This window comes from Ruditapes philippinarum, unplaced genomic scaffold (assembly GCF_026571515.1).
Source record: "Ruditapes philippinarum isolate M1 unplaced genomic scaffold, ASM2657151v2 ctg8078_1_1_1_1, whole genome shotgun sequence".
Taxonomy (NCBI): domain Eukaryota; kingdom Metazoa; phylum Mollusca; class Bivalvia; order Venerida; family Veneridae; genus Ruditapes; species Ruditapes philippinarum.
The window spans coordinates 1-124,311 of NW_026867041.1; the positions used below are offsets into that span (position 1 = coordinate 1).

At 35.2% G+C, this 124,311-nt stretch overlaps 5 protein-coding genes and 2 long non-coding RNA genes across 7 annotated transcripts; 5 read left to right on the plus strand and 2 right to left on the minus strand.

Moving 5' to 3' along the window:
• The first annotated feature begins 1,734 nt into the window (after positions 1–1,734).
• On the plus strand, positions 1,735–3,195 carry LOC132734612 (tigger transposable element-derived protein 4-like). The gene has a single exon (XM_060721406.1). The coding sequence runs from the start codon at positions 1,735–1,737 to the stop codon at positions 3,193–3,195; it is 1,461 nt and encodes a 486-aa protein (XP_060577389.1).
• Positions 3,196–8,547: 5,352 nt separating this feature from the next.
• LOC132734611 (uncharacterized) lies at positions 8,548–31,507 on the minus strand (the record flags this gene model as incomplete). Its single annotated transcript, XM_060721405.1, is given in 5 exon segments — positions 8,548–8,735; positions 16,061–16,161; positions 24,295–24,361; positions 27,159–27,371; positions 31,285–31,507. Coding segments are annotated over 5 exon segments (741 nt in total), but the record flags the coding sequence as incomplete, so codon positions are not given.
• Positions 31,508–36,909: 5,402 nt separating this feature from the next.
• Positions 36,910–112,608, plus strand: LOC132734608 (signal recognition particle subunit SRP72-like). Its single transcript, XM_060721402.1, has 16 exons — positions 36,910–36,928; positions 50,119–50,258; positions 51,300–51,417; positions 57,871–57,994; positions 64,470–64,535; positions 67,209–67,286; positions 68,233–68,344; positions 71,194–71,350; positions 73,676–73,733; positions 80,361–80,492; positions 81,873–82,001; positions 83,005–83,145; positions 93,801–93,896; positions 95,653–95,756; positions 98,056–98,265; positions 112,455–112,608. Exons 2-16 carry the CDS (start codon positions 50,165–50,167, stop codon positions 112,591–112,593), a joined length of 1,758 nt encoding a protein of 585 aa, XP_060577385.1. The 5' UTR covers positions 36,910–36,928; positions 50,119–50,164; the 3' UTR covers positions 112,594–112,608.
• Positions 37,028–41,659, plus strand: LOC132734606 (uncharacterized). Its single transcript, XR_009626344.1, has 4 exons — positions 37,028–37,105; positions 37,764–37,852; positions 40,868–40,927; positions 41,607–41,659. It is a non-coding gene; the product is annotated as an uncharacterized LOC132734606 (long non-coding RNA).
• On the plus strand, positions 41,904–47,558 carry LOC132734605 (uncharacterized). The gene is made up of 4 exons (XM_060721401.1): positions 41,904–41,915; positions 42,141–42,217; positions 42,465–42,564; positions 43,569–47,558. Exons 1-4 carry the CDS (start codon positions 41,904–41,906, stop codon positions 44,271–44,273), a joined length of 894 nt encoding a protein of 297 aa, XP_060577384.1. The 3' UTR covers positions 44,274–47,558.
• On the minus strand, positions 47,904–50,103 carry LOC132734609 (uncharacterized). Its single transcript, XM_060721403.1, has 3 exons — positions 49,540–50,103; positions 49,031–49,207; positions 47,904–48,640 (listed from the first exon to the last, which is right to left on the minus strand). Exons 1-3 carry the CDS (start codon positions 49,999–50,001, stop codon positions 48,122–48,124), a joined length of 1,158 nt encoding a protein of 385 aa, XP_060577386.1. The 5' UTR covers positions 50,002–50,103; the 3' UTR covers positions 47,904–48,121.
• LOC132734610 (uncharacterized) lies at positions 106,467–110,008 on the plus strand. The gene is made up of 2 exons (XR_009626345.1): positions 106,467–109,209; positions 109,255–110,008. It is a non-coding gene; the product is annotated as an uncharacterized LOC132734610 (long non-coding RNA).
• Positions 112,609–124,311: the final 11,703 nt, after the last annotated feature.

Here is a 124,311-nt window from a genome sequence, read left to right on the forward strand (position 1 = left end):
CCCCGCCATTGTGACGAATTTTGTTCAACAACGCCACCACTTTATTGAAACATCATGACAGAAACTTTACGGGAGAAATAGACTGAGATACGTTGATAGTGTTTGTTTGCGCAATGACTTTTCATATATAATCATTTTTCATTTATAAATATTCATTTATTGTAAATAAATTTGTATATATTTTCTGTTCCGAGTTGTTGGTTGTTTTAGATAGCAATTGTGGTCGGCCTGGTATCCCATCGTAGTCCCTATTGTGACAACTTGGTAGACATGTTTCACCTTAATATCTAAGCTCTAGCTCCTTGGGTTTTTAAAGTATACATATACGGAAAATCGATGACCTCCCCCCCCCCCCGGGGCCAATTTTGACCCCAGGGCTTTAAATTGAACAAACTTGGTAGCCACTCACCAGAAGATGTTTCATGCTTAATATCTTAGCTCTAACTATGTGGGGTTTTTAAAAGAATTTTTTTAAAAGTTTTTATTATATACATATAAGGATAATCAATGACCCATGGGGGGGGGGTCAATTTTGACCCTGGGGCTTTTATTTGAACAATCTTGGTAGAAACTTACAAATAAATATTTTATGCCAAGTATCCAAGCTCTGGCTCTTTGGGTTTTTAAAAAGTTTTTAAAGTTTTTAGTATAAATATACAGTAAACTCCAACTGTATCGATATCGCTTGTAATGATATATCGGTTATATCGATACGTTTGTCTTGGTCCCTGCCAACTTCCATTATAACCTAACGGAAGCATCCTCGCATATATCGATTATTTCGGATATATCGATGTGGATTTTCAACCCCAACGCACATATATTACATCTTAAAACGATAATTTGCTGCACAAGTTTGTTGTGGAAGAACGGTCTCGGTCCCCTTGTTTTAATGCATAAATATCTGCTCGATTAAATACAATGACGCGGAACATGTTCTGTGCGTACGTAACTACCGTTTTGTTCTCAATACAGGTGAATTCATCTCAAAAAATAAAAGCATGGTTTTGTCCTTTTATTGTTTCCTTTCAATAACAATTTTTGTTGTAAATAAGTTATACATGTACATGTAGCTAAAACAGTGAACATGTCAGAAAAACGAAAAAGAAAAATTTTGGATATTGAAACTAAATATAAATTAATTCAAGAGATTAATCTTGGTAAACGTAAAAAACAGGACAATGCAAACGATTTTGGAATTAAACAAAACACATTAAAGGGATACTCAGGCAAAATAATGGCAAAAATATAAAAATGATCATCTGTACTCAAATCACCCTAAAATGACATTTCTTAAAGTCCCAGCATGAATTTCTGTATAAAGTCTGTATATTTTGGGTTTGAAGCTTAAATATATCTATATATGTTGAACGAAATTTAGACGCCAACAGAATCACCGAATAGTTTAAAAACAAGTCGTGTGATTTGAACAAACCCTAGAAGTTACAATAACAGGTATTGTGGATATTGTATGATTGAAACAAGTCTAAGTAGTTGATTTGACATGTTCTTTAACGTTTCCAGAATACACAGTGACAACTTTTGTGAAATCTTAGCGTTCTAACCTGACCCACGCGGGTCAAGTTAGGAAAACACCATTTTATTCTTTATATGGAGAAAAGTTTTGTTCTTTTGACTGTTTAGTGTATTCATTTTGAGGACATTTACAGAATAATGAAAGAAAAATCCATAACTAAGAAATTAAAATTTTGCCTGTGTCTCCCTTTAAGTTCAATGTGGAAAAATAAAGATTCTGTCATCAATGCATACGAGACTACGTCGATCAGCCCAGCCCGTAAACGAATGCGTCATGCCAGTAATAGAGACATTGAAATGGCGCTGTTTGAGTGGTTTAAGACTGTACGATCCCAAAATGTGCCTATTGATGGACCTATGCTTGCACGAAAGGCTAATTCTCTGGCATGTGAGCTGGGCATGGAAAATTTTCAGGCAACAAACGGATTTATTGAAAGATTCAAAAATCGTCATGGCATATCGAGCAAAACATTATCCGGTGAAGGTGCTTCCGTCGATAATTCACAAACTGAAAATTGGATGCAGTCAAAACTTCCAAGTTTGATCAAGGACTATGAACCAAAAAATGTCTACAATATCGATGAAACTGGCGTTTTTTATAAAATGACCCCAAATAAAACACTAGAGGTAAAAGGAACAAAATGTTTTGGAGGCAAACAAAGCAAGGACAGAATCACAGTGCTTATCGGCGCAAATATGGACGGTTCTGATAAACTTAAACTTTTGATAATCGGAAAATTCAAAAATCCTAGATGTTTTAAAAATGTTAAAAGTTTGCCGGTAGATTACGAAGCTAATCGTCGTGCTTGGATGAACTCAGAAATATTTATCAGTTGGGTGAAAAAACTTGACAAACGTATGACACGTGAGAAAAGATCTATTCTATTGTTTGTTGATAATTGCCCGGCCCATCCGAAAATCGAGGGATTAAAAGCTGTAAAACTGTTGTTTTTCCCACCTAACACTACATCTAAGTTACAGCCCTGTGATCAAGGGATTATCTTTTCATTCAAAAGGCATTACAGGTCACGTGTCCTTGACCATATTATTTCATGTCTAGACAAACATATCGATAAACAGATTAACATTCTAAAAGCCATACAATGGTTTTATGCGGCATGGAAAGATGTAACACCGACGTGTATCCAGAATTGTTTTAGAAAGGCTGGATTTATGAATCAAGCACAGCATGAAATTAATGCGACCCCGCAGGGGCATGTTTCCGATTCGTCTGACACAGACGAGTTCGAGGACGATGACATTCCGCTGGCTGAATTGGCATCGAAATGGAATCGCCTTAGAGTATTCAGTGACATAGACAAAAACATTTCTTTTGATGATTACATAAATGCCGATGAGAATGTTGTCTCTGTTGAGCAGAAGTCCGATAGCGATATAATAGCGGAGGTACAGCAAAAATTGAAACCCGCTGAAACCCTGTCGCAGAGTGACGAAGAGAGTGTCTCTGAGACTGTTGATGACCCCCCACCCACCATGAATGAGTTTCTTAATGCTATAGACACTTGCAGACGCTTTGTTCTTTCTAAGTCTGATTCGTGTGATTCTGTTTTCGGATGTTTACATGAACTTGAGAAATTTTCAGTTGAAATAGGGAAAGCCAAAAAGCAGACAAAATTAACTGATTTTTTCCGACAGTGAATGTCTTTATACATGAACAAAACTTAAACAAGATTTACCCATGAGTGTAAATAGTTAAAAAAGCAATTTAATTTTGACGTTTTTTTTTTTCCAGTGTATAAATTTAAGCCAATGTAAGGTTACCAGTACCTGTGTACATATTACTTTCGGTTTATGTCAGTTTTGTGTTTATTTTGATGTGCAACTGATTTTTTATGCATTCAACATTGATATGCATAAAAAGAATAAAGTTTTGTCACATGTCTAGTATATAATTTTACTGCTTATACATGTTGAACGATGCAGTGCATCGTCAGTAAGCTACACACCGTACAGAAATTCGGTTGTAACGATATTCGGATATATCAATATAGTTTTGTATGTCCCCTGAATATCGTTATAAGCGGAGTTTACTGTATAGGGAAAATCAATGTTACACCCCCGGGGCAAGACCAATTTTGATCCAAGGGCTTATATTTGAACAAATTTAGTAGAAACTCACTAGAAGATTTCCATGCTTAATATCAAAGCTCTAGCTATTTGGATTTTTAAAAGAAATTTTTTTAAGTTTTTACTATATACATATAAGGAAAATGAATGCCCCCCCCACCGGGCGGGGCTAATTTTGACGTCAGGGCTTTTATTAAAACAAACTTAAAAGACACTCACTAGAGATGTTTCATGCTTAATATCTAAGCTCTAGCTATACGGATTTTTTAAAAGAAGATATTTAAGTTTTTACTATATACATATATGGAAAATCAAAAACCCCTCGTGACGGGCCCAATTTTGACCCCAGGGCTTTTATTTGAACTAGAAATGTGTTCATAGGACACGGGTGCCCCCACACGTCACTGTTCTAGGTCAAATATTTTTTGAACTACATGTGCCACAAGTTGAAAACTAAAAATCTTTTACTAAGTAAAGGGCAAGAACTTTACAAATACTGAATAAATCCACAAGCAAACTCCAAGGTGCATAAGTACACATGCTGACCAACATTCTTGTAAACTTTCAGGCCTACAAGTCAAATATTTTTGAGCTATGCATGAACAAGTTGAAATTTGCAAATTTATACTACTGTAAATCAAGGGCAATAACAAAATTGAAAAAAAAATCCACATGCAAAGTCCCAGGTGCATAGCTTCGCAGTGATGTTGATCATTATTCCTGAAATTTAGTGATGTTGATCATTTTTCCTGTAAAGTTGGTTAATTCTAACTCAAGGAACATTGAATAACACAACATAATGAAACGGTTTTTACTAAGTCAAGGGCAATAACTCTACAAATACAGGATAAATCCACAAGCAAAACCCAAGGTGCACAACTACATATGCTGAGCAACATTCCCATAAGGTTTCATGACTCTATGTCAAATCCTTTTTGAGTTACATGTGACACAAGTTGAAAATTGCAAAAATTTTCTTACTCAAAGGCAATAACTCTAACAATACTGAATAAATCCACATGAAAATACCCTGATGTACAACTACACATGCTGATCAAGATTCCTGTAAAGTTTCATGACTCTATGTCAAATCCTTTTTGAGTTACATGTGACACAAGTTGAAAATTGCAAATTTTTCCTAAGTCAAGGGCAATAACTCTAAAAATACTGAATAAATCCACACGAACATACCCAGGTGCACAACTGCACATGCTGATCAACATTCCTGGTAAGTTTCATGACTCTAGGTCAAATACTTTTTGATTTACATGCGACACAAAAGAGAATGGACAAACGGATGGAGGTTCCAACATTTTGGCTTTAGGGGCTATTTTCTTTGTTATTTTCTTTGTTTTCTTAAGGGCTACTAGCCTCTAAACCCTTTGATCACGAATGAACCTATTGTTCTCTTTTGTTCTCTTTACTGTTATATAGCCCCTAAACCCAAAATGTTTGCGCGGACGGACAGACAAGGGTAAATCTAAATGCCCCCCCCCAAAGTGGGGGCACAACAAACTTGGTAGACACTTACTAAAAGATGTTTGTTATTTTCTTTGTTTTCTTAAGGGCTACTAGCCTCTAAACCCTTTGATCACGAATGAACCTATTGTTCTCTTTTGTTCTCTTTACTGTTATATAGCCCCTAAACCCAAAATGTTTGCTCGGACGGACAGACAAGGGTAAATCTAAATGCCCCCCCCCCCCCAAAGTGGGGGCACAACAAACTTGGTAGACACTTACTAAAAGATGTTTCATGCCGAATATCTAAGCCCTAGATCTTTGGGTTTTTTAAAAGAAAATTTTTTAAGTTTTTTCTTTCAGGTTGACATGTCAACCAGAGTTCTGCGAGGAACTAAATTCTTTGAACAATTTTTAAAAGTGACCACAAAAGAAACATTCCTGTGAAGTTTGGATGACATTGGCTAAGTGGTTTATGAGGAGATGTTGTTTAAAGTAAAATTTTACGGACGGCCTGACTAATTGTGATCACAAAAGCTCACCTTGTCACTTTGTGACAGGTGAGCTAATAAAAACTTGAAATGTGTCCATAGGACATGGATGCCAACACACTTCTCTGTCAGTCTACTGACATACAGCAGGACAGTATGACAAACAAAGGAAATTCTACAGTCATGACTTCCCCTACTAGGCATTAAGTGGTTGAGGCATAACAACAACATCCAATTTTTCCATCTTGATTTTTCCCAATATTTAGAATTTCAAATCTAAACTTTAAACCTAAAATGTGCTAATAAAAACAAGCACAACCACAGATGCACAACTACACATTCTTACCGACATTCCTGTAGATTTTCATGACTCTGGGACAAATACTTTTCGAGTAACAAGTTGAAAATTGCAAATGTTTACTATTTAGTCAAGGGCAGGAACACTACAAATACCGAATAAATATGCAAGCAAACCACATGTGCACAACTACACATGCTGACTAACAATTATGTTAAGTTTCATGACTCTAGGTCAAATACTTTTTAGGCTATTTTCGACACAAAATGAAAATTGCAAATTTTACTATGTTAACCCTTTCCCTCATGAGCATATTGTGAAAAATGGCCATTTTCATTGAAAAGCCTCCTGTTACAAGTTTAAACTGCTATGAAACTATGACAAATGCTTCAATACTAATCAAACTTGGCACAAATGTTGACTGGACTATTGCCTTTGTAACAGCATGCTCAGTCTTAAGTTTCCTGTTACCATGACAACGAGGGGACGTCTCAAAATTGCCAAAAATCACTATTTTGCCTCGATTTTTTCCATCAAAATTTATTTCAAAGTGCTGCAACTTCTCAAGGGATTGAGATAGAGTCAAAGGCTTTTCAGCGTTGGTTACACATTACCTTATGATCGATCTGGGGTCATTTTTAGCCTCTCACAAGTCCAAAGTTTTCTTGGCGATGAGGGGGACTACCGCCCCCCTTCAAACCCCAAAACATCCCCCTTCTGGCAACCACCTGATGTATCTTTTGGATGGGGGGGGGGGGGGAAGGGGGGTGGGGGCGGCGCCGAAAAAGTGCTTAATTTTTTTAGCAACAATTCTCAAACGAAAACATGTATTTGGGGCCCAAATAGGACATTTGTTCACTTTTTGAGGCCTAAAAAAGAGGGGGGGGGGGGGGGGGCGAAAGTGCGTTGTTTCGCGTATATATGAGGTAAAGGGTTAAAGATTCATTTTTAAAATCTATTTTTAGCCCTTCTGACCCAGATGAAATTTAAACAAGTTCAATGGAGCAGAACCATGTAGAGCTTCAAGCTAGGAACATCAAAAGGAAAATTTTATCAAATTTGACCCAGTGGTTTCAGAGGAAAAAGTCGTTTGAAAAAATTTGACGACAGATGCACTGGATGGATGATGGACAAATTGTGATCACTTGAACACTTTGTGATGAGGTGATCTAAAACTAAAATGACAGTCTCACTTATATTGATTTTTTTTTTCAAATCAAAAGAAAGTTTAGTTAAATCTTTACATCATAACTAATATCTCAACAAACATTTTCATTGTCTGTGTCAGTCTGAAACGATCTGAGCAATTTATAGCAAGGACTACCTATTAACCATTACTATAAACTTCATCTAAAGGTATTCACTTGTGATTTAAATGGGTTTTTTGGGGTTTTTTTTAGCTCTGATTGCCATCTTGTTCAGCAGACCAGAACCATTTGAGCATAAACTGTAGAGGACCATCTAAGGATCGTTCAAGTATAGGTTCATCAAAATACACCAAACAGTAAAGGAAGAGAGGCAGTTTAAAGGTTTTTTCTATTTTTAGCTCTGGTGGCCATCTTGGTGGCCAAGAGATCATTTCTGTAAAGTTTCATCAAAATCATTGGGTGATTGCGGACAATATGTTATTTTTACATTTTTTTCTGTTTTTAGCTCTGATGACCATCTTGTCCAATAGACCACATTAGTAGGAGCAGTAGTCCAGTGGTAGGACGCGCGCTTAGGGATTGAGAGGTCCTGAGAGGGGCACTGCTAATTTCCTTGAGCAAGAAATTTACCTGCGATTGCTTCACTTCACCCAGGTGTAAATGGGTACCTGCGAGGGTGGTATAATTCCGTTGCGCCAAAGTGTCAGCTGCACTAAGCAGGGTTAAAAGACTCCCCAGGGAGATTGATAGATAGATACCAGAAGCCCGATGACCAGGGGTAATAGCTGTAAAGTCGGTGAACGTGCGTAAGCATGAAACTTAGACTATAAAATGCAATTACTATATGAGCAATTTTTGTAAAGGAGAACCTATTGATCATTCCTGCTGTTTCACAGTTTGGGTTATTGTTGTCCCGAGTGCTACATGTAGACGCCAGTGTACCTTGAAATGAAGTATACTTGATATACCTCGACACTCTTGAAATACGGACAACAAAATTATGTCTAAAGTGAAGCAGACTGACTTGTATTTGGCCCTAGGGCTTAAGCCCAAGCAACAATGCTAAGAAAGGGGAAGGAAGTCCGACTGCAGTCCTGTAGGTTAAGATATGTAAATTATTTTATGACATCAATTTATGGAATATTTAATTCTCAATGGCGGTTCAGTATTTTTGGGGTACCAATGGATGGGTACTGTCTTAAATGTTATCCATAAGGGCCTACAAGTAGTACAGCAATGACCCAAACAGCATCATTCCTGTACAGATTCACCAAAATCTACCAAATAGTTAAGGGAGGTTGTTTTAATGGTTTTACTATTTTTAGCTTTGGCAGTAGAAGCCTGAATTGCTGCATCTTTTGCATTTTGCCTAAGCATTTACTAATCATTAAGAACAATGCATTAATGTCAATTCATAGTTAACATTTGTTTTCTTTACTGAACATTAATAATTCAAACACTATTCCAACTGATATTTAATTAACTTCTGAGAATCAATGACAAATCAATATGAATAGAATTATCCTACCTTAGGTTGACTATCCTCCGCAGTATTACTATCAGCCACTGAGATACTCGGCTGGAGTTCAGAGGTTGAATCAGCATCTTGGAATATGTTGGCAGGAATCAGAACATTTCCCTCTCCAACAGTTCCGTACATTGTGACCTGACTGTCATCCCCAGCACCAACAAATGTTGAAAATACTGGTATTGTTGCTGTCAAAGAAAACATGAAAAACAGAATCAAATTATCTGCCTCAAATACCAGTGTATTAACCTTAATTAAACTTTATCTCACAACAAAGTGTCTGCGTCAAACTGCAAACCTTTCAGTGTCGTTATATTTTTCTGGTCCTTTGGCACAGTGATTCCAGAAATTTTAAGTATTGAAAATTGAGTACAGCTCAGGCCAGTGCTAGGGGGCCTGAGGGATGTTGCACATTTTCATTATCCTTTATGTACAGACTCAATGAAACTGAGCCTGCAATTTTTGTGTAATTTTGATGTGAATAATGCTTCCTAGGGATCACTCTTTCTCTAGATTTGTTTTTCATAAGCTAACTGGACAGCTTCCACTAAAGAGACAGATCAAAGTCCCAAGTGGAATTTCTAGCCCTTGCAGTTTTGCAGAAGAAGATTTTTATAGATTTTTTTTTTCGCAATAAAAAATGGTCACAATAGATTACCATCCGCTGAGCTAAAAATTTGACTGCTGAAAATGTTTCAAAAGTCCTTGATGCATGACACTGCTTTGGGCCTGCCAAGGTTTTCCAACAAATGCATGCACACATCCACGCATGGACGGACAGGTGTAACACTATATGCCCCTTGCCATTATCATGTGTCAATAGAAATACATTTTAAGCAGGTTTTTCTATTACTGCAAATAATTACATAAAGGGGGATCATTTGAAAATCATTTAAGATGGAGTTATGGTTCTCTTGCAGTGCACTTCCTCTTATTGTAATCTTTTAAAGTTTCACTTGAACCTCTATTAATATTGGATTTATTCCCATGAAATGGTAAGGGAAATGTCATGTCAAAACTTTGACCTTAAAATGCGACACTCACCTTTGGTAGAGGTCTAGGCATTGTGCATGACTTGTCTTTATATGGTGAATATTTCTTCAAACTTATTTCAAAATCCTTTGGTGTACAGAAAAGTTGTTGACAATTGACACAAAACAAACCCTATAACAGACCATCTAAAGATTTGACCTTCAAGTCTGACCTTGACCTTGAAGGTAGGTTTCTCATGGTGCTCATGAACTGTCATTTTATTTTTATTAGGATGAGTGTTCTTCATTTCATAATGACTTACAACCTTATTGAATAGTAAAAAAGAGGGCCAAGACCTCATCCGAGCAATGTCTTAGACAAGCATCCTGATAAGGTTTGACGACAATTGAGTAAAAAATATGACCTCTAGAGTGTTTACAAGGTTTATCCATATTTGGGCAGTGTGACCTAGCTTTTGACCCCAGGTGGCCCATATTCAAACTTGACCTAGAAATCACTGAGTCAAAAATGTTACCATTAGAGTATTAACAAGGTTTTTCCATATTTGGGCAGAATGACCTAGTTTTTGACCCCAGGTGAACCATATTCAAACTTGATTTCAGAAATCATAAAAACAACCTTCGTGACAAATTTCCAGAATATTTGGATCAACACTGCAGCCAATAAAATGTTAACAAGATTTTTCTATTTTTAGCTCCTGTGACCTACTTTTAGACCAGAGATGACCCATATTAAAAGCTGACCTAGAAATCATCAATACAGCCTACCTGATCAATTTCCTGGATATTTGGATCAAAATGCAGCCACTAGAGTGTTAACAAGATTTTTCTATTTTTAGCTCCTGTGACATAGTTTTTGACAAGAGACAATACATATTCAAACTTGACCTAGATATCATCAAAACAACAATCCTGACAAATTTCCAGAATATTTAAATCAAAACTGCAGCCACTAGAGTGTTAACAAGATTATTCTATTTTTAGCTCCTGTGACCACATTGACCAGAGACGACCCATATTCGAACTTGACCTAGATATTATCAAAACAACCTTCCTGAAGAAATCTTCAAAACAATTTTCCTCACCAATTTCCAAAATATTTGGATCAAAACTGAAGCCACTAGAGTGTTAACAATATTTCTTTATATTTAGCTCCTGTGACCTTGCTTTGATCAGAGATGACCCATATTCAAACTTGACCTAGAAATCACCAAAACAACCTTCCTGATCCATTTCCAAGACATTTGAATAAAAAATGCAGCCACTAGAGTGTTAACAAGATTTTTCTATTTTTAGCTCCTGTGATCTAGTTTTTGACTGGAGACGACCCATATTAGAACTTGACCTAGATATTATCAAAACAACCTTCCTGACAAATTTCCAGAATATTTGAAACAAAACTGCAGCCACTAGAGTGTTAACAAAATTTTTCTATTTTTAGCTCCTGTGACCTACTATTTGACAGGAAATGACCCATCTTCGAACTTGACCTAGAAATCATCATAAACAACCTTTCTGACCAATTTTCAGGATATTTGGATCAAAACTGAAGCCTCGGAACAAGCTTTTCTATTTTTAGCTCCTGTGACCTATTTTTTAACCCGAGATGACCCATATTCGAACTTGGCCTGTATTTCATTGAGACAAACATTCTGACAAAGTTTGATTATGATCCAATCAAAACTGTGACTGCTAGAGTGTAAACAACATAATTGTTGACGATGCACAACGCTGACGCACTCTGGACATTACCCCATCAATATACCTCACCTTGACCACTTTGTGGTCAGGTGAGCTAAAAACCCTTAAATGTGCTGTGATTTAGCGCAAGATACACACTGGCAGTAACAATGGTTGTCACAAGAGCCCTAGGACATCTTCAAAGTTATCACAAGAACTCCAGGACATTTGAAAAATCGCTTATAAATTTGTAAGCCGGGGCTTTATGTTTGTAATTTTTGCATTATAATTAGGTAATTATGAATGGCAAGTGTGAAGACCAGAAATAAACAGGTCAATAGTGCAAATTAGCAAATAAATTGGACATTTTACTTAAAACTACCAGATTTTAACCAAGAGGCCATGAATAATGGACTATGAATTAGTGTTTGACACATAATGCAAGATGTAAGACAAGCTGAATCATTGAAGTTTAATTTAGCACCTAAAAGATGAATTTTACCATTTTTGATGAATGTTTTTGTAGTATACACAAAACTTTTCCAACGAACACCGTTATCACAAGAACACCTGACAAGTTATCATAAGAACTCCATCCTTCATGTAACAGTTCCTCCCCCGTGAAAAGATAACATTCTTGTGTAATAGAAAAATATTGCAAGAACATCCCTTGTGAAAGGTTGTACTGTATACATTATGTAACAGAAATATATTGAAATAATATCCCCTGTGAATAATACATATCGCGGCACAACCACAATTCGGCAACAACACGTTTCCGACGTCCCTCGAAAGTTGTAGTTTTTTTATCTTCCATACATCACATCTGGGTCAAGTGCGCGCGATTTGTTTACAAACATCACAGAAATGTCACGCAAATTTATCTGACGCAAAATGGAGATAAGAACCGTAAGTATACGTAAAAATAAGTATGCACATACTTTTTTTTGTATATTTTCACTATTCCCAAAATTTTAGCTTTTAAATGTTCATATTTTTTACATAAAGACTGAATGTTTGTAAAAAGGAATTGGCTCGTCTGCAGAAGTAGGTCACTATCTAAGCTCCGCCCCTGTCAATGATTCATAAAGTATACTTCACAGAAAAAATAATGTGACAACATAACCATAGTTCCTTATTAATAGATATGTTCATTGTTTACTATTTGAATTTTAATTGAATAAATGCTAATAGATGATGTTTTGGTTTTTCAGCATCATGTGCCAGACAGGGGGGTCTTATAGAACCTATGATCTTGACAACTTGACTAAAGCTTATTTTGCTGTCAAAGAAGACAAAATGTCAACAAATAAAGCATCAAAAGTCTTTAATGTACCTAGAACAACCCTACAGGATATACTTTATGGCAAAGTTGATATTGAGCCTCTGTTTTACCAGGAGCAAGAAGCACTTCCAGTTGGTAATTTGAAGACAATGGATGACATGGGTTATGGCTATAGCCGCCAGGAAACTTTAAATTTAGCATCTGACTATGCAGTTCATTTAGGCCTTAGAGATAAAGATCACCCACTCACTGATAGATGGTTGTATAAGTTTTTAAGCAGGTGGCCTGAAATTGGTGTAAAGAAGCCACACAGTTTAGAAATTGCAAGGGCAAAGTCTGCCACAAGGGGGGCTGTTGAAGCATATTTTGAGGAACTTGGTCATATTCTTACAAAGTACAACCTTCTTAACAAACCTCATAGGATTCATAACATTGATGAAAAGGGTCTTAGCAGAGAACATAAGCCACCTTAAGTGATCGGGGGAAAATATTCAAAATCTCAAGCTGTAACATCTGGCAGAGGCAAAACAGTTACTTTGATTGGATGTGCCAATGGTGTTGGCCAAGTAATACCCCCCTACTTTGTTTTCCCTGGAGCCAGGATGCTTGATTCCTTGCTGGATGGAGCAACTGCTGGGACAGATGGAGATGTTTCTGAGTCTGGATGGTCTAACTCCCAGATATTTTGCAATTACAATAAGGAGCATCTTATCAAGTTTTTGCCTCCAAGAGATGATGATGATATTCTTTTACTCTATGATGGACATAAGAGTCACATAACCATACCGATTATTGAGTGGGCCAAATCTCATCATATTCATTTGTTTGTGTTACCACCACATTGTAGCCATCTCCTCCAACCACTAGCACATTTGGGGTTGCATGGAATTCAGCATGTCACAGTTTTATTTGTTAATCTAGTGTAAATGTAATAACACGATATGAAGTCTGTAAAATAGCCTGCAAAGTGTATGTCAGCACTTTAAATCCTGGAAACATCCAGTCTGCATTCAGGAAAAGTGGAATTTATCCCTTTGACAAGTCTGTAATTGAAGATGGCAAAGTTGCTCCAGCCATATCTCTTGATAGGGTCGAAAAATAGGCAAAGCCCGAGCCCCAATCTAGTAAAATTCTGTTCAGGCTAGCATTACTGCAGGGAGCATAGTCCAACAGTCTAGTAATGTTTTAAGATATGAAAGAAATACATACTCTATGACTGAGGGAAATATTGCATTTTTTTTCAAGGTGTAGGCACAAAAATTTCAAGAGTAATTTAAATAGAATCATTTACGCCAGTTGTATTTATAATGACCGAAAGGGATATACATATTGATAAAACCCTTGGCACAACTTTTGTTAGAATTTTTTGGGCTAGTTAAAATTTGTTTGGGCTATATGATACTTTGATGGACAAAGCCCGAATGTCTTTTACCATAAAAAGTTTTTCGTGCAGACTGCTTAGGAATACTATATCTGCAACTGATGTCCCTGATCCTACATCACATACACCAGTTTGTGAAACATCTAAGTCTGCTGAGTCATTCTTATTGAACAGAAAAATTCTGCAAAATGTTAAGAAAGCAAAAATAAGAAATACTTTGAGTAAAATAGTTGGTGGTAAATGCATCACAGAAAATGAAGTACATGTATTTGGAAAAATTATTGATCATGACACAAAACAGATCTCAAAGAACAAACAAACAAAACAAGAGCTGTCGGTAGGACAGCATGCTCGACTATTCTTAGTGCTTGATAGTAAAAAAAATGCCTGATACAGTTACCTCCTCCTGTTTACAGGTTGGGGTCATGATGGTGAACAAGTGTGCAAAGTTTCAAAGCCATATGTCAATGGACTTTGAAAATATTTGAACTATTACAAAAACTTTAACGTAAATTCTAAGTCGAAAAAGGGGCATAATTCTGTCAAAATGCTTGATAGAGTTACCTCCTCCTGTTTACAGGTTGGGGTCATGATGTTGAACAAGTGTGCAAAGTTTCAAAGCCATATGTCAATGGACTTTGAAAATATTTGAACTATTACAAAAACTTTAACGTAAATTCTAAGTCGAAAAAGGGGCATAATTCTGTCAAAATGCTTAATAGAGTTACCTCCTGCTGTCTACAGGTTAGGGTCATGATGTTGAACAAGTGTGCAAAGTTTCAAAGCCATATGTCTATGGACTTTGAAAATATTTGAACTATTACAAAAACTTTAACGGAAATTCTAAGTCGAAAAAGGGGCATAATTCTGTCAAAATGCTTGATAGAGTTACCTCCTCCTGTCTACAGGTTGGGGTCATGATGGTGAACAAGTGTGCAAAGTTTCAAAGCCATATGTCAATGGACTTTGAAAATATTTGAACTATTACAAAAACTTTAACGTAAATTCTAAGTCGAAAAAGGGGCATAATTCTGTCAAAATACTTGATAGAGTTACCTCCTCCTGTCTACAGGTTGGGGTCATGATGGTGAACAAGTGTGCAAAGTTTCAAAGCCATATGTCAATGGACTTTGAAAATATTTGAACTATTACAAAAACTTTAACGTAAATTCTAAGTCGAAAAAGGGGCATAATTCTGTCAAAATGCTTGATAGAGTTACCTCCTCCTGTCTACAGGTTGGGGTCATGATGGTGAACAAGTGTGCAAAGTTTCAAAGCCATATGTCAATGGACTTTGAAAATATTTGAACTATTACAAAAACTTTAACATAAGTGGTTACGCCGACGCCGACGCCGACGCTCGGGTGACTGCAATAGCTCTACTTATTCTTATCGAATAGTCGAGCTAAAAATTGATTAAAGCGAATCCAGTTAAAGGTAAAAGAACAAAAAATATAGAACCCTCTACATCTGGAATTCAAACAAAAAACTAACACTTAACCAGTATTTCTCAAGCTCTGAATCTGAAATTGATGCAGAAGAAACAGACAAATGTATAGTTTGTAAGAGTTTTTACCCAGATTCATCAAAGAAACCACAACTCCTAATTGTCAACTGGGGACAATGTGATAAATATAAGGGCTGGGTGCACTTGTCATTTTGTTCAACAGTAAGGGTTATAAGAAGAGGTGGCAAATTCCTCTGCCCTTTCTGTAGTGACACCAGCAACTAAACGTTTGATGAAAAAAACCAAACAATTGTAAATATGTTTCTAACAGTTGAAAGTGTTATAACAGTTAAAATATTACTTACAGTTAAAGATGTGAAGGTTATATAACTTATGTGACGCATACTTTTTAGTGAAGTATACTTTTACTACAATTACCGAAAACAGGTTATACTACTTCCGTATTTGGGAAATTAGATCGGCCATATTGAATATGGATAACTAAAACAAAAAATGCAGTAAGTAGATTTTATTTGTTTCATAAAACAGCGGGAAGATTATTTTATAATATTCAGGACAAATATTTATTTTCTTCAACATAAATATTAGTTAACGCTCCGATATATTGTAAAGGTGCCGGAAACGGGTTGTACCGGGATACAACTACAACATACCTAATGTGTAAACAAGACATACTGCAACATCATTTGTGTAATAGAGATACTTACTTGGAAGACTTGACGATATGACTGTCTGGCATCGGTTATCTGTCCCTGAGCTTACAAAGCTGTTACTAAAATTGCTATTGTCTAGGTTTGTCAATAATAACCTGAAATAAATATCATATATTATTATATGATCTAAATATAGCTGCAAACTCATTGGCTCATATAGTAGTCAACAGAACTTTTTATAAAATCATATTCACTAGGTGTAGTTCCCCAGTCTAAAAATAGATTGAGACTCATATTCAATAAACATTTATCGTAGACTGTTAATTATGCATGGCACATTAAAATTTAATTGTTATGTTTTGTTCTTTATAGCATATTTCTAGATTAAAATAACATTACTTTACTATTACAGTTAAAGGTTACACCACAATGATGTGCATAGACTTGAACTAGAAGCGTTTTTGTCACAAAAACATGTCACCCAAAACTATGTATGGTTACTCATGTGAAGTTTCATTGAAACCCCACCAGGAGCTTGACCTGTAAAGGCCGAACAAGATTTTTCTATTCTTAGCTCTGGCGGCCATTTTGTGCAGCGAAGTGGAACGTGCCGCTGATGTGCACAACTAAGGATGGTACTGATCACTCCTGTAAAGTTTGGTTGAAATCCCACCAGTAGTTTGACCTGTGAAGGTTGGACAAGATTTTTCTATTTTTAGCGCTGGCAGCCATTTTGTGCAGCGAAGCGAAACATGCCAGTAATGTGCACAACTAGGAATGGTACTCACTCACTGATCACTCCTGTAAAGTTTGGTTGAATCCCACCAATAGTTTGACCTGTGAAGGGCGGACAAGCTAAATGTGGATGGATGGACAACGAACGGACAACCAACAGACGGATGTTCTAACAGGAGAGTAATAATGTGGCTACTCTATTGTTCTCTCTATTGTTCTTTTTAGCCACATAAAAGAAAATAGCCACATAAAAGCATTCTGGAATGAATGATATCAAAGTAAAAGAACAGTTACCTATTGTCCCTCTAGTATGGAACGCCATAGCTGCCTCATGTTGTTACATTCGTTTTATTTTTCCCTAAAAGAGTCTTATTATATATAATAGAAGTGTTGGCTTGCAAACGTTTTATAAGACCTGTCTTAACAAAGTCTAATTAGGTCAAATATTCATTTTCTCTTGTCAAAACGTGGTGCTGACTTGTCTAAACACTGTCTTATTATTTCAAAACGTCATGTTATCATGTGCAAATCCGGTGTTAACATGCCGAATGGAAGTCTTAATATGTCTAACATGCACGCCATCTTTTCGAATTAAGATTTCAATATGTCTGAACACAGACTTGTTTCAAGTGGTGTTGAATTGTCTCGAAATTGTCTAATCATGTGAAACAGTAGTGTTATCTTGTTGGAAGTTAGTGTCATCTTGTCCAAATGTGATCCTGGTATGTTATGACACTGTTGTATTATGTTACACTGTCGTTTTGTCTTGTCCAAATGTGGTATTGACTTGTCTAAACACCGTCACATTTTGTCAGACTGCCATGTCATTGTGTTCAAATTTGGTGTTAATTTGCTTAGAGAATGTCTTCTATGTCAAAATAGCATGCTGTTCTGTCCAACTATGGTGGTAATTTGTCTAGAAATTGTCTTATCATGTGAAACAGTAGTGTTCTCTTGTCGGAACATAATGTCAACTTGTCAAACTCATGTCGTATTATGTCGGGTAGTAGTGATATCTTGTTCAACCATTACATTGACCTGGCTGAGTGCTGTCCTGTTTTGTCAAACTATTATGTTGCTTTGTATGAGGTGGTGTTATTCTGTCTTATTGTGCCAAAACAGCATGCTTTCTTGTCTAAAACTGTTGTTATCTTGTCTAAAAATATACTTATTATGTGAAATACTAATGTTGACTTGCCAATAAATTTTGTTTGTTTATGAAAACGTTATTTTATTATGTCAAATAGTATTGTTGACTTGTCGAAAGATGGTATTGACATGTCTAAACACTGCCTTATTTTCTCATATCGCCATGCCTAAACACCGTCTTATTATGTGAAATAATGGTGGTATCTTTACAAAATATGGTTTTGAACTGTTGAAACGCCATTTTGATTTGTCAAACTGTCATGCTATTGTGTCCAAATGCAGATTCAACTTGTCTATATTCGTCTTATTATGTCAAATAGTCATTTCATCTTGTCGAAACGTGATGATGACTTGTCTAAAATTACTATCTCTTTCTCAAAGTTTCATTTTATTTTGTCAAGGTTCAGTGTTTATTTTACTAAACATCGTCCTAATTTATGGTGAAGTATCATTTTTCCTTTTCAAATGTTGTGTTTACTTGTTGAAACACAGTATCATTATGTAGTACAGTGGCGTTAAACTTGCCAGTTTATGACGTTAACATGTCTACATACCGTCTCATTATGTTAGATAATCGTGTTATCCTGTCCAGATGGGATGTTGTCAAAATTTAGTATAACGTGACCAGAGCCCGCGCGGAGCGTGAATAGATAGAGCAAAAAAGATAACGGGACAGTTGAGCAAAATCAGACAGCGCTTTCTCAAGACATAACTAAATTTGAACAAATTTACACAAATATCAGACAGAATAAGACTATTTCTATGTTTTACAAGAAAACATCAAATTTCGACCATTTAACACTTTTGTTTTACATTATAGGAAAGAGTTAAGATAAGTCATTACCACATTTCAACAAAAGTCATTACCACATTTCAACAAGATACCGCAATTTTTTGACTTTATAAGACTGAGTTTTAACCAGTCAAAATCCCTTTTTGACAAAATAGCATACAATTTATCATAATTAGGCATGATTTAGCCCAGTCAACACCCCATTTCGGCAAGATACTTCGAATATTTGATATAAAAAGACAACTCAGTGTGTACGTTGGCAAATTAACACAGTTGTTTGACACAATAAGACAATGTTAAGGCAATTAACCACCGTATTTTGACAAATTATCATGGCAGTTTGATAAAATAAAGCTGTGCTTTTACAAGTCAACACCAAATTACCACATTAGAACACTACTCAGTTTCAAATGACCAGACAGTCTTTAGACAAATCAGCTCCACAATTTGACCAAATAGCGCGACTAGTTGACATAATATGACACATTTCAGACAAGCCAAAACCACATTTTGACATGATAAATCTTCTGTTAGAAAAAATTAAACAATGTTAACACAAGTCAACATCACATTTTAAAGAGATAAGACTACTGTTACGCATAATAAGGCAATGTTTAGACAAGTCGACAAATTACAATGGCATTACAACGCTTATATTTGACATAATAAGACGCTTTCTGGGCAAGATAAAAAGAAATGTAATAACATGAGGCAGCTATGGCGTTCCATACTCTAGCCACATGATTACTGTCCTGTGAGTGAGGACAGACAGACAGATGGCGAAGGCAAAATGTCTCCCAAAATTACTTTTGTATGCTACTGTTTTGCCTCGGTCAATTATGTCATCTGCCAGTGAATATCATATCATATTTAATGGCACACTAGTCAATAATTGTATAATAATCAATCTAACACTCTTTGTGATTTTGTAACTATATACAAAGAAGAGAAAAAAAACTGTGTAAAACTGCCAAAAATACTGGTTAGGAACTATTTGTATATGTGGCTGTTATGTTTTCTCCCTCGATTATATATTTTACAAAGCCTTTATAAGCAACAATAAAAAACTTGTTTAACTTTTATTTTCAGTTCTTATGTTTTCTTTTCATACAATACCGAAATAATATCTCACATGATACACTAACACCACAGATTTGATCCATATCAGTTAATAAATATTTTGACAAATCGGCGCCAATCCGTAAGCAGTGTAATGACATCATCCTATGTATACAACTCATTCATAAATGATGGCGTCATTTCAAAAATGAATACATGATAAATTGGGCACTGATGTAAACACAATATAACCCATTCCAAGACGTAAGTTTTTATTGTTGAAAACTTGATAAAATACAGTCAAACATGTATTAAGCATGTGTTAAAAGTCAAAAATGATACATGACATCTTTCTTTTGCGGTGGGAATGTTTTTCAACTTCATTTATATAAATGTTTGATAATAAGAACGCTCCGATAATCTAAAAGGATGATAAATGTAAAACACGATTGCATTTGTGAAAAATGCTATGCCACCACATTAATACAACACTAAATGGACGTGTAGGAACAGATTTTTTTTTGTTTCTATACAATTGAAGATTGTCATTAAGCATAAATCCCTGACCTATCTAATTCTTATTATCAGATTAGTGGTTAAATCTATTGTTATTCAAATAAATGATCAGAGTAGGAATATATCAATGCAGTTGAGTCTAGTGAATATGGTGGTGAAGGTCATATTTCACACAGCCTAAATTTCATGACTACATCAAAGGACAACACAGTAAGACACTTTGTCAAAATCTAGGTCAGCTGATATCAAAGTTCAATTTTACAACTAAAACTGTGCACATGGTCAAAATTCCATTGCTGACCTTCAACAGACAAGAAAGTAGGTCACTGTCCTCTTGGGCAAGGCAAAATTTTGACCCAAGGGTTTAATTCAAAACAATCCTGATACAGGTCCACCAAACAACATTTCATGTCAAATATCTAAGCTGTAGCTTTCTCCAATTCAGAAAACATTTGTTTTAATTTCTGTTTTTACTATGTGTACATAATGAGAATCAATGCCCCCGAGCAGGGCCAACTTTGACACCAGGGGAAAAATTTGAACAACTTCGGTAGAGGACCTATAGATGATATTATATAGCAAACATCAAAGCTCTAAGACAAGAAGATTTTTTAATTTTTTACTATATGTACATAGTGAAAATCAATGACCCCCGGGGGTGGGGCCAATTTTGACCCCAGGGCTATTATTTGTACAATCTTGCTAGAGGTTCACTACACAATGCCTTAGGCAAAATAATTGTCAATTTAGAGAAGACGATTTTTTAAGATTTTACTATATACATATAAGGAAAACCTTAGAATGACCCCCGGGACGGGGCTAATTTTGACACTAGAGGCAAAATTTGAACAACTTTGGTAGAGTACCTATAGATGAAACATATAACAAATATTGAAGCTCTAAGCCGTGTACCTTCAGACAATAAGATTTTTTGATTTTTTACTATATGTACATAGTGAATTTGAACAATCTTGCTAGAGGTTCACTACACAATGTTTCATGCAAAATATCTAACCTATAGCATTTTTTACTATATACATATAAGGAAAACCTATGACCCCCGGGGCGGGGCTGATTCTGACACTAGAGGCAATTTTTTAATTTGAACAACTTTGGTAGAGTACCTATAGATGATATCACATACCAAATATCAAACCTCTAAGCCTTGTACCTTCAGACAAGAATGTATTTTAAGTTTTTACTATATGTACATATAGTGAAAATCAATGACCCCCGGGGCCGGCCAATTTTGACCCCAGGGCTATAATTTGAAAAATTTTGGTAGAGGTCTACAAGACAATGCCTTATGCAAAATATCTAAGCTCAAGGCCTTTTGGGTCTTTACAAGATTTTTTTAATTTATTCTTGAATTTATTCTTATAATGCTTTTGGTTACCATGGCAACCAGATTTCTGCATGGAATGAAATTCTTTGAACAATTTTGGACCCCCTTCACCCAAGGATCAATCTTGCCAAGTTTGGTTGAAATTGGACTAGTGGTTTTTCACAAGAAGATTTTTTAAGTTCACTATATAATCTATAGAACACACATACATACAAACACACACACAGGTGAATCGCTATATGCCACCGCATTGCAGATGCTGCGGTGGCATAAAAATAACTTTCTGATATTTATTGACAAAACAGTTTTGATGCTTTACATACATGTTTGACATTTTTCCAGAATTATTAAACTTCTCCATTGTATTTCCTTGTCTCCAACAAGAACACCCTAATAAGTAAAGCCTTTTTCTCTTGTGCATTTTTCATTTGATATAAACAAACTACATCTAATTGTAACGATTAATTAAATTGCTTATCAAGTTCAAGGTCAATTCAATGCAGTCTTAATATCAACAACTAAGTGTACCATCTCAGCAGGGGCTGAGCGTTGCATTATTTTATCGATATTATTGGATAATACACGTCACGAGTATACTTAACTTCATTTGCATACGCTAAAACAGTTTGGGATACACATTTATATATATTGTGTTTTGATTCTTGACACTTGTGACACGAGGCAGCATGCTCAAAAAACACAAATACTTGACAGGTAAAAGTGGTCGTAAATGAAAAGATTGATCTCAATTAGCTGACTTATTAGCGGAAGTTGGTCGCGTTGAGCAAATGTCGCTTAATACATAAAAGATATAGAGTGAAAATGATCGGGGGGAATTTAAAGTGGCAGCGTAAGACAGAAGTCGCTTAATACACGTGGTCGCATGGGCAAGTTAGACTGTAACTTTTTTTCTTATTATTTCTTTTGTTTAATAATTTCTATATCTTAGAAACAGTAGGGTGTGAAATCAAACAGTGTTATACGAAAATCGGCACCAGAAGTTATTTCCGCTTGAAAAAAAATAACATTAGTAATTTTCCTTATTTTATCTTCTTAGAATCGAAATGATATCGGTCTGAGCGGTGTTTCTCGGCTATTTAACACCGGTTTTGTCATTTTAATGCAAACAAGAGCTGTCGGTAGGACAGCATGCTCGACTATTCTTAGTGCTTGATAGTAAAAAAAATGCCTGATACAGTTACCTCCTCCCGTTTACAGGTTGGGGTCATGATGGTGAACAAGTGTGCAAAGTTTCAAAGCCATATGTCAATGGACTTTGAAAATATTTGAACTATTACAAAAACTTTAACGTAAATTCTAAGTCGAAAAAGGGGCATAATTCTGTCAAAATGCTTGATAGAGTTACCTCCTCCTGTTTACAGGTTGGGGTCATGATGTTGAACAAGTGTGCAAAGTTTCAAAGCCATATGTCAATGGACTTTGAAAATATTTGAACTATTACAAAAACTTTAACGTAAATTCTAAGTCGAAAAAGGGGCATAATTCTGTCAAAATGCTTAATAGAGTTACCTCCTGCTGTCTATAGGTTGGGGTCATGATGTTGAACAAGTGTGCAAAGTTTCAAAGCCATATGTCTATTGACTTTGAAAATATTTGAACTATTACAAAAACTTTAACGTAAATTCTAAGTCGAAAAAGGGGCATAATTCTGTCAAAATGCTTGATAGAGTTACCTCCTCCTGTCTACAGGTTGGGGTCATGATGGTGAACAAGTGTGCAAAGTTTCAAAGCCATATGTCAATGGACTTTGAAAATATTTGAACTATTACAAAAACTTTAACGTAAATTCTAAGTCGAAAAAGGGGCATAATTCTGTCAAAATACTTGATAGAGGTTACCTCCTCCTGTCTACAGGTTGGGTCATGATGGTGAACAAGTGTGCAAAGTTTCAAAGCCATATGTCAATGGACTTTGAAAATATTTGAACTATTACAAAAACTTTAACGTAAATTCTAAGTCGAAAAAGGGGCATAATTCTGTCAAAATGCTTGATAGAGTTACCTCCTCCTGTCTACAGGTTGGGGTCATGATGGTGAACAAGTGTGCAAAGTTTCAAAGCCATATGTCAATGGACTTTGAAAATATTTGAACTATTACAAAAACTTTAACATAAGTGGTTACGCCGACGCCGACGCTCGGGTGACTGCAATAGCTCTACTTATTCTTATCGAATAGTCGAGCTAAAAATTAACCACTCCAAACCGGTGCTAAATAGCCGATAAAACCGATATTATTTCTTAATTAATAATCAAGAGGGGCATGGAAGCCATTAATCATTCCCTAGAATTACAAGAGCCAACGCTGGATAGGGCCAAGCTCGACTTTTTTTACTTTTTCTAAAAGCAAACAAATAAACGGTTTAAACAAATCTTAAAATCTGTGATTCAAACTAAATGCAGTGCAATTTTTTATCCAACTGATATGATTTATTAAATTATATAAGTTTGTAGAGCTGCATATAAGGCAATATGCTACATGTATGCAAAATATTTAATTTTTATTGCATCTTAATAGACTTCTTTTTTTAAGCCTATTTTATCTACATGACCAATTTTGGCCCTAGGGGCATGATATATTCTACTAACTTTTGTTAAGGGCCAGAATATATAAAGACAATTTCAAATTCCCAAGCACATGTATCAAAGATGGTCAATAAATTATAAAACATACCCTTTAGATGTTTCCACAAGCACTAAATTTTCTTGGAAAAGTGTTGTTGGTGTACTTGATAAAATCCCTTCAATAAAATCATATAAATACCTCAATTAAGATCAAAACTTCAGCTTTTTTACATATATATACATTTATATGAATTTCAAAAATAGGAAAAATAAAAAAAACTGAAAAATGCTGACAATATGCACAATAGACTTGATACTGATCATTTCTGTAAAGTTTGGTTGAAATTGCACTAGCAATTTCTGAGGAGGCCTGACAAGTTTTCCGACAGACAAACAGATGGCCAGACACACGACAGAAAAGTGATCCGTACTCTGTAGCAGGCAACACAAAAAGGAATGGCCATTTTATAACTTTATTTAAAAGAAAAAGAAAAGGATTTCAGGATTCTGACACAATCCCAGTGTATTTTTATCTTTTTTCAAAAACTGATTGGGGACCAACAGAACCAGACAACCCGTATGGCTTAGAAAATGCTTGATTTCACTGTTTGCTTACCTGACCTCTGACACTAGCTATAATCGTTGGCAGAGTAAACATTAGAATACTCAAAATTTCAGCATATGCTGAAATATTGTATGTTATAACAAAGCTGTCACACAAGTGACGAATGCCCCCGAAAAGGTTTCTTAAGCATGCAGGTATTATGAAAGGAAAAGTGAGTGAAAGCACTAATTAATTGCTTAACCTTTTCCCTCATATAGACGTGTTTTGACGGCTTTTCGTCCCCCTCCTCCCCTTTTAGAGACCTGAAACAGTGAAAAAATGCCCTATTGTTTTTCTTTTGAGAAATCTTGTTAAAAAAAGATACCACTTTTTCGGCACCGCCCCCATCAAAATGTCACAGGGGGTTGCCAGATGTGCCCCCTTCTGTTTGGGGGTTTAAAGGGGGGGCGGTAGGCAGCCCCTCATCGCCAAGAAAATTTTGGACATGTGACATGCTAAAAATGGCCTCAGGTCGATCTTAGGGTAACTAGTAACCGACGCTGAAAAGCCTTTTTCTCTATTTCAATTCATTGAGAAGTTGCAGCACTTTGAAATCAGTTTTGATGGAAAAAACAATGCAAAATAGTGATTTTTGGCAATTTTGAGATGTTCCCCCTTTGCCATGGTAACATGAAATTTACGATTGAGCATGCTGTTACAGAGGCTATGGTCTAATCAACATTTGTGCCAAGTTTCATCAGTACTGAAGCATTTTTCATAGTTTCTGATGATAGCAGTTCAAACTTGTTACAGGAGGCTTTTCAATGAAAATGGCAATTTTTCGCAATATGCTCAGCGGGTAAAAGGTTAATATTGTTCTTGCGAAATGAAGTGCTTGTTATAGCAAACTTAACACCTTGGGACATTGAAACCTTAGTGGTGGCGTGGCTGAGTGGTTAACGCGTCTTACTAGTAATCTAAGGATTGCTGACCGCGTGGGTTCAAACCCTGTCAGGGGCAAGCTGTTGTTTGCAAGAATTACTTTACTACATTCATTGCTTAGTACTGGTTGGTTCAAGAAACTAATTCGAGAGTGTTTCAATAAGCTTACAGCTTCCAACACAATCAAACTAAAATAAATGTGTATAAACAAAACTAACACCTTGGGACAAGGATCTTGGACGTGACACATCATTTTGATGTGGTAGACAGTTATGCCAATCTATTTTAAAATCTTTCAATGCATGACAATATTACAGTTTGGAAACTAATCTGTGCCAGCATTAGTACCTTCAAACTATTAGAGTGACCTTGACCTTGAAAGTAGGGACATGGATCTTTGACGCGACATGTTTTCTTGATGTGGTAGACATTTGTGCCAAGTTATTTTAAAACTCTTCAATGCATGACAAAGTTATAGATCAGACATGAGTGTTTGCTCCTATAATCTCTAATTGTGATAATGTGAACCTTCAAAATATAAGTGTGACCTTGACCTTTGAAGAAGATTGTTGTCTTGATAGACATTTATGCCAAGTTATTCTAAAATCCTTCTATGCATGACAAAGGTACAGCTCGGACACGATTATGTGTACCTATTAACTCTAATTGTGATAATGTGAAACATTTCTGCCCAGCTATTTCAAAATCACTCAATGTTACAGTACGGACACGAATGAAGTGGGGATGAACAGACGGTGCGATTTTAATATGCCTCCCTTCGGGGGGCATAATAAAAATATAAAACACCCAAACCAAGGGTTTAATTAAAGTCCTACATGGTATTCTAGTGAGGACAATTTGTGACCTTGACTTCAGAAAAGTCTGCAAATAACATTTAGTAGTTTCAATTTCCTTCCACTGATTCAAAAGATACAGACTGGACACAAAAACTGCTAACAGACGGACAGCCAGCTGGCCAGGTGAATAAAATTATAAGTCAAAACCTTTTGGGCAATAAAAACTTTTGGACAGACATCCAAGTCAGGTTAAATTTTATTTAAAGATAATGTACCAAGAAATCTTTTTGTTGTTGGTTGAATTGATGGCACGTTCTTACTGGTTTGAAAATGGGATCATTTTTAATCAAATTCATATTCTTAAAGAAAACATAAATTCAGTTGGTGTCTTTTTAGTCTTTAAAAATAGGATGGTTGACATATTTTTTCCAAAGAAATATTTAGTTATCTTATTATTGAAAAAGATTGACAACAGTATTATCTTTTAGAGACATGCTACATTAACAGAATAAATTATGTAAAGAGCAATTATAAGTTCAACAAAATATACAACAATGTAAGAAAACACAAACATAAAGCAAAATGAAACATTTTAATACACTCATTGTGTACATGTATTAAAAGACCTCTGTTATAAGTGACCATTTTAGATATCAGTTCACAAGTTTGACAGTACAACATTGAAATTACCATCTACTTTAATCTGATGATCAGTGGAATCCTCTGTCACAGTATGAACATCTGTAGCATTCAGCGTGTCAGCCATGTCACTAAGGGAACCAAGGTTAATATCCGCTGCAACATCAGTAGCTACTGTTGCTGTCAACAAAGTCAGTGATGTATCAGTTTCTGAATTACAACTGTTGTCTAATGGCTTTAGATAATCTTTGCCTTCTTCCATATCTATTAAATAATTATAATGAATTTACAAAAATTTAAAGAACTCTAAAATTAGTTCAGGCAGAATTTATGGATAACTGTTTGTTTGTTTGTTTGAGTGGGTTTTACTTCACATTGTCACAGTATAGATCATATCGCCACGTTCTAGCTTTACTGGTGGAGGAGGAACTCAGGTGCCCTTCTGTGCATTATTTCAGGCACGAACGGGCACCTGAGTAGAACCACCAACGTTCCGAAAGCTAGCTGGATAGCTTCCTCATATGAAAGAACCCAAAGTCCCTGTCGGGACAAGTCGTTTTAAGTCAACAACCTTATGGATAACTGAGCATGACTGTTAGACATAAACCTTAAGCATCATTACAGAAAAAAGTATTTTATATAAAATGACAGCAATAAAACTTTAAATATTGCCTTTGTTATTCTAAAATGAATGTTGTATCATTTTTGGCAGGAAAAAATTAAAAAAATTCCCTTCACTTATTGCATATAAAACAGTTTGTGAAAATTGAAAAGTCAGTTTCATTCAGTCTTTTAAGTGAGTCTGTGTAAAGTGCCATATTGATATTTAATCTCCATCAAAGGGCTTTCGTTAATGGAAGTTTGGGAGTCATTTACTCCTTGAAGGCCTGATGTGGGATTGTGACTTCCAAAATCTAATACCTTTTCTTCTTTACTTATATAATGTGACTTCCAATATCAGATATTTTGCAGTCTCTGACTTTCAAACTTTGAAACTTAATGGAAGCCCTGCATCATATACAAATAAAATAGATTCAATGATATATAAAAGTACCAGAAAATCACAACAACATTGATTTAAGTCAATAAGTGAAGGGAATTTTTTTAATCCAGCCACATGGTATAATATACACCTGTAAATAACATTTTTACCAGTGCACCGGTAGCATGAATTCTGTTTAACTACGTCATACAAAATGGTCGACCACCGTTTACATAAGTATCCTGTTTTCTCGTATTCTCGGGGGGTTAAGGACTAAACTTAGTTGCATAATATTTATAAAACATTTTGTTACAGTATTTTTTGCCTGATACACAGAGAAATACCTTATAAACAAAATACAAAGAAAGAAAGAACGTAACTGTTAGCAAAACAAAAGATATTTCTGCTTGTATATACTGACCTTCACCCTCTATGTGAAGCAGGTGCTTTCTAGTATTCTCGTGGAATTTGATTGGTTGTTAAGGCTGGTCGCTATGTGATGATTTTATTCTACATACCAGTTCAAATCATTAGTGCCACTCCTAATTAAGTGTTAAATGGCTTAAATCTGCAATTTGATTGTGTTTTAATAACAGCTTGGCATGCCATATCAAACTTTTAGGATCATATTGAGGCCTCTTTGGTACCAAATGATTTTGATTGTTCCAAAAATAGTTTAAACTCAATTAAGTGCTGTTATTTACATAATCTCTTTAATATATAACTAAGTTTACGTTTATTTATTAGTTACTTATTGGTTATATGAGCATTAAGCAACGAATACTACTGTTTTTCATTGCAGTTCTCAAAAATGAAATGTGTTTAGGATAAACAATGTTTCATTATTGGTTTTTAATTGGAGTTCATATCTTTTTTATACTATGTATTCGTGGAACAAATATTTTGAGCTGTATTGTATAAATAGTAGTGTGAGACCGTCATTTGAAGTGTCTTGCGTCAGAGACCCGCTACAGGTTTCTGATACATGGAAAAAACTAGAAAATTGATTATTATTTGGGAAATAGGTAAATTTAATGTTTATTCTCTGGATTTTACGATTATTTCCACAGTTATTTTTGTTTTTTATCTACTTTTGTCGCATTTCTTTATTTTTTTAATGGAAATGAAAATGCCCTGCTAAATAGACATGTTTTCGGATATCGATGGAAGTCGCGAGCGTCGCTTCCATCCGTTTTTTATATTGCTAAGTGGCGACATAAGTTCGCCAAACTTTATTATTTTTTAGTTATCTTATTTTTTCCTGTGCCTTTCTTTCTGTGATAATGCAAAACTACTGTGATTGAATAATTTGAAGGTTATCTCATTGTCTATTTTTATTTGAGGAATGAATGTCTCTCTGGTTTCATCTTGTTTCCATCTATTTGGTTAACAGGACCCCATTGGAAATAAGCACACCAGCTTAAGGGCTATTCTTGTAACCATAGATCACTTTTAAACAAAACATTTGTATTGAAATTTTATTGAAATTCTTTTATTTCTTTTATATCATGTTTATCAGTAACTTTAAACAATATTCTGTGATAATTATAATTCTGACTGTTGTAGTCTTAATCTGAACTGTGATTTTATTAATTAATTTATTTACTTTTTTTTTTTTTTTTTTTAAATACATTTATCCAATGCCTCATCTGATCTCAGTCATTAACTAAATTTGTTTTATTTATTATTAATATGAAATGATATTTTAATTTGGATAAACTGTTATTTTATATATATTTATTTATATATATATATATTAGTCCTTCGTTGAAAGACATCGCATTTTCTTTTTTTTACAGTTTGACGTTTATCGGAAAATGCGAAGTCTTTCCATAACTGGCTAACTTCCCATAGCACAAATCAACACGCTTCTCGAGTCGATTTGAATTTACCGGTAAATCACAACTTAAATGCTATTTATCACAAAAAGCAATTGATTGCATGAAAGACGGAAGCATATTTTCCCAAAACCTGTAAAAATATGCAAAAATTACTCACGGTAAGTAGTTTATTTATCCATATATTTAAGAAGACACATTAAAAATATTTTGTGTTGACCCCCATATTGGAAATTCCCGGTCATGCTGTGACGTCACTCAAAAAACAATAGTACGAAATTTGTCTGAACGAAAACTTTTTCTGTTGTGATTTAAGACGCTGACAGGACTGGTGCACGCAGTAAAAATTTCGTCTAAAAAATTTGGTTCCAGTAATCACCGCATTGCGTAGTACACACAATATGGAGGCTGTTTACACAATTTTTACACAGGATTTGTTTTAAATTGTTTAAAATTTGAATAAGTTGAATTTGATAAGGAAAATACACATTTGTGGTAGGATTATGATTATTTGTAACATTTTGCATCGGAAGTTTGAATGATTGTGCATGTTTATTGTTTTTCATTTTGCTATGGATTTTTAAATAGATATCTTTAGACGTTAAAGCGGATTTGACCCATGTAAAAAATAGCTTCAAATCCGCGGTTACGTCTAAATATTTGGACTAATATATATATATGTCTTATTATGTAACTGTGATCTATGTTGTTGCTAAAAATAAAATAAATAAAAAAAAAATAAATAAATAATTTTAATTATTCCCCGAGAATACGAGAAGCCCCGAGAACACGAGAAACAGGGATAGTGAGCAGAAATATATTCAGAGTAACAAAACCCTGTAATGTATTTTAAAGAGGATTAACTGTTAATGAAGTTGTTTATTCCTTCTTTTTTTCAAGTCAGTAAAACTTTATCTGAAAAACACCATGTATAAAATATGTGCACCGGTATTGTGGAGACCAGGGCTACTCTGAAAACCTTTTAAAGCTATCAATAAAACTCATCGCTGCGGATTTTAGTGTAAGACTAAAACCAGCAAATTTGACATTGAATATCTGTAAATTTATGGATTGAAAAATCATTAAATTTCAAGACTATCTATAAATTTACGGACAGTCCATAAATATCATGAAATCCTAGACCTGTTTAAATGTATCCAAGTTCCAACAACTTTTGCTAAAAAGTTTTAAAAACCCAAATTATAAAGTTTTAAATCACAGAATTAGCCGTACAGGACACACCCTACTGTATATTAGCTGCTAGCTGCATGGCACTTTTCAAAATCATATTAAGTCGAAAACGCAAATAACGCATTGTCTTCAAGATTTAAGAATCGTTTATTTATTGAATACTTACTTTTAGAGATGTTCGGCCATCTTGTTAAACTAAATACGAAGAAGGAAACAAAATCGTTGTCATCTTGAAGACCTGGTTCCCGGCGTTTTTTGTATACACATACTTCTGAAGTTCTCGGGCCTAATAGCTGATCTTTCCGATTGGTAAGAGGAGAAATTCGCAATACAAACATATTCAAATGAAATTATCTTATCTGTCAATTAAAATCGCGCTCTTCGTTTTTTTATTAATCATGTGGGTTTTTATGGGTAGTCAGACTATTCTCTCCCTTACCAGTTCCTGCCCTGACGTTTCCTCCCCTATTTTGGGGGAGAACTGTCTGCATATTTGCAAATAAGCAGACAGTTCCTCCCCATCTTTATTTTTTTTATTAATACATTATTATTGAAGTATTAAGATGTTTAATAAATGGATAAGTTCACAGGTAAATATGCACCACATGTTTGCTGTATGTTTGGTACCCCATATGTTTTCCATATGTAGAACATATGTGTTCCATGTGTTTTGAAAAACATGTGTTTGTTTGTTTGTTTGTTTCATTTTACGCCTTTTTCAACAGTATTTCAGTCATATAGGCGGGTAGTTTCCTAACCATCGTTCCTGGAGAGTTACACCAGTACTAGAATACCTTCCTCCGAAAACATGTGTTTAAGAACATGTGTTTTTCATATGTAAGATTAACATATGTAAACAGGACCATATGAAAAACATGTGTCAACAAACATATGTTAAACTCATGGTTATCACATGTTTTTCATATGAATAAGTTTTCATATGTAAAATATATGTGAACTTTCATGTGTTTTTCATATGAAAAATTATGATCATATATTCTGCAATATTTACACTTTGAACAGTCTAAATTAGATTCTACATGATAGTACATAAATTCTTAAAAGATTCTTGGTTAACGAAGTGTCCCCTAGGGAGTGACCTTGTTAAAATGTTCACATAGTTCATAAAAATAATATTACTATAGCGACATTTTCTAAATGTAACAGAGGTGTAAGACATGTCCTTCTTTAGTTAAAACAAAGTATGAATTGTGTTCAGAACTAGAAATGTGTCCATAGGTGCCCCCACACTCCACCGATTTGTCGTCAATCTTATGTCTCTAGGTCAAAAGTTTTTTTTTATAGCTACAAGTTGAAAACTAAAAATCTTTTATTAAGTAAAGGGCAAATACTACAAATACCGAATAAATCCACAAGAATACCCCAAGGTGCATAAGTACACATGCTGACCAACATTCTTGTAAACTTTCAGGCCTACAGGTCATAAACTTTTTGAGTTACGTGCAACACAAGTTTACTAAGTCAAGGGCAGTAACTCTAAAAATACTCAAATATCCACATTAAAATACCCTGGTGCACAACTACACATTCTGGGCAACATTCCTGTAAAGTTTCATGACTCTAGGTCAAATCCTTTTTGAGTTACGTGCGACACACAAGTTGAAAATTGGAAATTTTTACTAATTCAAGGGAAATAACTCTAAAAATACTAAATATATCCACACAAAAATACCCAGGTGCACAACTACACATGCTGATCATCGTTCCTGTAAGGTTTCATGACTCTAGGTCAAATATTTTTGAGTGACGTGCAACACAAGTTAAATATTGTAAATTTTACTAAGTATTATAAAGGGCAATATAACTCTAAAAATACTAAAAATATCCACACGTAAATACCCAGGTGCACAACTACACATGCAGATCAACATTCCTGTAAGGTTTCATGATTCTAGGTCAATTATACTTTTTGACACAAAAGGGAACGGACGGACGGACGGACAAGGGTAAATCTTTTCATTTTTATTATTATATAAGAAGTGCTTTCAAGAGTTTTTATACAGTCATGTTGTTGTTTATTAACCAATATTTATTCAATAAAAGTTGTTTACACAATTGGTGGCCATATAATAATTAACATGTGAATTTTATTACCCCCTGTAACATTTATGTTTGGATGGCTTACTAGCACACAAATTAAACAAGACCCGAATGATGGTTTAGATATTGCATCCAAGTATACACTCACAAACTCCCAAACGTCAAGTAAACATATATATATGTTCTAATCGGTTTACTGGGCATCTGCTTCAGTAATGTCACATAATATCAAACAAATTACATTATTATCACAAAATTTGTAAAAACAACTAGCATTGTACCAATTATAATCAAAACGCTGCAAGCACTGAGGTATACATTGCTTGACAATACGGTCTCTATTTGTGTTATCAAGATCATGTGATTTTAATCTACTGACCTCAATAGAAGTCATTGACTGGTTACAGTCAATCCCGAATACAAACCTAGGCTTATTTCTTCTCAAGTTATAAATAGGACAAGAAAGAGGTGTTGTTCCTACATACTAGGGTTGTGTTTTTCCAAGCAAGACTATAATGGTTTGCGAAACTGAAGAGCAATACAGAAATCAGTTTGCAAAGACCTGTTTATTATCTGCAGTAAACAATACTGAAATAGTAAAATAGAGTCTTCAGTGTTGTTATCTATTACTATAAAAACAAGACCATCATGCAGGTTTGTAGTCTATAAAAATGTGGAATTGAATCATTCAGCAAGACTTAAAGTTACATAAAGTTAGGTGAAAATTTTCGTTTACATTCAAAATACATTAACTGGAAAAAAATGCACGCCATAGTGCAATAATTGATTCAAAATAAAAGTATTTGTACTTGACAAAATTTAGGCATCAAAGCCCTAAGCTCTAGCCTTGTACATTCTTAAATTTTTACTATAAGTACATAACGAAAATTAATGACTCCCTCCCCCAACCCTCGCACAAGGCAAATTTTATCCCAGGGCTAAAATTTAAACAATCTTGGTAGAGGTCTACTATACACAATGTTTCATGCCAAATATCTTACCTCTAGTCTTTGTCAATTCAGAGGAGAATATTTTTAAAGTTTTTTTCTATACATGTATATACATTTAAGGAAAACCTATGACACCCTGGTGCCTGGTAAACCTTGTACGACCAGACAAGATTTTTTTTAAGTTTTTACTATATACAAACCGTATAAGGAAAACCTACGAAGACTCCCTGGCAGAGCAAATTTTGACCCCAGGGCTATAATTTGAACAATAGTGATAGATGCCTACTACACAGGTAAAGGCTTCACATCTAGCCTTTGTCAATCCAGAGGAGAATATTTTTTTAAGTTTTTTTCTATACATGTTTATACATTTAAGGGACATCTATGACACCCTGAGGCCATTTCACTAGGGGCAACATTTGAACAACTTTGATAAAGGACGTACTGATGATATTATACAATGTATACCAAGTATCTAAGCTCTAACCCTTAAGCCTCCTGATAAGAAGATTTTTAAAAAAAAATTTGCTACATACAACACATTGTATAAGGAAAACCTTAATATATGACCCCAGGTGTGAGGCTAATTTTGACCCTAGGGCTGGAACGTGAATAATCTTGGTAGAGGTTCACTACCCAATGTTTCATGACAAATATCTAACCTCTAGCCTTTGTCAATTCAGAGGAGAAGATTTTAAGTTTTAACTACATACATATAAAGGAAAATCTATGAACCCAAGGGCAGGGCTAATTTGACCCCTGGGGTATAATGTGAACAATCTGGTGAATGTCTACCAGACAATACCTTATGCAAAATATCTATGCTCTAGGCCTAATATTAAAGTCTTTGAACAACTTTGGAAGCCCTTCACTCATGGAACAACCCTGCCAAGTTTGGTTGAAATTTGACAAGATGTTTTTCAAAATATGTTTACTATAATATGTATAAAACACACGCACGCACACACGCACACACACACACACACACGCACGCACGCACACACACAGAGGGGAATCGCTATATGCCAACGCAGCATCTACATGCATCAGACCGGCAGTCCAACACATTTCAAAAAATAAAATGACAATTACATTGTTGATGTGTCCACTCAAGCCTTGTGAAATTTAATAAAAGCTTTATAATATTTAGAATAAACTTTCATTTTTTCAATAAACAATATGAAGTAAGGTACATTAGGTATGGTCAACCTAGTGGATCTCATTGGAGCTAGGTGGGGAGGAGTGTGGGAATCCAAAGATTAGTAAATGATAATTAAAGCATGTGGATTTACTGAGTGCATCGCACTAAGTTGAAATTTATATGGCATAATGTACTTTATATGTGTTAATATGCTATATATCAAAATTAAATACCCAATATCTTTATTTTTGTTTACTATAAAGAATTAATAAATTTCTTTGATATAATCTATGAATTCAGTTTATAGTATCTTTTTTGGATTGACTTTTATTACAGTCTGTGCTTTTTGTGATACCATACACTGTGTCCTCGGTTGTTGTTTCCGGCACTTTTACTACAAGTAAGCAAATGAAGTAATTGAAGACCAGGACCTTGAGTTTACTTCCTTTCTGACTGAGGGATCTGAACATGACTGCCTGCCCTGTTCACCCTGTCTCGATCTCGGGTCTGTTTTAGTACACATCACCCTGTCTCATGGTCTGCAAGTTCCTACATGTATGGCCAGCTGGGACTGTTGAATGTCACGAGGGGGACTCCATATAGTTTTTTTGACAATCCATAAATATTTTACAATCCAATAGGAAAAAAAAAGATCCATGTGGTATTTTATTAATCTAAATCCTTTCAAGCTATCATCATCATCATGCAAAATAAAACTTACTGGTGGGCTTCTCCCCCTCATACAAAAAAGGTCAAATTAAGAAGTAGTACTGTTACAATGCCTTATCAAAAATAAAGTCACATATAAAGACAATAATTAAATATTTAACAATATTGATTTAATACAAATAAATCATTAATATATGCAGTCCAGCCAATATTGAGCTGAAAATATTTATCAATATCAAAGTGTGAGAAAATAAAATGCAGCCGGACTAAAACTCAAACCAGAGACACTCAGAATACCATACCTCAGCACTACCAAAAAACCCAGAACCTTTGGAATACCATACAGAAGCTCTACAGCTTAAACATTTTCAGTCTCATAGTTCTATGCATTGACATAACCCCCAGCATATTGAAATTTGTCCTTTTTCATTGGAACACTTATTAATTATTTTCATCGTTTGTTCGTTTCAGTTTTGTGTTGTAAATTAAACTTGTTTATTATCGTTAATTGTGGTTTGTTGTTTATTCTTATATATTCATACATATTTAATCTCATTACAAAATACAATTAATGCGCGAATTTGAACAATAAACCTGATAGTTTCACACCTTATCCCTTATTATCACTTTATTATATATTTCTATAGTGGTACGTAACCTCCAAAAATGGTACATTTATGCAATGGTACGTACCCTCCATTACGGGGGCCCACACAGTGTTTGGATGGTATAAACTGCTTGATAGTGACCTTAAAATGAGATTTTAGTCATAACCTTATAATATATATAACTATATTTATACACATATTATAAGGTTATGACTAAAATCTCATTTTAAGGTCACTATCAAGCATTATATACCACCAAACACTGTGTGGGCCCCCTGTGACCTCCATGGTACGTCACCTCCAAATTCCGCTTCTTCTAGCTCCCTTTCGTCCAAAATAGTCATTTTCGTAATTTAGTCATACTGCGTATCAAGCGAACATAAAGGCTGCCTTCGATTGCTAACGCGGGTTTAACACTTTCGACACGGGTAACAATCGAACAAGGTAGAGTTGAGTAATACGTCATCAGTTTTGCGTAAACCGAGTAACGCGGGTTGGACACTGCCTATCAGCTGGGTCAGAAGTGTTAAAAATGGCGGCCAACAACGTTGGAAAGGAGTAAGTGAGAGGATTTTTTATATGTTTTTCTGCTTTTGTTTGTTTATAGAATCTAATATAGCCTTTGAATTTATCTTTACTTTATTTATATAAATAGTTAAAGTAATTCAGCATTATTTCCTCCGCCCAAAGGTATTGAATGCCAACCGCATGTTAAGTAAATTAAGAAACAGTTCGTCATCAAAATTATTCGTACTAAATAATATGAATTTAGGTAAAGCCAATGGAATGGGGAAGTCATACAATAACAAAAATATGAGTTTTCTTGTATTTTTAGTACAAATAATTGACGATAGAAATGCATATTATATTTTTTTTCAAAGCTAGAATTTAAAAACTTGATCACTGAATATTGTTTGACTTTGTGTCAGAGATTTCAATCCAATATGGCGCCCCCCATGAAATGGCAAAATGAACATTGAAAAATTTTCTGATGGGTATATACAGTATATTTTTTCATTAAATTTATGTTTCTTTTAAAATACACTTAGTCTATGTCTATACCCGGGCAAGTCAGTCCAGGATGCCCGGTCTTTGACTTCCCTGTTTAATTAATTCGCTATATTTTTCAAAGCAATTTGATCAAATGTTGCGACAGACTTACATAAATAAGTAGATATGATTTAAAGTAATATTTCCTTGATGTTAATTTTATTAGGTACAAGAGGGTGTTCATGGTGATGGAAAATGGGAAGCAAGACTGTGTAGCTTTAGAGGAACCACTTGTTCAGCAAATTTCAAATGGAGGTAAGGCCTAAAAATGTTGTGGTTAGGGTAACTTGACACTACTGTAATATTATGTGGTTTTGTATATGAGTTTTAACAAGTATATAACATATAACTCTAGTGAGAAATAAGAGACACAAGTGTGTTCTATGACTTCAAGTTAAATACAGGAGATTAACTCCTAACAAGACCTGTTGTACTACTTTCTAAGCATGCGCATGTACACATTGATATAATCAGTATCATGTTACAACTAGTCTACCTGGCAAAACCTTCCGACCCTAAATTTTTTATGTTTATTTTTCATCTGTAGACATGCATTTGAAATGATGCAACATATACTATATATAAAAATTTTATTGATATAAAGATACATTGCTGTATATCATCATGGAAATAAAGTACTATAACTGGTAGTGATTATTCTAGCGCGGAATGACAGGGCGCTCCGCCCTGCCCCTTTTTAGGTCCGCCCTTTTGCCTCTAAAAACACCGCCCGTAATACTGAAATGCGCCCCGCTGCCCTCTTTTACCTGTACCCATCAATATGTATAAGATAGATCTACGTAAAAAACCTGTCAATCACTTATCTATAAAGATAAGATTACGATGTTGACACGTTCCAATATACAAAACCTGGTGCCCCACGGCGATAACAATTGACTGACCGATGTGAAGTGGGCCGTGTGAAGCGGCCCCGTGTGAAGTGGTTTCGATCAAATTAGCTATGTTTGCAACAGTTTGAAATGATTTGTAAGGAACATTACCGACTGATTGATAATCCGTGGTCATTAACTGATTAAAATGGCAATGATTTACGGAGACAATCGAATTGTAATGCATTCGCTTATTTGTTTGTTCACCAATGTCGCGTATGTCGGTAAAAATTCGTATACTGTACAACTTACAAGTACAGGTAATTACAATTAATTATTTACACATATTAATCTCTATAATTGCGTAAAGAATCTTTAAAGTCATAAGGATGGGTTATATGGTTTCATTAATTAGTTGTTCATTTGAGAAAACAAATTGCCGTCTGCGAAAAAGGAAATTTGCAGAAATTGAAAAAGAGCGTGCGAAAATTCGCAAAAACAAACCACAGTATTTCCTCTTTTTGGAGCTAAAGAAAGGTACGATAAAAGTTATTTACATTTGCTAAGAATCGATTTAAATGTGTTTCTCCCTTGCAATTCAACATTTATATAAAAAGGAGGTGAATGAAATAATTTGTGTACGAAGCCACTACACTAGCAGTACGGCCCTGGACTGAAGTACGGTCCCTGTACTGCCGTACTGCAAAGCCGTTCGTTACATAGACTATTTAGACTAATCGTTTACGGTAATTTTACAGAAAATAAACAAAGACAATTATGAGTAAGCGAATATTTGTCTCTAGCTGTAAGACATTTTAATGAATTGAATGAATTATTAATCTACAGATTAAACCGTTTTTCTGCGGTTGAAAGTCGGGAGATTTTTTTTTATGAAATAGTACAGTAACAACTACAGTTAGAATCTATTAGTTACCTGTGAAATCATATGTGAAATATAATTATAAATTGCAAGATAATGACAATTTGTAATCAATTTCAATCAATTCGAAATTAGATTTACTTTATAAAGATAAAATCGTTGGTTTTTCTTTGAACATCTCTGTACAGAGTACAGTACATGGTAATTTTTTTTAGCTAAATGTGACTGTTATTGTGAAAATATAAAGATGACTGAAGTAATTTCAAAAACTTGAAATTGATTTATAACCCAAATTTAATTAGAAAATTAACCAGTCTTTCTATATTTTACAGAGTGACCTAAAGTAACGAACCAATTATCACTGCTCAAAGTACAGATTCAAATAATGAAACAAATTCCAAGTTATGAAAGTTTTTAACATGAAACCTTAAAATTTACATAAAATGTGACAATGTAAATGTAGCCCTGCAATAAAGTCATTGATACAAATATATACAGACAGTGCAATTCTTTCATTCAAATATAATTTCCATGCGCTTTAAATCTATAAAAATAGGACAGAGGACAGTCATGAGAAAATCACTTTTTTGCCAGGGGTGGCATACAGAACTATTCACCTTCTTGAGGTACATGCAGCTTTTATTTCAGTCACAAAACAGTTCTTTAGTTTATCTGTCTTGGTTTTAAGCTGTGCCACTTTTTAACAGTTCTCTCTCAATGTCTAGGTATTTATCATTTCTGTGAATCATAAGAAGCTGATGCACACTATTGACACTATCACCATTAATATAGAAAATAAACACCACACTGAACCAAGTAACCAGAAAGTGTTGAGATAAAGGGAGGTAATTAATCTACTGATAAGATATGAGTTATCTGACCATGATTATCATAACGGTCATAAACTATCTGTATTGACACATGTTCCACCCTGCCCCTTTTTGATGCCTCCCTGCCCCTTTTTCAAGTCTAGAATAATCACTATAACTGGGTTAAATTATGGCATTTAGATATGTCAGTATGAATACCTTTGTAAGCATCTTGAATGATTTAAAAAAAAACCTACCTACCCTACCTATTTCAAATGGGCATGTAACCCTAACCACAAGATGTTTTTTTCTTGTCCTAATTAATACATGTTTGTAATACTAGTAATCACCAATCTGTACTACATAGGAAAATCAAATGTTGTACATACATATAGTGTGTGCAAAACAGGAAAGTAATTCTATTACTTTGAAATGAATACGTCTGGTTGCCAAGTTTGATCCCTGGTTACATCTGATGTAAATTGATTATCATAAAGTATACATTCTACTGTATGTAAGTCGTATTCCCTACATGACTTGTAATACCGAACTAAGGCGGTGATATATGTAACTGAAACTATCGGGGGTCTGCTTTACCTGAAGACTTAAAATGACACTTGTTCAAATTTGAATGTTACTTTTATTCATCATTTGATCATTAAAACTATTAGAATAAGCATAATGACCAAATTTTTAAACACGGGTTGAAGTAAATTGTGTAAAAAAATGCCTGTCAAATGCTTTGTTTCAGATCAAGAGCTGGCTTTGAAAATCATGAAGGCCTACAATGAAAACGCACGACCTGCTGGAGGTAAAATTTTAATAAGCTTACAGTTATGGACATTATTTGGCATATTTACTTGTTAAATGTGTTTTTGTTAAAAATACACAAAAATTGATGTGTAACAGGAAAGGAAAATGTATCCCAACCTCTTGCTTGCAGGTAAGGGGCTAACCGGACATGTATCACAGACATTATTTGCACATAAATGTGCCACTATTACATTTCTCCCTTCAGGTTTTTAGTGTTTTTTTTTAATTATGTTATTTACAGGTAATTAAACAAGGGTAATTGTACCACCAAAGACACCCTTAGGCTAATCAGCCATTGCTTCATCAATGCGGATTTCAAAGCCAGGTACTAATCACTCGTATGGCACCAATGTAACAGGAGAAAGAAAATGTGTCGCCTAGCAAGGCACTCGAACTGGCAACCTTCTGCTTGCAAGTTTTATTCTCTATTATTTTAAACCAACTGAGCTAACTGGGCATATATCACAGACATCATTAGATAGACTGTTATGTGACAATAGAGTTGTAAATGAATATTACTGTGTAAAAACTGACATGTTTTAAGAGAACTCCCTGTCTATTCCTGAATGTGAAAAAAAGTTCAACTGACTTTTGACACTTGTACCATAGTATAATCTAAGTTCCTCACATCACAAGACAAACATGCTTCTACTTAATTATTATTTTTCATTTTTCAGAGAGTTTGGTTGTGTCAATTATTGTGCCAGAAGTAGGGCCACTACCAGCCAGTTAGTCCCACTCCCACACTCTCAGGTATTGCAGAATAAATATTATATATTTTGTACAACTTTCTGGGAATTATACCTTTACAATTCATATTTTACTGCCATCCATGATGGAGTGATTAAGACTATTGATTGATCTTTTAAGGGTCATATGTTCAAGGAGTTCCACAGACCAACTTTTCATGCATGAAATGTACACAGTTTTAAGGGATTGTGTTGCCTGGTTCTGGTTTAATTCTAGGAATAGTAATGAGTAGCCAAGTAATATGCTGGCCTTTTCACAACTATTATATTTTCAAAGTAGATGCTAGACCCTCCAGGATTTTTTTTATTTTTGTTACTTGTCTGTTCCACTACAGACTGGTGTGTAGGCCTAGAAGCCGCAGAGTAAATTGGGTATGGTAATAGGCCAGTATTTTAAATGGCTGTTAAGTTACTGTTAAATACAATTGACAAAATGATAAATGATAAATAACTTATTTTCAGCTACAGTCTGTGACACCAGCAGTGAAGAAAGCCAATGTAAAAAGCAACCAGAGTCAAGTCCATCAGTGGAAAAGAAAGTGAGGAAAGGGTTACTAATAGATAAAAGAGCATCAACTTGATGACAATTCAACCAAACCAAGTCTCATAATGTTTCTTTGGAACCAGATTCAGACAGAAATGGAAAAAGGAAGGAGTGCAGGTTTCTGCACAGCAAATAAAGGATAAATGGAAAAAACTTAAAAGAAAGTACATGGAAAATTGTAGATTTAAATGGTAAAACTGGAAATTGTAGAAACACCTGTAAATATTTTTTGACATTTTCAGTCAATTGTATGGCACTAAAGCTTCAAAACAAAACCCAGTTTTTGTGCTCGACACATCAAACACAGAGAGTGCAGCTTCAGAAGTGAATGTTGAAAATGAGGTAAATTGTGTTCCTTGTAATTCAAATGGGTCTGTACCAAAAGTAGTTCAAAGCAAGGAAAATGTCAATAAACGAAAAGTGACATCAAAAAACTGTCAACTCTCCACGAAACAAAGTTGTCAAGCTTTTGGAATGTATTGAAAAGAAAAATGAGGATTTCAATGAATTTGTGAAAAAAACAAGAGGAACAGAAAATGAAAAGATTTGACAGATTTTTGGACTTATTTGAAAAGTCACTTGACTCAAAGTAGACATAACTTAATCATGTTATGGTCACTAAGGCCATTCTCAGATATTTTTAGGTTACTTTTAAAGATTTTTGTAAACAGTATTGGCAAGAAGAGATTACTTTTTCTGGCAATTTGATTTTTTTTTTCAACATAGGGTTTTTTTTATGCCCCCACAGAGTGGGAGCATATAGCGTTGCACTTGTCCGTCCGTCCGTACGTCCCGAATTCTTGTGAACGCAACTCCTCTTAAACCGGATGGCAGATTTTGCTTAAACTTCTAGGGATGAACAACCTTAATGTGTAGATGGTAGTAAAGGAAGGAATTTTTTGCTGCGACCAAATTTAACAGAATGATGGCCCTTTGTTGATTTTTAGTTTTCAACTTGTGGCACATGTAGTCCAAAAAATATTTGACCTAGAGTCATAAGATTGGACAGAACAGTGGCGTGTGGGGGCATCCGTGTCCTATGGACACATTTCTAGTTATAAATTGTATCAATTAAAATATTTAACCTTAATAGCTATTGCTTAGATGCATATAGTGTTTAGACATTCTTAGTTGAAAATAATTACTGCAGAAAGATTTCCAATTTTTATTCTGAGAAGAAAAAAAAACAGTGTTTTCATATGTAAGGTAATGCTCTTGTATTTGTTCAGTGTAGTTAAAGGAATTTCAGGAGAAAAGCAGTTCTGGACTGAATTGAGAGAGTTAAAATTTCCTTGGTAGTCTGTAGTGAAACCCAATAACCTGTCACAAGCCTATTTCTTTTTCAGGTGCAGTTGTCAGGGTGCTACTTGGATACACTTCCAAATGACATTTTATTGCACATTCTTGTATTTTTGAATGTGACAGACTTGATAAGGTTGCAGTTTGTAAGCAAACGATTTTATCATCTGTGTGTAACAAAGTATATCTGGCAATTTTTCACAAATATTTCACTAAATTTAAGTAGCAGGTTAAGAAATGCTGAAAGATATCTTCAGCTTGCTACCAATTTACAAGCTCTGTACTTGCAAGGTGCATTATGTAGTAGTTTGGTCTTCATTTCTAGGTTGACAAAACTTAAAATTTTAGTCATTCATGGCTATTACACTAGATTTGATGGTTTTGATTTGTTAAAAGTTTTATATCACACAAATCTTATAGGACTTGACATTAGTGGATTCAAGGTAAATTTAGTCTGTTTGTTTGAAATAAGCAGGAAACTGCCACAACTACAAGCTTTACGGGCAGTTGACTTAGGCCAGTCTGTTGAACCATACATACTGGAAGCAGTTTTACTAAACTGCTCTTTACTTAAGTCTGTAGATCTGGAACCATGTGGTAGTTCTCTTATGTGGGCAGATATTGTAGACAGATACAGTGACATTAACTTTAGTCATTTAATACTGGACTATATCCCCGCGCTCTACCTTAAGTTTGCAAGATGCTTTTATGTTTTTCCTAGAGTTGGTGCTCCAGATCTTAAGTGGAAATAACTGAGAAGCATCTAAGAAATGGGATACGTTGCTGACATATAGGCCTGTTTTTAATACCTGAAATGTATTTTTTGTGTCATTCCATTTTGGTGATTCCAATAAAAGATAAATGCGACTGTAAACCAGATGTTGGAAGTCTGTTTGATATTTGTTTCGTTTTATTTTTTTGTATAAAATGTTTTTGCTGTGATTAAATTTAGAATATACTTTTGTTAGCTCACCTGTCACAAAGTGACAGGGTGAGCTTTTGTGATCGCTTTTCGTCCGGCGTCCGTCCGTCGTCCGTCCGTTAACTTTTGCTTTAAATGACATCTCCTCATAAACCACTGAGCCAATTTCATCCAAACTTCACAGGAATGTTTCTTTGGTGGTCACCTTTAAAAATTGTTCAAAGAATTTAATTCCTTGCAGAACTCTGGTTGCCATGGCAACCGAAAGAAAAATCTTTAAATATCTTCTTTTAAACAACCCTAAGAGCTAGAGCTTAGATATTTGGCATGAAACATCTTCTAGTGAGTGTCTACCAAGTTTGTTCAAATAAAAGCCCTGGGGTCAAAATTGGCCCCGCCCCAGGGGGTCATTGATTTTCCCTATATGCATATAGTAAAAACTTAAAAAATCTTCTTTTAAAGAACCCAAAGAGCTAGAGCTTAGATATTTGGCATGAAACATCTTCTAGTGAGTGTCTACCAAGTTTGTTCAAATAAAAGTCCTGGGGTCAAAATTGGCCCCGCCTGGGGGGTCATTGATTTTCCCAATATGCATATAGTAAAAACTTAAAAAATCTTCTTTTAAAGAACCGTAAGAGCTAGAGCTTAGATATTTGGCATGAAACATCTTCTAGTGAGTGTCTACCAAGTTTGTTCAAATAAAAGCCCTGGGGTCAAAATTGGCCCCCCCTAAGGGGGTCATTGATTTTCCCTATATGCATATAGTAAAAACTTAAAAAATCTTCTTTTAAAGAACCCAAAGAGCTAGAGCTAAGATATTTAGCATGAAACATCTTGTAATGAGTGTCTACCAAGTTTGTTCAAATAAAAGCCCTGGGGTCAAAATTGGCCCCGCCCCAGGGGGTCATTGATTTTCCCTATATGCATAAAGTAAAAACTTAAAAATTCTTCTTTTAAAGAACTCAATAAGCTAGAGCTAAGATATTTAGCATGAAACATGTTCTAATGGGTGTCTACCAAGTATGTTCAAATAAAAGCCCTGGGGTCAAAACTGGCCCCGCCCGGGGGGGGGGGGGGCAGTCATTGATTTTCCTTATATGTGTATAGCAAAAACTTAAAAATCTTCTTTGAAAAAACCCAAATAGCTAGAGTTTAGATATTAAGCATGAAACATCTTTAAGTAAATATCTACAAAGTTTGTTCAAATAAAAGCCCGCGGGTCAAAACTGGCCCTGCCCCAGGGCTGTCATTGTTTTTAGCTCTATGTATCTTTTAAAAAACCCAATGAGCTAGAACTTAGATGTTTAGCATGAAACATCCTCTTATGGGTGTCTACCAAGTCTGTTCAAATAAACAAATAAAAGCCCTTGGGTAAAAATTGGCCCGGGGGGGGGGGGGGGGGCTATATACAGGTGAGCGACCTCAGGGCCATCATGGCCCTCTTGTTTTTTTTAGCTCACCTGTGCATTAAAATAAGTGTCAAGTTGACACCCATAAAATTGCATCATGTTTGATAAGTTTCATGTTTTGCTTTCATATGTAATGTACCCGTATATATGTAAGAATTGTAATTACCAGTGTTCCAAGACTAGTTTATGTACTTTCACATTATGCAATGGCAAAACAAATGTTTGTGTTGTTCACATTGCCTTACTGATAAGGTCAGCTGAAACTATACATTTTGTACAATCAAGTTTTTTTCTTAAAAGCTTGTACCCGCTTCCAGCAAACAAACTTTGGTTCACATGTAACTTAAATTACACTTTTTGATTAGGCATAGCCAACCTAATTGTATTGCTGTCAGTGTTATACTGTCAGTGTTTCTATGGTGCTAGTTTGATTAATAGACCTTGGCCTGTACGTGCTCACAGATTTTTTAGAAATTACATGCACTTTTTGTTGTGTGAATGTGATCTAATTGAGATATTTTTTTAGAAATGTTGGGTCATTTTTAGCTCTATTTTTCAAAGAAAAAGTCTAGATATCATAGGTTGGTGGTCGTCTGCATCAGTGTATGCGTTGGTTAAATTTTTCTATGGTGTCCATTACTCAAAAACTATCAAAGGTATTTACTTGGAATAAATGTTCAAAGAGGAACACATACTCCTTTTTCGACTTAGAAAATTCACTGAATTTCAAGAATTTGTCTCTTATAGAACTATTATGAGAGATATTCTCTTCAGACTCGGAATACTTCTTCACTATGAACATGGGAACACATACCAGCAAGGGAGATAATCCTAAAAATATTTTGATTTAAAGAGTTCTCTGGGTGATGTGATGTTGATTTATTTTATCCGGAGTAACAATATCAGTCTCAATGATTGTGTAAAATTAAAGCAGATGTTGCAAATTCTTGATACTGCAATAGGGTAAATGAAATTTGATGGTGTTGTATATGAAACATAGGGGCAATTACACAAACTAGAAACAAAATTGAGTGAAAAGGTATAATAATACTATTCCAAATTGAATCAAGGTAGCACCAGTAGGGGACGTGTGTTGTGAACAACACCAGTTACTTGTTTATTTTGTGTATAATTTATTTTATTGCACAAGTAAAGACTTGTTTATTTTGTGTATAATTTATTTTATTGCACAAGTAAAGACTTGTTCATTTTGTGTATTATTTATTTTATTGCACAAGTAAAGATTTGTTCATTTTGTGTATTATTTATTTTATTGCAGATCTAGTCAAGATTTATTCATTTTTTGTATAATTAATTTTATTGCAGATCTAGTCAAGATTTGTTCATTTTGTGTATTATTTATTTTATTGCAGATCTAGTCAAGATTTGTTCATTTTGAGTATTATTTATTTTATTGCACAAGTAAAGATTTGTTCATTTTGTGTATTATTTATTTATTGCAGATCTAGTCAAGATTTGTTCATTTTGTGTATTATTTATTTTATTGCACAAGTAAAGATTTGTTCATTTTGTGTATTATTTATTTTATTGCAGATCTAGTCAAGATTTATTCATTTTGAGTATTACATGTATTAATTTTGTTGTGTATCGAGTAAAAGTTGCTCATTTTAGTTAAGTGTTATACTATCACACTGCAGTAGCAGTTGACATTTTATAATTTATGTTGATTAAAATCATTAAACTTTCTTATTGTTTATCTCTTCTCCTTAATTAGTTCAGCTTTTGAGATGAATATCAGTTTTGCCCCCTTACAACATAGAACTTTCTTTTCAATATGAAATTTATATGTTACTGTCGAGGTGTTTAATTTTGGAAACAATCAACAGAACTCTGATTATATATTCGATTGTATAATGCCTGTTCTATACTTTTCTACAAAGCTTTCAATTAGACTTGAGCATTGAGAAAAGTCTTACGGATAGTTTTTTATGTGATTCTAGAACGTTTGAGCACTTTCAAGTCATAGGAAAGATATCTTGAATGGGAAGCATCACAATTTTATTGTGGTGAGGAAAAATTTAAATACTTAGTAATAAACTTCAGGAAATTTAATGAGTAGAACCTTTAAGTTGAGAATTAATATAAAACAAATTCATATAACAAGTGAAAGTTATACAAGATGGAACATTCAACTGTTTCCATCCTCTGCATTTATTCTACAGTAGTCTTGAAGAATAGGTTACTGTTCAGTGGGAGCACTTTTCAAATTAATTGCACAAGAGTGACTTCCGTCAAACACTAATTACGTTTAAGGTATCAACTGAAGAAGTCTTTGTCGTTTAGCATCACCTCCAATTGCATTTCTGAAAACATTAGGATACCGATTGGGGTTTCCATTCAAATCGTTCGCATTGTCTAGAAACTGATCAATGTCATCATGATTTATGATACAAAGATTATGAAGTGCGCAGGCAGCCATTATAAAGTAACAAACACCTTCCATGGTATATAATGATATTTCTCGTAATCGGCGAAAACGTCCTTTTAAATGACCAATGGCTCTTTCCACATTTTGTCTACAGGAGGAGAGCATTCGATTGAATCTTTTCTGTCTGCCAGTTAAATGACCATTGTCTCGGTAAGGTGTCACCAGCCATGTGCGTAAAGGATATGCAGAATCTCCAATTATATGCCTCTCAGGATTTACAAGGTTGCCAGCATTTGCTTTGTCATAGATACCTGAATTACGTAGTACCCTTGCATCGTGCGTGCATCCTGGCCAACCGGTTTGAGCACTTGTGATGAGCATTTCATGATCAACAACCAACTGAAAGGAAATAAATGAGACAAATATTTGCCAAAATGAAAAATATAAACTAAAACTTATAAAGACTTCTCAAAATCATCCCATAAGGTATGATTGGCCTGTGTAGTATATATTTTTGATGTTAATTTATTGTTCAGAACATTGATGATTATTTTGATTCTACACTTAAGTTACCTTATCTGTGTACCAACTAACATATGGTATTCAGTACAACAAAAAAAGTTTAGCAATCAGTATAAAGCGAGACATGCATGCACATGTATGCACACAATGTACTATGTAATAGATTTTGATATGCTCCTAACCGTCACAATAACAAAGGAAAAATTAATAAATAGTCCATTTACAAAATTCAGCATAATAAGGGTAACTATTGCAGCAGATTCTCACCTGCAACTGAACTGAAGGATATGACTTTCTATTGACATAATCCTGATCCCCATTTGGAACATGTGAAAGCTGAATGTGGGTACCATCAATGATGCCAACAATATGTGGTATTCCACTTTGAAGTTGGAATTCTCTTTCGATTTCCACTTGTCTGTTCTCGTCAGGCCATTGTATAACCTTAAATATAATTTCATGAGATAAAGTTGTAAAATATATCACTGTAAATTGAGTCTCAAGTTAGCAAGTATTAACTACAACTCCTTGAAAGAAAGGAATATAATTTACTTGATTATTATAAATCGTCTTATAATAGAAGGGATTCTCATACAGCTTTTAGTATCAACAACATAATAAAGATCTTTCAACAATTACAGTATTTTTTTTCATATAATTGCCAACAGAGACAGATAACATCATCTATGTCTCTGGTGCCAATGACAAGGAAATGATTGCTAATGCCTTGATTTTTACTATGATATAAAAACTATCTAGCAAAAAAAGTTGTTTACCGTTTTAAGCACCCTGTAGATAATTTTGCTGACTCTAGTTATTATTGCATGGACGGTAGATATTGAAACCTTGAACAGCACACACAATTCTCTCATTGATTCCTGATTGGCCATGTACCACAGAAATAACAAAAGCTGTTTTTCTGGGGTTACTGGAGCCTTTCCTCCAATGTGATTAAAGACCAGATGTGGACGGATCCTTTCCAAAATAATCTCATAAGTCATTCTTTCAATTCTAAAATGGCTTTTAAAGTCAAATGCAGACATAGCTGGAACAATATCCTCTGCAAAAAAATCCACCTTAGGCACGGCATCCCTTGGAGAACAAAGATAAACAGATATACAGGCATGTAGCATTGTTAGCGTCCGATTTCTTTGAATAACCAGTTCTTTTTGTCCAGATTCAACAAAGTACTGCCTTAGAAATTCTAATAACGCAAATAATTCCCTGGGCGCAGCCATATTTGTTTACAACCCGATCAACTCGTGCTTGTTCGATTGCTATTAAAGGTACGCATGCGCATATGAGCTTTTCCGGTATCGACACTACTTACACGGGTTAGGCAATCGAAGGCAGCCAAAATTATGTTCTACTCCTATCAATCAAGCAAACCAAATAGCCAACATGTCAGCTGTTTCTAAAACGAGCTTATATGCCGATTTAAACCGTTTTGGTCAGAACCAGGAGTACGAAAGAGCTTTGAAATGTGCAAATAGAAGTAAGCAATATGTCATGTGTGATAAATTATTTAACATTTAAAATTATTTTACAGTAAAGAAACGGAAATCACTTTATACTGTACAGTTCAGGACTTAACCTGTTAACCATATGGTAGTGAAGCATTCAATTCGAAAACTTAAGCATTTTTTTTATCAATCACCTGATTGGATTGAGTAGCCTATCACATTATTCAGCAGGCTGGTGAAAATGCCTGATCGGGCTTTTGACACAGGCACGTGACGAGTATCGGACGTGGGAAGAAAAAATATGACCAGATTGATAATAAAACCTGTGTTCATCTTAAAAGTGTCAAAGACCAAAAAAAATGTAAATAATGACACCCTTTAAAATTATACTATAAGTTAAGAGAAGGCCGGAAACTCCAGATTCGAACCTATGAGCAAGGGATTCATTTCCCGGGCCTTTGTGAAAACAATTGGCCAGATAATTTAAAAAAAAGGAATCTAAAGACCGTGGAAAGGTTTGAAATTCGAATTTTGCGTGTATCAGATGCTACTGACGGTTGTGAGTGGTCCATAATGTGGTGAGTGGTACTTAATGTATTTAGTAATATTATTTAGTAAATTCAAGTGATTTTGACCCGTACTCAGCTGACAAACATGTATTAGTCTATGTTTACGTACCGAATGGTTGTGCCGCAATTCTGTCTACCAAGGATTTCTAGCACGAATTTGCTCGTTTCCTGATAGATATTTCATGAATGGGAAGGGCTAGAGACTTGGGTTCGGTCTCATTTGAAAGTTTAATACAAACGTGAAATAGTGATAAAAGTTTTTTTTAATTGTCTGGCCAATTGTTTTCACAACAGCCCGGGAAATGAATCCATTGCTCGTAGGCGCGAATCTGAGGGTGAGTTTGAGTGAGGCGAGGTACAATGAGTGATCAGGGTTCAAGACTTACTTGTAGTGAATGAAGGTTTGATAAATGTATATACATTGTATGTACAAATACATCCCAACTTCACAGGACATTTTCTTGATACACTAACATAAACACGTAACGTAATTTTGTAAAACAGTTTTACAGGAAGATGCAAGTGAGGTGGCAGCTTTCCAATGCAAGATTGTCTGCTTTATTAACCTAGAGAAGTTTTCAGAAGCTCTTAATGCTATCAACAAGGACAAATCCATGCAGAAGTAAGTCAAATAAAAGAATTTTAATCTCTCAGAAGGCAATGTAAATATGAGTATCGATTGTACAGTATCATTAATGTCTGAGAAATTTTAGTTCATAATTAAAACTGCATGCCTCCAGATGAACCAAAATATTTAAAGAAATCAAACTTGAGAAAAAAGTACTGAGATTTTAACGAAAGTAAAATGATTCACGATAAAAGTAAAATTTTTCATGTTATGTGAGATTTATGACCAATTTAACAGTTTTTTTCAGCATATTTCTACAGCGTTAGTTTATCTACTGCGTTACTAATGCAGTACGGGCTATTTTTACATATTTTGACCTGTTTTGGTAATTTACATGGATTGTAAGTGCTGTTTGCAATGCAAAAAATATTTTCTTTTTTCACTTCACAATATTTTACTTTTTAATACATTATCAAATTTTTCATGAAAATTAGCATGAATCTGGAGGCGTGCTGCTCTAAAGACAGTGACACCAGTTAAAGTATTGCATATTGGCTTTTTTGGAATATACAAATTTGATAGTAGTCAAAACTTTGCATACTATTGATTTTCATGCCCCCACTCAAGGGTTTGGGGCGAGGGGCAATTTAGATTTACTGTTGTCCATGTGTTGCATCTGTCCATCCATTCCAAAATGTTGTCACATGTAGCTCTAAGTAAGGGTTAGAGTCTACAAACTTTACTGGAATGTTGGATCAGCATGTGAAGTTGTGCACCTTAGAATTTGCCTGTGGATAAATTTAGTTTTGTTAGAGTTATTGCTCTTGACTTGGTAAAAATTTCAATTTGTGTTGAGCGTAGCTGAAACAGTATTTGAGCTACAGTCAAGAACCTTTCCAGGAATGTTGGTAAGCATGTGTGGTTATGCACCTGGGGGTTTGCTTGTGAATTAAGCCTAGGTCACAAATAAGAAAATGCCGCCGGGCGGCGTCTGTTTCTCCAAAAAATCGCAATATCGGCCAGCGTCCATCCGGCGGCAGTGAGTATCGGATGGCAGCAGCTGAAAATTTTGCTCATCGGGCGGGCGCCTTCGAGTTTTAAGTAATACTTAAAAGCTAACGGCGGCCGGGCGATAATTTTTGGGGTCATTGAGTATAAATATCATCGTTCGGTCGCCGCCCGGGCGATAATTTTTTTTGATCGGGCGATTTTTTGTTCTACTAAAACAGCGTCCAATTTAAAAAGCGTCCGGGCGGACATCGGCCGGGCCCCGCCCTGTGCCAGAATAGAGACAAGTAGTCAAACGATTATCGCCCGGTACCCGGACAATTCATGCACAGGCACCGGGCGGTCATCGTTTTGTCATCCGGCGACCGGGCTGCTTGTATCTGTTGTAATTTCAGCTTGAAGAAGTTGTAATTACCTCAAAAATATATTTGTGAATTTCTTTTGAATACTAGTAAACATGAATTTTTTCTTCAATGTTTATGCGAATGTCTGATTAATTTTCGCCTTCTACGGCCTCGATACTGGTCGTTGGTGACTCGTTGTCAACAACACGGACCAACTCCTTGGCCTTTCCCTTAGATTTGGCAGCTGACTTCTTTGCTGGCATAATTACAACTAGCTGATTCATCGAAGATGTCATTAAATGTAAAGTCATTGTCGCCCGGCGCCCGCGCGGCAACCTTTCGATTCACTTTTAAATCGCACAGGCTCCGTACGGACATCGGGCAGCGACCGCCTGATTCGTTCATTCTTTCTGTAAAATCTACTCGGCAAAAATCGCCCGAGGACTGTTTCATTCATGACCACGCAAGGTATCAGATTTAAAATCGCCCGGCGTCCACGACATCAAAAAATCTGCCGATTTTATAAAAATCTTTTAATCGGACGGCGCCCATTTTATTTGTGACCTAGGCATTAATTCAGTATTCTTAGAGATATTGCCTTTGACTTAGTAAAGCTTTAGAATTTTTAGCTTGTGTCATACGTAGCCCAAAAAGTATTTGACCTGTAGTTTGAAAAATTTACAAAAATCTTGGTCAACATGTGTAGTTGTGTATCTGAGGTTAACCTTGTTTTTGTTATTATGCCCCCTTTTGAAAAAAAGGGGGTATATTGCTTTGCACTTGTCGGTCCGTCGGTCCGTCGGTCTGTCGGTCCGTCGGTCCGTAGACCAAATGGTTTCCGAGTGATAACTAAAGAACCCTTAGGCCTAGGAACTTCAAACTTGGTATGGTGATTGGTCATGACAAGTAGATGACCCCTATTGATTTTGGGGTCAAGGGGTCAAAGGTCAAGGTCACATTGACCTTGTAAGCAAAAACGGTTTCCGATCAATAACTAAAGAACCTTAAGGCCTAGGAACTTCAAACTTGGTATGGTGATTTGTCATGATCAGTAGATGACCCCTATTGATTTTGGGGTCAAGGGATCAAAGGTCAAGGTCACATTGACCTTGTAAGCAAAAACGGTTTCCGATCAATAACTAAAGAACCTTAAGGCCTAGGAACTTCAAACTTGGTATGGTGATTTGTCATGATCAGTAGATGACCCCTATTGATTTTGGGGTCAAGGGGTCAAAGGTCAAGGTCACATTGACCTTGTAAGCAAAAACGGTTTCCGATCAATAAGTAAAGAACCCTAAGGCCTAGGAACTTCAAACTTGGTATGGTGATTTGTCATGATCAGTAGATGACCCCTAACGATTTTGGGGTCAAGGGGTCAAAGGTCAAGGTCACATTGACCTCTTGGGTAAAAACGGTTTCCGATCAATAACAAAAGAACCCTTAGGCCTAGGAACTTCAAACTTGGTATGGTGATTGGTCATGATCAGTAGATGACCCCTATTGATTTTGGAGTTAAGGGTTAAAGGTCAAGGTCACATTGACCTTGTAGGTAAAAACGGTTTCCGATCAATAACGAAAGAACCCTTAGGCCTAAGGACTACAAACTTGATATGGTGATTGGTCATGATCAGTAGATGACCCCTATTGATTTTGGGGTCAAGGGGTCAAAGGTCAAGGTCACATTGACCTCTTAGGTAAAAGCAGTTTCCGATCAATAACTAAAGAACCCTTAGGCCTAGGAACTTCAAACTTGGTATGGTGATTGGTCATGACCAGCAGATGACCCCTACTGATTTTGGGGTTAAGGGGTCAAAGGGAAAGGTCACATTGACCTTGTAGGTAAAAATGCTTTCCGATCAATAACTTAAGAACCCTTAGGCCTAGGAACTTCAAACTTGGTATGGTGATTGGTCATGACCAGCAGATGACCTATTGTTTTTAGGGTCAAGGGGTCAAAGGTCATGTAACATTGACCTTGTAGGTAAAAACGGTTTCTGATCAATTAACTAAAAACGCTTAGGCCTAGGAACTTCAAACTTTGTATGATGATTGGTTGTGACCAGCAGATGACCCCTATTGAGTTTTGGGTCAAGGGGTCAAAGGTCAAGGTCACATCGACCTTGTAAGTAAAAACGGTTTCTGATCAATAACTTAAGAACGCTTAGGCCTAGGAACTTCAAACTTGGTATGGTGATTTTTCATGACCAGCAGATTACCCCTTTCGATTTTGGGATCAAGGGGTCAAAGGTCAAGGTCCCATTGACCTTGTAAGTAAAAACGGTTCCTGATCAATAACTAAAGAACACTTGGGCCTAGGAACTTCAAACTTGGCATAGTGATTGGTCATGATCAGCAGATGACCCCTATTGATTTTGGGGTCAAAGGTCAAGGTCACATTGACCTTGTATGTTAAAAAGGTTTCAGATCATTAATAAAAGAACCCTTAGGCCTAGGAACTTCAAACTTGGCATGGTGATTAGTCATGACCAGCAAATGACCCCTATTGATTTTGGGGTCAAGGGGTCAAAGGTCAAGGTCACATTGACCTTGTAAGTAAAAACGGTTTCTGATCAATTAAGTAAAAACGCTTAGGCCTAGGAACTTCAAACTTTGTATGATGATTTGTCTTGACCAGCAGATGACCCCTATTGAGTTTTGGGTCAAGGGGTCAAAGGTCAAGGTCATGACCAGTAGATACTTGATAACCCTTATTAATTGTTTGATCACTGGGTCAGAAGTCATGCATAATTACCTTATCACATGAATAATTGGCTGCTGATAGGGGGCATACATGTTTTACAAACATATCTTGTTTTTTAAGCATTATACCTTAAGAATATAAAATTGAGATTTGGAAGTCTTGCAGCTCAATATAGGGAACAATCAAGATGTCAAGCATTGGAAAAGTTTGTTGTTATTTCATTACATGCTCTAACCTCTTAGGGGTAGTTGAAGTCATGTAGAATTTTCTTTGTCTGTCCATCCGTCATACTGGCCTGCTGTACGTTTGTAGAATAACAAATTGGTGGAGTGTAGGGGCATCTGTGTCCTATGAACACAATTCTAGTGTCCGGTCCATAACTTTGTCATTTATCAAAGGAATTTAAAATAACTTGGCACAAATGTTTGTTATAATAAGATGCATCATGTGTCATGCGCAAAAACCAGACCCCTACCTAAAGGGTCAAGGTCGCACTTGCTCATTCAAAGTCAACATTGTCTATTTGAGGGTATATGTTGTGTCTGGTCCATAACTTTCTTATCTATGAAGGGATTTTGTAAATACTTGTCACAATTGTTCACTATAATAAGACGATGTGTCATGCGCAACACCTGCATAACTACCTCCAAGGTCAAGGTCCTACTAAGAGGTCAAAAATTAACTTAGTCTGTTAATTAGGGTATATTTTGTGTCCGATCTAGAACTTCTAAATAGTTCATGGGATTTTGAAATAACTTGGCACAAATAGTCATAATAATAAGACGATATGTCATGCACAACACCTGCACCCCTACCTCCAAGGTCAAGGTTACACTTAAAGGTCAAAGCTTAAAATGATAGATGTTTAAATTCCGTGTTTCGTTTTATTTCTTTGATAAATTTATTGTTGCATTTGCAGATCTAGCATTGATCATGACTGAAAGTCCTGAGATCCATACCTCAATCTTATGAAATAGCACATTTTAATGCTTCATATAAAATTTCTTGAGTACCAGTACTTTTATATATTCATCATATTTTGAATATTAATACACACTCGTCAAACAAAAATAACATATTATGTATATTTACATATTTTAATGATGCATTATTTTTAAATAAGTATTTCCATTTCACATGTGTACACTTCAAATTAAGAAAATGCAAACATTATTCAGCAAAATAACGGAATTATAATTTACTTTAAAAATTTAACATTACATTTTTACTACTTTAATGATATAACATACTTTTTCCAAACAATATTAACAACCGGTACCGTTGGCCTAGTGGTTAAGGCGTCCGCCTTCGGATTGGGAGGTCGAAGGTTCGAGCCCCACGGGGAGCGTTAATTGAAGGATGAATGTTTCTCGTGGGACTCGTTCCGAAATGGCCGCTTCGTGAGCCGCGAGGTAGTTAAAATGAATGGTTACCGATTTCTATCCGCCTGGCGCCTGGCATAGTGGTAGGAATTGGGAGGTACATGGTATGCAACCAAAAGGTGTCTCATAAGCCAAAATGGCTGGCCCTTTCAGTAGGGGTGACACTATAATAAACAAGACCTTTACCTTTTTAACAACATATATTCATGTCATATCTTATTGTTTAGTAACCAGTCAACTGTAATGCAAAGCAATCATCTCTCATTTAAAACACAACAGTCTTTTGTTTCCTTTCACACCTTCACACCTCTGTTCAATTTATAAATAATAAGTAAATAACAACTTTTTATCATGTTAACAATATCACTTGAAATAGAATTATTTAGAATAGAAGCAATTAATTAGTGCTTATCTTGCCTATTCTTTACTAGTTAACTGGTGACATTTTTATCAAAACCAAAGTACCGCCTGGTAATGCAGTAGCAGTACCACTTTTTAAGACAGTAATGCATTACCAGTACCAGTAGTGGCAACATTTTGTAAGAGTAATTCAGTATCAGTACCAGTATTTGCAAAATCACTGCAGTAAGAACTGCAGTACCAGTACCAGTATCAGTAATGCAGCTCTGTTAACCATATCTTCAAAGAGATCCCTTCAGCAGTAACTGTTGCAAATTATGATTCAGTATCAATATTGAAATCCCCCCAATTATAGGTTAGGATAAGTTCATTATACATTTATTACACAAAATTAATTTTGAATTCCTTGAATGAATTTGTCAAACTTCAATTGATGATACTTTCCATTATCAATAATTTTGGGTACAATGTATATCAAAATTTAAATGTTAATAATCAGCCAATAGTATAGAAGAACTAGTGTAGCCTGATCTGGCTCTTTACTGTTGACAAACGCTAATCACTGTCAGCTCCAGCAGGTTATGGATTAAAATCCATCAAGTTCAAACCAGGACAAGTTCATTACATTAACCAAATATAGCAGTTAAGTACTATATGAATAATATAGATTTTGTATTCTATTCTGTTATTGTTGTCAATGTTTTCATTCCAGTGCTGTACGTTTTGAGAAAGCCTATTGTGAGTATAGATTAAATCGAACACAGGAAGCTGTAGCAACTCTTCGTGCAGGTGGGGACAACTTGGATAATAGATGCAAGGAGCTCCTGGCTCAAGTAGTAAGTATTAATTTATCTATACCATCAGTTTAATCAGGCCTGTTTACATGTATAGGTAATCTGACTAGATTTTTGTTTAAGACTTTATTTAACTTTATTTTAAGTACTTGATCATGGGAATTGTTCAATTACTATTGGTCTGGTCCAAGTTCAAAAGCAGGAAAGTTCATGACAAAAATTTTCCATTTTAAACATGTATACATTTTGGTAAAACGCAAATCAAATCAAATAAATAAGTGTTTTTACAGCTTTTTTTAGCTCACCTGTCACAAAGTGACATGGTGAGCTTTTGTGATCGCTTTTCATCCGGAGTCCATCCATCCATGCTAACAAACCCAGAGGTACTTGTGTGACTTGGAGAACAATGGGTTACAGTAAATTCTCTTTGATCCTATTCAATCCGTTTTTACTTGTGTGTCTTTTTTTAAGCCTTGTGTGACTAAAAATGGCTAAAAAGATCAAAGGAAAAGTCACATAAGTACCATTTCGTAAGTACGCACATCCATCCGTCAGTACGTCCGTCCGTGCTCTTGTGTCACACGTAACTCAAAAAGTATTTGACCTAGAGTCATGAAACTTTACAGAAATGTTGATCAGCATGTGTAGTTGTGCATGAGTTATTGCCCTTAACCTAGTAAAATTTTGCAATTTTCAACTTGTGTTGTATGTAACTCAAAAAAGATTTGACAGAGTCATGAAACTTTACAGGAATGTTGATCAGCATGTGTAGTTGTGCACCTGGGTATTTTCGTCTGGATTTATTTAGTATTTTTAGAGTTATTGCCCTTGACTTAAAATTTTTATGCCCCCGCCATATAATGGCTGGGGGCATATAGTGTTACCCTGTTCCGTCAATCCGTCATTCTGTCATTCCGTCATCATCAGTTTCCATTCATTATCTCAGTATTGGTTGCACACATTCAACTCAAATTTAGTATATGGACATGTCATGAGTAAATACAGGTCAAGTTCGAATTTGGACTTGGTTCGATGATTTTTAGCTCGACTTTTTTTTTTGAAAAAAAAAGTAGAGGTATTGTTATAGTCGGGTTGCCGTTGCCGTTCCCGTCCGCAAACTTGTACCTGGATCTAACTTTTTTATTTCTTGGTGTATTGTCTTCATACTTGGCCACAACAACCCTTGGGACAAGACCTTTCAGTAGACCACACTAACCTTGACCTTCATCCATAAATGACCTTGACCTTCAAGGTTTAAAGTCCAATTTTTGCTTGTTCATGCTGTTATTGGCTGTTACTTTGTTATTTTTGAATGGATTGTCTTCAAACTTGAACATAATAATCTTCAAGGATATCCCTTAAAAATAACCAGCCAGACCTTGACCTTCACTCATAAATGACCTTGACTTTGAAGGTCAAATTATTGAAATTTTAATTTTTTTGGCTATTATTGGCTGTAACTTTGTTATTTTTGAATGGATTGTCTTCAAACTTGAACATTATTATCTTCAGGGATATCCCTTAAAAATAACTAGACAGACCTTGACCTTCACTCATAAATGACCTTGACTTTGAAGGTCAAATTATTGAAATATTCATTTTTTTGACTATTATTGGCTGTAACTTTGTTATTTTTGAATGGATTGTCTTGAAACTTGAACATAATAATCTTCAAAGATAACTGTTAAAAATATACTGAAAGACCTTGACCTTCACTCATTAATGACATTGTCTTTGAAGGTCAAATTATTGAAATTTTCATTGTTTTGGTGGTAACTGACTGTAACTTTGCTATTATTGAAGGGATCAACTTCATATTATAACAGAATATTCTTAAGGACCAGACCTTGTTGTTTATCAAACCCAAATTTGCTTGGGCTCTTTAATGACCTTGACCTTGAAGGTTAAATTACTGAATTTTCTCAGATTTGTGCATTAAATGACCATAATTATATATTTATTGGTGTGTGTGTGTGTGTGTGTGTGTGTGTGTGTATATATATATATATATATATATATATACATATCTATCATCATCATCGACAACAACAACAACAACGTGTTTCTATTTATAGAATTGCGTAATGTTTCTATTTATAGAATTGCGTAATGTAATGTTTCTATTTATAGAATTGCGTAATGTTTCTATTTATAGAATTGCGTAATGTTTCTATTTATAGGGTTTCTATTTATAGAATTGCGTAATGTTTCTATTTATAGAAATTGCGTAATGTTTCTATTTTTAGAAATTGCGTAATGTTTCTATTTTTAGAAATTGCGTAATGTTTCTATTTTTAGAAATTGCGTAATGTTTCTATTTTTAGAATTGCGTGTTTCTATTCATATATATATACAAAATAGATAAACAAAACTAATGTGACAAGACAGACCAACTAAATTTATAAAAAGGAAATGTTAAGATATGTTCAAACCTTTCTATGTTTGCGTTTAGAAAAAGTAAAAAGTCGAGCGTTGCCCCCGCCCGGCGGTGGCTCTTGTTGGCAGAGTTATGCCCCTTTTACTTTGAAAATAAACTTAAATTTTCAGTTTTCGTTCATTATCTCTCCAACGGTATTACACATTCAACTCAAACTTGACATATGGATATGTCATGAGAAAATACAGGTCAAGTTTGAATTTGGTCATGGTTCAATTTTTTTTTTGCAGAGTTATGCCCCTTTTACTTTGAAAATAATATGAAATTTTCAGTTTCCGTTCATTATCTCCCCAACTGTATTACACATTCAACTCGAATTTGACATATGGATAAGTCAAAGGAATGCACAGGTCAAGTTCGAATTTGGTCATGGTTCTATGATTTTTGGCAGAGTTATGTCCCTTTCACTTTGAAAATAATATGAAATTTCAGTTTCCGTTCATTATCTTCTCTAGGGTATTACACATTCAACTCAAAGTTAACATATGGGTACGTCAAGGAAATACACAGGACAAGTTCGAATTTTGTCATGGTTCGATGATTTTTGGCAGAGTTATGCCCCTTTAACTTTGAAAAAAGGAAATTTTCAGTTCCCATTCATTATCTCCCCAACAGTTGTACATATTCAACTCAAATTAAAGATATGGATATGTCATAAGAATGCATGGGTCAATTTCGAATTTGGTCATGGTTTGATGATAGCTGACAGAGTTATCCCTCTTGAACTTTGAAAAAAAATCAGAAATTTTAAGTTTCCGTTCATTATCTCACCAATGGTTGTACACATTCAACTCAAATTTGACATATAGATACATCTTAGGAATAAGCAGTTCAAGTTTGAATTTGGTCGTGGTTCAGTTATTTTGGACAAAGTTATCTTTCTTGAATGTTGGAAAAATTTTCAGTTTCAGCACTCATACTTTTGTGGAAATGTATGTACATGTAGCCATTATTTTGGCTACAAATATGCAATATGCAATTTACAAATAATACTGAATAGTTTCAGTGCATTGAACTTTGTTTAAAAATGGTTTGTGTTAACATTGAATAGTTTTAAGGGCTTTGAACTTAAAATGAAAAAAATAATTTGTGCAAACAAATTTGGAACTAAATATTATAACATCTGAAATTTTGGCTGCATGCGGGGGCATCTGTGGACACATTTCTAGTTTTTGCAATTTTCAACTTGTTTCGCATATAACTCAAAAAGGATTGTACATAGAGTCATGAAACCTTACGGGAATGTTGCTCAGCATATGTAGTTGTGCACCTTGGGTTTCGCTTGTGGATTTATCCAGTATTTGTAGAGTTATTGCCCTTGACTTAGTAAAAACTGTTTCATTATGTTGTGTTATTTGTTCCTTGAGTGCTTGAGTTAGAATCAACCAACTTTACAGGAATAATGATCAACATCACTGTGAAGCTATGCACCTGGGACTTTGCATGTGGATTTTTATGCCCCCGCCATGTAATGGCCGGGGCATATAGTGTTACCCTGTTCCGTCCTTCCGTCATTCCGTCCTTCCGTCATTCCGTCCTTCCGTCATTCTGTCATTCCGTCATCATCAGTTTCCGTTCATTATCTTAGTAACGGTTGCACATATTCAACTCAAATTTGGCATATGGATATGTCAAGAGAAAATACAGGTAAAGTTCGAATTTGGTCATGGTTCGATGATTTTTGGCAGAGTTATGCCCCTTTTACTTTGAAAATAATATGAAATTTTCAGTTTCCGTTCATCATCTCCCCAACGGTACAACACATTCAAATCAAATTTGACATATGGATATGTCATGAGAAAATACAGGTCAAGTTTGAATTTGGTCATGGTTCGATGATTTTTGGCAGAGTTATGCCCCTTTTACTTTGAAAATAATATGAAATTTTCAGTTTCCGTTCATTATCTCCCCAACGGTACAACACATTCAAATCAAATTTGACATATGGATATGTCATGAGAAAATACAGGTCAAGTTCGAATTTGGTCATGGTTCGATGATTTTTGGCAGAGTTATGCCCCTTTTACTTTGAAAATAATATGAAATTTTCAGTTTCCGTTCATTATCTCCCCAACGGTACAACACATTCAACTCAAATTTGACATATGGATATGTCATGAGAAAATACAGGTCAAGTTTGAATTTGGTCATGGTTCGATGATTTTTGGCAGAGTTATGCTCCTTTTACTTTGAAAATAATATGAAATTTTCAGTTTCTGTTTATTATCTCCCCAACAGTACAACACATTCAACTCAAATTTCACATATGGATATGTCATGAGAAAATACAGGCCAAGTTCGAATTTGGTCATGGTTCAATGATTTTTGGCAGAGTAATGCCCCTTTCACTTTGAAAATAATATGAAATTTACAGTTTCTGTTCATTATCTACCCAACAGTGTTACATATTCAACTCAAATTTGATATATGGATATGTCAAAGGAATGGGCAGGTCAAGTTGGAATTTGGTCATGGTTCGATGATTTTTTGGCAGAGTTATGTCCCTTTCACTTTGAAAATAATATAGATACATCTTAGGAATAAGCAGTTTAAGTTTGAATTTGGTCATGGTTCAATGATTTTGGACAAACTTATCTTTCTTGAATATTGGAAAAAATTTGAACTTTCAGTTTCAGCACTCATACTTTTGTGGAAATGTATGTAGCCATTATTTTGGCTACAAATATGAAATATGCTATTTTCAAAAGGTTAAGACTGAATAATTTCAGTGCCTTGAACATTGTATGAAAATGGTTTGTGTAAACGTTGAAAAGTTTTAAGGGCTTTGAACTTAAAATGAAAACAATAATTTGTGCAAACAAATTTGGAACTAAATATTATAACATCTGAAATTTTGGCTGCATGCGGGGGCATCCGTGGCATGATGACACATTTCTAGTTTTCAGTTTTGTTAAGACCTCAACAGACGGTAGGATTTTGAAGTACAACACCAATTAAAACTAAGATGTACAGACAAATCTTAATGTGTGAAGGCTACTATTTCTTGATTTCGGAAACCTTATGTCTAGATGTAAGGGATAGGACATGTTCTATTTTGAAAATCTTGTCGTACCGATTTTTATAGACCTCCCACAATGACAAGTAACAGATAATCAAATTAACTCCTGATAATGGGTGTAATGAATGAAATTCCAGAACAATTAGGGCTAAAAGGTAAACATAGTAGTAAGATGGGGTAAAAATGATGTTGAAAAACTCTTCACAGGAGACCCAAAGTTGTGTTATGTTCGAATCCCAAATTATTCCGAAAATAATCATGTCAAGGTATTGAATTGTTCTCTAATAAGGGGAGGGGAAGAAGTTTGTAGGCGGCCAGATAGCTTAGTCAGCAGAACCGCAGTACGCGGTATTCCTAGGGTCCCAGGTTTGAGTCTCGGTCAGGCTTCACATTAAAAATATATATATATATATATATATATATATATAAATGGAGGTGTTTCAATCATTACTCATGGCGAAAAATGTATTTAGTGAGTAAAAGTATGTAAAGGATCAATGTAAAGGGGTCCTTTTTAGGGGAAACCTCAGATGATTCTTACAGTGTAGAATAAGCGTCTGAATGCAAGTGTTGTATAGCTTTGAAAATTGTACATCTTTTCTCTAATTAGTGCTGTACAACTAAATCCTACCGTCTGTTGAGGCCTTTAGAGTGATTGCCCTTGACTTACAGTAGTATAAATTTGCAATTTTCAACTTGTTCATGCATAGCTCAAAAAGTATTTGACTTGTAGGCCTGAAAGTTTACAAGAATGTTGGTCAGCATGTGTATTTATGCACCTTTGGTTTTGCTTGTGGATTTATTCAGTATTTGTAAAATTCTTGCCCTTTACTTAGTTAAAGATTTTTCAACTTGTGGCACATGTAGTCCAAAAAATATTTGACCTAGAGTCATAAGATTGACAGAACAGTTGCACCCGTGTCCTATGGACACATTTCTAGTTTTACCATTTATTGTTTCAGGAATACATTTGCATGAAGTACCATATTTTAAACTACTAGTAGATTATTCTGTCACCCTATAGGTGTTGTTGATTTACTTACTGTGACATTTACTTTCAGTTGTACAGATTAGAGGAGTATGATGAGTGTTACAAGTTGTATAGGGATCTTATCAAGAACTCACAGGTAATTTATTTTAGTCCTGTTTTTTATGCCCCTGAAGGGAGTCAAATTAGAATCGCACCATCCGTCTGTCTGTTTGTCCGTTTGTGCATCCCCACTTCATTCTTGTCTGCACTGTAACTGTGATATACATTGAGGGATTTTGAAATGTCTACCACATCAAGACGATGTGTCGTGTCCAAAAACCATGTCCCTACCTCAAAGGTCAAGGAATTATCATCAAACTTGGTCAGGATGTTTGTCTAGGTAATTGCTTGAATGAGTTTGAACATGGGCCATTTCACATGAAAAGCTATGTCAACGGAGCTAAAAATAGAAAAATCTTGTTAACACTCTAGTGGCTACTGTTTTGATCCAAGTATCCTGGAAATTGGTCTGAAAGTTTGTTTTGATGATTTCTAGGTCAAGTTTGATTATGGGTCACCTGGGTAAAAACTAGGTCACACTGCCCAAATATGAAAAAACTTTTTAGCTCACCTGTCACAAAGTGACACATGGTGAGCTTTTGTAATCGTTTTACGTCAGACGTCCGTCCGTAAACTTTTACTTTAAACGACATCTCCTCATAAACGGCTAAGCCAATTTCACCCAACTTCACAGGAATGTTCCTTTGGTAGTCAACTTTAAAAATTGTTCAAAGAATTTAATTCCAAGCAGAACTCTAGTTGCCATGGCAACCAAAAGAAAAAACTTAAAATGTCTTCTTTTAAAAAACCGAAAGAGCTAGATATTAAATATTTGGCATGAAACATCATCTAGTCAGATGTATATAGTAAAAACTAAAAAAATCTTCTTTTAAAAACTATAAGAGCTAGAGCTAATATATTTAGCATGAAACATCTTCTAATTGGTGTCTACCATTTTTGTTCAAATAAGGGCCCTGGGGTTAAAATTGGCCGTGCACCGAGAACAATGGATTTTCCTTATATGTATATATAGTAAAAACTTAAAAAATCTTCTTTTAAAAAACCCAAAGAGCTAGAGTTTAGATATTAAGCATGAACTATCTTCTGGTGAGTGACTACCAAGTTCGTTCATATAAAAGCCCTGGGGACAAAATTGGCCCCGCCTTAAAGGGGGGGGGGGGGAGTCATTGTTTTTCCCTATATGTGTATAGTAAAAACTTAAAAAATCTTCTTACAGCTAAAGCTTAGATATTTATCATGAAACATCTTAAAATGGGTGTCTACCAAGTTTGTTCAAATAAAAGCCCCTGGGTTAAAATTGGCCCGCCCCAGGGGCCTATATACAGGTGAGCGGTTTTAGGGCCATCATGGCCCTCTTGTTAACACACTAGAGGTCACATTTTTGACTCAATTGTCATCAAACTTGGCCAGGATGCTTGTCTAAGACATTGCTTGGATGTGGTTGATGGGTCAAGGGAGCGATTTAGGGCCATCATGTCCCTCTTGTTCCTTATATGAAATATATAGTGAACAATTCCTTTTGTGCGGAACTTCTCTTAATTCTAAAGGGAATAAGATATTTCAATTAAACTTGGTGTATAGCAAGCATATGGAAAGACCTTACTTGGGATTACTTTTGGGCCTCTGAGGGTCCAGGTCATTGTTTCTAAAAAGAAAAAATCAGTTTCCGGTCAATAACTTGAGTTTGGGATGAGATATTTCAATGAAACTTGGTGTATAGCAAGGTTATTTAAAGACCTCACTTACCATCGCTTCTGGGCCTCCTGGGTCAAGGTCACTGTTACGTAAAAAATAGAAAATAAGTTTCTGGTCAATAACTTTGACGTTTGGAATGAGATATTTCAATGAAACTTGGGTGTATAGAAAGCTTAGGTAAATATATCTCTAATGATTGCTTTTGGATCCCATTGGGTCAAGGTCACTGTTACTAAAAATAGGAAATCAGTTTCCAGTCAGTAACTAGAGTTTGGAATGAGATATTTCAATGAAACTGCCATGGTGTAAAGAAATCTTATGTGAAGATTTTGTTTGGAATTGCTTTTGGGTATCCTAGAATCAATAAAAGGTCACATGGTTTCAGGCCTATAACTTGATTTAGGAATGAGATTTTAATTGAACTTGTATATTATTCCTAAAGTATTTGAAAGCTTCAATAAAGATTGCTTTTGAAACCCATAGGGTAATTCTTTTTGTTTTAATGCACAAAAGTATACATACATTGCATACAGTGATGATAATTAAGAACCTGGTTCCGTGGCATTGCCATGTTTCTTATTTACTATCCAACCTGACAAAAGATGAGTTCTCTATCCAGAAACAGGTCTTTTTAAAGTGCAGAATAGAACAGCCCAATACTAAAATTGGCAGAGGAAATAATCCCAGCTTGAGAAAAGGGCATTAGTGATCTTTATTTTGTTTTGTTTCATTGGAAATAATACAGGGCTGAGCAATGTATTTCTTAAATAAATCATCACAATGAATTAATGAATGAATGCCTGGGTGGATGTAAATCACATTAATATTATGAGATTTATAGCTTTCACTGTATGATAAGATGCATACAGACTATACATTTCATTCAAAACAATCCATTCATCCATTGCTGTAACAGCACTTGATGAATCAAACTATTGCCCTTGCATGTAGCTAATAATCTCGATATACAAGTATTTCTTAAATGACACCTTGTGGCAGTTGTTACTATTAAAGATAGTCAATAACATAATTTTTATATATATATTTCATACAGGATGAATTTGACGAGGAAAGGGAGACAAACTTGTCAGCAGTGCTTGCATCACTACAAATGTGGGATGGAACAGATGTGGTATTTTTCACATTATATTTTCCAAGCCCCTTGCATTATATAAATATTTCATTTAGCTAAAATGATCTGTTCTCATTGTCATTTACATTGATCATGGAAGGGCACCAGAGGTCTTCCTCCACCAGTAAAGCTGGAACGTCGCGATGTGACCTATACTGTGTCGATGTGACGTAAAACCCAAAACAAAACAAAACAAACAAACATCGATCATTGTTCTAAAGTTATCCTGCTTTACTGCAACTCCAGCGGGCATTAAAAAAACTAACTGAATTAGTGATATATAGTATAAATCTGTACAAAAGCATTATTTCCATATTCTGATGGTCACATCCATCACCAATGTAGAGGAAGCAATCCAACTAGCTTGCAGAATATTGGTGCTTGTACTTGGGTTGAAATTAAATGGGCTTTACCAGTAAAGTCACAATATAACCGTTACAGTGTTGGTGGGACAATTGATGGATTTAGAAATAACTATGCACCAATGTGTTGGACATAATGACATGCTAATGTTTCTTTATTCTTGTAGCACTCTTTTTATAGTATCCATGCATTCGTTTTAAGCATTGTTTGAATTTGTTATTTACTTGTTGACTGTATATAATTATTTTATGTATATGCTGAAGTCCACATGACAAAACCAAAGGTGTAAGACTCCTTGAATTAAGTTGTTACTCACTAACTTACTTAAAGTTCACTGTTAACAAAATATACAACACCTGTCTTTGTAGAACTAGCCACCCAACTGAAAGTTACAGGAAAATCTTTTGCTGATAGGTGATAGTCTCTATGCATTACTTTTACCTTCTTCCTCTCAGAAAGATAAAATCTTATAAGTATCATTAAAATTAAAAAATAATTGCTTCCTAATAAAATAAGGTGATAATAAAACAATACATAATTTTTTACTAATTAATGTGTCAAACTGATAAGGTATTGTTTGTAGGAAGAGTCGAGTTCAAGAGATAGTACCTATGAGTTATGTTATAACCATGCCTGTTACCTGATAGGGAAAGGGGACCTAAAAGGTGCTGAGCAGAAACTTAGACAAGCTGAAGGTATGAACATTTTGAAGTTTCTCATCATACATTATAGAGGTGTTGCCTGTAAACAGTCACCAATTAATTAACTATATTTTTTTTTAGCTCACCTGTCACAAAGTGACAGGGTGAGCTTTTGTGATCGCTTTTCGTCCGGCGTCCATCCATCTGGCGTCCGTCCGTAAACTTTTACTTTAAATGACATCTCCTCATAAACCGCTGAGCCAATTTCATCCAAACTTCACAGGAATGTTTCTTTGGTGGTCACCTTTAAAAATTGTTCAAAGAATTTAATTCCATGCAGAAAAAACTTAAAATATCTTCTTTTAAAAAACCCATAGAGGTAGAGCTTAGATATTTGGCATAAAACATCTTCTAGTGAGTGTCTATCAAGTTTGTTCAAATAAAAGCCCTGGGGTCAAAATTGGCCTTGCCCCGGGGGTCATTGATTTTCCCTATATGCATATAGTAAAAACTTAAAAAATCTTCTTTTAAAGAACCCAAAGAGCTAGAGCTAATATATTTAGCATGAAACATCTTCTAATGGGTGTCTACCAAGTTTGTTCAAATAAAAGCCCTGGGGTCAAAATTGGCCCCGCCCCAGGGGGTCATTGATTTTCCCTATATGCATATAGTTAAAACTTATAAAATCTTCTTTTAAAGAACCCAAAGAGCTAGAGCTAAGATATTTAGCATGAAACATGTTCTAATGAGTGTCTACCAAGTTTGTTCAAATAAAAGCCCTAGGGTCAAAATTGGCCCCGCCCCAGGGGGTCATTGATTTTCCCTATATGCATATAGTAAAAACTTAAAAAATCTTTTTTTAAAGAACCCAAAGAGCTAGAGCTAAGATATTTAGCATGAAACATCTTCTAATAGGTGTCTATCAAGTTTGTTCAAATAAAAGCCCTGGGGTCAAAATTGGCCCCGCCCCAGGGGGGCATTGATTTTCCCTATATGCATATAGTAAAAACTTATAAAATCTTCTTTTAAAGAACCCAAAGAGCTAGAGCTAAGATATTTAGCATGAACCATGATTAATGGGTGTCTACCAAATTTGTTCAAATAAGAGCCCTGGGGTCAAAATTTGCCCTGCCCCGGGGGTCATTGATTTTCCATATATGTGTAAAGCAAAAACTTTAAATTAAAAATTCTTTGAAAAAAACCAAATTGCTAGAGTTTAGATACTAAGCATGAAACATCTTCTAGTGAGTGTCTACAAAGTTTTTTCAAATAAAAGCCCTTGGGTCAAAATTGGCCCTGCCCTGGGGGTCATTGATTTTATTTATGTGTATAGCAAAAACTTATAAAATCTTCTTTGAAAAAACCCAAATAGCTAGAGTTAAGATATTAAGCATGAAACATCTTCCACTTAGATGTCTTCAAAGTTTGTTCAAATAAAACCCTAGGGTCAAAATTGGCCCTGCCCCGGGGGACATTGATTTTCCTTATATATGTGTATAGCAAAAACTTAAAAATCTTCTTTAAAAAAAAAACAGAATAGCTAGAGTTTAGATATCAAGCATGAAACATCTTCTAGTGAGTGTCTCCAAAGTTTGTTCAAATAAGAGCCCTGGGGTCAAAACTGGCCCCGCCCTAGGGGTGTCATTGCTTTTAACTATATGTGTCTACATGTGTTTATGTTAAAACTTAAAAAATCTTTTTTTAAAAAACTCAACGAGCTAGTCCTTAGATGTTTAGCGTGAAATATCTTCTAATGGGTGTCTACCAAGTTTGTTCAAATAAAAGCCCTGGGGTTTAAACTGGCCCTGCCCTGGGGGCCTATATACAGGTGAGCGACTTCAGGGCCATCATGGCCCTCTTGTTTTGTAAACCTGTTTCAATTAATTAAGTTAATGAGCTAAATCTGGCATGTCATGCAAACCAATATCAAGATTGTTACACAAGAAAGACAAGTGTCCTGAAAATGGAAATAATTCTATATAATTCTATGCTAAGAATTTTACATAGGCCAAACAGGCGACAAATTAGAAACAGAAAACTGTTCATGCTCAGCAGATCAGAGACCCATCAACAAGACAATTACCTTTAAGTGAACATTTAGATAAATGCTCTAAAAAAGACCCGAAATTTTGTATTTTCCCATTTTATAAATTCCACAGTAAAAACGTTTCAGCTAGGTTACCTAAAGAACGCTATTTTATTGATGTTTTTAATCCAAAACTTAATACTATATGATGACATTACTATTTTTAGATTATGCGTACACATGTGTACACACAAACGTCGCCGTTACTATGCGACGACGTCACATTTGTCCTGATGATCATAAGAGAAACCGGTTGGCAAATAATTAAATAAGTTAACTCATGGACTGTGTTTTTTGTTTTATTTATATGTGACTTTTTTCCGGCACTTGTTTTCATTTTTTGTATATATATTTATATATATATATATAAAAAGAAGTTCGATTCCCAAAACATACTTTATATATATATATATATATATATATATATATATATATATATATATATATATATATATATATATATATATATATATATTAATATTCATTTAAAAGGTAGATACAAGGGCATGGTCTATACATCAATATTTATATGTTTGGATCCCAGATGAAGTCTCCAGAAGACATTTTTACTGAGGCAACATATCTAATGTCTTTGCTATCTTTGTGTTTTTTAATAGCCTATTCAAAGTTTAAGGGATTTAAATACAAGAAATAAACTACCATAGTATAGAGCCAGGTGAGACAACATGGATGCGCAGGCTGGCATAGCTCTATAATGTTAACAAATGCTGATCACTTTGTAAGGGGTTAATCTGGGGCTGTTTGAAATTTAGAAAAACTTCTATAAATAGATAAATGAATAATTCATTTACTACAGAAATGTGTAAGGAAAGTTTTGCTGATGATCCTGATGTGACAGAGGAGGAGATTGCTGAAGAATTAGCTATCATTCGGGTGCAACTAGCATACATACTTCAGAAGTTTGGCAGGAATAATGAGGCTATAACCTTGTATAATCAAGTTCAGAAATACAGGTAGGTGTTCAGGGTCTAAGGTCATAATCATAATATAATAATTCAGGAATAGTTTTGAGAAGAAAAGTTACAATTGTTTTATTTGATTATCCTCCGCTTAAAAGGCGGCAGGGGATATAGAAATAGTCTCTGTCCGTCTGTCCGCTCTCACAGGACAGTAATAATGTGGCTAGAGGGACAATAAGTTACTCTTCTTTCTCTTTGATGTCATTCATTCCATAATGCTTTTATGCGTCTGTCCTTCAGTCCGTACAAACCCAGAGGTACTTGTGTGACTTGAAGTACAATAGGTAACAGTAAATTCTCTTTGATCCTATTCATTCTGTTTTTACTTTTGTGTGTCTTTTTTTAAGCCTTGTGTGACTAAAAATGGCTAAAAAGATCAAAGGAAAAGTCACATAAGTACCATTTGGTAAGTACGTCCATCTGTCCGTCCGTGATCTTGTCCGGAGCATAACTTGAAAACCCTTGGAGATAGTTTGTTTAAACTTCACAAAGTGGTCATCGAGGCGAAGTGCAGTTTCAAAGAACCATAACTCTGTTTTGCCCCATTTTTAGCTCGACTATTCGATAAGAATAAGTAGAGCTATTGCAGTCACCCGAGCGTCGGCGTCGGCGTAACCACTTATGTTAAAGTTTTTGTAATAGTTCAAATATTTTCAAAGTCCATTGACATATGGCTTTGAAACTTTTCACACTTGTTCACCATCATGACCCCAACCTGTAGACAGGAGGAGGTAACTCTATCAAGCATTTTGACAGAATTATGCCCCTTTTTCGACTTAGAATTTACGTTAAAGTTTTTGTAATAGTTCAAATATTTTCAAAGTCCATTGACATATGGCTTTAAAACTTTGCACACTTGTTCAACGTTATGACCCCAACATGTAAACAGGAGGAGGTAAGTCTATCAAGCATTTTGACAGAATTATGCCCCTTTTTCGACTTAGAATTTACGTTAAAGTTTTTGTAATAGTTCAAATATTTTCAAAGTCCATTGACATATGGCTTTGAAACTTTGCACACTTGTTCACCATCATGACCCCAACCTGTAAACAGGAGGAGGTAACTGTATTAAGCATTTTTTTTACTATCAAGCACTAAGAATAGTCGAGCGTTGCTGTCCTACCAGCAGCTCTTGTTGAATTATCTCCCCTTTTAGAAAAATCTTGTCCGGGACATAACTCTAAATCTATAAGAGATATCAACATGAAAATTTGTAGGTAGATTTCATTGGGTGGAAGTTCAATGCAAAAGAACTATAACTCTGCTCAGCCCTGTTTATGAATTATCTTCCCTTTTAGAAAAATCTTGTCCACTAAATGAGATATCAACATGAAACTTTGAAGGTAGATAGATCTCAATGGGTAGCTGTGCAGTGCACAAGAACCGTAACTCTGCCATGCCTAATTTTGGAGTTATTGCCCTTTGTTCATTTTTATGCTCCCCGAAGGGAGAGCATATAGTCGCCACCTTGTCCGTCTGTCGGGACGTCCATCCGTCCGTCGGCACTCGCAGGACAGTAGTTATGTGGCTAGAGGGGCAATAGGTAACTGTTCTTTCTCTTTGATGTCATTCATTCCTTAATGCTTTTATGTGGCTATTTTCTTTTATGTGGCTAAAAAGAACAATAGAGAAAACAATAGAGTAGCCACATTATTACTCTCATTATTACTCTCATTAAACTTCATAAAAATAAATATATTCAAATATAAAGTAGGAATATTTCAACATTGAAATGCTTTTTTGTACCCGGCCCTACTTTATACTCTTTTATTTCTTATAAAGTATTTAATGATGTGTTTTATATTAAACGAGAAAGTATCTTGATTTTTTATTGTTTAAATCTGTAAGCTTTTAGCTGTAACTTCTGTCTACCTTATAACTGTATGTAAATCTCAGACTGAGTCTGTTAAAATATTTCTGTAATCCTCTGCAACCATGCTGTTTTATTGTGTCCAGAACTTGTCCAAATTAAAAAATTCTTATTGTATATGTTTTCTGTTGCAATTAAAGGAACTCTTAACATGAAATTATTTGGCAAATTTTTATGAATAAAGTTTATAAATTCATGCGCTTCTATAAAAAAAGTGTTAATTTAAAATATTTATTTGGTTATTTCTTTCCGAAATATCATTTATATGTAATAGACAACTAGAATGATTATACACGAGCATTCATCTCAGGTGTAAATATCTAGATCTCGGGGTTACTGTTTAGTGGAGCCTTGTTACTATGGTAAACAGTTAGCTAGATATTTTGGTCTGTACAGTTAGCCAGTGTAAGATCCTTGTGAAACAACGCTTTTGCATACATTTTTTTCAGGCCATCTGATGTGGGATTGATGGCAGTTTTGTCGAACAATGTAGTGGCTGTTAATAAAGTAAGTTGGCTCATAGTCTTTTGCTTGTTCTATATCAACCATGTAAACAAAGAGAAATATGTTCATTCTTTACATAAAAAGTAATTGATTGTTGCTCTCTTATTATGGAAAACTGCGTAAAAATTATACTTTTTAGCTTGGCTTTTATATTGATTATATAATAGGGAGAGTTATCCTACTCTGTCTGCATCAGGTTTTCGTACCACTACTCTTATTTCCTATACCCTTTGAGGTATTACTTTGTATACTTGTTAATGATCATCATCCCAACTTCATGGCCCCTTTTTCAACTTAGAATTTTGGTTAACTTTTTTGTGACGCTCCACTTATTTCACTCTTTGAGGTATTGCTGTGAAACTGTTTTCTTGGTAGTAACCATCCATCCCACTTCTAGGCAAAAAGACATAAATCTGTCATGGATTTTGATAAAATTGTGCCCCATTTTTGACTTAAAATTTCCGTTAAATTATTTGTACTACACTATGTATTTCCTATACCCTTTGAGATATTGCTGTGACACTTTGTATACATGTTAATGACCACCAACCCCACTTCCAGGCAATAAGACATGACTATGTCTAGAATAATTACAAAATTTTGCTCCTTTACCACTTAGTATTTCAGTTAAATTTTTTGTACCATCCCATTTATTTTCTATACCCTTTAGGCAAATGCTTTGAAACTTTGTATACTTGTTAGTAATGGCTACATTATTTACAATACAAAGTACATAATAGTGCCATTCATTTTTAGCTCATTGTTGTGGTCAAATCTTCTTTTAAAAAACCCAAAGAGCTAGAGTTTAGATATTTAGCTTGAAACATCTTCTAGTAGATGTCTACCAGTTTTGTTCAAATAAAAGCCCTGGGGTCAAAATTGGCTCCGCCACAGGGGATTATTGATTTTTCTTATATGTATATAGTAAAAACTTAAAAAAAATCTTCTCCAAAAATACAAGTGCTAAAGCTTAGTTTTCACAGCAACCAGTGACTTCATAGCAGCAATTATTGCCTGTTCACAGCAAACTTTAACTTTCATAGCAACCAGCAAACTTTAACTTTCCATATTAATGATTGAATCTACCATTGAATTTAAAAGCAACTCACTTCCAAGGAAACTATAGCAAACAGTGACATCTTATGGAACTGTTGTTTTCCCTTTACAATAGCAACTACTTAAAGGGTGTAAATCAATATCTTATGAAATATTTTAATAAATTTTATCAATAGTAAAATTATATTGGTTCCATTATGGTATAGTTGATTCCCGAAAAAGTTGTAACATAGAATGCCTCTGATATATAATACGCATGAATAATGTACGTAAACAGAATAAAATGTTAAGAACAAAATATTATTTTGCCATTTTAAGTAGGGTTTATTCTGTTTAGCAATGATTTTGTGTATGTGCCATTCACTTTTTAGGCAATAAATCACCATATTTAAAAGCATTTTGGAAGTATACTTTTAAGCTCGACTTTTCGATAGGAATAAGTAGAGCTAACCTAGTCACCCAAGCGTCTGCATAACCACTTATGTTAAAGTTTTTAGCTTGACTATTCGATAAGAAAAAGTAGAGCTATTGTAGTCACCCGAGCCTCGGTGCCGCGTCGGCGTCTGCGTAACCACTTATGTTAAAGTTTTTGTAATAGTTTAAATATTTTCAAAGTCCATTGACATATGGCTTTGAAACTTTGCACACTTGTTCACCATCATTACCCCAACCTGTAAACAGGAGGAGGTAACTGTATCAAGCATTTTGACAGAATTATGCCCCTTTTTCGACTTAGAATTTACGTTAAAGTTTTTGTAATAGTTTAAATATTTTCAAAGTCCATTGACATATGGCTTTGAAACTTTGCACACTTGTTCACCATCATTACCCCAACCCATAAACAGGAGGAGGTAACTGTATCAATCATTTTGACACAATTATGCCCCTTTTTTCGACTAAGAATTTATGTTAAAGTTTTTGTAATACCTCAAATATTTTCAAAGTCCATTGACATATGGCTTTGAAACTTTGCACACTTGTTCACCATCATAACCCCAACCTGTAAACAGGAGGAGGTAACTGTATCAAGCATTTTGACAGAATTATGCCCCTTTTTTGACTTAGAATTTACGTTAAAGTTTTTGTAATACCTCAAATATTTTCAAAGTCCATTGACATATGGCTTTGAAACTTTGCACACTTGTTTACCATCATTACCCCAACCTGTAAACAGGAGGAGGTAACTGTATCAAGCATTTTTTTTTACAATCAAGCACTAAGAATAGTTGAGCGTTGCTGTCCTACCGACAGCTCTTGTAATACCCCAAATATTTTCAAAGTCCATTGACATATGGCTTTGAAACTTTGCACATTTGTTCACTATCATGACCCCAACCTGTAGACAGTAGGAGGTAACTATGTCAAGCATTTTGACGTAATTATGCCCCTTTTTCGACTTAGAATTTACATTAAAGGTTTTGTAATACCTAAAATATTTTCAAAGTCCATTGACATATGGCTTTGAAACTTTGCACACTTATTCACCTACATGACCACAACCTGTAGCCAGGAAGAGGTAACTCTGTGAAGCATTTGGCAGAATAATGCCCCTTTTTCAACTTAGAATTTACATTTAAGTTTGCATACCACCTCAGATATATTCATATTCTATTGACATCTGGCTTTGAAACAAGTTGAAATTTTATACTCTTCTTTGAGAGCATAATGGGACTCTCTTCAAGGCCTGTAACTGTAACATGGATTTAAAGAAAAAATTTTCCTTTTGTTAACTTAGAAAATTTTACATTATCAAGTCTCTTTTACTATCAGAATAGTCAGAATAGTGGATAGTTGCTGTCCTACCGACAGCTCTTGTTGTATTTCATTGACATCTAGCTTTGAAACAAGTTGAAATTTTATACACTTCTTTGACAGCATAATAGGACTCTCTCCAAGGCCTATAACATGGATTTGTAAAAAATTAGCCCTTTTGTAAACTTAGAAAATTTTACATTATCAAGGCTTTTTTATTATCACGCACTTAGAATAGTCGATCATGATGTCTTACAGACAGCTCTTTTATAAAATTCAAACAACAATTTTTATGGCCCCACAATCCCACAATGTGGGAGCATATAGCGTTGCACTGGTCCGTCCGTCCGTCAGTCCGTCCCGAAATCTTGTGAACGCAACTCCTCTTAAACCGGATGGCAGATTTTGCTTAAACTTACAGGGATGAACAACCTTAATGTGTAGATGGTAGTAAAGGAAGGAATTTTTGACGGACCAAATTTAACAGAATTATGGCCCTTTGTTGATTTTTTCACTATATACTATGTAGAAATTTTGTGAACGCAACTCCTCTTAAACCGGATGGCAGATTTTGCTTAAACTTACAGGGATGAACAACCTTAATGTGTAGATGGTAGTAAAGGAAGGAATTTTTGCTGCGACCAAATTTTACAGAATTATGGCCCTTTGTTGATTTTTTCACTATACACTATGTAGAAATTTTGTGAATGCAACTCCTCTTAAACCGGATGGCAGATTTTGCTTAAACTTCCAGGGATGAACAACCTTAATGCGTGGATGGTAGTAAAGGAAGGAATTTTTGCTGCGACCAAATTTAACAGAATTATGGCCCTTTGTTGATTTTTTCACTATATACTATGTAGAAATTTTGTGAACGCAACTCCTCTTAAACCGGATGGCAGATTTTGCTTAAACTTCCAGGGATGAACAATCTTAATGTGTAGATGGTAGTAAAGGAAGGAATTTTTAACAGAATTATGGCTCTTTGTTGATTTTTAGTTCACATGTTGTCCAAAAAATATTTGACCTAGAGTCATAAGATTGACAGAACAGTGGCGTGTGGGGGCATCCGTGTCCTATGGACACATTTCTAGTTTCATTTGTTATATAGCTTTATACACTTATAGTTTTTACACATGCACTATTTCAGATACAAAAATAACATTTGTGATATCATTTTAAGATTTAGATTTCATTTCTGCTTTCATTTATAGTTTACAATATTACTTGTTCCTTGTCATGGAGAATATTGATATTCAGGTAAGTGATAGAAGGGCCATCTTGTTTACAATAACAAAAGGTCAGATTTTGTGAAGCTATATAACTGTGTTTACTATATATTTTAGCATTTTCTCCTGTCCATAACTGAGTGAATGAGAAAACCTTGTTTGGAAAATTCGTTACAAGAATCCGGGGCAGGGACATTTGTGTTTACCAAACTCATTCCTGTTGCTTATTGTTTTTTTTAACATTTAGGAAGAAGAGCATATAATCAATGACATTTTTATACCCCCGCACAACAAAGTTGTAAGGGGGGTATACTGGAATCAGCTTGTCCGACCGTCCGGCCGTCCGTCGGTTTCTTCTTGTCCGCCCAATAACTTAAGATTCCTTTGACCCTTTGTCTTCATATTTGGCATGGAGGTTAGTCATGATGAGTAGATGACCCCTATTGATTTTGAGGTCACCAGGTCAAAGGTCAAGGTCACAGGGGCCTTGACTTTAAAAAGCTTGTCCGCCCAATAACTTAAGATTCCTTTGACCCACAGTCTTCATATTTGACATGGAGGTTAGTCATGATTAGTAGATGACCCCTGTTGATTTTGAGGTCACCAGGTCAAAGGTCAATGTCACAGGGGCCTTGACTTCAAAAAGCTTGTCCGCCCAATAACTTAAGATTCCTTTGACCCACAGTCTTCATATTTGGAATGGAGGTTAGTCATGATTAGTAGATGACCCCTATTGATTTTGAGGTCACCAGGTCAAAGGTCAAGGTCACAGGGGCCTTGACTTCAAAAAGCTTGTCCGCCCAATAACTTAAGATTCCTTTGACCCACAGTCTTCATATTTGACATGGAGGTTAGTCATGATTAGTAGATGACCCCTGTTGATTTTGAGGTCACCAGGTCAAAGGTCAAGGTCACAGGGGCCTTGACTTCAAAAAGCTTGTCCGCCCAATAACTTAAGATTCCTTTGACCCACAGTCTTCATATTTGGAATGGAGGTTAGTCATGATTAGTAGATGACCCCTATTGATTTTGAGGTCACCAGGTCAAAGGTCAAGGTCACAGGGGCCTTGACTTCAAAAAGCTTGTCCGCCCAATAACTTAAGATTCCTTTGACCCACAGTCTTCATATTTGGAATGGAGTTTAGTCATGATTAGTAGATGACCCCTAGTGATTTTGAGGTCACCAGGTCAAAGGTCAAGGTCACAGGGGCCTTGACTTTAAAAAGCTTGTCCGCCCAATGACTTAAGAATCCTTGTACACACAGTCTTCATATTTGACATGGATGTTATTCATGATTATTAGATGACCCTTATTGTTTTTGAGGTCACTGGGTCAAAGATCACGGGGCCTTGACTAAAAAGCGTGTCCGCCCAATAACTTAAGATTCCTTCAAACCAAAGTCTTCATATTTGGAATGGAGGTTAGTCATGATTAGTAGATGACCCCTATTGATTTTGAGGTCACCAGGTCAAAGGTCAAGGTCTCAGGGACCTTGACTTCAAAAAGCTTGTCCGCCCAATAACTTAAGATTCCTTTGACCCACAGTCTTCATATTTGGAATGGAGGTTAGTCATGATTAGTAGATGACCCCTGTTGATTTTGAGGTCACCAGGTCAAAGGTCAAGGTCACAGGGGCCTTGACTTCAAAAAGCTTGTCCGCCCAATAACTTAAGATTCCTTTGACCCACAGTCTTCATATTTGGAATGGAGGTTAGTCATGATTAGTAGATGACCCCTATTGATTTTGAGGTCACCAGGTCAAAGGTCAAGGTCACAGGGGCCTTGACTTCAAAAAGCTTGTCCGCCCAATAACTTAAGATTCCTTTGACCCACAGTCTTCATATTTGGAATGGAGTTTAGTCATGATTAGTAGATGACCCCTATTGATTTTGAGGTCACCAGGTCAAAGGTCAAGGTCACAGGGACTTTGACTTCAAAAAGTTTGTCTGCCCAATAACTTTAGATTCCTTTGACCCACAGTCTTCATATTTGGCATGGATGTTGATCATGATTAGTAGATGACCCCTTTTGATTTTGAGGTCACTGGATCAAAGGTCAAGGTCATAGGGACTTTGACTTCAAAAAGTTTGTCCACCCATTTACTTAAGATTCCTTTGACCCACAGTCTTCATATTTGGCATGGATGTTGATCATGACTATAAGGTGACCCCTATTGATTTTGAGGTCACTGGGTCAAAGGTCAAGGTCTCAGGGACCTTGACAAAAAAAAGCTTTTCTTCTCAATTGCTAAAGAATGTCCTGTCCGCAATGTATTGATTTTGACATTTTCACATTTGAAGCATGTAGAATACATAACTTAGCAATGCACTGGCTTAGTAACCTCAGATTTGGCAGGGAGGTTGTCCTTGAGCTCTAAATGGCCACTGTTGATTCTGACAAAGTGGTATGCGGGGGTATTCACGCCATGATAGTGGCAGTTCTAGTTGATAAAGGAACACAACATGAAATAGATTGTCAAATTTTGTATATAATATGCTTACAGATTTCAGATATGTTAAAACTGCTTTGAATAAGATTAAAATATGTGTTTAAATGAAAGAAACGTTTAGATGTTATTAAAATTTGTTACAGGACCAGAATGTGTTTGACTCTAAAAAAAAGATGAAAATTGCAACAGGTAGTAATTTGAAACATAAAATGTCAGCATGTCAGAAGCGTGAGATAGATATCAACCAGTGTTTATTACACATGTACTCTAACCAGGTGAAATATTTATTATGATAAATAATTGTTATTTGTATATGTACATGAAGTATCTTTTAATGCATGATCATTAAAATATTGCCCAATTCTAATTTCAGACATGTAATAATTATATCACAGAGTTCATAGGCATTTTCTTTTACCATTTATGGGAACAAAACATTTTTAGCTCGACTTTTCTATGAAAAGGGGAGCTATCCTACTCGCCCCGGCGTCGGCGTCGGCGTCACACCTTGGTTAAGTTTTTCGTACCACCCCACTTTATTTCAGAAGTATTACAAGTATGGCTTTGAAACTTACCATACTTGTTCACCATCATAACCTCCATCTACAGACAAGAGTACATAACTCTGTCAAGGTTTTTGACAGAATTATGGCCCTTTTTTGACTTAGAAAGTGTATTGAGCTTGGTTAAGTTTTTTGTACCACCTCACTTTATTTCAAAACCATTGGAGGTATTGCTTTGAAACTGACCATACTTGTTTACCATCACGACCTTCATCAACAGACAAGAGGACATAACTCTGTCAAGGTTTTTGACAGAATTATGCCCCTTTTTGACTTAGAAAATACATTGAATATGGGTAAAATCCACTTATTGCCTTAACCCTTTGAGATATTGCTTTGAAACTTTTAATGCTATTTCACATCATTACCCCCATCTGTACGCAAGAGAAGGTAACTCTGTCAAGGATTTGTTTTAAAAATTAAGGCCTTTTATCGACTTAGAATCTTGGTTAAGTTTTTAGTACCAGTCCACTTTTTGACTGAACTGTTTGAGATATTAATTTGAAAGTTGGAATACTTGTTTACAATCATGATTCCCAAACATGTCCAGGAGAAGGTAATTCTGTCAAAGATTTTATTTGAATTATGGCCCTTAACTGTCAATGTTTTGTATTATAGGCAAGCACTAAAAAACTTAAAAAATCTAAAAAAATTCATTCCTATCCACTTGTTCACTTTACCATAAATTATGTCATATAAACATTGCTGTAATATTCAAGGGTATCAAACAACTAGTTCACTTTAAAAATACAGAGATTCTTGTATTGCCTTTTACTGCAAAAACTTTTTTTATTGGCAAGCAATAAAAAAGTCGAGCGCGCTGTCTTACGGACAGCTCTTGTTATGGTTCCCTGCCGGCTCAGAATTTGAATGATTTCATGTGAGGCAGCTATCTTGGGTACAGATTGTGGATTGTTTCTCAGATATCTGCTTGTGCCTAAAATAATACATGAAAAGTTTTCTGTCAGTAAAGCTGGCATTTTACCTTAACAATGTTTGATTTAAAAGCCACCAAAGCTAATAAATATTTTGTAATGACAATAAGAAACACGGGGTAAACATTGTTTTAGTGATGCTATTTTTTTTCTTTAGAATGAACAGTGTCATCAAGTAGCTGCCAAGTTGCAGGATCAGTACCCTGGAATTAATACACCAGTGTTGATAGAGGCAGCTCAGTATGTCAGGGAAAAACAAACACCTAAAGCTATTAAACTTCTAGAGGTAAAATGGATATTAAATTCATGTAAAAAATTCTGAAAGGTCATTTACAAGTGATAAGTGTACACCATGGAAATATTGAACTCTTAACCTGTTCCATGTCTTAAATAGACCTGTTCATCTTATATTTTTTGAAATGCCCTTTATCAATTTTACATATTTCAAAATAGGTTGTCAACTGACAGTAAATATCCTGGCCAGATTGCGAAGATGTCCGGATTGTTTTGGCTTTAACTAGGGTAATCGCTTTTGCTTCCGTAAGCAAGTGTTGAATATTTTGGGGTTTTATACACCCAAAAAGACCTTAAAGATGTATTATGGTATGGCATTGTCTATCTGACCATCTCTCTGCACCACTGAAAAGCAATAGGGGACATCTTACTGTTAACAGAACAAAAGAGAACAGTAGAGTTCATTCCATAACAATAGAAATAAGGGCCACTGTACATCAAAGGACAACACAGTAAGACACTTTGTCAAAATCACACATTGTCTCAATGTTCTACACACAGTCATGGAATTTTGGCCATGTAAAATATGACCTTCACCACCAAATTCACTAGACTCAACTGCATTGGTAGATTCTTACTATGATCTTCTATTTGAATAACAATAGATTTAACCACAAATCTAATAATAAGAATTAGATAGGTCATTGATCTATGCATTATGGCAATCTTCATTTGTATAGAAACAAAAAAAATTCTGTTCCTACATTACTATTTAGTGGTGTATTAATGCGGTGGTATAGCATTTTTCACAAATGCAATCTTGTTTAAGCATGTAATTTTTGTATACATATCTGAAATTATGGAATGCCATCAGCCATATTAATGACATGAATATGCCACTTATGATTAACAATGGACTGCTCCAAATTGGAAGCATTGCAAATTTATGTATAAATTTTGGTCATTAAGGATGAATGAAAGTAGGTTATTATTTATAATAAATTTATAGAAATTGGCTTTCTTAGCAATGATTTAAATTATGTGCTTCCTTATAGGACTATCTTGAGACAGGAGACAGAGGTTCGTTCATTGATGTCTGGTTGACAATTGCTCAGTTACATCTGTCTGTTGGAAGTGTGTATCAAGCATGTGATTCCCTCAAAAAGCTAGGAGATCTGCAATATAAACCTGGCATGGTAAATCTTTCTTTTTTTTTGTTATTTACCTGTAAGTTTTCTAGAAAAAAAAACACTAATATTTGCCTAAAGAAATATGAAAATCCATTTCTATATTCATTACATAGTATTCATTGACATAGACCAGGTTGTGTTATATGTCAAACATACCTGGGTGTATTGCTTCATACATTTCTGTGTCTTGAACCTGCTGAAAGTCCAGGGAAAGACCCAAGTTAATTCGAGTTTGAAGATGGGTTATCTCGAGTCAAAAACTAGGTCACAGGAGCTAAAAATAGAAAAAGCTTATTAACACTCTAGTGGCTGCAGTTTTGATCCAAATATTCTGGAAATTTGTCAGGAAGGTTGTTTCGATAATTTCTAAATGAAGTTTGAAGATGGGTTATTTCCGGTCAAAAACTAGGTCACAGGAGCTAAAAATAGAAAAAGCTTGTTAACACTCTAGTGGCTGCAGTTTTGATCCAAATATTCTGAAAATTTGTCAGGAAGGTTGTTTTGATGATTTCTAGGTCAAGTTCAAAGATGGGTCATCTCCGGTCAAAAACTAGGTCACAGGAGCTAAAAATAGAAAAAGCTTGTTAACACTCTAGTGGCTGCAGTTTTGATCCAAATATTCTGGAAATTTGTCAGGAAGGTTGTTTTGATGATTTCTAGGTCAAGTTCGAAGATGGGTCATCTCCGGTCAAAAACTAGGTCACAGGAGCTAAAAATAGAAAAAAAGCTTGTTAACACTCTACTGGCTGCAGTTTTGATTCAAATATTCTGGAAATTTGTCAGGAAGGTTGTTTTGATGATTTCTAGGTCAAGTTCGAAGATGGGTCATCTCCGGTCAAAAACTAGGTCACAGGAGCTAAAAATAGAAAAAGCTTGTTAACACTCTAGTGGCTGCAGTTTTGATCCAAATATTCTGGAAATTTGTCAGGAAGGTTGTTTTGATAATTTCTAGGTCAAGTTCGAAGATGGGTTATCTCCGGTCAAAAACTAGGTCACAGGAGCTAAAAATAGAAAAAGCTTGTTAACACTCTAGTGGCTGCAGTTTTGATCCAAATATTCTGGAAATTTGTCAGGAAGGTTGTTTTGATGATTTCTAGATCAAGTTCGAAGATTGGTCATCTCCGGTCAAAAACTAGGTCAAAGGAGCTGAAAATAGAAAAATCTTTATAACACTAGTGGCTGCAGTGTGGATCCAAATATCCTGGAAATTTGTCAGAAAGATTGTTTTGATGATTTCTAGGTCAAGTTTGAATATGGGTCATCTCCAGTCAAAAATTAGGTCACATTGCCCAAATATGGAAAACCTTTTTAACACTCTAGAGGTCACATTTTTGACTCCATTGTCATCAAACTTGGCCAGGATGCTTGTCTAAGACATTGTTTGGATGCGGTTGATGGGTCAGGGGAGCAATCCAGTGCCATCATGGCCCTCTTGTTTAAATTACTTGGCACGAGTGATTACTATGTGCAGAGCGCAAAAAATGAATTGCTTCACCCAAGGTCAAGTCACACTTACAGGTCAAATGTAAGAAAGTCTACATTAAATTTTCGTGTCTGTCCATAACATTTTAACCGCTGCAATGTTTTTAAGATAACTTAGCAGAAATTATCACCATTATGACACCATTGGCAGAGCACAATAATGAAGTCACAACCATGAAGGTGAGGGTCACACTCAATGGTCCAATTTAAAAACATCTATTTTTCATGTCCGCTCTATAACTTATTGACAATTCAAAGGTTTTAAAATTACTTGCCACAAATGATCACCACCATGACACAATCTGCAGAGCTCAACATTACGTTATGGAAGATTTTAATAACGTGGCACAAATAATTACCATCATGAGACTATCTGCTTCTGATATGCATGGCATAACATCAAGGTCGTGGCTGGTAAAAGGTCAAGAAGTACACATTCATGTTCACTGCGGAAGGGGATTTAGCTGTCCTTCAGACTGCCTTGTTTCAAAATTGATAACGTGACTGTTTCAACTGACTCAAATGGCAGGTAAATTCACATGCCCCATGATGTTTTATATCAAAGGAACAAAACAATTCATTTTGTTTTGCTAGTTCGACTTTTTTGTGCCCCCACTTTAAGGGGGGCATTTAGATTTACCCTTGTCTGTCTGTCCATTCTTACGTCCGTTCTCATTTTGTATCGCAGGTAGCTCAAAAAGTATTTGACCTAGAGTCATGAAACCTTACAGGAATGATGCTCAGCATGTGCAGTTGTGCACCTGGGTATTTTTATGTTGATATATGTAGTATTTTTAGAGTCATTGCTCTTGACTTAGTAAAAATTTACAATTTTCAACTTTTGTCGCACGTAACTCAAAAAATGTTTGACCTAGAGTCATGAAACTTTACAGGAATGTTGATCAACATGTGAAATTTTGCACCTGGGGCATCGCTTGTGGATTTATTTTGTTTTACAGAGATATTGCATTTGACTTGATAAAAATTTGCAATTTTCTACTTGTGTTGCACATAGCTTAAAAAGAATTTGACCTAGGGTCATAAAACTTTTAAAGAATGTTGATCAGCATATGTAGTTGTGCACCTAGGAATTTTCATTTAGATTTATTTAGTATTTGTAGAGTAATTGTCCTTGACTTATTAAAAATTTGCAATTTTCAACTTGTGTGACATGTAGCTCAAAAAGTATTTGACATAGGGTTATGAAACTTTACAGGAATGTTGATCAGCATGTGATGTTTTGCATCTGCGGTTTCGCTTGTGAATTGATATGTTTTGTCAAATTTACAATTTTGTGAAAAAACGTAAGAGCTAGAGCTTAGATATTTGGCTAGTAAGTGTCTACTAAGTTTGTTCAAATTAAAACCCAGGGGTCAAAATTGGCCCCGCCCAAGGGGGTCATTGCTTTTCCATATATGTATATAGAAGAAACCTAAAAAATCTTCTTTTAAAAAACCCAAAGAGCTAGAGCTTAGATTTTTAGCATAAAACATCTTCTAATGGGTCTTTACCAAGTTTGTTCAAATAAATGCCCTGGGGTTAAAATTGGCTCATTATACCCCCACCACAAAATGGGGGGGGGGGGCTATAATGGATTTGCTTTGTCGCGTCGGTCAGTCCGTCTGTCCGTCTCCATTATCCTGTCTGCTCTATAAATCCTATACGAATTGAAGGATTTTCTTCAAACTTGGCTCAAATGTTCACCTCAACAAGGGGATGTGCAGAACCCATGTTGCCCATGTGTCAGTTCAAGGTCACAATTGAAGGTCAAATATCAAACAATCAAATAAAGATAGTATGTTGTGTCCACTCTGTAAGTTCTACACTAATTGAAAGATCTTCTACAATCTTGGCTCATATTTTCCCCTCAACAAGGTTATGTGTAGAACCCATGTTACCCTTTTGCTGGCTTAAGGTCATGGTCACACTTGAAGGTCAAAAATTGACTGAGAAAATATTCTTTAATTTTAACATGTATTTGAATATTTCTGAAACTAGAAAAGATATTTGCTTGAAACTTAAAATATATATGAAGTGTCACAATTAAGATATGCAGGTCAAATTTCATAACTCTGTATTGCATTTTTACAAAGTTATGCCCCTTTTTAAGTCTTCAAATTTACATACAATCAAATATTAGACAATATGTCATATCTGCTCTATAAATCCTATACTACTGGAAGAATTTTCTTCAAACTTTACTCAAATGTTTGTGCCATCTTAAGGTCAAGGTCAAACTTGAAGGTCAAAAATTGACTTAGAAAATGTTCTTAAATTTTAACACGTATTTGAATATTTCAGAAACTAGTACAGGTAACTGCTTGAAACTTAGAATATATAATATTATGAGGTGTCACAAGTAAGATATGCAGGTCAAGTTTCATAACTCTGTATTGCATTTTGACAAAGTTATGCCCCTTTGTAAGTGTTTAAATTTACATACAATCAATACTAGACAATATGTTCAATAACTTGCTTTGGCCTATTGACACTGAACTTGGTGTATGGGTAGCTTATATCAAGAGGCAGTTTGGGATTGCTACCCAGATGTCTGTGATCAAGGTCAATGTCACTGTTACTAAAAATAGAAATTCAGTTTCTGGTCAATTACTTTAGTTTGCTTTGGCCTATTGTCACTAATCTTTGTATATGGGTAACTTATATGAAGAGGCAGCTGGGGATTGCTACCTAGGTGTCTGTGATCTAGGTCAAGGTCACTGTTACTAAAAATGAAAAATTCAGTTTCTGTTCAATAACTTGCTTTGGCCTATTGACACCAAACTTGGTGTATCAAGAGGCAGTTTGGGATTGCTACCAAGATGTCTGTGGTCAATGTCACTGTTACTAAAAATAGAAATTCAGTTTGTGCTCAATTGCTATAGTTTGCTTTGGCCTATTGTCATTAAACTTGGTGTATGGGTAGCTTATATCAAGAGGCAGCTGGTGATTGCTACCTAGGTGTCTGTAATCTAGGTCAAGGTCACTGTTACTAAAAATAGAAATTCAGTTTTCGCTCAATAACTTGTGTTTGCTTTGGCTTATTGTCATTAAACTTGGTGTATGGGTAGCTTATATCAAGAGGCAGCTGGTGATTGCTACAAAGGTGTCTGATCAAGGTCAAGGTCACTGTTATGTAAAATAGAAATTCAGTTTGCCCTCAATAACTTGAGTTTGCTTTAGTCTATTGACACCAAACTTGGTGTACTGGTAGCTTATATCAAGACGCTAATGAGGATAACTATCCAGGTGACTATGATTAAGGTCAATGTCACTCAATTGCTAAAAATAGAAATTCAGTTTCTGCTCAATAACTTAATTGTGACCTATTGACAGCAAATTATATCAGGAGGCAATTTGTGATCGCTACCCACATGTCTGTGATCAAGATCAGTGCCAATGTTGCTAAAAATAGAAATTCAATCCCCGCTTAATAACTTGAGTTTGCTTAGACATATTGACACCGAATTTAGAATGAGGGTAGCTTTAATCAAGACCCAACTTGGTATTGCTACCTAGGTGTCTGTAAACAAGGTCAAGGTTACTGTTGCTTAAAAAATGAAATTCAGTTTTCACATGCTTTTATCTTTTGATGCCAAACTTGCTGTGTGGCAGCTTGGGGTTGCCACTTTGATATCTGGGAGCAAGGTCAAGGTCATTTACTTACAGTAGAACTTTTAGCTTCTACTCAATAACTTCAGTGATTTTTGAACTATTGATTTCTGCCACATCAAAACTTGGTCGTTAAAAACCTGGTTTTGTTGCATTGATCTTTGTCCATGACATAACTCCAAAACGTCAAGGGTAATTAACAAGAAACTGTAGGTAAAAAAATCTTGTTGAGTAGAAGTGCAGTGCAAAAAAACAGTAACTTAGTAACTTGCCTAATGTTGAAGTTATTGCCCTTTGTTTATTTTACACTTTGAACTTTGTCAGGACATAACTCTAAAAAAAAGGGGTATTAACAAGAAACTTTGTAGGTAGATAGATCTCAATGAGTAAAAGGGCAGTGCAAAAGAACCGTAACCCTGCCATGCCTAAAATTGGAGTTACTGCCCTTTGTTTATTTTACACTTGGAACTTTGTCCTGAGGACATAACTCTAAAACGTCAAGGGGTATTAACAAGAAATTTTATAGGTAGATAGATCTCATTGTGTAGACGTGCAGTGCAAAAGAACAATAACTCTGCCTTGCCTTATTATGCTCACCGAAAAATTTTGGGGGAGCATATAGTCGTCGGGTTGTCAGTCAGTCCATCTGTCAGTCCAAATTGGTGTCCTGCCGATAACTTTAATTTTTGAATTATTGCCTTTTGAACTTTGTCCAGGGACATAACTCTGAAACTACAAGAGGTGTATTTTTCTGTGTTTTTCTGTGTCCAAAACCTATTCCGGGAGCATCACCCAGTAGAAACCAGGCTCCTGTTACACTTTGAACTTTTTCTATATATAACTTTTGAACTATGAAAGGTATCAACATGAAACTATATAGGTAGATAGACCTCACTGAAAAGAAATCTCAGGAAGAAAGAACTGATTGCCCTTAAAAGAAGTCATGGAAAACTAATAATCCAAACTTTAATTTATCTTATTGATGTAGGACAAAAAATTTAAAAACATTTGAAAAACATCTATAAACTACTGCATTCTCCCTATGTGCAAAATTATTAACAAAAAAGCATGTTTTCTGACAAACATGTGTCAGGGGTATTAGGCCCTTGTGACAATTTCTAGTTAAATACAACTACAGCATTTAGAATGATGACAATTAAAACATATTTTCACTCATAGAAATGCATACAAAGGTTGTTAGAACACAATGCTGTGTAATTAACGCCCAGTCATACAAGTTGATCAGCATAAGTTGATTGTCAGTCATCTTCGTGGGCAATAAAGGTGTGAAAATATCTCGAGATGGAAGGTGTCAAATTTATTGATGGACTTCAACTTATTTATTGTAAAATGTTCTCGATTAGATACAACATGCTGTAGGATTAGACCTTCATGTATATGAAACTCAAATGGACCTTGACTCATGTTTGACCTTGAAAGTCAAATTGGTTTTTGCTATAACTGGCTGTAAGTTTGTGTTTAATGAACTATTTATTGTCATATTTGGACTAAATAACCCTTTTGACAAAGAGTCCTCCTAAAAGGTTGAACTGACTTTGACCTTTAAATGATCTTGACTATCTAGGTCATGTTATTGAATTTTCGTTAAGTTGTCTTAATTTTGTTATTTATGTACGATTAAATTCATACATGGTCAAAACAATACTTGTGACCAGTGGGACATGTTGACTTATTTAGATATGACCTTGACCTTTAAATGACCTTAATTTTCAAGATCAAATGATTGAATTTTGTCAGTTTATTTATGGAAATGATTCATACTTGGACAAAACATCAAGTCTGACTAGACCAACCTATTAAAAAAAATTTAAAAAGGGAAAAACTAAAGATTAGTTTAAACATTTTATTTGTAATATATTTTGTGTTTTTAGTCCCCTACTGGTTTACCGGAGGGGACTTTAGGTTTACCCTCCGTCCGTCTGTCTGTCAGTCCGTCCGTCCAAAACTGGATCCCGCGATAACTTGAAAAGTACTGAAAATATTTGAATTAAACTTGGTATATGGATAGATGGCAGTATGAAGATTATGCACGTCTTTTTATTTTCTTCCTATGTTGAAAATTCTGGTTGCTATGGCAACAAATAGGCTGAAAATATGTCAAATTTTACACATAATCTGGATCCAGTGATAACGCAAAAAGTACTGGAAATATTTTTATGAAACTTGACATATGGGTAGATGGCAGTCTTGAGATTATGCACGTCTTTTTCTTTTCTTCCTATGTTGAAAATTCTGGTTGCTATGGCAACAAATAAGCTGAAAATATGGCAAATTTTACACATAAACTGGATCCAGTGATAACGCAAAAAGTACTGGAAATATTTTTATGAAACTTGAAATATGGGTAGATGGCAGTTTTGAGATTATGCACGTCTTTTTCTTTTCTTCCTATGTTGAAAACTCTGGTTGCTATGGCAACACATAAACTGAAAATATGGCAAATTTTACACATAAACTGAATCCAGTGATAACTCAAAAAGTACTGGAAATATTTTTATGAAACTTGACATATGGGTAGAAAGCAGTCTTGACATTATGCATGTCTTATCTGTTCTTCCTATTTTGAAAAAATATCTGTTGCCTTGGCAACAAATAGGCTTAAAACATGGCAAATATAACAATATTTGTGATTAGTCAAAAAGAGCTGAATTTTTTTTATGAAATTGCATCTTTAATTCAAGAGTTATCTCCTCTTTAAGAATTTTGCTTTTAAAATGTTATATTTTGGTAACAGGGATGTTTCAAATATTAACTTTAGAGTGTCCTTCAGTCCGTCTGTCTGTCTGTCTGTTCATAAAAACTGTTTCCTGTGATCACTTTTAAAGAACTTTTCCAACAAATTTACTTAAAATAGAGAAAAATTGAAACATAAGTGAATGGCCAATGGCCCTTCAGAATGTTGATGGGGTTCTAACCGGTAGGGGACTTATGGATTGCTTGCAATACTATGATAATTCCTTGTTTAATTTGTGTATCCTTGAAAAAAGGGAACAAAGGGGAAATAAAATTTACTAAACAGTTTCCCACTATACAGTTCTTAAAAGGTCTAAAACACTTCTGAAAGTACAATGCCCAGAGATCAGAAATTTTCAAGGAAGCATCTTCAACAGTTGTGTGAAAAATTATGCAGCTTGGGTCAAAAATGTCCCCACCTTGGGGATTGCTTAGTTTACATAACCTTGTTTCTCGGAAACTACAATGCCTAGAGCCTAGATATTTTGCATGATGCATCACCTTGTGGTCCTGTACAAAAGTTACATAAATCATACCTCTTTTGTTTAAAATGTCCCCATTCCAGGGGTCATTTAGTTAAAAAATTTTAGGAAAATATAGTGCACTCCAGAAACAAAGAGATTGTCGGGACTTCGCATGGTTCCTCGTTATAACCGGGTCTTGTTATAACCTGGACAGAACAAATTGAGAAATCCGACACCGCCGAGCATCATTAATTTCTACTTTCGCTTTCACAAAGAGTAACTGGAGGTAACTCTTTGCACTAAGAAGTTTTTGTTTTATTTAAATATACATGCATATAAATATATCTAGCTATCATTGAATTTAAACAAAACATTTGAAATCACATACGACTTCTAACCGCGTGTATTTTTAGTCCCCTACCGGTTTAACCGGAGGGGACTTTAGGTTTACCCTCCGTCCGTCTGTCCGTCTGTCTGTCCGTCCGTCTGTCTGTCTGTCTGTCAGTCTGTCAGTCCGTCAGTCCGTCCGTCCACAAAACTGGATCCCGCGATAACGCAAAAAGTACTGAAAATATTTTTATGAAACTTGATATATGGATAGATGGCAGTATGGAGATTATGCACGTCTTTTTTTTTTCTTCCTATGTTGAAAATTCTGGTTGCTATGGCAACAAATAGTCTGAAAATATGGCAAATTTAACACATAAACTGGATCCAGTGATATCTCAAAAAGTACTGAAAATATTTTTATGAAACTTGAAATATGGGTAGATGGCAGTCTGGAGATTATGCTCATCTTTTTCTTTTCTTCCTATGTTGAAAATTCTGGTTGCTATGGCAACAAATAGCCTGAATTTCAAGATTTCTGATTTAAATTTTTCAGCTTTTTCACTATATGTTCTTTATTTCTTAAGGTGTTTACTTCAAACTTTAAATATAAGTTTCTGGTCATCAACCACATCATATGTGACAAGGTTTATAACTCTAGCACAAAAAATATCAGTATTACCTCCCTTGAACTTAGATTTTTTAGGGGAAAAAATGTTGTCTTTTTTAAATAACTTCTTTATTTCCTAATGTATCTACTTCAAACTTCATATATATGTTTCTTATTATCACTCGACATTTTTGAGAAGGTTAAATACTCTAGCAAGACTATTTCCAGAATTATGTCCCCTTGAACTTAGATTTTTTTCGAGAAACTGGTATTTTGACTCCAACTTCTTCATTCCTTATAGGATTTACTTTAAAATCCCACATCGTAATAATATGACAAGGTTGTATAAACATAATTTCCTTACTAAGCATGGAAACTTAACACATTACTGTGATATAGACAAACTTATTTTATTATGTTTTGTGGTCGATATTTTCAAATACAGACTTCATCCTCAAATTCATTATAAATGGCAATACACAGGAGTGTATGACAATTAAAGAACTTTTTGAGGGACCGGTAGGGGACTACTGTATTGCCCGCAATACTATCAAATGCTTGTTTTTATAACTATTAACATTTTTAATTTCATTTTCAAAATTCATGCAGTGTATTTATCACCAGCACGGAATAACACTGCAAGAAATCAGCTGCTACATTTCTGCTTATCGCTCATTATTAAAAGTTGTTATCACCTAGAGGACAATTTAGGCCGGAGTGCTGACAGAACAAGGCTGACACATTTGATTGCTTATTCCTCAATAATTGCTTCTGATCTTGTTATAAGTGATATAAAATGAAAGGAAAATAGAAGGAAAAAGGCCGGGACACAGTAGAATGTAATTATAAGCAGTATGTCACTAAAACCGATCTTGTTATAAGTGGAGTAGACTGTACATGTAAGTCTTCATTGCAAAGAGTTTACACATCATTGGCATGTAGTATTGCCTTGTGGATCCCTGCAAAAGTTTAGTAAGTCTTGCCCCTAGGGTAAAAATGGCCCTGCTATAGATGTCACTTAGTTTACATAGTCTTGTGTAGTAAAATTGCCTTTTTGAAAGTACAATGCCCAGAGCTTAATTTTTGGCAGGTAGCTACACTTTATGGTCCTCTAAAAAAGTTTATCACAGCCCTGGTACCAAATTGGTTCAATCCCTTGGGGTACATTAAGTTCATATAGACTAAAATAAACACTTTTAATTAAATAGTTTGTTTTGAATTACAATGCCATGAAGCATTTTGTAGCATACATATGCATGTTTTTTAACAATTACACAGTGTGAAAAATGACTTCATTACTGACTTAAACATTGAATAAGAAGAATTGTTTTAGCTTTTCTAGCAATGTATCTCAGGTGAGCAATCCAGAGCCATCATGGCCCTCTTGTAACTAATAGAGTAACTTTGATTTGTAGGTTTCTGCCCTTGTTACATTGTACATGAGTGAGGAAGATGCAGAGTCTGCAATGGAGGTTTTGTCAGCAGCTGTAAACTGGACTCGCAAACATCAGGTAAGGCAATTGTCCAAGTTAATAAAGAGTCATTATTAAAAAACAGTGTCTAAAACTTCAAGACTATCTTCAGTTTAATTTTGTGTTTCAAGGACTTTATTTCTTTGTGAAGCTCCAGTAATTTTTGGATACAGAATGAGCAAATTTGAGTTATTTTGGCTGCTGAAAATGATTTGCTTTGCATCTTTGTGACCATGATTACCACCACATGTCACCACCTCGTGTCACTGTCACCACCACCACCACATGTCACCACCACCACGTCATTGCCACGTGTCACCACCACCACGTGTCACCACCACTACGTGTCACCATGTGTCAACACCATGTGTCAACACCACGTGTCAACACCACGTGTCACCACCACATGTCACCATGTGTATCTATTTATAGAATTTTCTATTTATAGAATTGCGTGTTTCTATTTTTAGAATTTTCTATTTAAAGAATTGCGTGTTTCTATTTATATATATATATAAAATAGTATATTTAAAGATTTTGTTCAAACATTTCTTTGTTTGCTTTTAGAGAAAGTAAAAAGTCGAGCGTTGCCCCGCCCGGCGGTGGCTCTTGTTGAGTCATGTCTTGGGAATAACTATACAGACTAGGGCTGTCATTGATGGAAAATTTTGTATCGATATATATTGAGAAACAAATATCAATATATCAACTTTGAGAGTAGATACAATGAAACATATTTAAATATGTGCATGCTTGTGTTAGACATTTTACTGACTACAAACTAACATAACAAAAAGTTTGTTATTTTCTGTTATTTTTTGTCGCTGACATTTGAAAACGGAGTTTAAATTTCAAGTTAGCCAAGAAAACTGGAAAAAGGTGACCTCTTATTAGGCAAAATAGAGAGGTATATTCTTCATCTTCCAGTATAGTGAACTAACAGAAATACATAAATTTTAGATTGTCTTGATATTTGAAAGTGTGTATCGATATTGTATCGGATGATGAATATCGATGATATATCGATATTGCGATATTCAATGACAGCCCTAATACAGACTTACATAGAAGAAACAAAAATATTCAAGTTGCCAAGTCTGAAATAATCACCACTGGTGTCTTTTGAGGAAACAATTGTGACCCCATTAGGGCTATTACCCATGATTCATAATTTGAGAGAATATGTTTAACCAGCAGTTTCCTTCATGGACAAAGCCATCTGTCCTATTTAGTAGTTATGTTGCATTTGATCAAAACCTGTCTTTACCTGTTTGTTGTTGTTTTTAGCTCACCTGTCACAAAGTGGCATGGTGAGCTATTGTGATTGCTTTTCATCCGGCGTCAGTCCGGCATCTGTCCTTAAACTTTTACTTTAAACAACATCTCCTCATAAACCGCTTAGCCAGTTTCATCCAAACTTCACAGGAACGTTCCTTTGGTAGTCAACTTTAAAAATTGTTCAAAGAATTTAATTCCATTTAGAACTCTGGTTGCCATGGCAACCGAAAGAAAAAAACCTGATAAAAAATTAAAAAATCTGATAGAAAACCGAAAGAGCTAGAGCTTAAATATTTGGCATGAAACATCGTCTAGTCAGTGTCAAAATTGGCCCCACCCCAGGGGTCATTGATTTTCCTTATTTGTATGTAGTAAAAACTTATATAATCTTCTTTTAAAAAACCCAAAAAGCTACAGCTTAGATATTAAGCATGAAAGATCTTTTAGTAGGTGTCTACCAAGTCTATATACAGGTGAGCGATTTCAGGCCCATCATGGCCTTCTTGTTTTGTTACAGACAAAGTCTGAGGCCATGCAAACCTTGTTGAAAGTGAATACCAACTTCATGTTGAAACATGGAAGTGCTGAGAATGCAATTAAACTCTTGGAAGAATTACGCAAGTAAGTAAAGTGTATACATATATTATTTAGATTCCAGTAAAAAAAATTCTTTCTTGTAAATTTAGCAAAAGTCCAGACATTTGAAAAAGATAGTATTGATTTGATATCTTTCCCAAAGCATCTCTAGAGATTTATCCTTAAAAATCATGTTACAATTAACAAAGTGTCTGCTTTTGTGCTAGAATTTGAATATTCTATCACACTTCACATTATTCCCCTGTCAAACAGGCAGGACAGTCAAGTGCATGCATGGCTTAACAAGGAATGCTACCACTATTACTCTACTATTATCATCATTATTTTTATGCCCCCAAAGGGAGGCATAATATGATTGCAACATCTGTCTGTCCGTCTGTGTGTTCCCACTTCATTCGTGTCCGGACTGTTTTTTCAAAAGAAGATTTTTTTAGTTTTTACTACAGTCAAACGTGTAATAAGCTAGAGGTTACATTTTGAGCATAAAAAATCTTCTTATGGGTATCTACAAAATAAAAGCCTTGAGGTCAAAATTGCGCCCCAGTGGGTCATTGATATTTCTTATATGTACACATCTTTTGAAACTGTTTTTTTCCCTTAGCAATAACAACAGTAATGTTTTACACATGCACTATTTCAGATACAGATATGAAATTTGTGATATCAGTTTTAAGTTTAAATTTTATATCTTACTTTTGTTCATAGATAACAATATTATTTGTTCCTTGTCATGGAGAGTTTTATATTTAGGTGAGAGATTTCAGGGCCAATGGTTAGAAAAAAAATGCATGTATACTATAAAACAATTTAAGAATACATTACATAGTGTAAGAGAAAAGAAGACAAATATGTGATTTATGAAATAAACAGCAAACTCCATGATAAAGAGTGGTTAAACCCTTCAAAACGTTGGAGGTTGATAAAGTTTGTGAAATAGATAGTTACTTATTAATTGTTTCCAGAGTGATTTCACAGGAGGTAGTCCTCTACAAACCTTTTGTAAATGCTTCAAGTCTGATGCATAAGTAGGCCACAGAAGCTAAAAATAGACTTTAAAAATGAAATTTTTAAAAACAATTCTTCTCAGAAACTACAATGCCCTGAGCTTAGATATTTCACCAGTAGCATCACCTTATGGTCCACTACAAAACTTTTATAAATAATGTTCCTAGAGTTAAAATGGCCAGTCCATAGGGTAACTAAGTTTAGATAGGAAAATACATTTTTAAAAGGTCTTTTATGAAACTACATTGCCCAGAGCTTAGATATTTGGCATGTAACATTGCCATGTGGACCTCTATAAAAGGTATGTAAAACATGCCCCTGGGGTCAAAAAGGCCCTGTCCTGGGGGTCACTTAGTTTACAGATGCTTACATTGGAAAATACATTTAAGTCTTCTTTATGTAATTGCAGTGCCCAGAGCTAAGATATTTGACATGTAGCATTGCCAAGTGGACTTCTATATATCATGCCCCTAGGGTCAAAATTGGTCCTGTCCCAGGGGTCAGTTAGTTTATATTGACTTGTAAAAATATCTTAAAAGACTTCTCCTTAAAAACTACAATATCTAGAGCTTAGATATTTAGCATGTAGCATCACCTTGTGGTCCTCTACTAAGGTAAATAAATCATGCTCCTGGGGTCAAAATTACTCCTGCCTAGCGAGTCATTGAATTGATATAGACTTGTATAATAGAAATATCTTAAAAACTTCTAATAAAGACAATGCTGTCAGTTTAAATATTTAGCATGAAGCATCACCTTATAGTTCTGTACAAAAGATATATAAATCATGCCCTATTGGTCAATGTGTCACTTAGTTTCTTATGAACTTGTATTGGAAAATACATCCTTTGTGTAACTACAATACCAAGAGCTTAGATATTTGGCATGTAGCATTCATGATTGCTTAATGGTTATCTACATAAGTTATATAAGTCATGCCCCTGGGGTGAGAAATGGCCACTCTGGAGGGTCACTTAGTTTACATAAACTTGTGTTAAATGTCTTGAAAACCCTCTTCTCTGAAAGTACAATGCCTATAGCTAAAAAATTTGGCGTGTAGAATTATCGTGTGGGCCTTTAAAAAAGTTTTTAAAAAGTCATATCCCTCAGATTAAAATTGGTCCCACCTTGGTGGTCACATAGTTTATGTAGACTTGTATAGATTTAAGTCTATTTTTGTGTAACTTTAATGCCGAGAGCATAGAATGTTTATTATCTTTTAAGAACTTTTGGCAAAGGTAACTCAAGCCTTCTGCAGTAAAAATGCTTGCTAGGTAAACATTCGAAATTATTATTGAAAGATCTTCATCAATTACAGAAATAATCCAAAAGATTCAAAAGTGCTAGCCCAGTTGATTGCAGCCTATTCTAAAGTAGATCCTGCCAAAGCCCAGAAGATAAGTCGGGACCTACCTTCAGTGGATGACATTGCCCAGTCTGTTGATGTTGAAGCTTTAGAGACAGCCTTCAGTTCTCTTGGACCGAAATACATGAAGAAAACACAGAAAGCTGAACCGTCCCCTGGACCGTAAGTTTTTCATATTAATATGTATCTGTATGTTCACGTGTCTGCATCTGTGTGCGTGCACATGCATCTGTTATATAGATAATATAGTGAACTTAAAAGATCTTTTAAAAATAAAACATTAAGAGGCTCATTTCAACCAAACTTGCCAGGACTGTTCCTTGGGTGAAAGGCTTCCAAAGTTGTTCAAAGAATTTAATTCCAAGCACAAATCTAGTTGCCATGGCAACCAAAAGGAATGATAGTGACAATAAAAAAATATCTTCTCCAGAGCCACATGGCCTAGAGTATAATTATTTTGCATGAGGTGTTGTCTTGTGGACCCAGGGCTCCAGATAAGATGCATATATGCGTAAATTACACATGAAAATCACACATTTACACATACAAATAAAATTCCAATAATCAAAAAGGCACAGAAAATTGTGATTACTCAATGAACAATTCTCAAGGGTAACCAAAACCTAGAGTTAAATTGGTGATCACCAATGTGTGAATGTGTTTTGTTGTTTCCCTTAATTTTGCTCTTTCAAAAAATCAAAGAGAAATAGAAAAAATATTATATACTAAACAGTGATGGTGCAATGATCATTTACTATCAGCCCATTTGTGGGACTGTAAGCAAATCGAAGTGTCTGTGTAACAGGAGCGGTCCGATACAGATTAATTACTTGACAATTAAATGATTGTAACTAAGGATTAAATGATTGATGTAACTAATGATTTAGATTTGTGTCAGCCTTCGTAGGTATCATTGATTTGCCGGTAAAATTTTTAACAGCCAAACATATTTAAGAAGATAGGTACAATTGAAAATGATTTTTATGCCACCGCAGCATCTGTGATGTGGTGGCATATAGCGATTCACTTGTGTGTGTGTGTGTGTGTGTGTGTGTGTGTGTGTGTGTGTTTGTATGTACATGTATGAATGTTTGTATGTATGTATGTACATGTATGTATGTTTGTGTGTTCTATAGATTATATAGTGAACTTAAAAAATCTTCTTGTGAAAAACCACTAGTTCAATTTTAACCAAACCTGATTGGGCTTCCAAAGTTGTTCAAAGAATAAAGTTGTCAATAAAGAATTGACAAAGGCTAGAGGTTAGATATTTTGCATGAAACATTGCGTAGTGAATCTGGTTGCCATGGCAACCAAAAGGAATTATAAGAATAAATTTAAAAAATCTTCTTGTAAAGACCCACAAGGCCTTAAAGCATAGATATTTTGCATAAGGCATTGTCTGGTAGACCTCTACAGAGATTGTTCAAATTATAGCCCTGGGGTGAAAATTGGCCCCGCCCCGGGGGTCTTTGTTTTTTACTACATGTACATATAGTAATAACTTAAAATACCTTCTTGTCTGAAGGTACAAGGCTTATAGCTTTGATATTTGGTATATGATATCATCTATAGGTACTCTACCAAAGATGTTCAAATTTTGCCTCTAGCGTCAAAATTACCCCCGCCCCGGGGTCATAGGTTTTCCTTTTATGTACATGTATATAGTAAAATCCTTAAATAATCATCTTCTCGAAATTGACAAAGGCTAGAGGTTAGATATTTTGCATGAAACATTGCGTAGTGAATCTCTAGCAAGATTCTTCAAATTATAGCCCTGGGGTCAAAATTGGCCCCGCCCCGGGGGTCATTGATTTTTCAGTCACTATGTACATATAGTAAAAAATTAAAAATCTTATTGTCTGAAGGTACAAGGCTTAGAGCTTTTATGTTTGTTTTATAATATCAGCCATAGGTCCTCTATCAAAGTTGTTCAAATTTTGCCCCTGGTGTCAAAATTGGCCCTGCCAGGGGGCATTCATTTTCATTATGAACACATAGTAAAAGGAAACTAAAACAAATGTTTTCTGAATTGGAGAAAGCTACAGCTTAGATATTTGACATGAAATGTTGTTTGGTGGACCTGTATATCAAGATTGTTTGAATTAAACCCTTTGACCTACTTTCTTGTCCTTTGATGTACAGCCATGAAATTTGGACTATGTGCACAGTTTTAGTTGTAAAATTAAATTTTGATATCAGGTGATTTTGATGATGTGACCTACATGTACTTTCTTGTCCTTTGATGTGCAGCTATGAATTTTGAACCATGTGCACAGATTAAGATTTAAAGTGAACTTTGATATCAGCTGGCCTAGATTTTGACATGGAATTTTGGCCATGTGAAATAAGGACCTTCACCACCAAATTCATTAGACTCAACTGCATTGATAGATTCCTACTCTGATCTTTTATTTGAATAACAATAGATTTAACCATTTATCTGATAATAAGAATTAGATAGGTCAAAGATCTATGCATTATGGAAATCTTCAATTGTAAAGAATAAAAAAAATTCTGTTCCTACATCAGTGTTGTACATGTATTAATGCAGTGGCATAGCATTTTTCACAAATGCAATCTTGTTAGTCCCCTACTGGTTTAACCGGAGTGGACTTTTAGGATTACCGTCCGTCAGTCTGTCCGTCCACAAAAGTGGATCCCGTGATAACGCAAAAAGTACTGAAAATATTTTTATGAAACTTGATATATAGATAGATGGCAGTATGGAGATTATGCACGTTTTTTTCTTTTCTTCCTATTTTGAAAATTCTGGTTGCTATGGCAACAAATAGTCTGAAAATATGGCAAATTTAACACATTAACTGGATCGAGTGATAGCTCAAAAGTACTGAAAATATTTTTATGAAACTTGAAACATGGGTAGATCAGTCCATCAGTCCGTCCGTCCACAAAACTGGATCCCGCGATAACGCAAAAAGTACTGAAAATATTTTTATGAAACTTGATATATGGATAGATGGCAGTATGGAGATTATGCACATCTTTATCTTTTCTTCCTATGTTGAAAATTTTGGTTGCTATGGCAACAAATAGCCTGAATTTCAAGATTTCTGATTTAAATTTTTCAGCTTTTTCACTATAAGTTCTTTATTTCTTAAGGTGTTTACTTCAAACTTTAAATATAAGTTTCTGGTCATCAACCACATCATATGTGACAAGGTTTACAACTCTAGCACAAAAATTATCAGTATTACCTCCCTTGAACTTAGAATTTTTATGAAAAAAAATGTTGTCTTTTTAGCTCACCTGAGCTTGCTCAGGGTGAGCTTTTAGGATCGGTGAATGTCCGTCGTCCGTCCACAATTGCTTGTGAACACTCTAGCGGTCGCATTTTTGCCTCAATCATCATCAAACTTGGTCAGGATGCTTATCTAGTTGAAAGCTCGGATGAGCTCGAACATGGCTCATCTCGGATGAAAAACTAGGTCACAAGAGCTAAAAATAGAAAAACCTTGTGAACACTCTAGGGGTCACATTTTTGACCCAATCATCATCAAACTTGGTCAGGATGTTTGTCTAGGTGACAGCTTGGATGAGTTCGAACATGGGTCATCTCGGATGAAAAAGTAGGTCACAGGAGCTATAAATAGAAAAACCTTGTGAACACTCTAGTGGTCACATTTTTGAACCAATCATCATCAAACTTGGTCAGAATGCTTGTCTAGTCAATTGCTTGTATGAGTTCGAACATGGGTCATCTCTGATGAAAAACTAGGTCACAGGAGCTAAATATAGAAAAACCTTGTGAACACTCTAGTGGTCACATTTTTGACCCAATCATCATCAAACTTTGTCAGGATGCTTGTTTAGATAATAGCTCAGATGAGTTCGAAATATGGGTCATCTCGGATGAAAAACTAGGTCACCAGAGCTATAAATAGAAAAACCTTGTTAACACTCTAGCGGTCACATTTTTGCATCAATCATCATCAAACTTGGTCAGGATGCTTATCTAGTTGATAGCTTGGATGAGTTCGAACATGGGTCATCTCGAATGAAAAAGTAGGTCACTTGAGCTAAAAATAGAAAAACCTTGTTAACACTCTAGCAGCACATTTTTGCATCAATCATCATTAAACTTGGTCAAGATGCTTGTCTAGGTGATAGCTCGGATGAGTTCGAACATGGGTCATCTTGGATGAAAAAGAAGGTCACCGGAGCTAAAAATAGAAAAACCTTGTTAACACTCTAGCAGTCACATTTTGCATCAGTCATCATCAAACTTGGTCAAGATGTTTGTCTAGGTGATAGCTCGGATGAGTTTGAACATGGGTCATCTCGGATGAAAAAGTAGGTCGCCGGAGCTAAAAATAGAAAAACCTTGTTAACACTCTAGCGGTCACATTTTTGCATCAATCATCATCAAACTTGATCAAGATGCTTGTCTAGGTGATAGCTCGGATGAGTTTGAACATGGGTCATCTTGGATGAAAAACTAGGTCACAGGAGCTAAAAATAGAAAAACCTTGTTAACACTCTAGTGGTCACAATATTGACTCAATTGTCATCAAACTTGGTCAGGAAACTTGTCTAGGTCATTGCTGGGAATAAATCGAACATGGGACATCTCGGATGAAAAACTAGGTCACAGGAGCTAAAAATAGAAAAATCTTGTTAACACTCTAGTTGCTTCTGTTTTGATCCAAGTATCCTGGAAATTGGTCTGAAAGTTTGTTTTGATGATTTCTAGGTCAAGTTTGAATATGTGTCACCTGGGTAAAAAACTAGGTGGCACTGCTCAAATATGGATAATCCTTGTTAACACTGTAGTGGTCACATTTTTGACTCACCTGTCATGAGACTTGGTCAGAATGCTTGTCTAGGTAATTGTTTGGATGAGTTTGATAAGTCAGGTGAGCGATCTAAGGTCATCATGGCCCTCTTGTTTAAATAACTTCTTTATTTCCTAATGTATCTACTTCAAACTTCATATATATGTTTCTTATTATCACTCAACATTTTTGAGAAGGTTAAATACTCTAGCAAGACTATTTCCAGAATTATGTCCCCCTTGAACTTAGATTTTTTTCGAGAAATTGGTATTTTTTACTCCAACTTCTTCATTCCTTATAGGATTTACTTTAAAATCCCACATCGTAATAATATGACTAGGTTGTATAAACATAATTTTCTTACCAGGCAGGGAAACTTTACACATAACTGTGATATAGACAAACTTAGAACTCAAAAGATTTAAGTTCATTCATTCACTGGTAAAATTGAATGGCCAATGGCCCATCAGAATGTTGCTGGGGTTCTAACGGGTAGGGGACTTATGGATTGCTTGCAATACTATGATAATTGCTTGTTTCCTGTAATATAGGGCTGTTTTTTTTTTAGAAAAACATGCCATATACTTGCTGATTAGTTACATTCACAACCTTTGTGAAAACAAAACAAAAAACACGGTGCCAGATTACTATAAATCTCTGATCAATAATTTTCATTTTAACACATTTAATTAATTTAAGATTTTGCTTATGCAATTACAAAGAATAGATATTTCTTATGTATATTATATGTAGCAGCAAAATTAATTCAAAATAACACTATCAATACTAAAAAGAAAGGAGATTTTTTTATGAAATTGTACTGAATTTCAGATAAACTTTATTTCTAATATGTAATTATTGGTTGAAAACAAAAAGAAAAGAATGTAAAATAAATAATAATTATAGCACTTTTGGTGACTTATCTTTATTTTTGGGAGACATATGTTTTTGCCTTCGCGGTCTCTCCATCCGTCTGTCAGTCAGCACTACCGAATAGGGATATGGGGCCATCTAACTGTAAACAGAACAAAAGAGAACAATAGAGTTCATTTTGTAACAATAGATTTAGGGGTCATTGGCCCTCTATTAACCCATTACAGCATGAGCATTTTGTGAAAATTGGCTATTTTCATTGAAAAGTCTCCTGTTATAGTTCAAATTGCTATAAAACTATAAAAGTGTTCATGGCCGAGTGGTTAAGGTCGTTGACTTCAAACCACTTGCCCCTCACCGCTTTAAATGGGTTCAAATCCCGACAGGGACTTTGGATTCTTTTATGTGAGGAAGCTATCCAGCTAGCTTACGGAACATCCGTGGTTCTACTTAGGTGCCTGTTCGTGCCGGGAATAATGCATGGAAGGGCACCTGAGGTCTTCCTCCACCAGTAAAGCTGGGACGTCACGATATGACCTATACTGTGTCGATGTGACGTAAAACCCAATCAAACAAAAGCTTCAAATTCAATACTAATCAAACTTGGCACAAATGTTGACTGGACCATTGCCTTTGTAATGACATGCTCTGTCTTAAATTTCCTGTTACCATGGCAACGAGGAGATATCTCAAAATTGCCAAATTTAATCACTATTTTGTATTGATTTTTTCCATCAAAATTGGTTTCAAAGTGCTGCAACTTCTCAATGGATTGAGATAGAGTCAAAGGCTTTTCAGCATTGGTTACACCTTACCTCACGATCAACCTGGGGTAATTTTTAGCCTGTCACAAGTCCAAAAATTACTTAGCGATGAGGGTGGGTGGTCCCCCAAACAGAAGTGGGCACATCCCCCTTCTGGCAACCCCCTCATGTATCTATGGATAGGGGGCAGCACCGAAAAAGTGGTCACTTTTTTAAACAACATTTCTCAAACAAAAACAAGAACTGTCGGAGGACAGTAACGCTGGACTATTCAAAAAGTTGTCACAAATGTGTTTCATTGAGTTTCATAAGGTTATAATGCTTACCTATATGAAAACATAAAATTGTCCGAAAAGGTACAAAGGCTTGTTATTAAGATGTTTTATCGAGTAAATCACTGCTTTATTATTATGAATGCATAAAATTGTCCCAATAAAGGCACAAAACCCTTCAGTAGTTCTAGAGATACTAGCTTACAAGCAAAAACTTTACGAAGAATTTCTAAGTCCAAAAAGGGGCATAACTACAGTGTAACATCCGAATTCCGGAACTTCTGAAATCCGGAAACTTCTAAAAACCGAACAATTTTTTCGGTCCTGATTTTTTTCCTTCCATTTTCTATTAATATAATACTTCTGAATTCCGGAACTTCTAAATTCTGAATTCCGGACGATATTTTCGTAAAATTAGAGTCAAATCAATGCAATTTTACCTCCAAAATCCGGAAATATCCAAAGGTGTGAAATACATTGTAAATCGAGCAGGAAGATTAAATCTCCCTATCGATTGTTTACTAATTAGCGGTGATCGTGTAATTTGACACGCGTTAAAATCACAAACTGTGAAATGGTATGTTTGAAGTGATGCGGTTAATTAAAGTAATTTATGGCGGTCAGTTAAATTGAAGTGTTTATTAGCGGATTAAATGACAATTAATTGGGACAATGTATGCATCAAACGTCTTTAGGGATTTTATTGCATTTGATTGATTTTTATACAAGTATCATTATTATAAAGTATTAAAAGTATTATAAGTGTTAAATATTTTCTTTTCCTTCACATCTTTATCTTGATTAAAAGACTATTATATATGATATTACAGTAATGGCCACATTTTCCTTGACATTTAGTGGCTTAGTCTTGTCCACATTTTCATAAACCTCTGAATTCCGGAAACCTCTGAAATCCGAACTTTTTGACAAGTCCCAAGGGTGTTCGGTTTTCAGAAGTTACACTGTATGAAAAAAACAAATCAAGAGTTATATAGGACTTGTGCCAATTATGTTAGATAATCACAGAGAACAAGTGTGTGAAGTTTCAATCCATTCCCTTCAGTAGTTATGGAGATACCAGCTTACAAGCAAAAACTTTACCAAGAATTTCAAAGTCCAAAAAGGGGCATAATTATGAAAAAAAACAAATCAAGAGTTATATAGGACTTGTGCCAATCATGTTAGATAATCACAGAAAACATGTGTGTGAAGTTTCAATCCAATCCCTTGAGTAGTTATGGAGATACCAGCTTACACCACAGGGACGCCGACAAATGGGTGACTGCATTAGCTCGATTATTCTGCGAATAGTCGAGCTAACAAGTGTTGGGGGCCTAAATAAGGCGTTTTTTCACCATTTGAGACAACAAAAAGGGGGGGGGGTGAAAAAGGCGTTAAAAGGCATGTATATCGGGTAATGGGTTAAACAATAGAAAATAACGAAAGAAATGGCCCCTTATTCCATTTTGGCCTGAGGTCCGTCCGCTCTAACGGGACAGTAATAAAGTGACTAGAGAGACAATAGGTAACTTATCTTTCTCTTTTATGTTATTCATTCCGTGAATGCTGTTATTTGGCTATTTTCTTTTGTGTGGCTAAAAAGAACAATAGAACATTAAGACTCCTGTTACAACGTCGGTCCTTCTGGTTGTCCGAACTTTACAGGAGTGATCACTGGCATGTTCCCCCTCACTGCACAAAATGGCCGACAGAGCTAAAAATCAAAAAATCTTGTCAAGCTTTCACAGGTCAAAATACTGGTGGGATTTCAACCAAACTTTACAGAAGTGATGAGTACCATCTCTAGTTGTACACATCTACAGCACATTCTGTTTTGCTGCACAAAATGGCTGCCAGACCTTAAAATAGAAAAATCTTGTCTGGCCTTCACAGGTCAAACTACTTGTGTGATTTCAACCAAACTTTACAGGAGTGATCAGTACCATACCCAGTTGTTCACAATAATGACATGTTCTGCTTTGCTGCACAAAATTGCCACCAGAGCTAAAAATACAAAAATCTTGTCCGGCCTTTACAGGTCAAAATTCTGGTGGGATTTCAACCAAACTTTACAGCAGTAATCAGTACCATCCGTAGTTGTGCACATCACTGGCACGTTCCCCTTCACTGCAGAAAATGGTCGCCAGAGCTAAAAATAGAAAAATCTTGTCCAGCCTTCACTGGTCAAACTACTAGTGGGTTTTCAACCAAACTTTACAGGAGTGATCAGTACCATCAGTAATTGTGCACATCACCGGCATGTTCCGCTTCACTGCACAAAATAGCTGCCAGGGCTAAAAATAGAAAAATCTTTTCTTGCCTTCACAGGTCATACTACTGATGGGATTTCAACCAAACTTTACAGGAGTGATCAGTATTGCCATATTGTGGGCAGTCTTTCTTCAAAGGAAGAAAAACCAATATCATAAGTTGCAGAAAGTTTAGCCAATGACTACCACTGAATTTTTGAATTGCTGAATTTTAAAAGTTTTAAATGAGAACACATTTTCATTTGCCAAAAAATATTACTTGTAATTTATGTTAAAGCTTAGATATTTTGCATGAAGCATGCCTTGTTGACATCCACAAAATTTATATAAATCATGCTCTGACAAGGTGTCAGTTTGTCCCTGCACCACTGAGTCACATAGATAGAAAAACTATTCATCAGGCTTCGCGAAAGTTGCCGGACTGTCGGACATGTCCGGCAAAAATCAGGCCGGTCCGATATTTTTTTTCGGAGTTCCGGACCTTATGTCCGGTACGAATACCGGGATATATCCAAGACCGATCAAGACCGAAGTTTCTCCCTTGAATAAAAAAATGTAAACCGAGTTTTGATTCGCCGTTTCATTATAAGTGTCCAATCAAATTCTAGATACATACGACTGTCAATAACCAAAATGTCGATGTTATTATCCCCCGCCGATGGAATCGGGAGGGGGATATAGTTTTGGCGTTGTCCGTCCGTCTGTCCATCCATCCATCCGTCCGTTCGAATTTCGTTTCCGGAGTAGTTCTCTGCAACTACTGGCTGGAATTCAACGAAACTTTATGGGAATCATCAATATCAAGAGGAGATGCGCATCTGACCGTCCGTTCGTCCGTCCGTCCATCCGTCCGAATTTCGTTTCCGGAGTAGTTCTCTGCAACTACTGGCTGGAATTCAACGAAACTTTATGGGAATCATCAATATCTAGAGGAGATGCGCATATCATCGGCTTGTTCCGGTCAGACCCTTTAACTCAGAGTTATGGCCCTTGATTAGTTATGCAGTATGCATATGGAGTAAAAATCGTTTCCGCGCTACTTCTCTGCAACTACTGGCTGGAATTCAACGAAACTTTATGGGAACCTTCAATACCAAGAGGAGATGCGCATGTCGTAGGCTTGTTCGGGTCAGACACTTTAACTCAGAGTTATGGCCCTTGATTAGTTATGAAATATGCATATGGAGTAAAAATTATTTCCGGAGTAGTTCTCTGCAACTACTGGCTGGAATTCAACGAAACTTTATGGGAATCATCAATATCAAGAGGAGATGCGCATATCGTCAGCTTGTTCCGGTCAGACCCTTTAACTCAGAGTTATAGCCTTTGATTAGTTATGTAGTATGCATATAGAGTAAAAATCGTTTCCGCACTACTTCTCTGCAAGTAGTGGCTGGAATTCAACAAAACTTTATGGGAACCTTCAATACCAAGAGGAGATGCGCATATCATCGGCTTGTTCCGGTCAGACACTTTAACTCAGAGTTATGGCCCTTGATTAGTTATGCAGTATCTATATAGAAAAATATTTGTTTCCTCGCTACTTCTCTGCTACCACCGGCTGGAATTCAATGAAACTTTATGGGATACTAAGAGGAGATGTGCATATAGTCGCCTTGTTCCAGTCAGATACTTATAACTCAGATTTATGGCCCTTGATTAGTTATGTAGTATGCATACATCTCATTGGCATTTCCAGATTTTACTATTTAACACAAAGTTATGGCTCTGTTATTTCCCTGAATATTTATCAAGTTCAAAGAATATTACTGTTTATGCCATGATTAATATATAAATAAAGCCTTATGTATTCAGTTGTTGTGTTAATAATAACCAGCACTCGGCGAGGGATATAAATTCAACGAATTAGCTTGTTACATTATTACGCTGGCGCTACGCCCGGCAAAAATCGTAAACTAACCAATGAAGAAAAAAAAGCGAAACAAAAGGAATACGAGTCCAGGCGCCCGCCGAGAATTTGTGGGTAAATGGAAAAATGGCCGCTTTGATCATGAATGTTTTGATTTCCAGACAGAGTCCATCAATCTGGATAAACTAATGTTTTATTTAAGGGAATAAAATTGTGTTGCAAATCTTTAAAAGTTGTTATGTCTTTAAAAAAAACACAAAGGTATTACCAGTTATTACCAGTTATGTCTTTAAAAAAAACACAAAGGTATTACCATATACATATATTTGAAAAAAAAATTCGATCAGACAAAAGTTCTTTCGGTCAGACAAGAATTGAAAGTTTGTCTGACCGAATGTCAGGCAAATTTTTCAGCAGTTTCGCGAAGCCTGTTTTCATGTATGTATTCTTTTATAATGTTAATAATTCCAGTTTATAGTTATTTGGCATGTATCATTACATAGAAGAACCCTGCAGTTATTCCAAAAATCATTTCACTGATATTAAAAAATGGCTGTGCCCATTTAGTTGGTGGGGAGATTGGTAGGTTTTGCACAGTTTACATGTAAACAGGTTTATATAGTATATATGTTTTGAAAGTCTTTTCTTCAAACCTACAACATGCAGAGCATAGATTTGCATGTATCATCACATTTTAAAAGTAGAATTATCAGTTTTATAGAAATAAAGAACATAAGATGGATGTTTTGATGGTATAAATGTAATGGAAGGTAATAAAACAGGAGTAAATTATTTGTAAGCATAGCATTTTTAGCTCGACTATTCGATAAGAATAAGTAGAGCTATTGTAGTCACCCGAGCGTCGGCGTCGGCGTAACCACTTATGTTAAAGTTTTTGTAATAGTTCAAATATTTTCAAAGTCCATTGACATATGGCTTTGAAACTTGCACACTTGTTCACCATCATGACCCCAACCTGTAGACAGGAGGAGGTAACTCTATCAAGCATTTTGACAGAATTATGCCCCTTTTTCGACTTAGAATTTATGTTAAAGTTTTTGTAATAGTTCAAATATTTTCAAAGTCCATTGACATATGGCTTTGAAACTTTACACACTTGTTCACCATCATGACCCCAACCTGTAGACAGGAGGAGGTAACTCTATCAAGCATTTTGACAGAATTATGCCCCTTTTTCGACTTAGAATTTTTGTTAAAGTTTTTGTAATAGTTCAAATATTTTCAAAGTCCATTGACATCATGGCTTTGAAACTTTGCACACTTGTTCACCATCATGACCCCAACCTGTAGACAGGAGGAGGTAACTCTATCAAGCACTTTGACAGAATTATGCCCCTTTTTTGACTAAGAATTTACCCTAAAGTTTCTGTTATACCTCAAATATTTTCAAAGTCCATGGACATATGGCTTTGAAACTTTGCACACTTGTTCACCCTCATCACCCCAACCTGTAAACTGTATCAAGCATTTTGTTTTTACTATCAAGCACTAAGAAAAGTCCAGCGTTGCTGTCCTACCGACAGCTCTTGTTGATTTTAGGTTATTTTTAGGCATAATATTTTGTGCTTTGGAATTTCAAGTATAATATTCTTTATATGTTTCTTTGAATTTTAATCATTTAAAAACCAACATTATTGTTGTTTTGTACAAATAATGAACATTATAAAGATGGATGTTTTGTTATAAATGTTAAGGAAGGTAATAAAAAAGAAGAAAATTATTTGTAAGCATAGCATTTTGATTATTTTTGTGCCCCCACTTTAGGGGGGATGGGCATTTAGATTTACCCTTGTCTGTCTGTCCATCATTTTGTCCGTCCGTTCGCTCTCTTTTGTGTCGCATGTAACTCAAAAAGTATTTGACTTAAGAGTCATGAAACTTAACAGGAATGTTGATAAGCATGTGCAGTTGTGCCCCTGGGAATTTTCGTGTGGACTTATTTAGTATTTTAAGAGTTATTGCCCTTAACTTAGTAAAATTTTGCAATTTTCAACTTGTGTCGCACGTAACTCGAAAAGGATTTGAGTCATGAAACTACAGGAATGTTGATCAGCATGTTGATCCCTAATACGTTTCCGGCCCATAACTTGTTATTTGAAATCGGATTTTACAACTATTTCACAGAAATGATAACCATATTGAGACGACTTGTCGCGCGCAACATTTGGTTTGCTACCTTGAAGGTCAAGGTCACAGCATGACCTTGCAGCAAAAACGTGTCCGGCTCATAACTCTGTTATTTGAAGTTGGATTTTACAACTATTTCACAGAAATGATCACCGTATTAAAATGAAGTGTCATGAGCAACATTTAGGTTGCTACCTTGAAGGTCAAGGTCACAGCATGACCTTGCAGCAAAATCGTGTCGGGCCCATAACTGTTATTTGAAGTTTGATTTTACAACTATTTCACAGAAATGATCACTGTATTAAAATGAAGTGTCGCGCGCAACATTTAGATTGCTACCTTGAAGGTCAAGGTCACAGCATGACCTTGCAGCAAAATCGTGGCCGGCCCATAACTTTGTTATTTGAAGTTGGATTTAACACAGAAATGATCACCATATGTCCGATGTGTCACACGCAACATTTTGGTCGCTACCTTAAAGGTCAATGTCACAGCATGATCTTGCAGCAAAATCGTGTCCGGCCCATAACTTTGTTATTTCAAGTTGGATTTTACAACTATACTGAAACAAAAAAGAAACTTTCTCCAAGTTTGAATGTAGATATGCTAGTACAGTTTTTCATTCCTTTTGAAACTCGGTTTTTACGTTGAATAAACATATCGGGCTTTAATACGGGGATTTGCTGACCGATTTTGCAAACAAAACGAATTTTACAAGCTACTTCATGTACATATGTGTGTACATCTCAATGGTACCGTTGAACAACTGGCACATACTTGGGAAAGTTGCTTTTTTGGTTCAGTATATTTCACAGAAATGATCACCATATTGAGAGGACGTGTTGTGCGCAACATTTGGGTCGCTACCTTGAAGGTCAAGGTCACAGCATGACTTTGCAGCAAAATCGTGTCCGGCCCATAATTTCGTTATTTGAAGTTGGATTTTACAACTATTTCACAGAAATGATCACCATATTGAGACTACATGTCGCACACAACATTTGGGTTGTTTTTCACTTTGAACTTGTCTGTGACATAACTCTGATACTACAGGAGGTATACCTTCCTTTGTCCAAAACCTATTTGGGAAGCATCACCCGGTTCTACCGGCTCTTGTTTAGTATTTTTAGAGTTATTGCCCTTTTCTTAGTAAAATTTTTCAATCTTCAACTTGTGTCGCATGTAACTCAAAAAGGATTTGACCTAGAGTCATGAAACTTTTCAGGAATGTGATTGGCATAAGTAGTTGTGCACCTGGGTTTTTCATGTGAATTTATGTAGTATTTTTAGAGTTATTGCCCTTGACTTAGTAAAAATTTGCATAACATTTGACATTTTCCATAAATAATTTATTACAGATCTGGTGACACAGCTGCTCTTATACAAAAAAAGAAGAAGAAGAAAAAGAAGAGTATGTGTATTTATTGTATTATTATGTTTTTATCTTTTTATATGGAGATAAGTTGGAATACTTTGACTTCCTCATATATAAATTAATTAATTGTTTGTAATAATACTAAAATCTCAAGCAATTTGACAGTGTAAGCTTGAGGGTCAATTAAATTGCATGTAGAAGGGATGATCCAAAATGACATAGGCTTTTATTTATGCTCCCCGAAAAGTTTCGGGGGAGCATATAGTCGCCGCCTTGTCCGTCCGTCCGCACTCACAGGACAGTAGTTATGTGGCTAGAGAAACAATAGGTAACTGTTCTTTCTCTTTGATGTCATTCATTCCGTAATGCTTTTATGTGGCTATTTTCTTTTGTGTGGCTAAAAAGAACAATAGAGAGAACAATAGAGTAGCCACATAATTACTGTCCTGTGAGAACGTCCGTCTTTCCGTCCGTCCGTCCGCACTCACAGGACAATAATTATGTGGCTAGAGGGACAATAGGTAACTGTTCTTTCTCTTTTATGTCATTCATTCCGTAATGCTTTTATGTGGCTATTTTCTTTTGTGTGGCTAAAAAGAACAATAAAGAGAACAATAGAGTAGCCACATTATTACTCTCCTGTTAAAACGTCCGTCCGTCCCCTTTTCTTGTCCGGATCATAACTTTGAAACAACAAGAGGTATCAACATGAAACTTTGTAGGTAGATAGATCTCATTGAGTAGGTGTGCAGTGCACAAGAACCGTAACTCTTCCTTGCTTAATTTTTGAATTATTCCCCTTTGTTTATTTTTACACTTTGAACTTTGTCCGGGACATAACTCTAAATGTATAAGAGGTATCAACATGAAACTTTGTAGGTAGATAGATCTCATTGAGTAGGTGTGCAGTGCACAAGAACCGTAACTCTGCCTTGCCTAATTTTTGAATTATTCCCCTTTGTTTATTTTTACACTTTGAACTTTGTCCGGGACATAACTCTAAATGTATAAGAGGTATCAACATGAAACTTTGTAGGTAGATAGACCTCATTGAGTAGGTGTGCGGTGAACAAGAACTGTAACTCTGCCATGCCTAATTTTTGAATTATTCCCCTTTGTTTATTTTACACTTTGAATTTTGTCCAGGACATAACTAAAACTGTAATAGGTATCAACATGAAACTTTGTAGGTAAATAGACCTCATTGAGTAGGTGTGCAGTGAACAAGAACCGTAACTCTGCTATGCCTAATTTTTGAATTATCCCCCTTTGTTTATTTTTACACTTTAAACTTTGTCCGGGACATAACTCTAAATGTATAAGAGGTATCAACATGAAACTTTGTAGGTAGATAGATCTCATTGAGTAAAATGCAGTGCACAAGAACCGTAACTCTGCCTTGCCTAATTTTTGAATTAATCCCCCTTTGTTTATTTTACACTTTGAACTTTGTCCGGGACATAACTCTAAAAGTATAAGAGGTATCAACATGAAACTTTGTAGGTAGATAGATCTCATTGAGTAGGTGTGCAGTGCACAAGAACCGTAACTCTGCCTTGCCTAATTTTTGAATTATTCCCCTTTGTTTATTTTACACTTTGAATTTTGTCCAGGACATAACTCTAAAACTATAATAGGTATCAACATGAAACTTTGTAGGTAGATAGACCTCATTGAGTAGGTGTGCAGTGAACATGAACTGTAACTCTGCCTTGCCTAATTTTTGAATTATTCCCCTTTGTTTATTTTACACTTTGAATTTTGTCCAGGACATAACTAAAACTGTAATAGGTATCAACATGAAACTTTGTAGGTAAATAGACCTCATTGAGTAGGTGTGCAGTGAACAAGAACCGTAACTCTGCTATGCCTAATTTTTGAATTATCCCCCTTTGTTTATTTTTACACTTTGAACTTTGTCCGGGACATAACTCTAAATGTATAAGAGGTATCAACATGAAACTTTGTAGGTAGATAGATCTCATTGAGTAGGTGTGCAGTGCACAAGAACCGTAACTCTGCCTTGCCTAATTTTTGAATTATCCCCCTTTGTTTATTTTACACTTTGAACTTTGTCCTGGACATAACTCTAAAAGTATAAGAGGTTTCAACATGAAACTTTGTAGGTAGATAGATCTCATTGAGTAGGTGTGCAGTGCACAAGAACCGTAACTCTGCCTTGCCTAATTTTTGAATTATTCCCCTTTGTTTATTTTACACTTTGAATTTTGTCCAGGACATAACTCTAAAACTATAATAGGTATCAACATGAAACTTTGTAGGTAGATAGACCTCATTGAGTAGGTGTGCAGTGAACAAGAACTGTAACTCTGCCTTGCCTAATTTTTGAATTATTCCCCTTTGTTTATTTTACACTTTGAATTTTGTCCAGGACATAACTAAAACTATATTAGGTATCAACATGAAACTTTGTAGGTAAATAGACCTCATTGAGTAGGTGTGCAGTGAACAAGAACCGTAACTCTGCTATGCCTAATTTTTGAATTATCCCCCTTTGTTTATTTTTACATTTTGAACTTTGTCCGAGACATAACTCTAAATGTATAAGAGGTATCAACATGAAACTTTGTAGGTAGATAGATCTCATTGAGTAGGTGTGCAGTGCACAAAAACCGTAACTCTGCCTTGCCTTATTTTTGAATTATCCCCCTTTGTTTATATTACACTTTGAACTTTGGTCGGGACATAACTCTAAAACTATAAGTGGTATCAACATAAAACTTTGTAGGTAGAAAGATCTCAACGAGTAGGTGTGCAGTGCACAAGAACCGTAACTCTGCCTTGCCTGATTTATTTAATTATTCCCCTTTGTTTATTTTTACACTTTGAACTTTGTCCAGGACATAACTGTAAAACTATAAGAGGTATCAACATGAAACTTTGTAGGTAGATAGATCCCATTGAGTAGGTGTGCAGTGCACAAGAACCGTAACTGTGCCTTGCCTAATTTTGTTATTACCCCGCTTTGTTTATTTTCACACTTTGAACTTTGTCCAGGACATAACTCTATAAGTATAAGAGGTATCAACATGAAACTTTGTAGGTAGATAGCTCTCATTAAGTAGGTTTGCAGTGCACAAGAACTGTAACACTGTCTTGCCTACCTTTGGAGTTATTTCCCTTTATTTTTACACTTTGAACTTTGTCCAGGACATAACTGTAAAACTATAAGAGGTATCAACATGAAACTTTGTAGGTAGATAGATCCCATTGAGTAGGTGTGCAGTGCACAAGAACCGTAACTGTGCCTTGCCTAATTTTTTAATTACCCCGCTTTGTTTATTTTCACACTTTGAACTTTGTCCAGGATATAACTCTATAAGTATAAGAGGTATCAACATGAAACTTTGTAGGTAGATAGCTCTCATTAAGTAGGTTTGCAGTGCACAAGAACTGTAACACTGTCTTGCCTACCTTTGGAGTTATTGGCCTTTGTTCATTTTGACACTTTGAACTTTGTCCGGGACATTACTCTGAAATTATAAGAGATATCAACATGAAACTTTGTAGATAGATAGGTCTCATTGGGTGGAAGTGCAGTGCTTAAGAATCATTACTCTGCCTTGCCTTATTTTAAAGTTATTGCCCTTTTGTTTATTATGCCCCCGCCATGTAATGGCCGGGGCATATAGTGTTACCCTGTTCCGTCCTTCCGTCCTTCCGTCATTCCGTCCTTCCGTCATTCCGTCATTCCGTCATTCTGTCATTCCGTCATCATCAGTTTCCGTTCATTATCTTAGTAACGGTTGCACACATTCAACTCAAATTTGACATATGGATATATCATGAGAAAATACAGGTCAAGTTCGAATTTGGTCATGGTTCGATGATTCTTGGCAGAGTTATGCCCCTTTTACTTTGAAAATAATATGAAATTTTCAGTTTCTGTTCATTATCTCTCCAATGGTATTACACATTCAACTCAAACTTAATATATGAATATGTCATGAGAAAATACAGGTCAAGTTTAAATTTGCTCATGGTTCGATGATTCTTGGTAGAGTTATGTCCCATTTACTTTGAAACTAATATGAAATTTTCAATTTCCTTTCATTATCTCCTTAACGGTATTACACATTCAAATCAAATTTGACATATCGATACATCAAGAGAATATAAAGGTCAAGATCAAATTTGGTCATGGTTTAATGATTTTGGCAGAGTTATGCCCCTTTTACTTTGAAAATAATATTAAATTTTCATTTTCCGTTCATTATCTCCCCAATGGTATTACACATTCAACTCAAACTTAATATATGGATATGTCATGAGAAAATACAGGTCAAGTTCGACTTTGGTCATGGTTCAATGATTCTTGGCAGAGTTATGCCCCTTTTACTTTGAAAATAATATGACATTTTCAGTTTCCGTTCATTATCTCCCCAATGGTATTACACATTCAACTCAAATTTGACATATGGATATGTCTTGAGAAAATACAGGTCAAGTTCGAATTTGGTCATGGTTCGATGATTTTTGGCAGAGTTATGCCCCTTTCACTTTGAAAATAATATGAAATTTTCAGTTTCTGTTTATTATCTCCCCAACAGTACAACACATTCAACTCAAATTAGACATATGGATATGTTTTTGGAATGCCCAGGCCAAGTTAGAATTTGGTCATGGTTCAATGATTTTTGGCAGAGTAATGCCCCTTTTACTTTGAAAATAATATGAAATTTACATTTTCTGTTCATTATCTCCCCAACAGTACAACACATTCAACTCAAATTAGACATATGGATATGTCATGAGAAAATACAGGTCAAGTTCAAATTTGGTCATGGTTCGATGATTTTTGGCAGAGTTATGCCCCTTTTACTTTGAAAATAACATGAAATTTTCAGTTTCCGTTCATTATCTCCCCAAAGGTACAACACATTCAACTCAAATTTGACATATGGATATGTCTTGAGAAAATACAGGTCAAGTTCGAATTTGGTCATGGTTCGATGATTTTTGGCAGAGTTATGCCCCTTTCACATTGAAGATAATATAGATACATCTTAGGAATGAGCAGTTTAAGTTTGAATTTGGTCGTGGTTCAATGATTTTGGACAAACTTATCTTTCTTGAATGTTGAAAAAATTTTGAACTTTCTGTTTCAGCACTCATACTTTTGTGGAAAGTTTGAATTTGGTCGTGGTTCAATGATTTTGGACAAACTTATCTTTCTTAAATGTTGGAAAATTTTTGAACTTTCAGTTTCAGCACTCATACTTTTGTGGAAATGTATGTAGCCATTATTTTGGCTACAAATATGAAATATGCTATTTTCAAAAGGTTAAGACTGAATAATTTCAGTGCTTTGAACATTGTATGAAAATGGTTTGTGTTAACATTGAAAAGTTTTAAGGGCTTTGAACTGCAAATGAAAAAATAATTTGTGCAAACAAATTTGGAATTAAATATTATAACATCTGAAATTTTGGCTGCATGCGGGGGCATCCGTGGCATGATGACACATTTCTAGTTTTTACTTTTTGACTTTTGTCAATGCTTAAAGAACCTAAACAAAGCCTGGTCTAATTTTGGAGTTATTGCCCTTTGTTCATTTTTGCACTTTGAATTTTACCCGGGACATAACTCTGATATCATCAGGAAACTTTATAGATAGATAGATCTCATTGAATAGAAGTGCCGTGCAAAAAAACATAACTCCGCCTTGCCTAATTTTTGAGTTTTTGCCCTTTGTTCATTTTTTTTATACCTTCCTGTGTCCAGAACCTCGTCAGTGAGCATCACCCGGTTCAACCGGTTCTTGTTGTTGCTTGGATACAGGGGCTGTGTATTTAGTTAATCATGTACTGAAATAAATTGGAACATTTAATAAGATAAGCTAGAAAAATAATATATGTAGAAATTGCAAGCCCGCCATGTGATTCTTAGAATAACCATATTAACAGGTATGCAATGCACACCGATTTTGCCAAATATGTTAAGTAAAATATTGCAATTTTTAGCTCGGTTTTTTTTTTTTTTTTTTTTTTTGCCATCCACAAACTTTAACCCTTATCATAACCAACAAGAAAATTAAAAAAAATCAGTGGCTATAGCTTTGTTATTTTTAAATGGATTGTCTTCAAACTTGAACACAACAATCTTTTAGGACAGACCTTCAAATTACCAGACAGACTTTGACCTTCATTAATAAATGACCTTGACTTCTAAGGTCAAATAACTGAATTTTTTTTTTTTTTTTTTTTTTTTCTTACTGGCTATAACTTTGTATGGATTGACTTCATGTTAAGACACAACATTTTTTAGCTCGACTTTACGAATGGAAAGCTGTCCTCACCGCGCCAGCGTCTAGATTTCTGATTTAAAGCTTTTTGTGCAGTAAAATATTTTTCATTTTAACTTTTCATTTCTTAAGGTATCAACTTCAAACTTCAAATATATGTTCCTTATCATCAGCCACATCTTATGTGGCATGGTTCATAACTCTAGCACCAATATTCAGTTTTATCTCCCCTTGACTTAAAATTTTCCTTAGAAAATATTATTTTTTACTGTTACTTCTTTATTTCATAAAGGATCAACTTCATACTTCAAATATATGTTCCTTATCATCAACCACATCTTATGTGACAAGGTTCATGACTCTAGCACCAATATTTTCAGATTTATCTCCTCATCTTGAACTTTGAAGTTTCCTTAAAAAATATTTTTACGCTCCCCGAAAAATTTCGGGGGAGCATATAGTCGGCGCCTTGTCCGTCTGTCCGTCCGTCCTTCTGTCCGTCCGTTGTCTTGTCCGGAGCGTAACTTGAAAACCCTTGGAGATAATTTGTTTAAACTTCATACAGTGGTAGAGGGCATTGAGGGGGAGTGCAGTGTCAAAGAACCATAACTCTATTTTGCCCGGTTTTTGAATTATCTCCCCTGATAGAAAAATCTTGTCCGGGACATAACTCTAAAACTATAAGAGATATCAACATGAAACTTTGTAGGTGAATAGATCTCAATGGGTAGATGTGCAGTGCATAAGAACAATTACTCCTTTTGTCCTAATTTTGGAGTTATTGCCCTTTGTTTATTTTTACTTTTTGAAGTTGTCCTGGACATAACTCAGAAATCATAAGAGATATCAACAAGAAACTTTGTAGGTTGATATATCACATTGATTACAAGTGCAGTGCTAAGAACAGTAACTCTTCCTTGCCTAATTTTGGAATTATTGCACTTTGAACTTTTTCCACCGACATAACACTGAAACTACAAGAGGGAGCATCACCCGGGTCAAACCGGGCTCTTGTTTTTTAATGTTACTTCTTTATTTCTTAAGGGAGCAACTTCATACTTCAAATATATGTTCCTTATCATTAACCACATCTTATGTGATAAGGTTCATAACTCTAGCTCCAATATTGCAAGAATTATCTCCCCCATGAACTTGAAAAGTTTTTTTTTTTTTCAATAACTTTTTAAGTTTTAAAGGTATCTACCTCAAACTACAAATACATATTCCTTATCATCAACCACATCTTATGTGACAAGGTTCATAACTCTTTTCAGCAATATTTCCAGATTTATCTCCCTTTGAACTTAGAATTTTCTTTAAGAAATATTATAACTTTTTTACTTTTTATATGCCCGAAAGAATTTCGGACATATGTTATTTTCCCTGGTGTCTGTCTGTCCATGCTATTTAAGAGTAGGAGGCCATGTAACTGAAAATAGAACAATAAAGTTCATTCCGTAACAATAGAGTTAGGAGCTATGGCCCTCTATTAAACAAAAGAAATGGCCCCTTAGTCCATTTAAGTGGTCCGTCCATTAGCAATTTGATTTCCGGACCATAGCCTAAGTTCCATTTTGCCCACAATATTCAAACTTCATAGGATGATTGTCCATATTGAGTAGAAGACCCCTATTGATTTTGGGTTAAAGGTCATGGTTACTATAACCTTAAAACTGAAAACAGTTTCCGCTCAATAACTTAAGTATTAATCAACCCACAGCTATAAAATTCTATAGGGTGAACAGCAATGTCCAATATATGACCCCTTTTGATTTTAGAGCCATAAGGTCAAAGGTCAGGGTCACATTTATCTTTACACTGAAAATTGTGGTTTTTGGAGCATAAAGTTCCATTTGGCTTAAAGTGTTCAAGTTTCATAGGATGATTGCCTATATTGAATAAAAGAACCATATCTATATTGGGGTCACAAGGTCAATATCAAATGACCTTAATATTGTTAAGAGTTTTACACTGTCAAATTTCATAGGATGTCACTTATATTGAGTACATTAATTATATGACCTAAAAAATTTGCTTATATTATGTTATACCCCTGGCATCTTTCTGTCCATCTGTGGTAGCATTTTTACTTACAAGATAACAACTTGATGGTGGTGCTTTGGAAACAGCAACTATATATATATATGAAGGTTCTTCAGCTATAAAGTAGGATTGCTTTTTGAAGGAGATAATAGCCTAGCGGTGCTATTGTTTATAACTTCTTGTAATATGGATAAGAGTTATAAAACCCAAGCTTTTGTATTCCTAGAGTTATCTACATTTAATTTTTGAACTTTGAATTCATTTGTAAATTTATTTTTTTTATCCCCCCCCCCCCCCCCCCCCAAGGGAGGCATATTAAAATCGCATCGTCTGTGTGTCCCCACTACATTCGTGTCCAGACTGTAACTTTGTCAGTTGAGGGATTTTGAAATAACATGCTACAAATGTCTACCACATCAAGACGATGTGTCGCATCCAAGAATTCTCGTCCCTACCTCAAAGGTCAAGGTCACACTAACATTTTGAAGTTTCACTTTATCACAATAAGAGTTTATAGGTAATTGCATTTGTGTCTGGACTGTAACTTTGTCACACATGGAAGGATTTTAGAATAACATTTGGTACATGATATCACCTTAAGGTGTTCAAATTATAGCCCCGGGTTCAAAATTGGCCCTGTCCTGGGGGTCATAGGTTGTCCTTATATGTATATAGTAAAAACTTTAAAAAAAATTCTTCTCTGAAGGTACAAGGCTTAGAGCTAAGATATTTTGTATGTAATATCACCTATAGGTCCTCTACTAAAGTTGTTCAAATTATAGCCCTTGCCACAATTGCTCACAATAATAAGTAAATGTGTCATATGCAACAACCTACCTCCAAGGTCAAGGTCACACTTGGAGGTCAAAGATTAACATAGTCTGTTACAGGGTATATTTCGTGTCCGGTCAATAACTTTGTCATTGATCAAAGGAATTTGAAAATACTTGGCACAAATGTTTGTTATAATAAGACAATGTGTCATGCGCAACAACCAGACCCCTACCTCCAGGGTCAAGGTCACACTTGCTCATTCAAGGTAAACATTGTCTATTTGAGGATATAAGTCGTGTCCGGTCAATAACTTTCTTATCTTTGAAGGGATTTTGTAAATACTTGTCACAATTGTTCACAATAATGAGATGATGTGTCATGCGCAACAATTGGTCACCTACCTCCAAGGTCAATGTCAGACTTGGAGGTCAAAGATTAACATAGTCTGTTATAGGGTATATTTTGTGTCTGGTCCATAACTTTTTCATATATCAAAGGATTTTGAAAATACTTGGCACAAATAGTCACTATACTAAGACGATGTGTCATGTGCAACACCTGCATCCCTACCTCCAAGGTCAAGGTCACATTTCTGGGTCAAAAATTAACATAGTCTGTTAAAGGGTATATATTGCGTTTGATCTAGAACTTCTTCATAATTTAAGGGATTTTGAAATAACTTGGCACAATTAGTCACAATAATAAGACGATATGTCAAGTACAACACCTGCACCCCTACCTCCAAGGTCAAGGTCAAACTTAGAGGTCAAAAGTTAACAAAGTCTGTTATATGGTATATTTTGTTGCCTGTCCACTAAGCTTCTTCATAGATCAAGGGATTTTGAAAATACTTGGCACAAATAGTCACAATGATAAGATGATATGTCATGTGTAACACCAGTGTCCCTACATCCAAGGTCAAGGTCACATGTAGAGGTCAAACATTAACATAGTCTGTTAGAGGGTATATTTTGTGTCCCATCTATAACTTCTTCATTGTTCAAGGGATTTTGAAAATACTTGGTACAAATAGTTACAATAATAAGACGATATGTCATGCACAACACCTGCACTCCTACCTCCAAGGTCACACTAAGAGGTCAAAGTTTAACATTCATTTTATTTCTTTAATAAATTTATTGTTGTATTTGCAGATCTAGCATTGATCATAATTTTGGACTGAAAGTCCTTTGATCCATACCTCAATCTTTTAAAATAGCACAATTTTATGCTTCATATAAAATTTCCTTGAGGCGGGGGACGTTGGTAACTCTGTTACAAATTCTTGTTAGTCTAGCTTCGCTTTCTCCTGTGACAGCTGTTGTTAGGATAAGACCTCCATGTATATCAAAGTGAAATTGATATTTGCTCATTTATGACCTTGACTTTTAAGGTTAATTTACTGAATTTCACTGATTTTTTCTGTAATTGACGCTTACTTGGTATTAATTAATCATACTTTAACAAAACAACATTTTGTAAAAGACCTTTTAAAAGGTTAAATTGACCTTGATCTTGAATTTATATGACCTTGGCCATGAAAGTGAAATTATTGAATTTTAGTTAAATTGTCATAATTTTGTTATACCCCCACAAACTAAGTTTAGCGAGAGGGGGGGGGGGGGGGGTATATAGGAGTCAGCTTGTCTGTTTGTCTGTCAGTCTCCGTCATGGTTTCAAAATTGTCACCTTTCAAATTGCCAAATATGTACATGACCTGTTTATATCTTCAAAAACTTGATCAAATTAAGCCTAAAACCGAGTGTGGCATAAACATTGCCATAAGGAATGAGCTTATTAAAGATTTTCAAAATAACTTGAACTAAGTGTGCAACCACTTTACGACCTGCCCCTTGTACTGAGGGTCACTTAGTATCATAATGAAAGTGAATACAATTGATAAAAAATGTTCTGGACAAATGTAATAAATGTGTCTCTTCTCTAATTTAAAGATTATTTTTAATCCCCTTCCGCTCCATAACTTTTAAACCGCTGAAAAGTTTTTTAAATAACTTGGCACGAGTGATCACCATTATGAGGCGATGTGCAGAGCGCAATAATTGAAGGTTGTAAAATTACTTGGCACAAATGATCACCACCATGACACAATCTGCAGAGCTCAACATTCAGGTTGCTACCCCCAAGGTCAAGATTATATGTTCTCCATAACTTTTTAACTTTATGGAAGATTTTAAATCACCATCATGAGACTATGTGCTTATGATATGCATGGTCATGGTTGGTAAAAGGTCACATAGTATGTTTACTGCGGAAGGGGATTTAGCTGTCCTTTAGACTGCCTTCTGATTACTTAAAACAAATTTGTATTCAGGCATATATTGCCTCACATATTAGTATGCGATGCTCTTGTTGAATATCATCATAATTATACCCCCGCACAACAAAGTTGTAAGGGGGGTATACTGGAATAAGCTTGTCTGTCCGGCCGTCGACCGTCTGTCGGTTTTTAGCTCGACTATACGAAGTATATGGAGAGCTGTCCTACTCGCCCCGGCGTCGGCGTCGGCGTCCGCGTCCAGATTTTAGATTAAAGTTTTGGTGCAGTAAAATATTTTTCACTATAACTTTGCCATTTCTTAAGGTATCAACTTCAAACTTCAAATATATGTTCCTTATCATCAACCACATCTTATGTGACAAGGTTCATAACTCTAGCACAAATATTTTCAGATTTATCTCCCCTTGAACTTAGAATTTTCCTTAAAAAATACTAATTTTTACTGATACTTCTTTATTT

Bases quoted from the DNA above. Each gene is read 5' to 3' on its own strand.
- LOC132734612 (XM_060721406.1), top strand. From the start codon at position 1,735: ATGTGGAAAAATAAAGATTCTGTCATCAATGCATACGAGACTACGTCG.
- LOC132734605 (XM_060721401.1), top strand. The intron at 42,218-42,464 runs GTGAGGAAAGGG...TGACATTTTCAG, and splicing joins GTCCATCAGTGGAAAAGAAA to TCAATTGTATGGCACTAAAG. The intron at 42,565-43,568 runs GTAAATTGTGTT...TTTCTTTTTCAG, and splicing joins AAGTGAATGTTGAAAATGAG to GTGCAGTTGTCAGGGTGCTA.
- LOC132734609 (XM_060721403.1), bottom strand. From the start codon at position 50,001: ATGGCTGCGCCCAGGGAATTATTTGCGTTATTAGAATTTCTAAGGCAG. The intron at 49,208-49,539 runs GTAAACAACTTT...ATTATATTTAAG, and splicing joins TCTACAGGGTGCTTAAAACG to GTTATACAATGGCCTGACGA. The intron at 48,641-49,030 runs GTGAGAATCTGC...ATTTCCTTTCAG, and splicing joins ATCCTTCAGTTCAGTTGCAG to TTGGTTGTTGATCATGAAAT.
- LOC132734608 (XM_060721402.1), top strand. From the start codon at position 50,165: ATGTCAGCTGTTTCTAAAACGAGCTTATATGCCGATTTAAACCGTTTT. The intron at 51,418-57,870 runs GTAAGTCAAATA...TTTTCATTCCAG, and splicing joins AAGGACAAATCCATGCAGAA to TGCTGTACGTTTTGAGAAAG. The intron at 93,897-95,652 runs GTAAGGCAATTG...GTTTTGTTACAG, and splicing joins ACTGGACTCGCAAACATCAG to ACAAAGTCTGAGGCCATGCA.